Genomic DNA, 144,179 nt, shown 5'->3' on the forward strand with positions numbered 1-144,179 from the left:
ACGTGAGGCGGAGGCGCCTCGACCAATGAGGTCGCGACCGCCCCCTCTTCCGGGCACCTCCCTCTTTTCCGGGCCCCTGTGTGAACCTGGCCGGCGCGGGCGGCGTGCGGCGGCGAGGCGCTAGGCTGAGCTCTCTAGCGGCGCCCTCTCGTGGCACATGGTAGAGGCTTCCCGAAAGTCCGACCTCCCAGCCTAGGCGTCCCCTAAGTGACCTTTGCAAAAGGAAGAGAGACGTTCCCCTTTGGGCCCTGGACCAATGACTTGACAGTTTCTTCTTTGGAGACACCTGGCTTTGAGCAGTGAGGGGATGAGAGGTTTAGAGTAGCGGCTCGCATAGGGTGGTCTGGGGGCCCCTGTGGGTCCCAAGATCATTTCAGAACTAGCTTCATAGTAATAATAGGGTTTCATTTGCCTTTCTTAGTTTCGCTGGAATTTTCCAGAGAACTGATGTATGATGACGTCATTGCTCTCATGACTGAAGGAATGTGTGCTTGCATGTTCTTGTGTTTTCTAGAATTTCCCAAGGTAAGCTATTTGGCTTCCTCAATAATTCTTTCCCCCTCTGCTGGTAATTTTTAGAGTTAACAGAATATTTTCTTTCTTACTTTTTTCATTTTTATTTTTTTCTTAAAATCTCTGGCTTTCCTATGGAAACACTTTACTTGTGCCTGAGGTACACTCCTTCTGACTTGCATTTAGTGAGGGTCCGCTCTTACAACATTTTCTGTTTTGCTTGTCTAAATATGTCTTTCAGTTATCCTAAAGTTCTTGGAGGATTTATTTCACTGTGAACGAATTTAAGGTTGGAAGTTCTTTTCTCTCAGCATATTGATGACATCTATCTTCTGGCTTCCATTGCTGTTTAAAGTTGTTACATTCCCTCCTTGCTCATTCCCTGCACTTCTTCTCCCCTCCTTTAAAACTTTTTATTTTGAAGTAATTACAAATTTACAGGATGTGTGATGACATCCTTGCTTTGGTGACTAAAGGAAGGTGTGTTTGTATGTTCTCATGTTTTCTAGACTTTTCAAAGTTTAGCTTTTAGAATTTCTCAATAATTTTTAAATGTCCTGAGAGGAAAATGTTTGAGAACACCAGTTGGATTAGTTTATAGCTCTTCCTGGGTTATACCCACTGGAGCAAGTACTCCATCCTTTTGCAGATACAGGTTTTTATTTACAAACCACCTTCCCAGACAGGCCTTCTGAGGGCCCTGCTTTGGCTGCCTAGCCTGGGTTCCTGACTGAGTCAGAGCGAAAGCATGAAAGGAGCCTGCAATGTTTTCAGTCTGTAGGTTGGATTATCACCAAATGACCCCCTCCCCCAACATTCAACGTAACTCTCTGCCTCTGCTCGCAATATCCTGTAGGTAGAAAAGAAAGCAAAAGTAACTCCCCTTCCCAGCCTCTGCGGATATCATGCGTAGTGAGTCATTGTGAGAGTTTATGGAATGTGTTTCTCAAACATCTTTAAAAATAGCATTGATTCTCATCTGCCTAAGCCACGTTAGGTAGTGTTTCCTGACACCATTGCACTTGGGATGACCGTACATAAGCCCTTCCTTCCTCTGCTTTGTTTTGTGTTGTGGGAAGACCCAGGAGAGCTTGTTACAGAATTAGTACTAACAGTAAGTTAGAACTCTGTGACTAAGCATTAATAATAACTGCCTCCTTGAAGCAAAAACAAGGCCGTTTTCAATGTGGTCTGCTTACTCTTTTAGAATAATGGTTGTTTGTCATTAAAACACATAATATATGTTTTTCTATTTATTCTGCTTTTCTGGTTTCAGTTTCATGTTTTTATGCTTCACTTTGCTATTATGACAATAAGAGCCCATTCAGAAAACCAGGTGGCTAGAAAAAGCTCATTGATTGTGTTTTTTGCACAAGCTTAGAACCCTAAGAAATGTGGATTTTCTTTATGAATCAAGTTAGGTTTCTCCATTGTCAGGAATAGATAGATGCCATGAGTGACCAACATTACCTGCTCCTGATAGTGGAATTTAAATTTAAAACTGCATAGAAAGAGGTTAACTGCCTAGCATTTCGGAGAAGGCAATGGCACCCCACTCCAGTACTCTTGCCTGGAAAATCCCATGGACGGAGGAGCCTGGTAGGCTGCAGTCCATTGGGTCGCTAAGAGTCAGATACGACTGAGTGACTTCACTTTCACTTTTCACTTTCATGCACTGGAGAAGGAAATGGCAACCCACTCCAGTGTTCTTGCCTGGAGAATCCCAGGGATGGGAGAGCCTGGTGGGCTGCCATCTATGGGGTTGCACAGAGTCGGACACGACTGAAACGACTTAGCAGCAGTAGCAGCCTAGCATTTGGAAAACTTTTATTTGGTTAATGAGTCAACAAATCAACAAATATTTATTGACTCTTATGCTAGGTACTTGGGGGTTTATAATAAAGTAGGTCTAAGTTTTGAAGGAAGCCCTCAGGACATACAGTTTACTTTAGAGATATATTTGTAGTTTACTACAACCAGATTCCCTGGTGGCTCAGAGGTTAAAGCATCTGCCTCCAACGTGGGAGACCCGGGTTCGATCTCTGGGTTGGGAAGATCCCCTGGAGAAGGAAATGGTAACCCACTCCAGATTCTTGCCTGGAGAATCCCATGGATGGAAAAGCCTGGTAGGCTGTAGTCCACGGGGTCACAAAGAGTTGGATACAACTGAGCGACTTCACTTACTTACTTACAACCAGATTTAATCTTTATCAGAAAGATAATCCTATAACTGAAGAGGTCTGAGCAGGAGAAGAGTCGCAGGAAAGGAAATGGCCAGGAACATCATGGATGTTTTATAGTCATTGTCTCATTTGATATCAGCTCTCTTGTGAAATAGCTAATGTTAGCTCCATCTTTGCAACAGAGAAAACTGGAGGCTCAGAGGGCTACAAAACTGCCACAGCTAGGAAATGGTAGAACTAGGAAAGAAGGAATTCTGTTGATTTCCATGCCAAAGTGAAGCTGTCCAATTTGCTCTATTAAACTATTATGGAAGGTGTCCTAGTTTTTTTTTTCTGTTTATAAAAATAATGCATATTGATTAGGAAAATTGGAGAAATACAGAAATAGAAAAAGTTAATAATAATTCCAATTAGTAGGCTTACTACCTTCTAGTCTTTTCTATGTACATACACAGGTAGGGCTGATACTAAGTTGGTATGGACAGTGTAGTGAATTAAAACGGCCACAAATTCATTGAAGCTCCTCCCATCAAGAGGTGGAGTCTGTTTCCCCACTCCTTGAATTTGGACTGGCTTTGTGACTTGCCTTGACCAATAAAGTACAGTAAAAGTGGTAGTGTGCAACTTCTAAGCAAGACCTCAAGAGATCATAAAGCTTCTGCTCACGTTCTCTTGGATTGCTGCTGCTGCCATATGAGGAAGCTTGAGCTAGCCTCCTTGAGGATGAAAGATTTCATGCATATGTAAGGCCAGATACATAAGTGACACCATCTTGGACCATTTAGTCCCAGTCGAGCTGTCAAATGATTGTACCTACACAAGTGACCCTAGGTAAGACCAGTAGAAAAACCTCCTTGCTGTTCCCAGCCCATGTTATCAATCCACAGAATCATGAGTCAATAGAATGCTTGTTTTAAACCACTACACTTCAGGGTTTTTCGTTACACAGCAAAGGCTTACTGAACTCAGAAGGCCATTTGGGTTGTTTACTCCTGGCTTCCATTCTGATTGGTTGCAGCATCCATTCTGACTGGTCTGTGCTTGCTTGTATTCGCTTAAAAATATTTTAAAAATAACCTGTATGGGTTATGCCTATGTAATAAAAAGTTGGAATCATGTATCTATAATGCCTCTCCTGCTGAATAGTGTAGTAGCTTCTTATCTACTGGGCTTCCCTGGTGGCTCAGACAGTAAAAGTGTCTGCCTGCAATGCGGGAGACCCGGGTTCAATCCCTGGGTCGGGAAGATCCCTTGGAGAAGGAAATGGCAACCCACTCCAGTACTCTTGCCTGGAAAATTCCATGGATTGAGGAGCCTGGTTGGCTGCAATCCATGGGGTCACAGAGTCGAACGCGACTGAGCGACTTCACTTTCACTTTCTTATCTGCTACAGCTTTGTCCTTACACACTCCCCACCTATGTGATTACGTCACTACATAACCTTGTTAAGTCACGGTTTCTTCATCTGTAATGAGAAAATATTAATAGTATCCTTCATATGGTAATTGTTGTAAGGATTAAGCAAAGTAATACATATAAAGTACCCAGTGGGAATTCCCTGGTGGTCCAGTGGTTAGGACTCTGCATTCTCACTGCCAAGGGCCTGGTGTTCAGTCCTTGGTTGGGGGACTAAGATTCCACAAATAGTGTGGTGTGTGCACCCCCCCCCCCCACAAAAAAAGAAGTACCCAGCATCGCACCTGGTATAATTGTTAGCATTATTACTATTAATAGTATAAAGTATTTTTCCATGTCAGTGAGTGTATTTAAATTAAATATATATAATGACTCCTTAGAGTTGCATTGTGTGCAATTTATTATACCATTCTATTGTTGAAGACTCAGGTGTTTTTCCAGTGATAAATAATATTTTGATAAACATCTTTTTATCCAAGTTTTAGCCTAGCTTTCTGATTGTTTTCTTATGTAGGTTCCTAAAAGTGAAATTACTAGGTAAGCAGAGATGTAATTTTGTTGGTCTGGAGCCAGAGAAACACTCTAAAACTTCAGGTCCTCAGTACCTGAAAGTGTAATTTGAGATGACTCTTCAGATGTGCTCATTCTAGCTTGAATTATCTAAATTTTGGTAACATGTCTGTGTTCCACAGGTTGTAATAGATCTTTCTCAGAGAGTGTTTATCTTGCTACATAATACAGGTGGGTGATAACCTGTGAGAATGATCAATGAATAAATACAACCACCTCCAAGAAAGCATCTTGTTTGGGGCCAGAATTTTCTTTCTTTTCAAATTTATTTTTTATTGATATGTAGTTGAATTACTGGCCAAGATACCTTCCTTTCTTTTCTTTACCTTACCTTTCATTTTGAGAAATTACAACTTAGGACATGGAAAGCTCTTCCATATCTTTGGGAGTAAACCATGAAAAGTGTAAGACTTCTCTTTGTAAATGTAAAGTATTATATGACTTCAGGCCGCAGTTGAAAGAGCCTAGTCAGTAATAAGCGAGGTATTAACCAGGCCTCTTGTTTGCAAGTGAAGTTACCCCATTCTAACTGGCTTAGGCAGAAGGAGAATTCGCTGCCCATTGCAAGAAGCACAGGTATGACAGGAACCAGGACCTTGTGGTACCACCTGAAATGTATATTGAGTGAGAGAGAGAAGATCACAGCTTGTGATGGGTGGATATTTGTTTCCCAGAACAGCATTTTCTGCTTTTGAAAAATTATTTCCCCTTACTCCCAGGTGGCATTAGTGGTAAACAACCCTCCTGCCAGTGCAGGAGATGTAAGAGACACAGGTTCGATCCCTGGGTCTGGAAGATCCCCTGGAGAAGGAAATGGCAACCATTCTCCAGTATTCTTGCCTGGAGAATCCCATGGGCAGAGGAGCATGGTGGGCTACAGTCCATGGGGTCGCAAAGAGTTGGACACAACTGAAGCGACTTAGTGTACACACACTCTCACACACACACACACACACACACACACACACACAGAGCTAGATGCTTTTTCTTGGTCATGCGTGTGTGCTCTTTGTGACCCTATGGACTGTAGCCCCCAGGCTTCTCCATCCATGGGATTCTTCAGGCAAGAATACTGGAGTGAGGTAGCTATTTCCTTCTCCAGGGGATCTTCCCAGCCCAGGGATTGAACCCCTGTCTCTTCTGTCTCCTGCAGGCAGATTCTTTACCACTAGTGCCACCTGGGAAGCCCTTTTCTTGGTCAGGGAGCTGCTAATCAGAACATGCCACGCCCTTGGTCAATATTGTGATCCAAGCCATACCAATCAGTCTTTTCTCATTGGCACCAAGAAAGTGCTTTCCTTTCTGCTGGCACACCTGGGAAGATATGGAGGAATGAGACAGTGACTTTGACTTGCGGGAAAGACTGACCACCTTAGGGTTTCTGGCTTTCCGTAGCCACAGCTCAGATGGCCTATATCCTCTCAATCACTGCTGTTGCCTACCTCTGATGATGTCATCTCTCCACCACTACTACACACACATGGAAGGAGGAGAGAGCCAGATGGTCACAAAGTGTCCATTGCTTTCACCGCAGAAAGAAGTGGGGTTAAGATGTTCCTTGGCCAGAGACGGAGATTGGAGGTGGTAAATGCTGTGTGGGAATATGCAGAAATAGGGGTGATTATATTTTAATTCCAAGGAACATGCCCAGCTGTGCTCACTTCTGACCTTCACCACAAGGAATATCTATAGCAAGCCTGGGAATGAAAAGCTGTATCAGAAGATGGAGCAGAGACATTGTCCTGCTGCAAGAAGCCATCCCAAGCTGCCCCTCTCTGTTTATAAGATGGAATGTGTTTGCCATCCTAGCCTAAATCCATCCCAGGCTGTCACTCTTGCCCTCCATGGGGCTCTTGCTGAGGATCATAAAAAATTGTGTTGGAGAGAGACCATTGAGACCCTTTGGTTAAAGTTCAAGAGAGATGATCATGCCTCCTTTCTTCGTTTCTAATGCTCCTTGTCAGGAGGCTGGAACATTGGCAATTGTGGTAAATCCACAGGGATTGCCCCCTGGAAACCAGGCATAGAGGCTGAGTGACTTTTAGGCAAAGATATGGACATATTCCAAAGCTAAGACTGGTCTTGCTGTCCCAATGGCCTTTGCTGTCTATCCTGGACACTTTGTCTCATTGTTCCACAACAGAAAGGTAGTTATTTGAAAGCAAGTTGTGTTATATCATCGCTTTTGTGGTAGTTAGTTATTGCCACATAACACATTACCACAAACTTGATGGCTTAAATTACATGCATTTATTATCACGGTTTCTGTCATTTGGAAGTTGAGGCATGGCTTAGCTGGGTCCTTTGCTCAGGGTGTCAGCCAGACTGTATTTTCATGTGGCAGCATGGACGAGGAAGAATCCACTTGCAAGTTCAAGTCATTAGCATTGGCAGAATTCATTCATTTCCTTGACCGAGGGTCTTAGCTTCTTAATGCCCATCAGTTGATGCCACTCATGATTTCTAGAAGTTGCCTGCAGTTCCTTATAATGAGGGCTTACCCAGTGTGGCCATTTACTTCATCAGGCCAGCATGGAGAGTGTCTAGAGCAGTCTGCTAGCAAAATAGAGTCATTTTTTTATTGTGAAAAAAACCACAAAACAAAATTTACTGCCTTAGCCATTTTTGCGTGTATAATGCAGTAGTGTTAACTACTGATGCATAGTATTGTGTAATAGATCTCTAGGACTTCTTTGTCTTGCAAAACTGAAACTCTGTACCTATTGAACAACTCCCTTTCCCCTTCCTCTGTGCTTTGTGCTGTGCTTAGTCTCTCAGTTGTGTCCGATTCTTTGCAATCCCATGGACTGTAGCCCACCTGGCTCCTCTGTCCATGGGGATTCTCCAGGCAAGAATGCTGGAGTGGGTTGCCATGCCCTCCTCCAGGAGATCTTCCCAGCCCAGGTCTCATGCATTGTAGATAGATTCTTTACTGTCTGAGCCCCCAGGGAAGCCCCCCTTCCTCTGCTGCTGCTGCTAAGTCACTTCAGTCTTATCCAACTCTGTGCCACCCCATAGACGGCAGCCCACTAGGCTCCCCCATCCCTGGAATTCTCCAGGCAAGAATATTGGAGTGGGTTGCCATTTCCTTCTCCAATGCATGAAAGTGAAAAGTGAAAGTGAAAGTGAAGTCGTGTCTGACCTTCAGCGACCCCATGGACTGCAGCCTACAAGACTTCTCCATCCATGGGATTTTCCAGGCAAGAGTACTGGAGTGGGGTGCCATTGCCTTCTCCGCCCCTTCCTCTAGCCTGCTGGTAACCACCATTCTACTTACTGTCTCTGAGTTTGACTACTCTAGTTTCCTCTTACAAGTGGAGTCATACTGTATCATTTTGTGACTTGTCTCATTTAATATAATGTCCTCAAGGTTTATCCATGTTGTAGCCTATGACAATGGCACCCCATTCCAGTACTCTTGCCTGGCAAATCCCATGGACGGAGGAGCCTGGTAGGCTGCAGTCCATGGGGTCCCTAGGAGTCAGACACAACTGAGTGACTTCATTTTTCACTTTCATGCATTGGAGAAGGAAATGGCAACCCACTCCAGTGTTCTTGCCTGGAGAATCCCAGGGACGGGGGAGCCTGGTGGGCTGCAGTCTATGGGGTCGCACAGAGTCAGACACGACTGAAGTGACTTAGCAGCAGCAGCAGCAGCCTATGACAAAATGTCCTTCTTTTCAAAGACTGAACAATATTCCATTTTGTGTATATACCACATTTCTTTATCCATTCATCCATCGGTGGACATTTAGGTTGCTTCCACCTTTTTGCTATTATGAGTAATGGTGTAGTGAACACAGGTGTGCAAATATCGCTTCAAGATACTCTTTTAAATGATTTTGGATATGTGCCCTGAAGTAGGATTGCTGGGTTGTTTGGTAGTTCTGTGTTTAATTTTTTGATTCCCATCAACAGTGCACAAGGATTCCTTTTCCTCCACATCTGTACCAGCATTTGTTATTTTCTGTTTTTTTTTTTTTTTTAAATTTATAGTGGTCTTCCTAATAGGTGTGAGGTGATACTTCATTGTGATTTTGATTTTCGATTCTCCTATTATTAGTGATGTTGAGTGTCTTTTCATATGCTTATTGGCCATTTGTATATCTTCTTTGGAAAAATGTCTATTCAAGTCCTTTGCCTATTTAAAAATCAGGTTATTTGTTATTGTTATTGTTGAGCTGTGGGAATTCTTTCTATATTCTGGATGTTAACCTCTTAACAGATATGTGGTTTGCAAATGTTTTCTCCCTTTTAGTAGGTTGCTTTTTTACTCTGTTGTTTCGTTTGATATGCAGAAGTTTTTAAACATTTTTTTGGTTGTTTTTAAGTTTGATATAGTCCCATTTGTTAGTTTTTGCTTTTGTTGCCTAGCAGGAGAGAGGTTTTTGTTTGACTGATTGTTTGTTTAATTTTGGCTGCACCAGGTCTTAGTTGTGGCATGGGGGATCTTTAGTTGCAGCAAAGACCCTTGATGCTGGGAAAGATTGAGGGCAGGAGGAGAAGGGGACGACAGAGGATGAGATGGTTGGATGGCATCACCAACTCAATGGACATGGGTTTGGGTAAACTCCGGGAGTTGGTGATGGACAGGGAGGCCTGGCGTGCTGCTGTTCATGGGGTCACAAAGAGTCGGGGATCTAGTTCCCTGAGCAGGGATGGAACTCTGCCCCCTGCATTGGGAGCATGGACTCTTAGCCAAGAGAGTTTTACATAATGTAGCATAATCCTAGGAGTGACACCCTATCATCCTTACCATATTCTGTTGGTTGAAAGCAAGTAACAGATCCTGAATGCACTCAAGCAGAGGATCACAAGAGGTGTAAACACCAGGAGGCAGATTCCTGAGGGTCACCCTGGAGTCTGTCTGCATTTAAAGGGCAGTAATAGCCTGCATTTACCAAGCATTTATTAAGGTCTGTTTCCTGCCAAACATTTTGCTTGGGAAATGCTGAAACCAATATGGTGTGGTCCGTGCCCTCCAGGGACTTACAGTTCAACATCCCAGGCCCTTACAGTTCTAGTTATGGTTGGAAGGGATCCAGCCTTCTGGAGAAAAAGGACAGGAACAGTCAGAACCTGTGTGACCTACCTCCTCCAGGCAGGCCTCCCTCTCTCCCCTTGTGAAGTCAAATCCAAAGGGAAGACTACTGCCCAACATTCAGCTCAGGGATCAAGGCTCTAACTCTTCATATATGACTAGGCAATCTGAAAGTGTGATTAGTCATTCCTAGGCCTCCTAAAGTATCAGCTCAGCTCTTTGAATCTGGGCTTGGTGGTTACTTAGTAAGAAGATCATAGGAAATAATTGCCTGTTAGGGCACAAAGTATAAGACACCCCCTCTTTTCCCTATGCCCCCTGGGTGCACGCAATAGATTTTAAAGGTCAGAATCTAGTTTACCAATTTCTGTACCATTCATAAACTGGCAATTAAATGTTAACAGTGAATTTAGGAAAATAGAGGATACTTCAAAGAAGGAAATGGAAGGGAGTGAAATCCAGGCAAGCAGTATGTGTCCTGTGCAGCAAGGAACAGACCCATGTTCTGGCCCTGGTATCAGTGGATGTTGGGCATATTCTGCTAGAGACCACAGAAATTATTACATGAGAATCATTCAGGAGGTGGAGGATATGGAGATGAGTTGTTTCTTTTAGGGGGATGATGGAGGTAGGAGAAGGGTGCAAGAAGATCAAAAGAGGACCTAGACCATAGAATTGGGAAAACTGTGATACATTTTAAGTTCTCCTTAAAAGATTAATTATAAGAGGGTACTATAGGAGAGGAAGAACCAAGATAGATAATGCAACTAGCATTTCCTAGCACCTACTATGAGTGATATGCCTTGTTTGGCATTTTACAGATGTGATTTCATTTAGTCTTAATTACCTTGTATCATTACTATTTTTACATATTTTCCACTTTGTCATCTAAATTCTGATGAATTAAAAAGATATTTGGTTCCAGGACCTATTGTACAGCACATGGAACTCTGCTCAGTTTTATGTGACAACCTGGATGGGGGGGAGTTTTGAAGAATGCATACATGTACATGTATGGCTGAGTCCCTTTGCTGTTCATCTAAAATTATCACAACATTATTAACCAGCTATACCCCAATACAAAATAGTTTTAAAAAATAAAGTATTTTAATAAAATAATTAAAAATAAAACTAAAATAAAAATTTCAGAAACCACCCCCCACCCCAAAATGGGCAAAGGATTTGAATAGACATTTCTACAAAGGTGGGAAAAAAGATATTTGTTGCTTTTTTTATTTTAAGGTGATTTATACATTTCCATTCCAGAGCTTCAGGGAAAACAGGGAATGAAACCAAACAAATTTTTAAAAATAATTTAATTAATTTCTTTATTTTTGGCTGTGCTGGGTTTTTATTGCTGCATGTGGGCTTTGTCTAGTTGCAGTGAATGGGGGCTACTCTTAGTTGCTGGTTCGGGCTTCTCCTTGCAGTGGCTTCTCTTGCTGCAGGGCACAGGCTCTAGGGCATGTGGGCTTCAGTAGGTGTGGTGCACGGGCTTAGTTGCTCTGGACATGTGGGATCTTCCTGGACCAGGGATCAAACCTGTGTCCCATACATTGGAAGGCAGCCTCTTAACCATTGGACTACAGGGAAGTCCCGAAAATAATTTAAATAAAGCTGGCCTGGATGAATATAATCTGGGAGAATAGGTTTTTTTTTTTCCTCTGAAGCCCTCCAACCTGTGTTGTTGAGATTTCTGTTATCATAGAAGCATAGAATGCTAGTGATTCTCTAGTCCAAATTCCTTACCTAATAGCTAAGAAACTGAAGCCCAGAGAGGGTTAAGTGCTTGTCCAAGGTACTTTCCACACAGCTAGAAAGTGGCAAAGTCAGGAATACAACAGGAGTCTCTTAACCTTTAGTCAAGAGATCTTTTACTACACCACTGTGGAATTATAGTCCTCATAGATTTTCTGGGAAAAATGGAAAATTTAAAAACAAACATTGTCTTAAGGCTGGAGCTCAGGTGAAAAATTGTAAACATTCAACACATTTGGTCCACTTCTTACAAATTAAGTTTTACTAGCACATGCCTTGTTTTATTTATTTATTTTTTCCCAAACTTTAAACTTTTTATTTTGTATTGGTGTATAGCCAATTAGCAATGTTGTGGTAGTTTCAGGTGAACAGTGAGGGGACTTAGCCATACATATACATGTATCCATTCTCCCCCAAACTCCCCTCCCATCCAGGCTGGCACATATACAAAGGTCCATGTTGGGTATCCATTTTGAATATAGCAGTGTGTATATGATATGACCTTCCCAATCTCCCTTACTATCCCTCCTCCCTGGCAACCATAAGCTCATTTTCTGAGTTTGTGAGTCTCTTTCTGTTTTTTTAGGTAAGTTCATTTGTATCATTTTTTTTTTAGATTACACATATAAGTGATGTCATACGATATTTCTCCTCTGTCTGACTTACTTCACTCAGTATGACAAAGTCTAGGTCCATCCATGTTGCTGCAGATGGCACATGCCTTGTTTTAATTACAAAAAGGAATGCACACTCTTGACAGTTCCAGTCTCCCCAGTGTCTTCCTCTTTGTAAACCTTCTTTCTCTGCCTTATACCCATGTCCCCATCCCAAGAATGGGACTGACAAGTAAGACTCTGGAGTATGGATCAGAAGCCCCTACTGGGACAACTAGAAACAGTTAATTTGCTGGGGAGATCCCTGCCATCCTAAGAGGCTGTAGAAAGCTGCCTCCAGCCAGGCTCATTCACAGAAGAATTCCAGAGACCATAGGACTTTCTCTCATAGAAGACTCCTCTGTGAACATCTAGTCATTGAATCTGGGGCACCACAATAGCATTCTTCTTTCTGAGATGAGTGCTGTCCCAGTACTTTTGAAAATGGTCCACAGCTCTTCATTTATGTTCTTCTTTCATAGGTAGAATACATGTTCAATCACCTGACAGGAAGAGTGGTTTTTCTCATCCAAACAAGTGACTTTGAGAATGCCAACCTGTTGGTGTGAAGCCAAAAGATAGTTGACTCAGTAAATACATATTGGAAGGTGGAGCTGAGTGCACTTGTGTGGCAGAAAAAGCAGGGATCTTTGAGGCCCAGCAGACATGGATGCAAATCCCAGCACTACCGGTTACCAGCTGTATGATTTTGGACATGATTCTTATATCTCAGTGTACTTGTATGTCAAATGGAGTTAATAATAATTGTTTCCTCCTCCTAAGGTTGTGAATATTAAATGCTGCTGTAAAGCCCTTTGTGAAGTACTTAGAATACTGTGAAAAGAGCAGCTTCCCTGCATATGTGGTGTGCATAGGGTAGGGAGGGATCAGAAGAACTGACCTCTAAATGTATATTCCTTTCTGTCTATTTAGTAAAATAAAGACTGTAACAATTTTTGGATGAGGAAGAATGATTGTGAATGGTCCAATGGGGAGAGAGAAAGATTTGTCCCAAGCCAATTTTTATCCTGCCTTACACAGGGATTATTCTCTTATTCATTGACTTTTGTCATGAAGCTTCACCTTCCTCATGAATAATAAATGTGAAATGAATCTGTTAATGCTTGCCAACCAGTGAGGTCTCCTCCAATGGAATCATCACAGAAGCTGGGTAATCAGTATTGTAATACCTATCGTATTTTGCCTGGAGTTTTTTTTATCTGCCTAGCCAGACATCATGTGGACAAAGTCCAATCCGGAACATAGCATCCAAGATAAATTATTTACAATCCTGTCTCTAGAAGTGGACCTCTCTCTGACCTAATTAACATTCCAACTGTAAACCATATGCAGAGATTTTTTAAAAGAGACAAACTTAGTGGAAATAGGAGAAAAGGTTGAAAAGGCATTATGCAGAACATGTTAATTCACACAACTTTTTTTCCTTCTCCTTTTTACAGATATTTTAATGTTGTACCAAATAGAAGGAAATTATGCAGTTATAGTGCTAAGAATATGGGCAGGACAGCAGATGGAACATTGTCCCATTCTTTTTTTCAGTACCTAGTCTGTGAATCCATGGTTAAAAACAAAAAGCTGTTAAAGAGCTGTGAGTGGCGGTTAAGTATTCTTTGTTTATCTTCAGCAATCTATAATAATGAAAAACAATTTACACTGGATATAAAATTCTGGGTTGATGGTGTTTTTCTTCCAGTGGTTTAAGGATGTTGTTCCATTGTCTTGGTTTGCACGGTTTTTGATGAAAAACCAGAGATTAGTCTTAACTTTAAGATTTTCTCATCACTAGTTTTGAGAAATTTGATTATGTAGTGCCATGATGTGGTTTTCTTTGTGCTTATGCTGCTTGGTATTCACTGGAATTCTTGGATATGTTTGTTTGTAGTTTTCAACAAATTAGAAATAGTCTGGAAATTGAGTAAGTCAATAGAGGGGTTAAATAGATTCATACAAAATAATACAAGGGAAGATGGAAAAAGAGGAATAAAGAACAGATGGGACAAACAGAAGTGTAGAACTACTCCTGTTTCTGATATCTTATACCTATCAGATAACAAATCACCAAAGCAAATACCCAAAGCATCTTTTATTTACCTCCATATCCAGACTCCCACAAATGGAATTCAGAAGCTTTTCTTGAGGATAACATCAGCTACATTCTGATTCATTCAGTGTTGAAATCAGTTCTGTTTATCATGATGAAAGAGATTATTTTGGTTCAGAAGTGCCAGTGACCTGGCACAACTTGGAAGGATTTGAAGGAAAGAACATATCAGGCAGAAGAGTGCGGGAAAGGAGATGTGAGGTGCTTAGCGCTGTCACAGTTGGTGGTTGCATGATTTGTGTAGTGATATTAGAAATCAGTGAAATTAGCATAGCTTCTGAAAGTGAAATTAAAAATCAAGCAGAGATATTCAAACTGTATCCCAGGCCAGTTAATATTTGACTATAAACTGATTGAATGTATTAACATACCTAAAGTGAAAAAGTATATCTTTTAACAAACTTGATCACTGTATCAGTTAGGAATGCTTTTGACTACAGCTAACAGTTAATTAGAGTAACTTAAGTAAGTCATAAAAGCTTAAAAGACAATTCAGAAGACTTGAGGTAGCCAGTTCCAGGGCTAGTTCAGCAATTAACCATGTTATAGAGAACCTAGGCTTTTAAAACCCTTCCAGTCTGCCAATTATCCTCAATTTATCTCATGAACATAAAAGGGCTGCAATAGCTCCAAGCATCGTGTCCTCACACCAGCATCCTAAGCAGGGAGGATAGGTCAGGAGCAAAAATCTTTCTCCAACTGAGGCTCTGTTTTATCTAGAAAGCAGCATCTTTCCTAGAGTACTCTGGAAGTCTTCCTTTAATGTCTTATTGGACAGTTGTTTTGCCCAAAGTTTTTAATTGGTTAACAAAAGAAACCACTCATTACACAGAACAATTTCAGTTTTTTATAGAGGATTATTTGACTTAATCTCAATATTCAATCATTAAAAGAAAAGAAACAATAGAGAGAAATAACAGCATATATATCGCGAAATTGGGCCGACAACCTACATCTAAACTTGAACAGTGCTGAGAAATTCCTTGTTAACAGCAATCTGGAGTCCCAGTTGGGAAAGGGTCCTGGGTGGTACATCCACCCCATGGGTGAGACTTCAAATTGCAGTTTCGGAAGCTCTCACTTATAATCCCAGGCCACAAACTGATCATCAGTTTGTGTGCAGACATGCAGCTCTGGTTTTTCTTTAACTTATACAATGTTGTTTGTTTCACCTTGTGAGTTACAGGATTTCATTAGACCCTGGGGGGCTGGCCAGACTCTCAGGGGCTTAAGAGATTCCAAGACCCACTCCTATCTTACCTAACTTGCTGGTAACAATTGGTGTGCTTGCAGGCAGGCATATAGTCCATGCAAGGTCAGAAGTTGATCAGAGGCTGGCTCCCCTGCTTCTGAAGCCTGAACAAGACTACCTCCATTTAATTTCCCTAATAACAATACTGAGTAATGGCTAACCATGGCTACAAGGGAGACTGGGACAGTGAGTATTTGGCAAAGGAAACAGATGATATGTTGAGCAAGATGAATGGTGATCTGTTCTTTGAGGTTGGGCACATTGCTGCTGAGAACAGAATTGGAATGTTCCTAGCAAGAAATTAGAAGGAAATGGCTGTAGTGTAGGTAACTAAAGGTGTCTACTGGGATCAGTCCTAGAAGCACAGGTAAAGAATCCAGACGCCAGAATTGAAATCTCCTGCTCTGGCACTGTGCTGGAACAGGAATACCTTAATGTGAGAACTCCAGTAGCTGAATCTTGAGATTGGTTTTTGCATATTGTGGAGATAGATACTTAAGTTTCTCCTTATTCATTCATTTATTTAACACATTTTTATTGAATCAGGTGTTGTTATTGTCTCTCGAATTTTAGCATTGGAAAGATCAGACGAAAATGTTTGCCTTCATGGTGCTTACAGTCTAGTGACTGTTTTAGCTTAGTGCAACTGATTCCATACTCATCCGTAAATTTTCTGTTTATAACTGGGTTTCTCATGTGCCCCAAGCAGTCTTATATCTCATTATGAAATACAAAGTTGATATTGTTATTTCATGGTTATTTCTTGGTTAATATGAGTCCACATAAGGACATGGATTTACCTTTAGTGAAGTGACAAATCAGGTTTTTGACTTGCACATCTGAGGGCCAGTACCTAAACCATGGTAAATTCAAGAAGGCATTTCAACCTTCTTGTGAGCCATTGTGGGAGACAGCCAGTTAATACCCCAGCAGTGCATGTTTTCCCCATTTTAATGTTTAGACTTATTCATATGTATGAAAGGGATACAGGAAGGAAATATTAAATTATAAACATTGAAATCTATCAAAAAAAGAAGTCCTAACCTTGAAACTGTGATTCATGCCATAAATTATGAACTAATTGCATTCAAATTCATCCTCAGAGGATTCAAAGTTAAAAAAATTTCCTGCTGATGAACATTTAGATCGTGTCCTCCCCCCTTCCACTGCCCTTTCCAGCAATGCTCTTATGAGCATTCTTGTATATGTCCTTGAGTATAGGAGCACTGATTTATAGGGTATTTGCCTAGGACTGGAATGCTGAGTCAAAAGGTAAAATATTTGGGTTCAAGTTTATGAAATAGAGCCAAATTGTTCTCCAAAGTGATTTGGCCAATTTACAACTTGTCCTAGCAGTGAGTGAGAATTCTTAGCAGTCTCTGTCCTCACCAACAGTTGGTAATTTCACTTCATGGTTTTTGCTTGTATAATGGGTATGAAATGGTATCTTATTGTGGTTTGAGTTAGATTAATATGATACTGAGCTTTTCATGTGTTTATTGGCCATATTTTTTTCTTCTATTGAATTGCCGATCCATGACCTTTATCCATTTAAAAATTTTATTTATTTTTGGCTGTGCTGGGTCTTCACTGCTGTGCATGGGCTTTCTCTAGTTGCACTGTGTGGGGGCCACTCTTTGTTGCAGTGCATGGGCTTCTTACTGCAGTGGCTTCTCTTGTTGTGAAGCACAGGCTCTAGGTGAGTGTGCTTCAGTCATTGTGGCACGTGGGCTCAGTAGTTGTGGTGCACAGGCTTAGTTGCTCTGTGGGATGAGGGATCTTCCCGGACCGGGGATTGAACCTGTGTCCCCTGCATTAGCAGGTGGATTCTTACCACTGAGCCACCAGGGAAGCCCCCATTTTTGGTTGGCTTCTTTTTTTCTTATTCATTTGTAGTAACTCTTTTATGTAATTTATTATTCTCTCCACTCTTCTTTTTGGTTACTTTTTCTTGCAGACATGTGCTAGGGTTTTTGTTGTTGTTGTTAATAGTGTCTTTGGTCATATGGGAGTTTTTCAATTTAAAGCAGTCAAATTTAGCAATCCATTTTGAACTAAGACTATTATGAGGTGCAAGCAAGTTTGAAATTTTTATATTTTCATGGTGACTTTTTCCTGTTCACATGTTTGTGCCTCTTTATTTATTTATTTATTTATTTTACCTCTTTATTTTTATACTTTTTTTTTTATTTAAGTACATTTTAATGAAATAAATACAGCTAATACAGGAGGAGAAGGGAATGACAGAAGATGAGATGGTTGGATGGCATCACCGACTCAATGGGCATGAGTTTGAGTAAACTCTGGGAGATGATGAAGGACAGGGAAGCCTGGTGTGCTGCAGTCCATGGGGTCGCAAAGAGTTGGACATGACTGAGCGACTGAACAACAGCAATACAGCTTTGTTTTCATATGTATTTACCTGATATGTTCTTTCTCCCAATCTTGACTTTTTTAAGTGCCGGGAGCTGGCGAGAGACATTCCACTTGTGACAAAGGTCATGAGGAAGGAGGCTCGGCATACGCAAAGGCGGGATCGAGCCTCAGGAGTCCCCCTGGATATTCTCGAACATCTACCCCAAAAAAACCAGAGTCTGCCTACTTTATTGCTTTGTGCTCTCACCTCTGACTTTATTGGGGGCTGTCCCCCACCACCATCTCGCTGTCTCTGTCAAAGAGTTAACTTACAGCTCCAATTAATAAAGTTCCTGGGCAGTTAGGAGTGTTTAAATCCAAACCCCTCAGATGGCTCTCTAACTCACCTGACAAGTTTACCCGGACTCCTACAGCTATGCATACGATTGTTTACAGTCTCCCAGCCTCAAGAGGCACGGGAAGCTTAAGATATTCAAATAGCTTAGAGCCTCTCAGACAGTTAGAAACTGTCAGAATAAAACTAGTAAAAGATTTCATTGATGAACCAATGCTTGTTGCCAAGTTTCCACATCCCCTGAATTGTATCCTTGAATATGTATTAATTAATAGTTGGTATGTAGAAAAAATAAGTAGTGGCCTTGGTGTTAGTAACTTTAGACCCTTAAGGTAATAAATTCTTTCCTTTGTTGTAAACCCATTACACATCCGCCCTATAGGAATGCAATTTTATCTTTGGAAGATGGTGCCAAACCTTAAAATAATTACTCTTAGAGAAAATAAGTCTTTGTTGATAAGTCTTTGTCAAGAGTCATAAAATGTTAATAGGCCTTCTGGCCAGAAGATGATGTAAATCACCTAAACCATTTGTGTACAATAAATTTGCAGGAAAGAAACCCTGGTTTTTGATAAGGATCAAAGACTGCTGACTTTGCATCCCCTATTATCCTCTATGTGTAACTTAGGGTATAAAAGCCCCTGTTGAAAATAAAGCTATGGGCCTTGCTCACCAACGCTTGGTCTCCCCATGTCATTTTTCTCCTTAACCTCCAGCTAAGTCTCCATCTGGAGCGCGGATATCCTCTGCGACCATTTATTTGCCTGGGCTTCTAAGACCCACTCGAGAAGGTGTCTAAGGTGGGGCACCTTCTGCTATTCGAGAGGGTGCCTGCGGCCTCTGTGGTCAGAGCTAACCTGGTGTCACAGGTTATATTGATTTTCCGCGTAAACCAAGCTACTCAGCTTCTTTTCTCCACTGAATTTTCCTACTGAGCTATCCTCATTCTATTACTCTTTATATCTTTGGTAAATAAATAAATAAATAAATAGGTCTCCTACGCCGTCTCTCCTTCGAATACCCTGGATCAGCCGGGGCTGGACCCCGGCATTTAAGAAATTTATTTATCTATTTATCTTTGGCTGTGCTGGGTCTTCACTGCTGCTTGAGCCCTCTCCAACTGCAGAGAGCAGGAGCTACTCTCCAGCTGCAGTGTGTGGGCTCCTTGCTCTGGTGGCTTCTCTTGTTGCAGAGCATGGGCTCTAGGCATGTGGGCTTCAGTAGTTGTGGCTCCCAGGCTTCAGAGCACAGGCTAAATAGTTGTGACTCATGGACTTAGTTGCTCTGTGGCGTGTGGGATCTTCCCAGACCAGGGATTGAACTTGTATCTCCTGCATTGGCAGGCAGACTCTTTACCACTGAGCCACCAGGGAAGCCTCCAATCTTGACTTTTGACCTTATTGTATCATACCAATAACAGGCCAGTAGGAATGGTCCATGTCAGTTGTAGAAAATAAGGACCGTGCACCCTCAGAACTGGGCTTCCCTGGTGGCTCAGTGGTAAAGAATCTGCCTGTAATGCAGGAGATGCAGGTTTGATCCCTAGGTCGGGAAGATCCCATGGAGAAGGAAATGGCAGCCCACTCCAGTATTCTTGCTTGGAGAATCCCATGGACAGAGGAGCCTGGCAGGCTACAGTCCATGGGGTTGAAAAAGAGTTGGACATGACTTAGCTACTAAATAGCAACAACAAAGCCCCAGTACCAGCTTGCATCTGGTTTTGAATTTCATGCTTGTTTTTGTCTCCTTATCACTTGCTGCTTCCATGGTGGATAGGACCAAGTGATAGATAAGGGTGATATGTATGTAAGGATCTAGCCATAAATTAGACAGATTCAGATCCACCTGAAAGGATCAAATTAAATGGTAATAAGTTCTGAATCTATTTTTGCCAAAACATAGTGTAAAGAAGTAGAAATAGAGTTTCCTTATTTACTGGCCTGAGATAGAAAAAGAGTTCTAGGTTAGGAAAGTTAACATTCAGATATAGAATTCTGAAAGGACAAATTTCAAAACATTTTGTTTACAGTATGTTGGGGAGCCATTTGATGATAACACATCAAGTTAGAACCATGTGTCCTTACTTTATAATTTATGAAAGTAAAAATTAAATGTAGAATACGTTTGTCCACATGGGGAAACAAACCAGAAAGGGAGAGATAATTGGCTGAAGGCTTAGAAAGTGCTGAATATGAACATGAGAGGGGAAACTTGAGGAATATGATTTGAGGCCTTATGGTCATCTAGTTTTCTAGATGCCTTCTCATTTCCTGATTTGGTTCCTCTGTTCAGGATCCCCCAATTCTAGCAGCGATTGCTATTATATGTGACAGAGGTTATGAGTCTACTTACCCAGATCTACTCATACCATCAGTTTTTCAGGGCAAGTCTGGGGTATAAAACTGTGCCCTCTGGTGGAGAAGGACACTGTGCATCTAAACCTTGATTTTCCTTATCTGTAAAATGGGAATAATGGGAATACTGATCTCCTATGGTTGTTGTGAGGGCTTCTCTGGTAGCTCAGTGGTAAAGAATCTGCCTGCCAATGCAGGAGACAGAAGAGACATAGGTATGATCCCTGGGTTGGGAGGATCCCCTGGAGAAGGAAATGGCAACCCACTCCAGTATTCTTGCCTGTGAAATCCCATGGACAGAGGAGCCTGGTGGGCTACAGTCCATGGGGTCACAAAGAGTCGGACACGACTTAGCAACTAAACAGCAACAACATGGTTTTTGTGAGGATTAAATAAGATAATTGACCAATTAGTTCTCAATAAATAACACTATCCTTCCTGATATTCCCTCTTCATTCAACAAATATTTTTTATACATTTTCAACATGCTAGGCACTGAGATAAGTACTCAACACATGGTAGCTATCACTGCTGTTTTGTCATTTCATCAATCCATTTTATTATATAATTACAGGGTATCAGGCACTGTGCCATATTTAGGAGCCAGGAAATAAGACTTAACCTTCAAGACTCTAGATAAGCTTTTCTGGTTCTACTAATGGGAATCCACTTCTCTTTTGTGAGTTCTTTGGAATTCTTCAATGATATCTTCTCTTCAGTGAAAGAGATCACTGTCAGATGCCTTCCTACAATGTGCCAGGTTCTGGCTGACTATAGGACAAAAGAGGGGTATGAAGGTTGTGCAAACTTTTGCCCCACATAGGCTCATGACAGGACTTTTGCTCCTCCTTTCCTTTCCTTTTCATCTCCCTTTCCCTTTCCCAGAACCTAGTTCACTAGGGGAAATGTTCTGCTGAAGTACCAGGGGGAAAACACTACTGTAACAAGAGAAAAGAATATAGACATGAAGCAACCCAGACCCAATGTCCACTCCAGCCTTTCCACAAGAGAAGTAAACCCTTTGAGACTTTTTTTTTTTGAGGCCAACAGCCTTGTAGGATTTTAGTTCCCCAACCAGGGACTGAATTGGGCCCTCTTCAATGAGAACGAGGATCCTAATCATTGTACCACCAGGGAATTCCCCACTTAAAGACACTTTTAAGTTAAAAATAACTTTTTTATTATTGCCATAAAGGACTGTTTTTTTCCAGTTCTTTCTTTCTTTCCAGAAGAAAGTACTGGACTTGCCTTTTTTCCAGCCTGTGGGGAAAACCCAGCCCTTCATTCATCTTCCATTCCATAGCCTTCAGGAAGGTGTTGGTCATCTAGTTCCTGGATGAGACAGGCCAGGGGTCAGAAAAGGATTAAATTTCCTTGGGCTTGAATCCTACAAGTAGGTAGAAAAGGAAAGAAAAGAAAGAGTCCATTAACCATGGTTATGAAAAGTCAGACCTTTCCCACTGCCAACCTTCATGTCCTTTCAGGCATTGTAATGCTGCAAAGAGTTGCTGTCTCTTTCCCTACTAAATGCCTACTTCTGTTAATCAGGCTTTCCTAGGTGGTGCCAGACCCTAGGAATAGGGCTGGGAGAGGGAGGAAAAAACAGTCCTTTATGGCAATAATAAAAAAGTCATTTTTAATTTAAAAGTGTCTTTAAGTGGGGAATTCCCTGGTGGTCCAATGATTAGGATCCTCGCTCTCATTGAAGAGGGCCCAATTCAGTCCCTGGTTGGGGAACTAAAATCCTACAAGGCTGTTGGCCTCAAAAAACAGTCTCAAAGGGTTTAGGTTAATGCATGGATAATAAATTGGTTAAATTAAATTTAGGATGCTGGGGAGGCTAACTTTTGAGGTTGACATTTACATTGTTGGCTTCCCTGATAGCTCAGTTGGTAAAGAATCTGCTTGCAATGCAGGAGACCCTGGTTCGATTCCTGGGTTGGGAAGATCATCTGGAGAAGGGATAGGCTACCCACTCCAGCATTCTTGGACTTCCCTTGTGGCTCAGCTGGTAAAGAATACACCCGCAATGAGGGACACCTGGGTTTGATCCCTAGGTTGGGAAGATCCCCTGGAGAAGGGAAAGGCTACCCACTCCAGTATTCTGGCCTAGAGAATTCCATGGACTGTTTTAGTCCATGGGGTTGCAAAGAGTCGGATACGACTGAGTCACTTTCACTTTCCCGGGTGGGCCTAGTGGGAAAGAACCCACCTGCCAGTACAGGAGACAGAAGAGACACGGGTTTGATCCCTGGGTTGGGAAGATCCCCTAGAGTATAACATGGCAACCCATTCCAGTATCCTTGCCTGGAGAATCCCATATACAGAGGAGCCTGGTGGGCTACAGTCCATGGGGTCGCACAGAGTTGTACACGACTAAAGTGACTTAGCATGTGTGTGCATGGCTATAATAAATCATCTTTTTTCTACTGCAGTGGACCAAATCTTTAATTGGATAAATTGTGAATATGGTCTATAATGTGGACCCTTTCATTTTTATGTTATGCTCTTGTAGAAGGTTCTTTAAGCCCAGTGCAGCTTGTTTTTGAAGGCTGTATTAGGACCAAACCAGCCTTTAAAAGTCGGATACGACTGAGCAACTTCACTTTCACTTTTCACTTTCATGCATTGGAGAAGGAAATGGCAACCCACTCCAGTGTTCTTGCCTGGAGAATCCCAGGGACGGGGGAGCCTGGTGGGCTGCCGTCTATGGGGTCGCACAGAGTTGGACACGACTGAAGTGACTTAGCAGCAGCTTGAAAGAAAGTGAAAGTGAAGTCGCTCAGTCGCTAACTGCAGCAGCTCAGCAGCCTTTAAAAGCGGGGAGCATTGCTTACCATTCCTCTCCTCCTATTACTGCTTGAGAGCTGGTTTCCATCATCCAATCAGTTAAATCTTGACTAGATGTTGAGAGTTAACTGTGTGCCCAGGTTTGAAATTTAAAAGATGACTCCTGCCTTCTAGAAGCTTGCAGTATCATTGGAGTACCACCATGGACACTTTACATAATTAAAGAAATAATACAGAGAAAAGTAAAATAAGTTGCCAGATACAGACTTAGTGAAATAGAAATGTAGAGAAAGGAAATGATTACAGAGTCAGGAAATCCTCTTAGAAGAAGTAGAACTTCAGTTGGGCTCTGTGAATACAGGAAGGGAGTAAGGTACTCAGTAAAGGGAATACAGCATGAGCAGACCAGAGAAAGAAACCAGAAAGTTCAGTTTCAGTTTCCTCATCTGTGAGATGAGTCAGAAGCCAGATATGAGCCCCTCTGCAGCACGGACTGTTGTCTTCAGTCTTGTGGCTCTATCATCAAGCAGGATTTCTCTCATAGAGTAGGCACTTGACTTGAGCAAGTATGCATCTTGACTTGAGCAAACATGACATGTGGAGGAGATGGCTTGGAGATTTGTCCACCCAGGGACAAAGTTTATGTTAGCAAGCCATGAATCTCCCTCAGCAATCTGGGGCTCAGCTGAGAACCATCCTGACTGAGACAGGCACATTACTTCTCTCTGGGTGTGGGACTAAGTCCTCTGAGAATGCAGCAAAAGGGTTATCTTGCTTGTGTAACTCACTTCTACTGAGGACACAGAGCCCTGGTTGCCTCCAACATAAGTTTCAACTAGGTCGGTTGTGATAGTGACACTACTAGGTCACTCAGGGAGCTTGCTTGTTGGGAAATGAGCAGCTGGGCTGTGGGTACATTGATAACATTGATACCTGGCCACCCTCCATAGGTACCTTTAATTAAAGTGACATATTTTAATTAGCCAGGTATGTGCGATAATGTGAGACAGAAAAACAACAAACATTCCCATTTAACTCCTTGGAAAACATTCTTAACCTCTTTATAAAGTTTATGAAACTGGACAATTCAATCTGGATAGTTTAGTCTCTTTTTGCCTAAGGGAAGAACTCTCAAATGTCACCTCTTCCTGTGATTCTACGGGCCACTAGCCTATGTCCTCACCAAGACTCCTCCAACTCTCCCTCCCAGCAGAATGGATTATTTATATTGCTTCCTCTGAGATCTTATGGCACAGTATTCATTGGAGCAGTTGTCACAGTGCATTTGATAATGTTTCTACTTTTTCTCTTTGGGTGGTGGATTCCTGGAGGTCAGGAACTCTCTCTATTTGATTGTTGTAGCCTCAGCACCCAGCAAAGCACCTGGCATATAGTAGGTGCTTAATAAATGGATTAAATTAATATATTGGCTCTATTGATTACTTTTAAGGAACTTAAGATAGAATTTGCTTCCTTGGTGGTTCAGCAGTAAAGAACCCACCTGCAATGCAGGAAATGCGGGTTCAATTCCTGGATCAGGAAGATCCCCTGGAGGAGGGCATGGAGACCCATTCTAGTATTCCTGCCTGGAGAATCCCATGGATGGAGGAGCCTGGTGGGCTACAGTCCATGGGGTTGCAAAGAGTTGGACATGACTGAAGTGACTTAGCAGCAGCAGCAGCAAGATAGAATTCATCAGAAAAATTCCTCTTGTTCATTATCTTTATTTTCTCTGACTGAGACTTAAGAGCCTCTTGGCCAACTAAAAACCATCCACAGAATTGGATTGCAGGGGATTCTGAAATGCATTCTCTCCTAGAACCTCCAGGAAGGAAAACAACCCTGCCAAAACCTTGTCCACTGAGTCCTGTGTCAGACATCTGACATCCAGAACTGTAAGATAATCAATTTGTGTTATTTTAACTCACATAGTTTGTGGTAATTTGTTACAGCAGCAACAGGGAACAAATATAGTAGGTGAGGAAAATACTGTCTACATCACATTGCCCAGGAACAATTCACTCTTTCTGTACCAGGAGTATTTTGCATATTGCTCCATTAGAGTTAATGTCATATTATATTGATTTGTTTCCTGTTCTCTCTCTTTTAGGCTGTTTGCATTTCCTTGTGCAGGACTGTGCTTTTTTCATCTCTGTATTCTTAGTCCCTCAAATGTCATTGACTCTATGTGTGTCTCTGGTGACGAAGGAGGAAGAGGGGAGGCACGTGGGAAGGAGACGTGATCATGGTGGCGTCAGCACGAGGGAGGGGAAGCTCAGGAACTGGTGAAGACTGGATCTGGCTGACATTAGTTCTGTGTGGTGTGGGCTGGCAGTGCTGGAATGCAGAGCATCTGCAGGTTCACTGCAGGCAGGAGGAGGCAGCGCCAAAAGCAGCTTGGTTTCTGTGGGTTTCATGGTCCAGGAATGATTGATGAGCATGTCTCATCAACAGTGAACTCCTCTCTGAGTCCCTGTCACCCACTCCCTTACTCAGAGTGTTTCTCAACCCTTGTAGTCCCAGACTGGAAGCCACAGACTTCAGTTAGAATTGGAGCAGCTCCAGTCACTGAAGTATTCAATTTGGGCTTCCAGTGAGTGACACTGTTTCTCTAGTTTCCCAGCACTAGACTGCAGTACCTTCAGGGGCCCTGAATGTGCCCTTTATGAGCAAACACATATTCTGGCAGACTTGCTCCAAGACATTTATTTCAGTCCATTAACGCAGATTGCTCTTAGTGTGTGTGTGTGTGTGTGTGCGCATGTGGTTAAAATTATATACAAGATGGAGGCAGGATTTGAGAATTCCCTGAGCAGACAAAACCATTTAAGCCAGTAAGCTCAACTTAAATCTAGCTTATTTCATGAAAGTAAGTGAAACTTAACCTAGGTCATTTCTTGTAAACGCCTGTGACAATCATAAAAGAAACTTGAGTTATCGTCTTTAAAATGGTATGAGGTAATCACTTTTAACCAATCCCCTGCCACCTTGATCTCCCCCCCTTGTAATAACCAGTTATTTTAAGCATTAATAACTTTCTCATTTTCACTTCTATAAGCCCTGCTGTGATTTAATGCCCCCGAGCTTTGTATCCATCTTTGAATTTAGAAGCCCCCAGTCCCAGACTGTTTTTATTTTATTTAAAAAAACTATTTATTTTTGGCTGTGCTGGGTCTTTGTTGTTGTGCAGGCTTTTCTCTAGTTGCGGGAAGCGGGGGCTACTCTCTAGTTGTGGTGCGTGGGCTTCTCATCCTCTATTGTTGCAGAGCACGGGCTCTAGGGCACACAAGCTTCAGTATTTGGAGCACGTGGGCTCTAGAGCACAGGCTCAATAGTTGTCGAGCATGGGCTTAGTTGCTCCACAGCATGTGGAATCTGTCTGGATCAGGGGTTGAAACTGTGTCCCCTGTATTGGCAGGCAGATTTTTTTTTTTTAAACTGAGCCACCAGGGAAGCCCCCAAACTGTTTTTATGTGTACAACAAACTCTTATTAAATACTATTTGTTGATTTGGTGATTTTAATTATGTTACGTGTATACATGTGTGCTCAGTCATGTCTGACTCTTTGTGACCCCATGGACTGTAGCCCTCCAGGCTCCTCTGTCCATAGAATTTTCCAGGCAAGAATACTGGAGTGGGTAGCCATTTTCTCCTCCAGGGGATCATCCTGACCCAGGGATCAAACCCACATCTCCTGTATTGGCAGGCAGATTCTTTACCACTGAGCCACCAGGGAATCTTAATTGTGTTATTTCTGGATTTTTGACAGTTTTATGGCATCAGAAGTGGGATCCAAATAAGACCTTCAACAACTCTGAAGCCAGCGAGCAACCGCGTGCTGGTACCCACAGGACCCAAGGAGCTCAGTGCTTTCTCATCGACCTTGCAGTCATCCTGAGTGCTGCTCTCTTTGAGTGTTGAACTCTCCAACTTTATCATGCATACCTGTATTCTGTTTGTTTTAGCTTCTTGGCAAGTCACCCTTCTGTCTTTAAGGGGAGAAACCTGTGATTCCCTGGAATTTAGGCAGCAGTAGGATTACTGAGCTCCTCATGGATTGTTTCAGGGAATCTAAAGGCAGAGATAGATTCCACCTCGTCTAAATCTCATTCTCCTCCCCGCTTAAAGACTCCTGCTTCTTGTATGTATAACCACTATGGGCCAGAATCTTGTGCGTTTCTGGCAAAATGAGTGAACTTTACAAAGAATAATTTGGAATTATCATGGCCACTTTGGGGAAACTCTAACTTAGATAACATAGTCTACTTTAAGAGGTGCCCTTGAAAAGAGGATTATAAACTTCTCAGAGACAATGGAAAATACTCTTTGATCAGTATGCAGAAGTTTCTAAGAGACCAACTGACTCCAAAAATAGCTTTTCTTAAAGAATTTTTATAATGCACACACGCACACACACACACAGTCTATAGTTAAAAAAAAAAAAACTTTGGCTGTCTGAAAAGGTAACCTTAACTTAGTCAGTTGGCCAGAAACACAATTTGGATTCAGATTCTTTTGCATTTCGTATTATTATACTTGAGACAGAGCTAAAATTTAAAAATGAAAAATATAATATCTCTGTATCTGCCTACTTGTTTAGGTATATCCATATATGTACGTGTATTATGTATTTATGATTTTTTTTGGCTGTACCATGTGACTAATGGGATCTTAGTTCCCTGACCAAGGATTGAACCTGGGCCCTCAGCAGTGAAAGTGCCAAGTTCTAATCACTGAACCACCAGGGAATTCCCATGTATATATGATATTTTTAAAAGAATTCTATTTAGTTGGCTTAAAGAGAAATAAGTGCTTATATAAATTAAGTATTCCTAAAACTTTTCAGAAATAGAAACTCTAACCCAATTGTTCTCAAGTCCACATGCTCAGAAAAATCCTTGATGAAAAAAAGCTAGTTTAAGTTTGTTGGTTTGATAAAAACAAGCATATTTTTGAAACTGTCATTATTAAATGTAATGCAAGCACATAACTTTTTCTACCTTTGTTTACTTGTCAAATAAGCTCATGCTATCTTTATGTTACAAAATAACTTAAGATGATGGCTAGCTGTTTGATGTCTAAGCATAATTGTTAAAAACAAATAATTTAAATAAATGTAAATAAGATAAAAGTTTATACTAAGTTAAACTAAATAATTAATATTTATATCTAGTTAATTTCCAAATAAGATAGTATACTGAGACATTGATCACTGAACATAAATTTAAATTTATTTACTTTTCTTAATTTTTACAGAGACAAAGGATATTTGAGTCTATTAATAAATATGTCTTTTGTCACATTAAAACCACATTAAAATTGTACTATGAAAAGCATATTTTTAAAAATACAAATTTACATAATTATGTTTTTATAAATTTTCTATTTTACTATACGATGCTAAATATTTGATTAATAGCTCACTACTGCCTACTTCCTAATTTTCCCTGGGAAGTTAAAGATTCAGTTCAGTTCAGTCGCTCAGTCGTGTCTGATTCTTTGCGACCCCATGAATTGCAGCACTCCAGGCCTTCCTGTCCATCACCAACTCTCGGAGTTCACCCAAACTCAAGTCCATCGAGTCGGTGATGCCATCCAGCCATCTCATCCTCTGTCGTCCCCTTCTCCTCCTGCCCCCAATCCCTCCCAGCATCAGAGTCTTTTCCAATGAGTCAACTCTTCGTATGAGATGGCCAAAGTATTGGAGTTTCAGCTTTAGCATCATTCCTTCCAAAGAAATCCCAGGGCTGATCTCCTTCAGAATGGACTGGTTGGATCTCCTTGCAGTCCAAGGGACTCTCAAAAGTCTTCTCCAACACCACAGTTCAAAAGCATCAATTCTTTGGTGCTCAGCTTTCTTCACAGTCCAACTCTCACATCCATACATGACCACTGGAAAAACTATAACCTTGACTAGATGGACCTTTGTTGGCAAAGTAATGTCTCTGCTTTTGAATATGCTATCTAGGTTGTTCATAACTTTCCTTCCAAGGAGTAAGCATCTTTTAATTTCATGGCTGCAATCACCATCTGCAGTGATTTTAGTTAAAGATTACTCATAGTTAAAATTTATGAACAATGTGTAAAATTAGAGATACTACAAACAATGAAGAATGAAGAAAAACAACTTTGTATACAGAGTAAGGGAAGAAAATCAGATTTAAAAAATCAGTACAGGTTTATTCCATTTGCTCATAAAAAACAACTCCATAAAATATTTGAATAAAAAAAAAGAGCAAACAGTTTTCAGTAAGTGTTTGCATATTTTTTCTACATACTTTTCTTTCTACGCAGAATTGAGATATTCTTAATTTTGTCACAGTCACATAGCCTTTAATTCTGTCAACACAGTTTCTATCCATTGTCCATAAGGCCCCTGAATATCTGGCATAAGGAAATTAAACTCATTGTCTAAACTCGAGTATATAAATCCCTTCCAAGTGCCAAATTGCTCATTCATTATGAGACTGGCTCTTCCATTTCCTTGCTAAGGATGTAGAGGTGTGTTCTACATCCTGAAAATAATAGATTACGTTTGCATGGCATGGATACAAGCAATAGTTACTGCACAAGTGAATAGGACACAAAACTACCTGAGCTGGTGGATTAGTGTGTTGCAGGGAAGAGGAGCTGGTGGCTGGTTTTATCTTTCCCTCTAATTCTTTGACACCCAACAGCACAGGATCATTATTTGTTAAGCTATTCTGCCTGTGCATTTTTTCACTTTGATTCAAAGAAAGGAAAACTGACATTGCTGTCTCTCACATTGATTGGAAGAAATCAATGATAGTGAAGATTTTGTTGATTCTAGGAGTATGAAACATCAAAGTAATCTTTATTATGAGGCCTGAACTTGGAATTTTTAAAAACTGAAGTATAGTTGATCTACAGTGGGATGTATTTTTATTTGAGGAGTATGTGAGGAATATAGGATGTAGTTTTGTTAAGGAGAAAGAGTAATATCTAAAATAAACTTTTTTTTTTCAGAATAAAAAAGGAAAAAGAAGAAGACAAAACCTAAATGGATATAGAAAGATGCAAAAGGTTTATGGAAAAGAAATTTTATGTTGTGAGGTTACAGCCGGCTAAACTGAAGAGATTTATACAAGGGTTTTTAAAATAAAAACTAGAGTTTAATTTTCTCTCTGTTAAAATCACAAAATTTCTTAGATTATTGGTCTGTTTTTAATAAAATATTATAAAAGGTTTTTCTTTACCTTTAATGTAACCTGCCTAGGAAACAGGGATTCTCTGTCATGGGAAATATTTCCCTTATTCCAAATTGTCTTTGTCAGATCTTTGATTAATTAGGAAAACAGAGTCTTTTCAGTTTTAAAAGCTAAGGTTTTTTTTTTTTTGTTGTTGTTGTTGTTTATTTTGTTTTTGTTTTTTATAGCTACTTAACTTTGTATATTTGCCTTTGAAATCTTTCAGTTGTCACTTTGGTGAATGGATAACTAAGTATTATTTCATAGTGACTTATGCTCCTATTTGATGAGCTATTTCTAATCTTTTGACATTTTTAACAAACTTCCCCAAATCAAATTCTGAATGAAGTCTTTTTGACTGCAAACTAACTTTGGGATTTTCTGGAGGGCCCTTAGAAGATCACAAAAGATTTGCTCTTTCTCCTTATGAAAGAGAAATCTCAGTTTATTTAGGCTTACTTGATATTAACTTCTATAGGAAACATTGTCAAATAAAAAGTAATGTTCTTCTTAGATTATATTTACATAGTATATATTATTAATATGTGTTCTAGAAATTATATAAAATTCCAAAAAATCTGATATGTCCTGGTATAATGTGATCAGTCAAAATTCTAGTTATTATTTTATAATAATGTATGCATAAAATAATAGTTTGCTTCTCAATTGCATCACTTTTTGGTGGCCTCTCACCAGATTGTTAACCATGCTGGTGTTTAAGTCTTCTGTCACTCATAGCTATTGTTTTTCCTCTTGATTTCTCTCTGAAAGCATTTATAATCAGCTCCCAGCAACCCCACTTCCAAGGAGCGATGGCTGCGTGGGCGCAGGAGGGCTACTCCACATTCAAGGTCAGGAGGGGCAGCCCTGAGGAGATACCCCTCGTCCAAGGTAAGGAACATTGGCTGTGCTTTGCTGGAGCAGCCATGAAGAGATACCCCACGACCAAGGTAAGAGAAACCCAAGTAAGATGGTAGGTGTTGCGAGAGGGCATCAGAGGGCAGACACACTGAAACCATACTCACAGAAAACTAGCCAATCTAATTACATGGACCACAGCCTTGTCTAACTCAATGAAACTAAGCCATGCCATGTGGGGCCACCCAAGATGGATGGGTCATGGTGGAGAGGTCTGACGGAATGTGGTCCACTGGAGAAAGGAATGGCAAACCACTTCAGTATTCTTGCCTTGAGAACCCCATGAACAGTATGAACAGGATACTGAAAGAGGAACTCCCCAGGTCGGTAGGTGCCCAATATGCTACTGGAGATCAGTGGAGAAATAACCGCAGAAAGAATGAAGAGATGGGGCCAAAGCAAAAACAATACCCAGTTGTGGATGTGACTGGTGATAGAAGCAAGGTCCGATGCTGTAAAGAGCAATATTGCATAGGAACCTGGAATGTTAGGTCCATGAATTAAGGAAAATTGGAAGTGGTCAAACAGGAGATGGCAAGAGTGAACGTCGACATTCTAGGAATCAGCGAACTAAAATGGACTGGAAGGGGTGAATTTAACTCAGATGACCATTATATCTACTACTGTGGGCAGGAATCCCTTAGAAGAAATGGAGTAGCCATCATGGTCAACAAAAGAGTCTGAAATGCAGTACTTGGATGCAATCTCAAAAACGACAGAATGATCTCTGTTCATTTCCAAGGCAAACCATTCAATATCACGGTGATCCAAGCCTATGCCCCAACCAGTAACGCTGAAGAAGCTGAAGTTGAACAGTTCTATGAAGACCTACAAGACCTTTTAAAACACTCAAAAAAGATGTCCTTTTCATTATGGGGGACTGGAATGCAAAAGTAGGAAGTCAAGAAACACCTGGAGTAACAGGCAAATTTGGCCTTGGAATACGGAATGAAGCAGGGCAAAGGCTAATAGAGTTTTGCCAAGAGAATGCACTGGTCATGGCAAACACCCTCTTCCAACAACACAAGAGAAGACTCTACATATGGACATCACCAGATGGTCAACACCGAAATCAGATTGATTATATTCTTTGCAGCCAAAGATGGAGAAGCTCTATACAGTCAGCAAAAACAAGACCGGGAGCTGACTATGGCTCAGATCATGAACTCCTTATTGCCAAATTCAGACTTAAATTGAAGAAAGTAGGGAAAACCACTAGACCATTCAGGTATGACCTAAATCAAATCCCTTATGATTATACAGTGAAAGTAAGAAATAGATTTAAAGGACTAGATCTGATAGACAGAGTGCCCGATGAACTATGGATGGAGGTTCGTGACATTGTATAGGAGACAGGGATCAAGACCATCCCCAAGAAAAAGAAATGCAGAAAAGCAAAATGGCTGTCTGAGGAGGCCTTACAAATAGATGTGAAAAGAAGAGAAGTGAAAAGCAAAGGAGAAAAGGAAAGATATAAGCATCTGAATGCAGAGTTCCAAAGAATAGCAAGGAGAGATAAGAAAGCCTTCCTCAGCCATCAATGCAAAAAAATAGAGGAAAACAACAGAATGGGAAAGACTAGAGATCTCTTCAAGAAAATCAGAGATACCAAAGGAACAGTTCATGCAAAGATGGGCTCGATAAAGGACAGAAATGGTATAGACCTAACAGAAGCAGATAATATATCCCTTGGTGGCTCAGAGGGTAAAGCGTCTGCCTGCAATGCGGGAGACCCAGGTTTAATCCCTCAGTCAGGAAGATTCCTTGGAGAAGGAAATGGCAACCCACTCCAGTATTGTTTCCTGGGGAATCCCATGGATGGAGGAGCCTGGTAGGCTACAGTCCACGGGGTCACAAAGAGTTGGACACAACTGAGTGACTTCATTTTCTAACAGAAGCAGAAGATATTAAGAAGAGATGGCAAGAATACACAGAAGAACTGTACAAAAAAGATCTTCATGACCCAGATAATCACGATGGTGTGATCACTCACCTAGAGCCAGACATCCTGGAATGTGAAGTCAAGTGTGCCTTGGAAAGCATCACTATGAACAAAGCTAGTGGAGGTGATGAAATTCCAGTTGAACTATTTCAAATCCTAAAAGATGATGCTGTGAAAGTGCTGCACTCAATATGCCAGCAAATTTGGAAAACTCAGCAGTGGCCACAGGACTGGAAAAGGTCAGTTTTCATTCCAATGCCAAAGAAAGGCAATGCCAAAGAATGCTCAAACTACCACACAATTGCACTCATCTCACACGCTAGTAAAGTAATGCTCAAAATTCTCCAATCCAGGCTTCAGCAATATGTGAACTTCCAGATGTTCAATCTTGTTTTAGAAAAGGCAGAGGAACCAGAGATCAAATTGCCAACATCCGCTGGATCATCGAAAAAGCAAGAGAGTTCCAGAAAAACATCTATTTATGCTCTATTAACTATGCCAAAGCCTTTGACTGTGTGGATCACAATAAACTGTGGAAAATTCTGAAAGAGATGGGAATACCAGACCACCTGACCTGCCTCTTGAGAAATGTGTATGTCGGTCAGGAAGCAACAGTTAGAACTGGACATGGAACAACAGACTGGTTCCAAATAGGAAAAGGAGTTCATCAAGGCTGTATATTGTCACCCTGTTTATTTAACTTATATGCAGAGTACATCATGAGAAACGCTGGACTGGAAGAAACACAGCTGGAATCAAGATTGCTGGGAGAAATATCAATAACCTCAGATATGCAGATGACACCACCCTTATGGCAGAAAGTGAAGAGGAACTCAAAAGCCTCTTGATGAAAGTAAAAGTGGGGAGTGAAAAAGTTGGCTTAAACCTCAACATTCAGAAAACGAAGATCATGGCATCCGGTCCCACCACTTCATGGGAAATAGATGGGGAAACAGTGGAAACAGTGTCAGACTTTATGTTTTTGGGCTCCAAAATCACTGCAGATGGTGACTGCAGCCATGAAATTAAAAGACGCTTACTCCTTGGAAGGAAAGTCATGACCAACCTAGAGAGCATATTCAAAAGCAGAGACATTACTTTGCCAACAAAGGTCCGTCTAGTCAAGGCTATGGTTTTTCCTGTGGTCATGTATGGATGTGAGAGTTGGACTGTGAAGAAGGCTGAGCACTGAAGAATTGATGCTTTTGAACTGTGGTGTTGGAGAAGACTGTTGAGAGTCCTTTGGACTGCAAGGAGCTCCAACCAGTCTATTCTAAAGGAGGTCAGTCCTGGGAGTTCTTTGGAAGGAATGATGCTAAAGCTGAAACTCCAATACTTTGGCCACCTCATGGGAAGAGTTGACTCATTGGAAAAGACTCTGATGCTGGAAGGTATTGGGGGCAGGAGGAAGAGGGGACAACAGAGGATGAGATGGCTGGATGGCATCACCAACTCGATGGATGTGAATTTGAGTGAACTCCGAGAGTTGGTGATGGACAGGGAGGCCTGGCTTGCTGAGATTCATGGGGTCGCAAAGAGTCAGACACGACTGAGCAACTGAACTGAACTGTACCTACAGCACCACCTCCTGAGCTAAAATAGAAAATACCCTTATGTTCACCCTGTCCTAAGTAATAATGAGGATATATGATTGCTAATACATCATGTTGTGTCTATGTAAAAAAATTTTAGATAGATTGACTCAGAAAGCTAAAGGTTGAAGTTGGTTAAAATTCATTTGAATTTAGTTGGTTAAATCTTAGCTCTTTGGAATCTCTGCCCTGGAGAGTTTGAAAAATTCTTGGCTGTTATGGGTTTTAAATGCCTTTAGCAGCCTCTCATATACCAAATGATATCCATCAGGATTAGACAACTTGAAGACCTCCGTGATATGACTTCCCTGGTCTGTGATGATGCAGCTGTTGGTAACAGCAGCTACGTGACTCTCTGTCCTGATGACTCAACTATTGCAGTCAATGAATGTGTGATGCTTCAGCCTGGCTGCATCAACAGTGGTCACTAGGAGCAGTGCTAAACTAGTTGGTCACACTCTGCACTTGCTGAGATAAGGACCAAAAAGGGGGGAGCTGCTAAACATAAGTACGGAGTGGAGGCTAGACTTGCAGACTCCCCGAGCAGACAAAACCACAGAAGCCATGGAAGCCAAACTGAGTCTAGCTTTTTTCATGAACATAAGCACAACTTAACTTAGGTTATTTCTTATAAATGCTTCTGACCATTGTAACAAAACTAGTCATCTCCCTAAAAGTGGTATGAAATAAAAACTTCTAAGCAGTCACTACCGTCTATAACCCCAGTGTAATAACCAGTGACTGTAAATGTTAATACCCTTCTCTTTTTCACTTTCCCATGAGCTTCATATCAGTCTTTGAATTTGGAAGCTCCCAGTTTGACAACTGTTTTTATATACACAGCAAAGTCTTACTAAATACTGTTTTATCGATTTGGTGGTTTTAGTTATGCTATTTTTTTTTTAACATTTATTTATTTGGCTACACCAGGTCTTAGTTGCAGCATTCAGGATCTTCAGTCTTCCTTGTGGCATGTGAACTCTTAATTGCGGCTTGCAGGATCTAGTTCCCTGACTGGGGTTGGAACCTGGTCCCCCTGCATTGCGAGCATGGAGTCTTAGCAACAGGACCACTAGGGAAGTCTGTACATGTGCTGTATTTGACAGTATCTATATCTATGTCTTGATCTATACCTATACCTCCTCAGAAATATATATGTATCTCCTTAGGGAATTTTTAAGGGAACTGCTAGGGACAGGGTGAGGGAGATGGAGGAGCCTGAACAATACACAAGGAGTGAGTAAATGTGGGTTATGGTAGGAACTGGAGTCAAGGAAGAAATGGCCCCATTGAAGAGCCTTTTTAGGAGTAAAATAGGGATCTTTCCTCTCTCCAGGCATGGTTTTTGCATCGCCACAGATGAGGCCAAATGCAAGCCATATGTGGTGACCTGTGCAATGTGGTAATGAGTTACTTATATAAACAGACCAAAGCAAGCTAACAATCCCATAAAGATCACACATAAGATAAACTGCTAGAATACCGTCACTGTTTCTGAAGATAAAGTCAGCTAATACTAATGGCACCATCCTGTGTTTGTGTGGCCCCATCTCCAAATAGCACAAGATACACATTTATACTGGAAAAAATGTTGAGTAAATTCAAACAGCATTATTTTTAGTATCTCTAAAATATACAAATCCTCATTGTAAAGGCAGTTTTGAAAGCTTGCCGGCACTCTGAAGCATGAACTTTTGCAGTGATAGTGCAGTATGTTTACAGCTTTGTTCCCTCTATGTCATGCATCTGGTGCAGCTGTAATTGTATTGGAGGTACTTGTTGATTTTCCTTGGGCTGAGGAATGGCAGGGTTGGTGCCTCCACTGGCCCAGTTGAATGGACTGCCTTGGGGTCTGAAGGGAGGCTCTATTTCCCAGCTGGAATGGTAGCAGTTGAGGTGATGTGAAAAAATGATGCAAAGTTGGTGCGCAAGAGAATGGAGATAAATAGGATACAGAGGGAGAAATGAATGGAGGAGAACTGACTTTGTTGGAGAAAGTGGGTGAAGTGGCTGGGAGGGTGGGCATGACAAGGTGAAAATGATAGAAGATTAGGTATGGGTAGGAGAGATACTCATTGTAATTTTACCTTTTAAGTTCTATTTTATTGAAAGACATCTTTATTGAAGATGACACTCTGAAATGAAGATGTCCTAGCCTAAAGAGACCCTCTGATCCCATGTCACTAATAGTATGCCGTGTTTTACATGTTTGCCATTTTTAAGCAAGAGGATACTGTTAGAGGGAAAGAGCATTGTTGAAGACATAAACCTTTCAACACTTGGATTTGATGAACAGTAGTAAAAGTGGAGAAGGCAATGGCACCCCACTCCAGTACTCTTGCCTGGAGAATCCCATGGACGGAGGAGCCTGGTAGGCTGCAGTCCATGGGGTTGCGAAGGGTCGGACACGACTGAGTGACTTCACTTTCACTTTTCACTTTCCTGCATTGGAGAAGGAAATGGCAACCCACTCCAGTGTTCTTGCCTGGAGAATCCCAGGGATGGCGTAGTCTGGTGGGCTGCCGTCTCTGGGGTTGCACAGAGTCGGACACGACTGAAGTGACTTAGCAGCAGCAGCAGCAGCAGTAAAAGTGGAGGTCAGGAAATAGCCTGGGTTTTACTTCTGTTGGAGCTGCTGCTGCTGCTGCTGCTGTTCAGTTGCTCAGTTGTGATCCCATGGACTGTAGCCCATCAGACTCCTCTGTCCATGGGATTTCCCAGGCAAGAATACTGGAGTGGGTGGTCATTTCCTCCTTCAAGGGATCTTCCCAACCCAGGGATCAAACCCACATCTCCTGCTTTGCAGACAGGTTCTTTACTACTGTGCTACTTGGGAAGCCCAGGTGGAGAATAACAGGAAACAAAAATGTGGGGTAGAACATCTGTTACTTCAGTGATTCTCACCACTACACAACTGTTGCCCGTTTCCTGGCCTGGTTTTATGACCACTTTGCCTTCTATCGCTGCTACCCAAAATCTGGTATGGCATATACCAAATGTACACCTCCCCCCCCACACACACACTGCCACACACACACACACACACACACAGATATCAGGGTTGCTGAGCTGTTTTAAGAATTTTACACAGGCTGCCAATTGAGAGAATTGTAGACATGTGGTTGAATGCTGGACTGGCTGGGTTTTAACAGGGGTTCCCTGAGGTTAGAACTAAGGTAAGTGGGCTAAGCGATGATGAGATGATTTTTTTTGTTCTTTAAATAATATCTGCAGTGAGACATCTATGGGGTTGATTGCTCTGTACTCCTTTTCTAAGGAGAGCTCCATATCCCCATTTGAATGGCTACTTATGAAGATAGCCATATGAGTAGATTGTGACGTGTCCACAGGCCTGGGTGAGGAGGTTCCTGCTAAGTCAGATGGGCTAGTCATGTGACCTTGCCCTCCTGCCACAGCTGACCAGCTCAGGGGTGTGTACCTGATCCCACCTGGGTCCTCTTTCAGGACTTTTTGTATTTGCGCTACAGATTTTTGGGATCAGTCTCCAAGCATGTGGATGTGGCTGTGATTGTAAAATGTAAAATTCAGGAGCTGCTTTGACCATGTGGAGGACACCATTATATAGGGAAAAACGAATGAAGCCTGTGCACAAAGTAAAGCAAAGATAAGTGATGGAGAAAAAGCATCTTCATGGCATCAAGTCACTGGGTCTAGCTGTTCCAGCCCAAAATGACACTATTTATACACTGAATCACTGATGGCTTAGTGGTAAAAAATCCATTTGCTAATGAAGGAGACTTGGGTTTGATCCCTGGGTCAGGAAGATCCCCTGAAGAAGGAAATGGCAACCCACCCCAGTATTCTTGCCTGGGAAATCTCATGAACAGAGAAGTCTGGTGGGCTGCAGTCCATGGGGTTGCAGATTCAGACACGACTGAACGACTAAACAACAATACACTGATTACAGGCTGATGAGAATGTGTCTGGCTGGAAAGTGACTCAATTGCACAAAATTATAAGCTATGCCTACCTATCATTATACCATCTATGTAACCTAAAAAATTCTCTTGCACTTAATTTTTCTCCCTGAACCTACTGTTGCCTCAAGCAAAAGTTCAAGTAAAAACCAACAAGAAAGTGTAATTCGATAAAATATTTATTGCACCAAGTTAGGTATGGTAGAGTACAAAGAAGTATTGTTACCAAACCAAACCTGGGTCTGCTCACCTGACTCCTGGTAAAGCCAATCTATTGATATCGGGTTGTGGTGAAGGAAAGTATAGTGTTTATTGCAAGGTGCCCAAAGTGGTCTTTAAAGGCCATATTATAGGTGACATTGTAGGTGCCTGATCAGTGTGTGGACGTTCTTCTGATTGGTTGGCAGTGAGGTAACGGTGGTATTTTGGGAGTTAACCATCATCAGCCTTCTGGTTCCAACTGATCTGGGGTCTAAGTGCTTATAATCAACATTCAGGTGGGGGTTTTAGTATCTGCAAAAAAAAAAAAAATTCAAGGTTATGGCTCAGGATTTTATCTATCACTCTTGTGCTATGTGCTAAGTTGTTTCAGTTGTGTCTTACTCTCTGTGACCCCATGGACGGTAGCCCGGCAGGCTCTTCTGTCCATGGGATTCTCTAGGCAAGAATACTGGAGTGGGTTGCCATGCCCTCCTCCAGGGGATCTCCCCAACCAAGGGATCGAGCCCGCATCTCTTACATCTCCTGCATTGGCAGGCGGGTTCTTTATCACTAGTGCCACCTGGGAAACCCCAATAGCTCTTGAGGAGTAACTAAAAGTCCTTGACTTTGCTTTATGGATAAATTAATATTATTTTTTCTTGCTTGACTGTTTTCCTTTGCTTCTGTATTTTCTCACTTCTCCAGTTAAATTTGCTCCATGGAACTTGGGGCAGAGCTATGAGGCTAAAGCTTTTCTACAAATGAGAGGCAGGGGACATGGTGGGGGTGGGGGTAATCGGTCCCTGGGAAGGCCCTATAGGGTCCTGCTCTGTTTCAGTAGAACAAAGCAAAACAAAACCAACACTGGAAAGGTATGGACAATATGAACAAAAAGAAAGTCGAGATCCCTGCAGGCCAAAAGGAGAGTGGTATTTCAGGAGTTAACCATCATCTGGATGTGGGACTGATAGATGCAGGGAAAGTTAGGTGGAGAGGAAAGAGGAAGCCAAAGACCATGGGCCATCTGTAATTCATACATTGATTTTTAAAAAAGAGCCAGCTTAATTAAAACTGACAAATTTTTAGTAAGCATGGGGTATCAGAAAAAGCATACAATATCGACCCTGCCTTATAGGAAATTACTATCTTCAAGGACAAAGCAAGACGTGCGTATATTTTGGAAAGATCCCTCTCATTTCCTTCTTTTCTTTCTTCCTTTGACCTCTTCATCACGTTTGAAACGATGCAGTTTGCTAACTTGCTTGATGATTATAAGGTAAGCCTCCAAAGGGCAGGGAGTTTTGTCTATTTTGCTGCATCTTCAGAATCTACAGAGTCCTGCACACTGCAAACAGCTGTATAAGAATTCGTTGAATGAATTGGAGAATCACAGCCTAGGGTAACATCGTCTTAACTTTCTGGCCTTGAATCTCTCTGGGCGGGCCAAGATCTCCCACTGCCAAACGCTAGGGGGCAGACCGAGATTAGAAAAGGAACAATTTTTTCCCCCGGAGGGCAGAGTTCTCAACCTTTGCTAACGTTAGCATCACCTGGGTCGCCTTTAGACATACTGCACCAGGATGATGATGATGTTGTTCAGTCACCAAGTCGTGTCCAACTCTACCTCTGACTAAATCAGCATCTCCAGAGGGTGGGGCCCTGAGTGGGATAACGGAGACAAGCTCCAAGGACGCGGCTGAACCTAGCCTCTGCGTCACACTCCAGTGCCGCCGGGTGCATTTTATCCACAGTATTTGTGATAGGCCAGTGTCGTAGTTAGCAACACTCCCGCCGCTGCTGATTGAGCGGGAACCTGGGGGGGAGACGGATTACAGCTTCTCGCCAATGAGTGGGGCTGCAGGCGCAGCGTGGGCCCGCCCCCGGGCAACGAGGCCCCGCCCTTGGACCGCGAGACTCCGCTCCTGGACTGCGTAGCCCCGCCCCCAGCCCCCTTCCGTGGCCGTGGTACGAGGGTGCGGTCTGGGTGAGGTCCGGTCTGGCGCCCGAGCGCTCTCTTCGTCTTCGCGCTTTACATTGCTTCGACTTCTCTCCACCGACCGGTGCGTGAGGCCCGGCTCTGTGGTCACGCGTGCAGCGGCGGCCAAGCGCGATGAGGCGAGCAGCGCTGCGGTAGGTAGCCGGGCGCCTGGCGGGGCGCGGACCCAGTGGCGCCCACTCCCTCCCTCGGCGCTGCTAGCGGGCCCGGGCAGAAGGAGCGGGCCGCAGCAGGCGGAACTAATGCCGGGGGCTTATGGGCAGAAAATAGGGTCGGGTAGGGAAAGACACTAACGTACCGTGACCCCGCTGGCCTCAGGTAGGGCACCGCACCCCCCACCTGTGCGTCTTTTGGACGTAGTTTGATGATAAAAGTGAAGCGACACTTGAAGGGAGGAAGTTGGGTGTTCCCTGACATTCCTTTTTCTTTGCTCATCTGGGGTGTAGTGTGGAGTTAGCCTTTTGTCGGAAGGCTAGAGTTTAGGAGTGCATATTACTTTTATCGCCCTCTACGCTTCTTTGCAGAGCATGTTTATGGTTAAGTGCTTGACAGACTTGGACTCTGACTTGAGTGTGTTGTAATGTGGGTAGAGATTGCAGGGTACCTTCCGGCCTCTCAGAACCTCAGAACTGTGTGACTCGGTCCCTTGGTGCTGATTGAACTTTACTTTTACTGAACAGCAAGACCCCTAAGGCCAGGTGGGGGAGTGGCTTTGATTGGGCCACTTGGACAAGGAGGATGCCTTTTTGTGTAAGTCATCATCCCAGCGTGTCCAGTGACGATTGGGCATGTCTGGCTCTCCCCCAACCCGTTGCACCGGAGCACTCCAGCTGTTCCAAGATCTTTCTGCTTGGTTGCGTCCCAGGGGGCTGACCCTTGTTGCAGCTTCTGAATTCATCCTGCCACAGGTGTACCAGCTCCCCTGGTGTGGCCCACAGTGGTTCTGAGTGATGGTGATCCCCAGCCGTTCACTTGGGGGCCCTGAATCTCCCTCATTGTTCCTATGGACCCTGCTGACAGTTGAAAAAGGTTCTCTGCGTCTCTCTCTCTCTCATTTTCTCATTAACTTTGTTTTACTGCTTGAAGACAGGTTGAAAGTCATTAGGAGAAGAACCACAGTTGCCTTTAGCTTGTATTGACATGATGTGACAGGCCTTGTACAATCTCCAGGGTTTTGTCCATGTGCCTTCTCCCAGGAAGCCTTCCTTGGTCTCGCCTCTCCCGCATTCAGAAGACCTCTTTCTTTGCCGCGAGTTCCTTGTATACCTGCCATTCCTTTCTTCTGATTCTTGTAGAACCTCAAGTCGGTACTCTGTTAGTGTCTAGTGAGAGTACATAAATGAATACAGACTATCTGGCATGTTTAGGTTATTTAACTGGTGGGTAGTTTTTGTAGTTTCTTTTTTTCCCCTTACTAGTAGAAGAGTCACCTGTATTTGTTTAGTCTCTAAACTGAGGCCTTTTTCCTAAGTGGAGGGCCTGTGAGTGTCATTGCCTGGTTTTGTACTGAAAACTCTTCCCAGACACCCATCCTAAGCTTGGAACCCAGAACAGCTAAGACTTCTGTTCACACCTGCATGTGACTTTGGTGACTCCCTTCGGTAGCCATGGAGAGGTAAGGTTCCTTAGTTTCCTTTCATTGGGAAGGTTCAATAACGGAGTCCTAGGGCCTGGCTCTCCTAGAGGCCTCTTGACAGTTTCTTCTAAAGGCCTAGAGGTTTTGCTGTAGTTAAGACTCCAGCAGGCTTATTGGGGAATAAACCAGTAACTGAGGTACTGAGGTGTTAGGCAGTGGTTGAAGCATTCCACCCCCCTGCCCAATCTCAGTGTCTCGTAGATAAAGAGAAGTAGTCTGGGTTTATGAAAAGAGCAGCTTCCCTACATGTGTGGTGTATGTGGGGGGTGAGGAGGGATCAGAAGAACTTGGCTCTATACAGTGTGCTAGTTGACTGGCAGGGGAAAAGTCATCTAATTCCTTTGGGCCTTAGTTTTTCCAGGAGGTTGATCTGAATCACAATATTTTAAGTCTAGGGGCCCATGGGGGTGTCAAAAGGGAGTGGTCTGTGAACCATCTGAAATAATACATATCATTGTGTGTATCAATAAAATATATCCCCCCACCCCAGCTACTAGGCATGAGGGCCACAGGTTTCATCAGATTATCAGTAGGGACAACATGAAATTGTAGTGAAAAATTACAATACACTGAATATTCACTGGAGAATAGAAATTTGTTATACTGATACACGATTAGTATAGTCAATGATTTTTAAAAAGAGCATTCACATTAGGCCTTCGTTGTGCTACAGGGATGTATTTCCACATTTTTTATGGCAGTGTGCAAAGAGCAGGGTTGCAGGACCAGGACCACAGTTTTCCAAATAATTTGACCCAAGTGTTTCTCTGTATTTATCAACTCCTTTCTTTACTATCTCCATTTGATACTCTATTCAGAGATGGTCCATTATAGTGCCTGGCTTATTCCCAAACTTCTGGTCATTTTTGACTTTTAGGGGAGACTCTGAGGAAGCATGCCTTTCTGGAATAGCTCATGGTTTTTTGAGGACTTGTCAATGTACTAGGCATGCCCCTCACAGGTTAACGTGTGTTAACTTCTCTATTTTACATATGAGGAAACTAAAGCTCAGAAAGGTTAGGTAACTTGCTCAGGGTCACCCAGCTAACAAGCAGCATGGTCAGGCTCTTAACCTCTGTATACTACACTGCTCTTCACTCAGGCAGAATGAGATAGTTTTCCTCAGTCTGCAGAAAATGCTGCTTCTTAAGGAACAAGACAGAATGCTTGTATAAATGTGTATTTACCCAAATATGTGAGATGAGTTGTATAGCTCCTGTTATTTCGTGATTAGTATTTGAAGTATTTACCCACTCAGAGTCAGATCTCATTTCTTACATTGCGATCATCTACTCCATTATTATTCCCAGTTAACGTATTGAGGGCATGATTTTTGCTCTTCCAGCTAGTAGTGGCAATGGGAGATTTTTAGCTTTTTCCTGTGTGCTTTTTAAAACCCAATATATTCAGTTGCAGAATAGTAGTTTCTGAGACCACATGCTCTATTTCCTTCAGTGAGGGATTTGAACCTACAGAGTATACAGAAAGTGAAATAGTGAAAAAGTTCAGCTCATGTTCTGAGAAAACGCAAATTAGAAGGTCAAGAATAAGAAGACTGAAATATTAATCCACATATAAAAATACAGAAATGGAAAATTTATTGGGAAAAGATAAACCAAAACTGTGTAAGATAGAGTCTTGTTAGCTGTGTAATTGGAGAATAAACACAAAACCAAAACCGGAACCCTTTAGGAAACATTCTGGTCTTAGTGGATGAGCGGGGAGCATATCAGAGACAGTGTGATGTCTGGCTGGCTAAGGAGTTAATTTAGCCACTGAGCATGTGCTCCTTTCTGTATTCTTTGCAGTTAGAGTAGTTGACTTGGTGAAGGGACCAGGATTTGTTCTAGTAGCACATGACTGAAAACTACATGGAGATTTTACCAGATATTTTTAGTCGGAGACCCTTTGTGAATGCTGTAATTCAGAAGAGAAATCTATAGTAAATTTGGACTCTAAAGAAAATAAGTTAGTTATTACTGAACCTGGCGTTGCTGCTGCTAAGTCACTTCAGTCGTGTCTGACTCTGTGCAACCCCATAGACGGCAGCCCACCAGGCTCCTCCGTCCATGGGATTTTCCAGGCAAGAGTACTGGAGTGGGGTGCCATTTGGTAGTAAGAATTTACTAGTCACTTGAGCTGGAAATAATAGCAATATCTGGGGTTCTTGACGTTTTCAATGCCTTGCCTTAGTCCACTGGGCTCTCAACAGATTAGTCTGTCAGTCCCTGATACTATATGTGTGTTATCCCTGATAGCAGAGTGTGTGGTTAGGAGTCAAAACTTATGTACTAGCCAAAATCAAGTTAAACAGCTTGTTTTGGGGGAACAGGTTAAGCATATGTGGGTGAATACCTTGGATTTTATTCCATTGGGGAGTAGGAAATTTCTGCCTAAGTACATTAAATACTCTCTTTGAGTAACCCTGGAAAGGGTTAATTCTATTTTCAAAGCTGATTGACTTTTAATTGGGTTTAGTTTATTTATTGAGGAAGTATGGTATGACAATAACAAAATAAATATTCTTTGTTTACTCAGCTGTTTACCAGATAGATTCTGGGCTTCTGAAGGTAATAAGTTAGAACCATGAAACCTGGTTGATATCTTTTATTTATTTATTTTGTAGATTGTTAACCTAATTTACTCTCACTGGAGAGATGGTTTATGGTGTAGCCTCATAAGCAAATATGCATACACTTGAGAAACTAGTGCAGACACTGTAAAGACAGTATTTACTAAGAGTGTGCAATGGCAAAGTGCTCCAGAGGAGGCACAGGTCTTTGGGATTGCGAGGAAAGAAGCCACGGAACCTTCTCTAAGTGTGTTTCTTCTTGTTTTATAGGCTTTGTACCCTGAGCAAGGGGCTGCTTGCTCCCAGCAGAGGACTGACTCAAGAATCTCAGAACCCGGAGAATGTCTTCCACATCCGTGAAGGCAAGCATGAGTACTTACCTTTTAGGCCCATATAGGGAAAAAAAAAAACCCTGTTTTATTTGAGAGGCATGTAGATAGACAGTTAGGGCAAATGATGCATAGTAAAGGTTGCTTTTTCATAAGATTCTCATTTATAAAATGACCAGGATAGCTTTGGATAGAAATCACATTCAGAACTTGACCTTTGGTTCCTGCAAGCCTTAGGGACTGAGCTTTTAGTTAAATGATTTTTACATCCTCTGTGTAGGTACTGTGAAGGCATGGAAAAAAAATGTAATTCATGAGCAAGAGACAGGCCCTTCAGTTGTACCAACTAAAGACTCCTAGTCTGTAGTTTTGTTAGAGGTATCCTATTAATCTATGGTTAATCAAAGTTAGTTTCAGTTACTAATACGATATGCAAACTATGGATGTCTGTGTCAGTGTAGGAATATTCATTATAATGAAAATTATGGCTTCTTTAAAGGATCTAAATATATATTTGTGTGTATATATATATATATATATACACAAAATTTAAAATTTGCTTTGTTTTCTTGGCCCTCAACACCTGCCTCTCTTCTTAAACTCATTATAAACTAATAATAATCATTTTTTATCACTGAGCATCAGTAATCTGTGTACTATTTGGGATACTTTCTGTCCATTCTTTTATTTAAAGGACTTGGGAGGAAAAAAAAGTCAGAAATAAGACTAATTTACTAATGGATATTTTTGACACAGTACTCTATGGTTTAATTGTAATTAGAGTTTGGACCTAATTTATGGTATATAACAGTTGGGTTTTTTTGGCCACACTGTGTGGCTTGCGGGATCTTAGTCGCCTGACCAGAGATTGAACTCAGGCCCCAGCAATGAAAGTACGAAGTTCTAACCAAGAACTTGGACCACCAAGAAATTTGCTATAACAGTTGTTTGATAGAAAAATCAACCACTTTTTCATAAAAAGTAAAATGCATGTTCATCTAACCATATTTGGTTTTGATCACTTAGTTTTTGAAGGAACAAGGATTGCTGTAGGTAATTTTCTGTAACCGGAATGTATATTTTAAAAAGCTAGATAACAATGCATGAACTCAAAACATTATTTAAAATCCTATAGATTTGTTTTTTAATGTTGACTAACTACTGTTTAATCTTAATTTATTTCCCCTTTATCCATATAGCATATTCACCTATACATGTGAATCACGATGTGTGTGTGGTAATTGGTATCAACTCTTTTTTTAAATGCTTAAATTTTTTTTGCAATAATTTATTCTTGCAATTTGGGGCAATGGGCATTAACTAAACTTAAATTGCTTTCTTTGCCTTTCCTTTTTTGCTTCATTTTCCTTGTCTCAATTTTTCTAACATTTAGGGTAATATAAATGTATGAGAAATCAATTAGAGTGAGACTCAAATTTTGATATAAGTCCTACTGCCTATAAGAAGATAGGCTGGGATTCTATTCATAATGTCTTCATCATAAAGGGACTCCAACTGATGCTGATACACAGCCTCATCTGATGAATAATTGGAGTTTCCCTTTTCTGCTTATTTTAAGGAAAAAAGTTTGTTTTTTCCCATATCATTTTATGGAAAACCCAAACTTTTTGGCCAGCCCAAAAAAATCCCAGTGATTGACACAGGATATTCTTTTCTGCACTAAGGAAGGAGAAGGAAATGGCAACCCACTCCAGTATTCTTGCCTAGAGAATCCCGTGGACAGAGGAGCCTGATGGGCTGCTGTCCATAGGGTCGCACAGAGTCAGATACGACTGAAGTGACTTAGCAGCAGCAGCAGCACTAAGGAAACAGTAATTGTTTAAAGTTTTGGGGACGCAGAGGCCTGATCCCTTCCCTGAGCTGTTTGTTTATGGCATTAAATGGAAATTCGTAGCTCTTTGAAGATTTTGAATGCATGACTCACTTTTTGGAGTTCTGGAGCTCATTACCATAATCCAGTTCTCACATTCTTAGTTTCATGGAATGACTTCTTTATTTTTGTTTCAGTTCGAGATAAGTTGCGGGAGATAGTAGGAGCATCCACAAACTGGAGGTATGCACTCTGTTCATTCGTTCTTCTATCCCTGGAGTGGTATGCCAGGCTTATTTAGGCTCAGTTGATGCTTCCATTGTAGGAATGGGGGAAACCCATTGTTAAGAAATGGATTGAGAGGTTTTTTTCACCTGGGGGAGAAGATCAACATTCCAACATACTCATCAGTTGATGCTTTGTTGTCGTAAAATCATGTAATTTATATGTACTCTACATTTTTCAAAGTGCATTCAGGTATATTACCTGACTGTCAGTGAAACTTAGGACATGCCTATGACATATGTTTCTGTTCATTTTTTGCATTTGATGAGACTGAAACTCAGACATTGAACGATCAAGTACTGGGGTTTGGAACTTGAACCCAAGTTTCCTGGTTCATCTGTTTCATGAAGCATGACTCCTTTATTGCTTCTTATGAGTTCATAATTAACCAGGTCTTCCATACAACCTTTATCTCTCAGTATTTCCTTATTGTAAAATAGGGTAGTATCCCTCTTGGTGAACAGAATTTTGAGGCTAAAATGAGATAAACAGAAAGCACAGTAATAATAATCTATTGTTGGTATAAAAATTACCTAATGACTTCTTTTTATCTCATTGTATGAAAAATTTCAATTTACTGAAAAGTGGAAAAAATGAATACCTTTTGTTCCCACCATCTGAATTGGGTACTTAGGAACATTTTTCCAAATTTGCCAGTTTACATATACAAGTCCCTGGTGGCTCAGACGGTAAAGCGTCTGCAATGCGGGAGACCCGGGTTCGATCCCTGGGTCAGGAGGATCCCCTGGAGAAGGAAATGGCAATCCACTCCATTGTTCTTGCCTGGAAAATCCCATGGACGGAGGAGCCTGATAGGCTACAGTCCATGGGGTCGCAAAGAGTTGGACACGTCTGAGCGACTTCACTTTCACTTTCACTTACATATACTGGCTATATAGGTTCATGACACTTCAGTTCCAGTTATGTTCCAGTACATCTCTAATAAATAAATATATTTTCCTATGTAACAAGCAGTTGTAAATCTCCAATAAGTAAGATGTTCTCTCCTGTGGTGAAATTGACAGTCATTCCCTAATAGTATGTTATTCATCCATATTCAGCATTCCTCCATTGTTCCCCACATATTTTTTTATAACTTTTAATAAAAATCAAGATCCAGTAAACAATTGCATGCTTATGACTCTCTTGTCTCCCCTAATGTAGAATAATTACCCCTGCCTCCTTTTTTATCCCTATGAGTTTAACTTTAAAGAGGCCAAGCCATTTGTCTTGTTGAATGTTCCATATTCTGGATTTACCTGGTTCCATTTGTAGGCTTCACCTTTCTGGCAGTTATACTTCATAAGTAAGCTTAGAAAGACAGCTTAATGAATGATACTGTGAACATTTTAGTTCCCTATCCCCTTGTGGCTGTCTTCTCTTCCACCTTAATCGTCTCTTCTTTTTCTTCCCTTTCTGTCTCCTTTTCATATTATCTTCCTCTTTACCTTTTGGTGTGCCTTCCAAACTTCTTTTGGATATACTCCATTTTTCCTCCTCTGTCTCTCTTTCCTGAAATTGAAGGCAGAGAGAGAGACAGAGGGAGCTGGGGCACAGAAAAAACGAGACTTGTCCAGGTGAGAAATGGGAATGTGGAGTTCAGTGGCCATGTTGTTCTTTAGTGCATTTACATATATATTAATATATATATATTTTTATTATGTCCATTTCTGTATTTTTAGTTTGATTTCCAAGATTCTATTCTTTCAATACACTTTTTGATGAGGGTGAATGTATCGTTCATTTGGATATATCTGTATCACTTATAAGTGTATTTTTCTTATCTACTAGGCTGAGAAATTTTAAAAGACATTTTTAATTTCACCAAGTGGCAGGTGGGAAGGGAGGGAAGGAAAAGGAGATGAGGTAGGTCCAGACCTGCTCTTTCCTCCTTTCATGATGTCTGACTGGCCTGTATAGCACTGAGGTTGTGGGAGAGCAGGTTCCTGTGTTTCATGAAGCTTGTATCCTTTCTTCTCAGAGACCATGTGAAAGCAATGGAGGAAAGAAAACTACTTCATAGTTTCCTGGCTAAGTCACAAAAAGGACTGCCTCCTAGGACCATGAAAGACAGTTACATTGAAGTTTTCTTGCCTTTGGGCAGTCAGCCTGAATTACGAGAGAAATATTTGACTGTTCAAAACACTGTAAGGTAACACAGCACTATTTTTGCTTGTGCCATTTGTTTTTATTTCCTTTCTTTGTTATAACTTTGAGATCCGTTCACTTATCTAAAATGTGTGATTCTCTGATTTTTAATATATTCAGAGAATTGTACAACCATCACCATAATAAATTTTAGTAGATATTTATCACCCCATGATGTGTTATTTTTTTTAAAGGGTGATCATCATGATTTTCATTTCATCACAGTTTTCTTTATTTTACAGGTTTGGCAGGATTCTTGAGGATCTTGATAGCCTAGGAGGTACTGATATTTTAATATTTTTGAATAGGGACTTATATCAATACATTGATGCCTATGGCTGGAAAAGGTCTTTTTATTCTTTAACTTGCACAGATGAAGATATTCTAAAAGAGCAGAAAAAGAATGGCATCTACTAATTCTGAATTGTCATAATTATTTAATTTAATTTACCAAAAAGTGGCAGAGTACAAGGAGTTGTTCTTCCCTGAATCATGTCAGAGTATGTTGATGACACGATGCACATCAGCCCCAAATATTTTCACATGTGTTTCCTACAAACAAGGACATTCTCCTTCATTAACTACAAGATAACCCTCAAAATCAAGAAATTAACACTTGACATTTAGACAGTCTAATCCTCAGGCCCCATTCAGCTTTGGCCAGAGGTCCTTTATAGCAGGAGGATCCACTTCTGAATCATGTGTTGTGTTTAGTTGTTGTGTCACAGACAGTTTGTCAGTCTTTCCCTGACTTTCATGACCTTGATCCTCTTGAAGGTTATGCGCCAGTTCTTTTGTGGAATTTCTTTTAATTTGGTTTTGTTTGATGCTTCCCCAAGATTAGATATGGGACATGCATGTTCGACTGGAGTGATGTAGAAGGGATGCTGTGTTTCTGTTGCATCTTAGCAGGTAGAGCATAATTCTAATTTGTCCTATTCCTGTGATGTTATCTTTGATTCCTTGGTGAAGGTGGTGTCTGCCAGGTTTCTTTGCTGTAAAGTTACTCTTTTCCCCTTTTAAATTAATAAGTACCTTGTTGGGACTTGTGAAAATCCCCTTCCTCTTCAGACTTTTATCAATTATTTTAAACTCAGTAGGGACTCAGGGATTCCTTTGTTACTGAATGAATTAGAATGTATTTCTATCATCTGTTTCGATGTTCAAATTGTCCCAGGACTGTTTCAGTCCCTTCATGCTGACTTCTATGGTTTTTTCTGTTTTTTTTTTTTTTATTTTTTTTTATCTTTCTTGGGTGTGTCCCCATCATTCTCTGAGAACTTCCTCACTTTTTGGCACAAGATCTTCTAGGCTCATTTCTACTTTTTGTGCTCCAGTCCTGGAATCAGCCAAATCTCTGAGGAGCCCTGGATCTTTTTAATGGAGAAACCAAGATCTGGGTGCTGGAGTGGTCATCGTTGCTGGGGTATCACTATTCCAATGCCCTTTTAGTATGTGAGCTGAGGAATATATGCACATACATGTTCATTTCCATTTATACCTGCCTGCCAATCTATCTCTTTCCTTCTTTCCATCTGTTTATATCTCTGTCTCTTGGAACCCTGGGTTCATACTGATAGTCCCAATTCTAATCTAGCCACAGGTTCATTCTTTATTCCTCCCTTTTCACATTTGTAATTCCCTTCTCCAGCTGGCTCCATTATCCAGAATATAATTACTTATTTGATCAGTTCCCCTGTGTGTAGCCAGTTTCATGTGACTGCCACCTTAAAATCCTCCTGGATGCTACCCTCACCTTGCTGGGGTGCTGCTCTGTACCAGGTGACCCTCTGCAGGTCACCCTCCTCATTGTGCTTGGGCTGCAGCTTGCTGGGCCATGGCTCTCATTGCCTCACTGTGTGTCCTCCTGACCCCACGTGGGCTTCAGCACTTGATTTGGGATTTGGGGCTGTGCTGCTTGCTCCTACTGAATGGCCTTTGGACTGAACTGTTGGGAAAGCATTTAAAGAAAGGCTCTGTTAATCTTTAAAATAGAGACGTAAATCCATTGTTGGTCTTACACCTAGCTACGTTTTTCTTGAAATTAATAAACTTGCTTAAAAATTCATAAGTTAGTTAATGTTAGTCACTCAGTTGTGTGACTCTATGTGACACTGTGGACAGTAGCCTGCCAGGCTCCTCTGTCCATGGAATTCTCCAGGCAAGAATACTAGAGTGGGTTGCTATTTCCTTTTCCAGGGGATCTTCTTGACCCAGGGATCAAACCCATGTCTCCTCTGTCTCCTGCATTGCAGGCGAGTTCTTTACCACTAGTGCCACCTGGGAAGCCCTAAAAATTCTTACTGGCTCTTAAAAAAAGATCTCTCTCTCTCTCTCTCTCTCTCTCTCTCTCTCTCACACACACACACACACACACACACACACACTGACTTGACTTTGGTTTACTTAGGTGTCCCTAAATAAATGGGCTTCCCTGGTGGCTCAGATGATGAAGAATCTGCCTGCAGTGTCTGCCAGTGAAGGAGACACTGGTTTGATATCTGGGTTGGAGAATTCCATGGACAGAGGAATCTGGCGGGCTACAGTCCAGGGGGTCACAAAGAGTTGGACATGACTGAGTGACTAACACTTAGCTTAAATACACAAACTCCCCTGCCACTATGCTGTTTTTCTTCATCACCTCATGTAGATGGCTAGTCCCTTTCCCTTGTTCATTTGATACTGTTCCATCCCTTTCTTCAAGAAACTCGCCTTTTATCACATACACTTTCTCCCTCGTATCTCAGGCCTTTGCTCAACTTCACTTTTCCCTCAGTTTCTAAACATACTCAAGGCTCTTGAGTCTTACAATGAAAAATAGGTAAAATCCCCTTCCCTTATAGCACTCTGCAGTTTTCTTTCCCTCTCACTTGAGAGCTAACTCTGTGTTCTGGCTTCTGCTCCTCTGTGTCATTGAGCTGATTATGCCAAGCAGTCTGTTGCTGCCTTACTGTGTGATCTCACAGGTGCTTCTTAGCATACATGACCCCTTTGCAGCTCCTGACAATGTCGAACTCAGCTGTGGGCATTGGCGATATCTCCTCCCACCTCTCAGGCTGCTACTTCCCAGTCTCCTTTGTAGCTTCCTCTTTCTCTGTTGATCCTTTAAATGTTGCTGATCTCCAGGGTGTTGTCTTCTGCCCCTTTTTGTTGTTGATAGATGCACTTTCTCTATAAATCTCGAATCCCAGTGCTTCAGTTGTTCTCAGTATTGTTGAGTTGTTCAGTCGTGTTTGACCCCATGGATACCAGGCTTCCCTGTCCTTCACCATCTTGCGGAGCTTGCTCAAACTCATGTCCATTGAGTCGGTGATGCCATCCAACCATCTCATCCTCTGTTGTCCCCTTCTCCTCCTATATTAGCTGTATTTATTTCACTAAAATGTACTTAAATAAAAACCAGTATAAAGAGGCACAAACATGAGAACAGGAAAAATTCACCATGAAAATATAAAAATTGCAAACCTGCTTGCATGTAGTAATAGTTCAAAATGGATTGCTAAATTTGACTGCTTTAAATTGAAAAACTCGCATATGACCAAAGATACTATTAACAATAACAACAAAAACCCTAGCACATGTCTGCAAGAAATAATAACCAAAAAGAAGAATGAAGAAAATAATAAACTATATAAAAGGGTTACTACAAATGAATAAGAAAAAGATAAAGAAGCCAACCAAAAATGGGGGCTTCCCTGGTGGCTCAGTGATAAGGAATCCACCTGCCAATGCAGGGGACACAGGTTTAATCCCTGGTCTAAGATGATCCCACATCCCACAGATCAACTAAGCCCGTGCACCATAACTGCTGAGCCCACGTGTCACAGTGACTGAAGCCCACTTGCCTGGAGTCTGTGCTCCACAAGAGAAGCTCTGTTGTCCTCTTCTCCTTCGGCCTTCAATCTTTCCCAGCCTCAGGTCTCTTTGCATCAGGTGGCCAAAGTACTGGAGCTTCAGTATCAGTCCTCCCAATGAATATTCAGGGTTGATTTCCTTTAGGATTAACTGGTTTGATCTTCTTGCTGTCCAAGGGACTCTCAAGAGTCTTCTCCAACACCATGGTTCAAAGCATCAGTTCTAGTATGGGACCTATATAAGGTACATTTCCTGGCCTGCTCTTGTGAGTTGCAGACCAGTTTGTCCTCCTGCCTTTTGGCCATCTTCATTTGGATCTGCCATGGACTTCCTGAATTCAGTGTGTTGAAAATAGTCCACTCTGCTCTCCCTGTGTATATCCTTTTTCTCAGTGAATGGTACATTGTCTTCACTCATGCAAGTTAGATACCTGAGTTAATTTAAGTCTTGTCAAACCTGCCTTCTTCTTAGCTCTTGGATCTTTTCTCTTGTCTTCATTTCCACTAATGTGCCGTAGGTCAGACACTTACAGTTTCCTTTCTGGGTACCATAAAGGTTTGTAAATGGAGTTTCTTGCCTTTCGCTCCTCATCCCCCTCCCAGTACATCCTTTAGCAGGTGCATGGGTGGAAGAGTTTATTGTTACTCAACAGATACTGAGCACAGACCCAGTCCTGAGGGTTGCTGATACAAATTTGAATGAATCATAGGGTAGGCAGGGATGCTATTGAAGAAGTACAGTACAATTTTAAATGAGTTGATATTTGTAAGGTACATAGAGTCATGTTTGGCACCTGTACATACTTGTTAAAATATGGGAAGCACACAGATCACCACAGGGTAGTGTAGGAGCCGAGGGTATTATGGGAAAGGAGGGAGAGCTCTAAGCCAAATAATAGCTTCATGATTCAGGAAGAGTCAAGAGGAAAACAGGTAGGTGAGTCCTTGTCTTTTATTTCTCTTTTTGAAGACGTTTGATGTTTTCAGACTCATGTGTTGGGGGCTTTTTCTGATTTAGGCACCATACCTTGGTTGAAGATAATAAGCCACCTGGTAGACCTGGGCTTTGGCCTTCAGTTTCCTCATCAGAGCTAAAATTCAACGGACAGTCAGATTAGAGGATTTCTAGATCTCATTAATGTATCAAAATCTTTGGTTCTAGGATATGACCACTAGTGGGATATGGGAAATTGGGTCTTCAAAACCAGATAAGACTGTTTATGAGTTTCAAGGCGTGGAATGTGAGTTTCAAGGAGTGGAATGTGAACATTAAAAAATAATTTTGCTTTTTCCTTTATTTGGTTCTCTTCTGTTTTCCTACAGTTCTTATTTGCTACATGCACAACAAAATTCATTCAGCTAAGATGTCTCCTTTATCGATAGTTACAGCCCTGGTGGACAAGATTGGTAAGTGATATTATTTTCTTGGCACACTTAGAATTTTTAGTAATTATAAAATATTGATATTAGAGGAAATATTTTCCTTTTATGGAGGAATTTTTATGTATATATATGTATATGCATATGAAAATGTCAGCTATGTGCCAACATGTTTTTTATAATTATCTTTGAGTGGAAGGGTTTTGCATGATTCTGGTTTCACTTTTTATATTCTTTGCATTGCCTTATTTTTCAGAAAGACATACACATGTCTTCAGTATGTCAAAAAGGAATCATATTTTTAGTTTTCAAGACAAAAAAGAAATATAATGAAATTTATGAAAATTTCCAATGAAATATGTCGATTTACAGCACAGAAAAGTTGGAGTATGGTTTGTGCTCAGGTTGATTTTCTGTTTTGTAGATATGTGTAAGAAGAATTTGAGCCCAGAACAGGACATCAAGTTCAGTGGCCATGTTAGTTGGGTTGGGAAGACATCCATGGAAGTGAAGATGCATATGTTCCAGGTGTGTCTGTGCCCAAAATCTGCCCCCTTTTTCTAATACAGCCAGCTAGCCTCAGTGAAAGAAAAGCTTACTTACCTATCTATCCATAGACAGGTGTATAGTTTTATAAGTTTTCCACTTATAGAAGAGCAATTCAAGTTCATGTCATACAGATGGTGTATTAGTATCCTCCTGGACAAAGACTGACAGATTATTTGGTGTTTATGCTTAGTGTTTATTATTTTCAAATCATACATAGCTCCATGTTAAGGTACTTGTTTCTGGTTTTACCCTAGAGAATTTCACAACAGTCTGAGTTCTGTTAAACATAAATAGAGTTGGTCACTGTTAGTTTCTTAGGGCTGCTGTAGCAAAGTACCACAAACCAGATGGCTTAAAACAACAGAAATTAATTGTTTTACAATTGCGAGGCTAGAAATCCAAAATTAAGGTCTCAGCAGGACCATGCTCCCTCTAAAACCTGTATAGGAGAAGCCTTCTTTGCTTCTTCCTAGCTTCTAATGGTTCGCTGGCTTTTTGGCATTCCTTGGCTTGTAGTTGTAACACTCATTATCTTCCTTCTTCATTACATAGCACTTTCTTCTTGTGTTTCTATGTCTCTTCTCTTCTTACAAGGGCATCAATAATACTGGATTAAGGGCCCACCTACTCCAGTGTGACCTCATCTTACCTGATTATATCTGCAACAACCCTATGTCTAAATACAGTCACCTTCACCTGTACTGAGGGTTGGGACATCAACATATCTTGTTGGGGGGCACAGTTCAACCCATAACAGTCATTTAGATGACTATAGCATCTAGGAACAGCCTCTCTGATGAGCACAAGTCAGAACATCTATTATAAGGTAATGAAGAAGGACTTCCCTGGTGGCCTAGTGGCTAAGACTCTGTGCTCCTCATGCAGGGGGCCTGGGTTTAGTCCCTTGTCAGGGACCTAGATCCTACATGCTGCAACTAAGAGTTTGAATGCTGCTAAGACTTGGCACAGCCAAATAAATTAAAACATATTTTTTTTAAAGAGAGATGAAGAAATTTATCAAGAAAAAGTACCTTGAAGATAATAGTACAGAAATCAAATAATTCAGAATATGTTCAAGATTTCATTGTGAAACTTATCTAAGAACAACTTAGTTATATCAGGGTATTAGATGGATCTGTCATTCAGATACATTTTTCTTTTCTGTTATGAAATCATGAAGCATTTCACCTTTTGGAAAAAGTCTGGAGGTTGCTCTGCAGTAATTAAAATTATTTTGTCAAAATCAGTTCAGTTCAGTCGCTCAGTTGTGTCCAACTCCTTGCAACCTCATGGATTGCAGCACTGCAGGCTTCTCTGTCCATCACCAACTCCCAGAGTTCACTCAAACTCGTGTCCATCGAGTCAGTGATGCCATCCAGACATCTCATCCTCTGTCGTCCCCTTCTCCTCCCGCCTTCAGTCTTTCCCAGCATCAGGGTTTTTCCCAATCTCAGTTCTTTGAATCAGGTGGCCCAAGTATTGGAGTTTTAGCTTCAGCATCAGTCCTTCCAATGAATATTCAGGACTGATTTCCTTTAGAATGGACTGGTTGGATCTCCTTGCAGTCCAAGAGACTCTCAAGAGTCTTCTCCAACACCACAGTTCAAAAGCATCAATTCTTTGGTGCTCAGCTTTCTTTATAGTCCAACTCTCACATGCATACATGACTACTGGAAAAACATAGCTTTGACTAGACGGACCTTTGTTGGTAAAGTAATGTCTCTGCTTTTTAATATGCTGTCTAGGTTGGTCATAGCTTTTCTTCCAAGGAGTAAGTGTCTTTTAATTTCGTGGCTGCAGTCACCATCTGCAGTGATTTTGGAGCCCAAGAAAATAAAGTCTGTCAGTGTTTTCATTGTTTCCCCATCTATTTGCCATGAAGTGATGGGACCGGATGCCATGATCTTAGTTTTCTGAATGTTGAGTTTTAAGCCAACTTTTTCACTCTCCTCTTTCACTTTCATCAAGAGGCTCTTTAGTTCTTCTTCACTTTCTACCATAAGGGTGGTGTCATCTGCATATCTGAGGTGATTGATATTTCTCCCGGCAATCTTGATTCCAGCTTGTGCTTAATCCCGCCCAGCATTTCACATGATGTACTCTGCATTTAAGTTAAATAAACAAAATAGGTACTTTTAAAATGTGATACTGTATGTAAATATTGAATTTTTTAAACTCCCTTGTTGCTGCTTTTAAATAATAATAATTCTGCTTTTAAAACCAAACATGAAGTTGTTGGGGATGGTGCTATGATTTGTTCACTTCCTTTCTTAGCCCTAATGGTTGATTCACAGTGGCTTCCTGGCATAAGACCTGCTTTCTAAGGAATCTTGGGCAAATAGATTGAAAAAGAGTTAAAGGAATTATTTGGAAGCGAGCCAGTGAAAAATCAGTGCCAGAAATACACTTTTGTTTTAAATTTGCATTTCTCATTGGCCATTTTGATGAATAACTCATGGCTTAAGTGATCTTTTATTCCAGAGAGGGAGTTTGGCAATAGATACCCTGCCTCTGGTTTGGCTAAAATGTAGGGTTCAGATCCCAGCTCTTGGACTTCCCTTGCAGTTCAGTGGCTAAGACTTCACACTTCCACTGCAAGGGGCAGGGGTTTGATCCCTGGTTGGGGGACTAGGATCCCACATGCCACATGGTGTGAGCAAAAAAAAAAAAATCCTAATTCTGCTGTTTGTTAGCCATGTGACTGTGGGCAGATTTCTTGCCCTCTCTGAGATGCTGTTTTGTTAGCCACAGTAGCCACTAATCAAATGTTGCCAATTATGTTAATTTATCATCATTGCTGTGGAGATGGTTCCAGATCTCTTCTAGGCTTGACCTTCAGACCTGCCTTTTGGGGTTCCCATAGATCTCTCTCCCATGTGTACTCTTGCTGTCTCCCAAGTCCAGTGTGTTCCAGACTGTGTCAGCTTCCTTTCCAATCCTGACTCTCCTTCACTTTCCCCTTTCCCACCTTCCTGTTTCTCCCAGCTCCAAACCTTTGTGAAAGCTTTAATTTTTCCCTGTCCCGTGCAGCCTTTTGCCAAGTCTTGCAGATTCATCACCCACTGTTGCTCACCAGAGTCCTCGCTTCCCCTTCCCCCTGGCCTCTGAGTTTCATTCAAGCCCTCTCTGCCTCTTGTGTGAGCATCTTAGTTGTCTTTTAATTATTCTGCCTGTCTTTAGTCTCTTCTATCTTAATTTTACACATATCTATGAGATAGATCTTCCACAACCGATCTTGAGTCATATCACTTCCCTTCTCAGAACCCTTCAATGGCCATTATCTGTGGTTCAAAGTCTAAATTCCTTTGACTAGTTAGGATCTAAAGTGTTAGTTGCTCAGTTGTGTCCGACTCTTTGCGACCCCCACAGACTGCAGCCCACCAGGCTCCTCTGTCCATGGAATTCTGCAGGCAAGAATACTGGAGTGGGCTGCCATTTCCTTTTCCAGGGGATCTTCCTGACCCAGGGATCGAACCCGGGTCTCCTGCAGACTGATTCTTTACCATCTGAGACACCAGTTATGATCTAGGATGCTCCATAAACAGCACCAACCTACCTGGTGGCTGGTTCACACACCTTCTTAGAGCACACCACTGGAGACCTTGAGCATCCTAAGAGTAGAGTTGTTTGTTTTGCACCCACAATGCTTAGCACTAGTGCATGTTAATTACAATAAACTGGAACATTACACAGTAGGTGAGTAGATGAGTATCCTGTTGTACATTTTCCTTTTGCTGGGATTTCTTGGGCAGTGGCTCCCCATATTCCCATTCCACCTGTGCTTCCGGGTCACTTCATGCTCCAGTCTGTCCCTGATCCTTTCAGCTCATAGTACCTGTTCCTTCCCCATATCCATCTCTTCTGGCTCCTGCTATCCTCTGCTCTGCAGAGCTCTGTATGCATGTGTTTTTTCTGTTTGACTATGTGCGCATCCCCAAGGAGATCTGGGAGTGAGTCATCTGGCCCACTTCCTGATGGCCAACATTTAACACTGGCTTTGCAGTGATTTATGGGGTGTGCCATGTGTGCTCGGTATACAGCAGTGAGCAAAACAGAGAAAGTTCCATTCTCTTGGAGTTCACACTCTAGTAGTGCTCAACAGTCAGTTCATTCATTGACAATCATTGATCGGGTATCTGCTGTCTGCCAGTCTTTGTGCCAGTTGCTGGAATACCAATGTGAATAAAAATGGTCTTTGTCCTCAAGGAGTTCTCGGTGCAGTAGGAAGACAGACACGTAAGTAAATCATTATGGTATAGTCAATTAAGTGGGCTTCCCTGATGGCTTAGTGGTAAGGAATCCACCTGCAATGCAGGAGACACGGGAGACGTGGGTTCGATCCCTGGGTCAGGAAGATCCCCCAGACAAATGCACTCCAGTGTTCTTGCCTGAAAAATCCCACGGATAGAGGAGCCTGGTGAGCTATAGTCCAAAGGGTCACAAAGATCGGACTGAGCGACTAAGCACAAATTAAGTACTGTGCACTATTTCTCAACAGGGACACTATTAGCATTGTACGTGGGAGAATTCTTTGTTCTGCAGGACCTTCCCCTGTGTTGTGAAGTGTTACCTGCGCTGCACTAGTAATGTCCCTCAGCTCATGCGACCATCACCAGCCCTGCACGTTTCTAGATGCCCCTAGGGGGTGATATCTTCCTAGCTTATGTTGAGAACCACTGTCAGAAGAGGCCTTTGTTTCCCCTTAGGTGGCAAAAAAAAAGGGAGGGAATGATCAACTCTGCCTGGGGAGTAGGGCTGGGACCAGGGATGGGGAGGAGTATCTTGAGGAATGCCGCCCTGAGGAAGGCATCAGGCAAAGATGTGGAGGGGAGGTGCTCAGGTGACAAAATGGGACATTCCAGGACCTCCAAGTTGTTAGCTGTGGCTAAAGAAAAAGGTGCAGGCATGAGGGGAATGTTCAGTGAACAACCAGAAAAAAATCTGGGCTCCGTGGCAGAAGCTTTCCAGCAGGCTTAGAACAGATGCTGGGAGAAAGGAGGAACTCTTGGAAGGTTTGAACAGGACAGGGACATAGTAAGATGGGGGAGACTCTTCCCAGAGTTGAAGGGGAGGGCTCATAAGGGGTTGAACGGATATTGGTCATGAGGACTAGTGATGAGGTTTGTTGAGGATGGAAACAACTATAACCCCAGGTTACAATAGGACTTGAGGATAGAACTTTCCTGGAAGTACAGACTCCTAGGGGGCAAAAAAATACCTTAAAATCTTGATGGACTCTTCATTGTACATATTTAGCTTAATCCATAGAATTGTCACCCATCTTATCCATTCTTGGAAGCCCCTGTGCTGGGCTAAGGAAACAGGCACATCCTAGTAGTTGGCACACTCAAGTTGCCAGAAAATTTGAATGTCTGGGTGAGCGATGGGAGGTCTGCCTGGCTGTGTGTGCCTTTGGGAGGACAGCTAGGCCTGAAGAAAGCCAGCCTTCTGCAAGATGGTTACACTTAAGTGATGGTGATGCATAAGGTCCCTCTGTGACCCTTGCCCTGGGTCCCAGTCATGCAGCTCCAAGGGATAGTTTGTGCCCATCCCAGCCCTTCTCTCACTCTGTGTACTGTTTGGGTTTTGGAGGTGTCTCCATTCTCTGCTAGACCACAGATTCCTTGATCTTGCTGCCACTCCCCGCCACCTGCCAGAGCCTAGTCATGTTTCTGGGATCTCAGCAGATGGCAATTAATGAATGCACTCATCCTCTTTTGCTCATTTCAGCCTTTCCTGAAGGCTCTGGTATCTGTTAAGATTGTACTAGGTCTTCCCACTAAACGCATTTCTTACAGCTGCATTTTCTTTTCTTTGTTCTCTAGTTACATGACAATGACTTTTCTCCTGTTTTGGATGCGACATTTGTAATGGTGGCTCGTGATTCTGAAAATAAAGGGTAATTGCTGTTTTTTTCCCTATTTCTTTCTTCTTTTTTCCTGTTCTTTGAAAAATATAAAATATATATTTTTCAAATATCTGGAGATATCTGAAAACTGGAGAGAAAACTTTAATAAATTTCTAGATTTATTAGATATAATTAATTAAATTTCTAGATTTATTCTAGATCTAATAAATTTCACTCAGTTTTGTCTGACTCTTTGCAACCCCATGGACTGTAGCCTGCTAGGCTACTCTGTCCATGGGATTCTCCAGGCAAGAATACTGGAGTGGATTGCCATTCCCTTCTCCAGAAGATCTGGACCCAGGGATTGAACATGGGGCTCCTGCATTGCAGTAAGAGTCTTTACCATCTGAGCTACAGGGAAGTCCTTAAATATATTTTTAAAATATCTGGAGATATGTGAAAACTGGAGAGAAGACTTTAATAAATTTCTAGATACCATCACCCAGACTTAAGAGTTTTGATATTTTGCCATATTTGCTTCTTTTTTAAAGGTATATTATTTTCTGTATCATATTTTAAAGCAATTCCAGATGTAATGACATTTCACCTCTAAAGACCTTAGCGTAGGCATTGCTTTAAAAATGAGGATATTTTCTTAAATAACTACATTACCACTAGCACACCTAACAAATAATAGTAAGTACTTAATGTATTCTAATAGTTCATATTCACTTTTCCCCAATTAGCTTTTTAATGATTTATTTAAATCAGGATCCAAACAAGGTCCACTTACTGCATTTGATTTTTATGTCTCTTAAGTCTGCTTTTTTTGTTTGCAACTTTATTGAGATATAATTCACATATCATGCAATTCATTGATTGAAAGTGTACAGTTTAATGGCTTTTAGTATATTCATAAAACTGCAATCTCTTCAGCCTGTGTTAATCTGGAATGGTTGTGTGCACCCACCTGTCCTTTACCCCTTCTCATGAAGTGGGCAAAAGCCCAGATTCATTGTTCTATACAGTGTCTCACTTTCTGGATTTGTCTCACTGCTTCTTCATGGTATTTTTTTTTTTAACTTGTTTCACTATCCTATTTTCTGTAAATTGAAGTTAGATCTAAAAGCTTAGTTAGATTTGAATTCAGTGTATTTGGTGAGAGCACTTCCTAGGTGATGCTGTCTCTATATTGTATTATGTCAGATTTTCCCACTCATAGTAAAGGTAGGATTAGTGTGTGGGTTCAAGTAGCAACAGACTGATCTTTCCATTATGCACTTCAGTTTATCCTCTTATGATCAACAATAATCCTCAGGTGTAGTACAGTACAAGATGTATCCCATGTACATCTTACAAATAGCTAGTTTCCCATCAGTCTTCCTTCAGTGCTTTTAATCTCCTTTGCTGATTAGCAGTTTAATCATTTTCATTAGAGGATATAAAATGATTCTCAAATTCTGACATTCTTTCTGTATTTGTTAGCCAGAGATCTGTAAAGAAGAGTTTTTCTTTACCAGCTAGGGCAGTTTGGTTTGTCAAGGAAGATGAGGATCAATGTTTCATTCTTTGCTTTATTTACACATTTACTAGCTAGTGATGACAGTTTTTCTGCCTTTTTTGCTTTTTAAGAAAGTATCACTGTGAGTTCATGGATTTTAATATAGTAAATGTGTTTCAGTAAATTGCAGCCATTGTTCTTCCTGTTCCTTGGAATGAACATCTTTGGTCAGTGGGAACTCCTTTAAGCTGCCTCCTGTGATGAGCTATTTTTACATTTCCTAGTTTTTGATAACTTTCTGCTCTCTGGTACAATGAGATACCTTGAATTTATCCTATACATTTCCTACCCCAGGCCTGGTATCAGCTATTTCTCCAAGGAGTCCTCAGATTCCTTTTAATGGGAAACTGGTAGTTAGACACCAAAATCTGGGCACCAGAACTATATGTTTTTATTAGTTTGTCATTGTTTCTAGGCTTTTTCAGTGGACAGAGCTTGAATGTGTGTTAAAAAGAAAACAAAAAACCTCATAAATTTATACTGTCATTTCCAAGTCAAGTTTAGCTATACATACTTTAAAGCTTTATGCCTTATCTTTTCTTTCTTACATTGAATTCTTGGTTCCTAATGCCAGTTATACCCAAGACATTCAAACTGGGACTGCTAAGTCGCTTCAGTCGTGTCCGACTCTGTGCGACCCCATAGACGGCAGCCCACCAGGCTCCCCCGTCCCTGGGATTCTCCAGGCAAGAACACTGGAGTGGGTTGCCATTTCCTTCTCCAATGCATGAAAGTGAAAAGTGAAAGTGAAGTCGCTAAGTCGTGTCCGACTCTTCGCGACCCCCATGGACTGCAGCCTACCAGGCTCCTCCATCCATGGGATTTTATAGGCAAGAGTACTGGAGTGGGGTGCCATTGCCTTCTCCGATTCTTCTTCTCAAACTGGGAAAAACTATTTAATTATGTGTGTGGGAGTGGGGTAGGAGGGAACGTTACAGGGTTGCTATTGTACAGGATGGAGTCTGGAGGCCTATGAGAAGTCTGATTTCAAAAATTTGAGTTAGGAGTCTTCAATGAGAAATCTCTTTTGCTGCATGGAAAACTGACTTGGAGACCCAAGTTAAGAGCAAAAAAATCCCTTGGTGACTCTTATCTGAGTGAAATATCCACCTGTCTTCTCTATCTCCTCCAGCCACTTCCAGCTGACCTGCTGCTCCTAGTGGCTGACCTGGGGCTCCTTTTCCAGCACTGAAGGCATTACTTAAAGTTTCTCACCCAGCTGATGCATTCTAATTTTCCAAGCTGCTATTTCAGTACTTTTGTTTCCATTTTTGTTTCATCCAACCTTTGGATTCTACCATAGTGAAGGATTATCCCTTTTCTCCGTGTTTTAGTTTGAAAAATTTGACACCTACAGGAATGTAGAAAGAATAATGCAATGAGCACCCATATACCCTTCACCTAAGCTCTCAAATTAAGATTTTACCACTTTTACCTTACTCTTGCCCTTTCTCAGTAAATACAAATATGTACACTTTTCCTCATGTAATTGTTTCAAAGTAAGGTTGAGACTACTTTACCCATAAATAATTCAACATGTATCTCCTAAGAATAAGGCGATTCGCCTATATAACGTCAGCAACTTTATTATATCCAAGAAATTTAACAGTTATACAATTATTGTTTCTAATATTTGATCCATATTCAAACCATGCCAGTTGTCCCTAAAATATTCTTTATAACCTTTTCTCTTGAGTCAGGGTCTGATTAAGGACCATGTGTTGTATGCTGTTGGGGCTTCCCTGATGGTTCAGATGGTAAAGAATCTGTCTGCAATGTGGGAGACCTGGGTTTGATCCCTGGGTTGTAAAGATCCCCTGGAGGAGGGTATGGCAACCCAAGCCAGTATTCGTGCCTGGAGAATCCCCATGGACAGAGAGGCCTGATGGGCTACAGTCCATGGGGTCACAAAGAGTCAGACACAACTGAGCGACTAAGCACACATGATATGTTGTTATCATGTTTCTTTAAATAATTCCCCTTAAAATAATCCCACTCACACTTTCTGTCTTTTAAGACATTGACTTTTTAAACTTTTTACTGAAGTATAGTTGATGTACAATACTGTGTTAGTTTCAGGTATACAGCAAAATGATTCAGTTATGTATCTCTCTCTATATATAGATACACTTTTTCAGATTCTTTCCCCATATAATTATTATGAAATATTGACTATAATTCCTTGTATTATACAGTAGGTCCTTGCTGTTTATCTATTTTACATATAGTGATGTGTATATGTAAATCCCAAACTCCAATTTATCTCCCCCTTTCCCCTTTGGTAACCATAAGTTTGTGTTCTGTTTGTGAGTCTATTGGTCTTGTAAATAAGTTTATTTGTATCATTTTTTTTAGATTCCACATATAAGGGATATCATATGATACTTGTCTTTGGCTTATTTCACTTAGTATGATAATCTCTGGGTCTCTCCATGTTGCTTCAGATGGCATTATTTCATTCTTTTTTATGGCTAAATAATATTTCATTCTATTGTTTTCCTCTATTTCTTTGCACATTGTCTTTATCCACTCCTCTGTTGATGGATACTTAGGTTGCTTCCATGTCTTGATTATTGTAAATAGTGCTGCAGTGAACATTGCGGTGAATGTATCTTTTTGGATTATGATTTTCTTTAGGTATATGCCCAGGAGTGGGATCATTGGATCATATGGTAGCTCTGTTTTTAGTTTTTTAAGGAACATCCATACTGTTTTCCATAGTGGTTGCACCAGTTTACCTTCCTACCAACAGTGTAGGAGGGTTCCCTTTTCTTCACACCCTTTCCAGCATTTACTATTTGTAGACTTTTTGATGATGTCCGTTCTGACCTGTGTGAGGTGATGACTTCATTGTAGTTTTGATTTGCTTTTCTCTAATAATTAGCAATGTTGAACATCTTTTCATGTGCCTTTTGGCCATCTGTGTGTCTTCTTTGGAGAAATGTTTATTTATATCTTCTGTCCATGTTTTGTTGGATTGTTTGTTTTGATATTGAGCTGTATGAGCTGTTTGTATATTTTGGAGATTAATCCTTTGTCATTTGTATCATTTGCAAATATCTTCTCCCAGTATGTAGGTTGTCTTTTCATTTTGTTTATGGTTTCCTTTGTTGTGTGAAAGCTTTTAAATTTGATTCAGTTCAGTTCAGTTCAGTTGCTTAGTAGTGTCTGACTCCTTGTGACACCATGAACTGTAGCACGCCAGGCCTCCCTGTCCATCACCAACTCCCGGAGTTTACCCAAACTCATGTCCATCGAGTTGGTGATGCCATCTAACCATCTCATCCTCTGTCGTCCCCTTCTCCTCCTGCCTTCAATTTTTCCCAACATCAGGGTCTTTTCAAATGAGTCAGCTCTTCACATCAGGTGGCCAAAATATTGGCGTTTCAGAAAGCTTCAACATTAGTCCTTCCAGTGAACACCCAGGACTGATTTCCTTTAGGTTGGACTGGTTGGATCTCCTTGCAGTCCAAGGGACTCTCAAGAATCTTCTTCAACACCACACTTGAAAAGCATCAATTCTTCGGCACTCAGCTTTCTTTATAGTCCAACTCTCACATCCATACATGACTACTGGAAAAACCATAGTCTCGACTAGATGGACCTTTGTTGACAAAATAATGTCTCTGCTTTTTAATATGCTGTCTAGGTTGGTCATAACTTTCCTTCCAAGGAGTAAGTGTTTTTTAATTTCATGGCTGCAATCACCATCTGCAATGATTTTGGAGCCCGAAAAAATAAAGTCAGCCACTGTTTCCACTGTTTCCCCATCTATTTGCCATGAAGTGATGGGACCAGATGCCATGATCTTAGTTTTCTGAATGTTGAGTTTTAAGCCAACTTTTTCACTCTCCTCTTTCACTTTCATCAAGAGGCTCTTTAGTTCTTCTTCTCTTTCTGCCATAAGGGTGGTTAGGTCCCATTTGTTTCTTTTTTTGTTTGTTTTTATTTCCATTACTCTAGGAGACAGATCCAAAAAGATATTGCTGCTATTTATGTCAAAGAGTATCTTGCCTATATTTTCCTCTAGGAATTCTGTAGTACTTCGCCTTACATTTAGGTCTTTAATCCATTTTGAGTTTATTTTTATGTATGGTATTAGAGAATGTTCTAATTTCATTTTTTACATGTAGCTGTCCAGTTTTCCCAGCACCACTTATTGAAGAGACTGTGTTTTCTCCATGGAGGATATATTCTTGCCTCCTTTGTGGTAGATTAATTAACCATAAGTGTGTGGGTTTATTTCTGGGCTTTGTATACTGATCCACTGATCTATATGTCTGTTTTTGTGCCTCTACCATATGGTTTTGATTACTGTAGCTTTGTAGTATGGTCTGAAGTTAAGGAGCCTGATTCCTCCAGCTCCGTTTTTCTTTCTCAGAATTGCTGTGGTTAGTCAGAGTCTTTTGTGTTTGCATACAAGTTTAAAATATTTTTGTTCTGATTCTGTGAAAAATGCCATGGTAATTTGATAGGGATTGAATTGAATATGTTGATTGCCTTGAAAAGACATTAACATTTTTGAAGAGTCCAGGCCAGTTGTCTTACAGAATTTTTACAACCTGTTTTTGGCTATTTCCTCATAATTAGAGTCAGGTGAAACATTTTGACAAGTGGCCATATCCTTTTTTACAATATGAACTTTCTAGTGTGCAGATAAGTCTGTCCAGAAGGCTCCCCTGATTGTTCCAGAGCTCTTATGTGAAGCTGTCAGTAGCATTACCTAAAATGAAAATCTTCACTTTTTTTTTTTAGGTAATGGCATGTCTTAAATTTTTTTTCTTTTTTCTCTTTAGGCCGGCCTTTGTAAATCCACTCATTCTTGAAAGCCCAGAGGAAGAAGAGCTCTTTCAACAGGGAGAATGTATATTAATTTGTTCATAATAAGATATAATTTAAAAAACATATTAACTCTGTTGCAGAGGAAATTAAGAGTATGTATGGACTCCTCATACCAGTCAAGTGTCCAAAGAGTCCATTCTTTGAACAATTTTATTGATCATACAATATTAAGTAATTTGTTTTCTCACTTTTGATGAAATGTGAGTTGTCTCTTCATGAAATAACTGCTGGTTGGGGCTGTAGGTCAAGGTGATTATAAGTGATCTCACACTGAGTTGATATGATTTCTATCTGAAAGCAAAAAAATCACTGGAAGTTTTATGTAGCCTCAGCAGCCTTCTCTGGGATAAATGTACAGTTTCCAGTGGGCTTTTCAAAATTTGGAAATACTGTGTTTATAGGGTCCTAGGCAGCCCTGGACAGGAACCTTGTGCTGTAGTGTGGCCCTTCTGATCATAACTTTTATTGTCCCCTGTTGCAGTGAACAAGGGGAGAAGGGTCACCTTCAGCTCCACGTCATTACTGAAAATGGCCCCCACTGCCGAGGAGAGGACAACCATACATGAGATGTTTCTTAACACACTGGATCCAAAGTAAGTTAGGATGGTGAGATTCTGGGTTGGGAACGTAGGCCTTTTCCAGAGCTACACTTGCTCGAACATATTGGGTGGTGTTTGGAAATATTTTTCTTTTCCGCAGCAGAACCATGGCATTGACAGGGTTTCCTCAATCTCCATTTGCACAGGACTATAAGTTTTCGAAGTCGAGTTTTGCCTGCTAATGCAGTGTGGATGGAGAATTCAAAACTCAAGAGCTTGGATATTTGCCACCCTCAGGTATTGGAACTTAGTGAAGAATCTTCTGAACAGGATAACTAGGACTCATGACACTCATCTAAGATTTGACCCACTTTTCAAGACTATCCTCTGTTCTATGGCATTGTTAATTCCTTATTCTGTAGATTTGGATAGTCACAAGCTTGTATTTATTAATATTTATCTTATGTCCTATAGGAGCGGAACATTTTCAATCGAATCTTTGGTGGTTTCCTTATGAGGAAAGCATATGAACTTGGATGGGCTACTGCTTGTAACTTTGGGTGAGTTAAATTTAAGGTAGTCTTAATTCCTGAGAAGCCATTTATACTACCACACTCAGGGAAACATTTTGGACCAGTCTAAATGGGTTTGGTAATATACGGTGTTTTTAAATAAATGCTACACTGGTTCCAGATGGGTTTGTTTTTTATTTAAAAATTTTTATTGGAATGTAATTGCTTTACAATGTTGCATTGATTTCTGCTGTACAATGACATGAATTAGCTATAAGTGTACATATATCCCCTCCCTCTTAAGCCTCTCACTCCACTCCCCTTCTCCCCATCTGGGTCATCACAGAGCACCAAGCTGAGCTCCTTGTGTTATAAGCAGTTTCTTACTAGCTATTGTTTTACATGTGATAATATATATATGGGTGTATATATATATATCGGAGAAGGCAATGGCACCCCACTCCAGTACTCTTGCATGGAAAATCCCATGGATGGAGAAGCCTGGTGGGCTGCAGTCCATGGGGTTGCGAAGAGTTAGACATGACTGAGCGTCTTCACTTTCACTTTTCACTTTCCTGCATTGGAGAAGGAAATGGCAACCCACTCTAGTGTTCTTGCCTGGAGAATCCCAGGGACGGGGGAGCCTGGTGGGCTGCCGTCTATGGGGTCGCACAGAGTCGGACACGACTGAAGTGACTTAGCAGCAGCAGCAGCAGCAGTATATGTATGTCAGTGCTGCTCTTCCAATTCGTCCCACCCTCTCCTTCCCCCGATGTTCATTTTAGAAAGCTCTTGCTCTGATGCTGTCAGTCAGTACATTAAAGACCTGCTGAGAAAAAGGGGTGATGACACGCAGCAGGGAAAAGGTGATTTTGGCACTGATCTGATCACAGTGACATCTCTTACCATTCCTTACTGGTGTGATTCTTTCCTCCTCCTCTAGGTTTATTCTTTGATCTTTTCAAGTTTGCTTTAGAGGATTATTAGGGGAAAACTAGATCATCTGAATTTTGCAGTTGACCCCAAGTATTATCTTTCCCCAATAGTGGTTCCCGACCGTTTATAGTTGCTGTGGATGATATCATGTTTCAGAAACCTGTTGAGGTGGGATCATTGCTGTTTCTTTCTGCACAGGTAGGTGTGTGATGAGACAGGGAAATATACTCTTTTATTATTTGGGCTTAAAAGAGAGGCTTTTGTGTTCTAAAGCCACCATTTGTCTTATGACTGCTTTCTTCCCTCTTCCTGATGTAACTGACTAACTGTCATGTCCCTAATCACTTAGGTCTGCTTTACTCAGGGGAATTACATTCAAGTCAGAGTTCACAGTGAGGTGGCCTCTCTTCAGGATAAAGAGCATATGACCACCAATGTCTTTCATTTCACGTTCATGTCGGAAAAGGAAGTGCCCTTGGTTTTCCCCAGAACATATGGAGGTAAGTGACAATGACTGCTTGTCCCTAACAAGGGGAACTTTCAAAGATAGTTTTCTCCTTTTAGGTTGTTGTAAGAAGTACTCTGATGCCCATCTGCCCGAGTGCATGTCTTTAAGGGATTGTGCTTTTGAGATTCTGCAGCCCCGAAGGTCAGGGTGCCTCATGGCCCTCAGGTGGCCATTGCTGTTCTGCCTGCCTGGGCATTGTCTGAAGGGCCGGTGCCAGTGCAAGCAGCCACTGGTGGTTAGGACTGGTCCTGCCAAAGGGCTAGAGTTGAGGCCTACTCCCTGGGGTATGCGGCCCGTTCTCTGGCCCAGCATTGCATGCCTGGTGTCAAGTTTGCATTCCCATTGCTGTCCCAGTGTTCCCAGGTGGTCTTGTGTTTGTACAATAATTTTCTTAGGTTTCTCCAGGGCTCTTTCTCTCTTGTGTTCCAGAGTCCATGTTGTATTTAGATGGGCAGCGGCATTTCAAATCTATGGGTGCACCAGTGACCTTGAAAAGGAACTACGTGGTCGAGCCCTAGGAAAACTGCTCTTGTTGAAGCCCAGCACCCCGCAGTGACACAGATTCGGATGAAGGCCTGAGCAAGTGTATCGGTTTTAGTGTTTATTCTCATCTTCCATGGAGATGAAGGATATATTCAGCTTTTAGGATGGTCAGAAAAGAGGAATGAGAAATGGCTGGGTGGGGCAGAGGGAGAAAGAATTATTGAATAATAAATACTTTTAAGAATTTAAATTGTGAAGCTACCATGTTGCCTCCTGTCTGTTCAGGAAATGAGGGCAGAATGCCTTTTTATGTGGCTGGACGCACACTTTTTTTACACATATTGCAGCTGTCAGTTGACATGGTTTCCTGCCCAGGCATTTGGAGGGCATTTGTTAAACCTGACCTGTACAGCAGTTCCCCTATGTTGTTTAAATCCTATCTACCCTATGTGATTTCTTTGTAATTTTACCTCTTTATATTTCCCAGCTTTTGTTGTTAGCAGAGGACAGATGAAAAGTTGAAGTGAAGGGATTCAACAAAAGACACAGCATTTGTAAGAATCTGTGGGACACTTTAGATCGGAAACCATACCAAGAGGAGGAGTTCACAGATGGTCTAGGTCAGGAGATGCAGGACCAAATGTTCCTTCTTCCACTCACCCGACAGCTCTTCAGTACACTCTGCTAGGGGCTAGGAATCTTATATCTGATGAAAAAATATGAACAGTAATGGTAATAGCAGCTGCTTATGCTTCTGGAGCTTGTCTGTGCTACGTAGGCATTCTGTGAAGTGCGTGATGCATATCAGCCCATTTGCTGCTTTCACCGACACTATGAGGTAGGCTGTGTAACCCGCTCATTGGGTTCGGGCACTCAGGAATCTGAAGCACAGAGAGGTTAATAACCTGCTCAGGCTCCTTCAGCTGGTCGATGGTGCTGCTGGGATTCATAACCAGGTAGTGTGGGGCAGGGTACTGCTTTCTGGGAATGTAGCAAGGGAGGTTATGCCTGGTATCACAGAGCCACCTGGAAACCCAAAGGGACGTATTCCCATGAGTCTGCGGCCAAGACCCAGTTTCTTCTTGTCAAGTACAGAAGAGAGAAAAACCAGGCTGCACAGAGGGGGAAAAGTCACCTCTGAAAAGATGTTCCCAGGAAAGAAACAGTGTGGGTTCTAGAATGGCTGTCACAAAGTTGGCTCTCTGCCTCTGAATCGGCTGTAGTACTTTTTTTTTTTTTTTTTAAATTCTGTTAATGTAATGTTTACTGAAACCACAGTTACATGAATGAATACTTCTGACATAAATAGTCATGGGAACAAACAAATGCTCTGGAGGTGGGCAGTTGGACTCATGGCACCCAGTGTGTGCCACATTGTAAGCTTGCATCTATCTTCCTTCCCCTGCCCCCGGCCCCCTGAGCTGTATTATCAATACTACCATCCTGAGTTTCACCTGGCCCTTCAGTACTGCATTTTGCAGATCTGCCTATAACCTGGTGGGAAGAAGGGACAGCCTTGCAGAGTTGTCTGAATGTGTTAATAAGCAGAGTTCAGTTGAGAGACCCACTGCATGCTGATATATAGATTGTACATTATGCATTTAACCGCTTATTGCTGTACACGGAAGAGTTTGTAAGAAGTTTTCTTCCTGTTGTGAGAAATGTTGCAGTTAATATCCTAAAGCTAAAACATTTAATTCTTAAGTTGTTTTCTTTGGAAAATTGTTGATAAGTGATCTGTATGTCAAAATAGTATGCACAAGACTTTGAATATGTATTTCAAGTAATTCTCGAGCAGTTGTACACATTCATTTAACTTATTAGCAATTTTCCTGAATTTGACTGAATTTTAACTTTTATTTTTTTTTAAAGATTTTTATTTGATGGGGACCATTTTTAAAGTCTTTATTCAATTTTTTACAATATTGCTTCTATTGTTTTTTATGTTTTGGTTTTTTGGCTATTCAACATGTGGGAATCTTAGCTCCCCAACTAGGGTTCAAACCTGCACCGCTGCTTTGGGAGGTGAAGTTTCAGCCACTAGACCACCAGGGAAGTCCCTATTCTTTAGTTTTAAAAACATCTTTGCCGTTTCAATAGGTGAAAAATGACATTTGTTAATTGCTTTCTTTGAATTCTACTCAGATTGAACTTTTAAGTATCGTTTTTTTTTTCCAGTTAAATAACTTGAGTAATTTTGGATATCAGATTTTAAGTCAAATTATGTTGTCTACCAGTAACAGTTTTAATATTATAAGAGCTAGAGATTTTAATACAGGACTTTAAGAAGATGAGATGAAGCAAACTCTGAAGGATACACAGTAGGTTCTTGGTGTTCAGTGTTTTGTCCCTCTTCTGTAAGGAAAAGCGGACTTTCAGCCAGTACCAGCCCTGCTGCGGGTCTAGCGCAGAACTTGCTAAAATGGGTGGGACGTAGTTTTATATTGACTAGTCCATGTGCCCCATTTTACATCAGGCATTATTACCATGTTCTTACTTTTTGCTCAGGTAGTTCTTCACTGGGAAGTCTTCAAGGATGATGTCTTTATTGTTAGTTTTCTTAAAAGAGTTCACTTCACATTACTGTGCTCTGCATTGTGTTGTGTGTGTCCACAGGAGGCTGTGGCTCCATTTCTCGTGGTAACCAGAGTGTTCTACGTGGCTATGTGTTCCCTTTGCTACCTGCATTCTCTGTATCTTCTGCTCTTTCTCCTCTCTGGGAATAGAGTCAGTAACTTGATTCCTGAAGAACTGAAGGTTGCCCTCCAGCCCCACCCAGGAAATTCACCATTTTATTTTTCATTTCTATGAGTTTGGGCAGAGAAAAAGACTTGTCATCTTTCAGAAGACACATTTGATTCTGTGGCATGGCTGGGCTCATCTGAGAGGTTCTATTGCTCTTTGCGGTGTTGGCTGGCATCACTCAGGCAGCTGTGTTCAATCAGGAGCTCTTCTGGGGCTAGAACAGCTGGCCCATCAGCTGGGGCTGCTGGAATGGGTGGGGGCCAGCCAGGCCTCTCTGAACAGGCTAGTTGAATTTCTTATATGCTGTTTTATGGGCTCCATGAGCAACCAGCCAGATTCCTAGCTCCTAACTGTGTCATCATCTGCCTCTCAAAGTCATTTCTGTGAAGAGTGATCATGGTGTTATGGAAGTTCCCAAAGGTGAGCACTGGAAAGAAGCTACCAGTTGAATGATTGAGAGGTCGCTGGTAAGAAAAAAAAATGGTTTCAAAAAGCAGTGGTGTCTAGGGCTGGGTGGAATGAGGCTGAGTAATTCCAAGCATGCAGCTCTCTTTTCTGGGTGAAGTCTTTGAACTCTGGTGAGATGCTCTTTGATAAACATTTTATGTGTTTATATTATAAACAGTTTAGTACAATTTGAGATTTTATAAAATTTCCTATAAATATTTTATTTACGAGAAGCATTGGGAGGCACTTGCATCAGATACCCCTCCTCTGGTAGTTTATGATGCATATTAACTTAAATAAGACTTTGAAAAGTAGGGCCATTAGAACAGCTCTTTAACTTTTTAAACCAGCTTTTGTGAAACTTATTTGATTAAGGACTTTGTTGTCGTTGTTAATACCTATGAATAAATGGAACATATTAGACTCTTGAGAGTCCCTTGGACTGCAAGGAGATCCAACCAGTCCATTCTAAAGGAGATCAGTCCTGGGTGTTCTTTGGAAGGAATGATGCTAAAGCTGAAACTCCAGTATTTTGGCCACCTCATGTGAAGAGTTGACTCATTGGAAAAGACTCTGATGCTGGGAGGGATTGGGGGCAGGAGGAGAAGGGGACGACAGAGGATGAGATGGCTGGATGGCATCACCGACTCGATGGACTTGAGTTCGAGTGAACTCCGGGAGTTGGTGATGGACAGGGAGGCCTGGTGTGCTGCGATTCATGGGGTCACAAAGAGTTGGACACGACTGAACTGAACTGAACAGAAGATAAGGTGTTTTAATAGCTTTTACAAAGCCATGATTATACTCTGTATTTTGTAACCTGAAAAGGCGTATGTATACTGTCCAAGGGGGAAAATATGCCCTTTTTTGCTATGGAGAATCAAGTATTATGTTTCTTAACAAATTTATTTATTTTTATAATTTTTTTTTTTAACACCAAAAACATTTCGTATTGGGATATAGCTAATTAACAGTGTTTTGGTACTTTCAGGTGAACAGCAGAGGGACTCAGCCATACATATACATGTATCTTAAAAACAAATTTAGAGCAGCATTTTAGATCTGACTGACTTTTTATCACTTTCCAGTGTTGGCAGTCTTGCTTTTTTTTTTATGTTTACTTATTTAGTCTATTTTGATTTTTGGCCTCGCCACATGACTAGCAGGATCTTAGTTCCCTAACCAGGGATCGAATCCATGCCTTCGGCAATGAAAACGGGGAGTCCTAACCACTGGACCCACAGGGAATTCCCAGTCTTGGTTATAAGTTTTTTATCTTGAAAGTGAAAGTCAGTCATGTCTGACTCTTTGTGACCCCATGGACTATACAGTCCATGGAATTCTCTAGGCCAGAATACTGGAGTGGGTAGCCTTTCCTTCTCCAGGGGATCTTCCCAGTTCAGGGATTGAACCCAGGTCTCCCTTACTGCAGGTGGATTCTTCACTAGCTGAGCAGGAGTGTAATTTCTTGCTGTCACTGCTGATATTTTATAAAACATTAACACATAACAGTGCATTTAACTTAAAATTCTGAGTAGCTCAGCTGGTAAACAACCATGGTTTGATTCCTGGGTTGGGAAGATCTTTTGGAGAAGGGATAGGCTACCCACTCCAGTATTCTTGGACTTCCCTGGTGGCTCAGACAGTGAAGAATCCATCTGCAGTGTGAGAAACCTGGGTTCTGTCCCTGGGTTGGGAAGATCCTGTTTAGGAGGGCATGACCACCGACTCCAGTATTCTTGCCTGAAGAATCCCCATGGACAGAGGAGCCTGGCAGGCTACTGTCCATGGGGTCACAAAGAGTCAGACACTACTGAGCGACTAAGCATGCATGCACACAATCTTCTAGCATTATGCCCCATTTACAGATGTGAAGAGGAAGGCAGAAGGAAATACAATAGGAAGCTGGTGAAGGTTAGTTTATAAGGTATTTGCGTCCATTCTGATACAGAGAATACAAGTTTGTGTTATTCAATTTCTGTACAAGAGCTTCAGGCTCAAATTCAATGATGTATGCTTTAATGTGAAAACATTTGGAAATAATTGCCAGTTTTTTAGGGGCCTCTGCAGTGGCTGAGCAGAGAGGGCAATGGCACCCCACTCCAGTACTCTTGCCTGGAATATCCCATGGATGGAGGAGCCTGGTAGGCTGCAGTCCATGGGGTCGCGAAGAGTCAGACGCGACGAAGCAACTTCACTTTCACTTTTCACTTTCATGCATTGGAGAAGGAAATGGCAGCCCACTTGTGTTCTTGCCTGGAGAATCCCAGGGACAGGGGAGCCTGGTGGGCTGCCGTCTATGGGGTCGCACAGAGTCGGACACAACTGAAGTGACTTAGCAGCAGCAGCAGAAGTGGCTGAGTGGTGAAGAAGCTGCCTGCTAAGCTGGAGACATGGGTTTGATCCCTGGGGCAGGAACATCCCTTGGAGGAGGAACTAACAACCCACTCCAGTATTCTTGCCTGGGAAATCCCATGGACAGAGGAGCCTGGTGGGCTACAGTCCATGGGGTCACAAAGAGTCGGACACGACTAAGCATACATGCACGGATTATTTATTTGGTTACATAGAATCCCATGGCAACTTGTATTAACATATTAATACTTGTAATAATATATAATACTAATGTGCAGTGTGGCAAAATATCAGTCACAAGATGTGATCATCATAAAATAAAATTTTTATATATGGCTAATACATATTGGATTCTTAGCACTGTGCTAATGGCATCAAAGTGTATTTTCTCACTTAATCCTTACAATCAGCTTTTGAGGTCAACACCATTATTACCCACTTTTTCAGATGAGGAAAGCGAGACATAGAGAGGAAACTAACTTGCCACAGCTTATCTTGTAACAGTATAGAGGTAGGAATAGGTGCTGTAGACCCACACTATGTCTAGAAGCTTTACCACATAGCATATTCTCAGCTAGTGTGATAAGAGTTAACTTGTGATTTATATATATGTAAATATGCATTGGAATATAATTGGGCCTCAACCATAAGAGATGAGGATGGTTGACTTATCTGGGACATTTACAAGAAGTATTTATTTTTGGCTGTGCTGGGTCTTCATTGCCGAGCAGGCTTTTCTCTAGTTGCAGCGAGCCGAGGCTACTCTCTAGTTGGAGTACACGGGCTTCTCATTGCGGTAACTTCTCTTGTTGAGGAGAATGGGCTCTAGGATGCGTGGGCTTCAGTAGTGGTGGTTCCTGATCTCTAGAGTACAGGCTGAGTCATTGTGGTGCATGGAATTAGTTGCTTTGTGGCATGTGAGATCTTCTTGGATCAGTGATAGGACCCATGTCTTCTGCATTGGCAGGTGGATTCTTTATAACTGAGCCCCCGGGCATTTAACTTGCTCTTAGAGACAAACTTTTGGTACAGTTGTGATTGACTCTCTAAAGTGACTTGTGAATGTTTTCTCTCCCTCCCTTGGCAACAAATAATGAACTATTTTAAAATAGATAATAGTAAAGAGAGATTAGGGATTTGGCAAGTTAAAAAACGGATTTAAGGACCCTTGAAGAGTTACTGCCTCTAGATAAAACTGTTGTATCATGGGATTATTTTGGTCTAAGGGGATCAATCTGAGGTGGATTTGGTGTCCTTTGGTCCAGTGGGGGGTTTCAGGCAGGCAGTGTGATGTGGGAGGAGGGTTGCTGGCCCAGATGTCCACACCTATGCATTCTTGCCTGTGTCTGCAACCAGCCTGTTCAGAGGATAGGGTGGGGGGTGGTTCATCTTTTTGGGTTCTGTTTCCTTCTCCATAAAAGGAGAGGCAGTTTCCTCATCCACAGTTTCCTGATTTAGGCCTATTTTTCTCCACTTGATTTGGCTGTTTGGTTAGTGAAAATTTTTAATGCCTGTATTGCACATAATGTAAAAAATCAAGTTCCATTTAAGAAGTGTAAGCTAAAAAAAATGGAGCTTCAGAATAAACCAAGACCTTCTCAAAACCATTCAGTAAGCCACAGGCATTGATGAAGTAATACCTCAGAGAAGGATTATAGTAAATGAAAGAAAGGGTAGGAAATTTTTTTCCTGTGTCACGAAAATTATGTACCTTTAATAGAGGGAATAGTATGACTAAAACAAATGAACAAAACCATAATGGAAGGAAAATTACATATGACAAAGTATTGATATGCCAGGCATTTATTGTATCCTGATTTTATTTGTATATACACACATATTTCAGTTCAGTTCAGTCACTCAGTTGTGTCCAACTCTTTGTGACCCCATGGACTGCAACACACCAGGCTTCCCTGTCCATCACCAACTCCTGGAACTTGCTCAAACTCATGTCCATCGAGTCAGTGATGCCATCCAACCATCTTATCCTGTCGTCCCCTTCTCCTCCTGCCTTCAGTCTTTCCCAGCATGAGGGTCTTTTCCAATGAGTCAGTTCTTCACATCAGGTGGCCAAAGTATTGGAATTTCAGCTTCAGCATCAGTCCTTCCAATGAAAATCCAGGACTGATTTCCTTTAGGGTTGACTGGTTTGATCTATATTATATATATATGCATTTGTTAGAAAAAAGTGACCCATTAATAGGTCATGTAATTTAGTGGGTTGTAGCCAACATTACAAAAATAAAAGACTGCGTCACACATAGTAACAGTTCATATGAAACTTGCTATATATGTGCATGGTGCACACATACGCACAGTTGTGCTAGGTCATGGTGTAAAATGTACTTCTAACTGGGTCATGGTCATTGATGGGAGGGATACTCAGTACAGATTAAGATGCTTCCTTGAGTTGTACTTAAGTTTTGAATTGGTCTGAATTTTAAGGTTTTTTTTTTTCCTTTTTTTTTTTCTTGTGTGCGCTAGTCACTTAGTCATGTCCGACTGTTTGCGACCCCATGGACTGCAGCCTACCAGGCTCCTCCATCCATGGGATTTTCCAGGCAAGAGTACTGGAGTGGGGTGCTATTCCATTCTCCAGGGGATCTTCCTGACCCAGGGATCAAACCTTGGTCGGTCTCGTGCATTGGAGGCGGATTCTTTACTGTCTGAGCCACAGGGATCCTCTTGTTTTCCTTAGACTGGTTAAAAAACAAAAATCGAGGACTTCCCTGGTGGTCCAGTGGTTCAGACTTGACACTTCCAGTGTAGGGGGTGCTTTGATCCCTGTTAGGAAACGATCCCACATGCTGTGCTGCCCGGCCAAGTAAAAGAAAAAAGCCTTCCGAAAATCGTTTGGGTCAGTTGTTGCTCTGAATAGTTTATCCTGAAAGGGGGTGGGGTGGGGGGGCTTGGGCGGAAACCTCAGGACTGGGGGCTTTTGGTGTGCTGGGCGCCATCTCGTGGCCTTTGGGTTGCAGTGCAACGTAACTCCCTTTGATAGAGAACTTGCGAATTGTTTTTCTGATGTCCCGGCTGCGCTGTACAAATGGCCAGAGCTTGAAGTTAAACCCAAGTCTGAAGATTCAGTTCTTACCTTCGTTTATCCTTGGCCACACACTCGACCTGTAACTCTAGCCAGTCATGAGACAGGATGATCATGAGACCAGTCAGCGCTTAGTCTCCCGAGGTTGGGTCACATGTACTGCCTTTTTAAGTAAGGACAGTATACTTGCAGTGGATTCTGCTTTCAGTGGAGGAAGAGGAAATGGGCTTACACTTCCCCTGCTCTGTGATGCCTTCCCTCATCCCTATCTTCCCTTGTTGTTCATGCTGGCCTTGGAGCCAACACAAGTGTCAGCATTTTTAGCATTTATTCTTCTTTTTCACTGATACATTCACTGATTTTTTACATGCTTATTTGGGAAACGGCTTCTTGAGGGAAGGAATTGTGCCATATCTTTTTATTCATATTATGTAGCAAAGTACCTCGCACGTATGCAGGTCATAAATAATTCCCATGTGAATGGATGCATGATTTAGGTGAATTTGGATATTTGACTTGGCTTTTTAACTTGTTAATTAAAAAAATTATAAGCTTAAGCCTCAGTATGGTGAATCTTTAAAAAAGTTTTTTAAGGAATTTACCTAAGTGTACAATATTATGCACAAATTGTGTTATTATCTTAACAGTGGAACTCTTAAAAGTTGCTTTGCAGCATTTTAAGGACAATATTCAAAAGCAAGGTTAGAAAATGTCTGATCTTTCTATAAAAGTCGGGTACAGTATGTAACTGCAGGAAACCCACTGCCCCTTTGTAAGTTGTGGAACCCAAAATGTATGGAAATATTTGATGTTTTCAGCAAAAGAAAATATGGTCCAAATTAAATTTTCCAGACATATGTTAAAAAAAAAGTTTTTTTGCTATCTTGGACTAAATACATAGTAGTACACTATACTATGATAAAAATTTTATTTCCTTTTAAAGGCTAAGTAAAAAATTTAATGATTTTATAGAAGTGTATATATATAAGTATGCATATTTGTATGCATATGTATATATAACACAAACATATTAGTATTTATACACCCCCACCACGACTGGCATGGAAACCTTTACGGAGCTATTTGCATGCAGTATGTGTTTCTTCACATTCACATTAATACCTCTATTCAGAGATATTTTAGTGACATAATTCATAGGTAACAAAATACAAGAATGCATTCCATAACATCACATGGGGAGGGTAAGGTACAAAAATATTAATAAAAGTGGTTAATATATTTAAGAACAAAATATAGAACCTGGAAGTCTACTGACAGATGCAAAGTTTTACTATGTTGGATTAGATGTATCCTTGGATATGGAAGAAATGATGGGAATGAGGAATGATTGCTTGCATGAGCTTCTGGGGACTAAAATTCCTGAAAGGGCAGGCCACCATGAGCACTTCAGAGGTCAGAACACTGGCTAGGCTCAACTGGGGAATAGCCAACAGATCAGAGATTTGAGGGAGAAGCAGGGAATTACAGATGTTATTCATAAATATATATATGTTGTTCATATATGTGATGTATGAAAAAAGTGCAAGTGTTAATTGCTCAGTTGTGTCTGACTCTTTTGAGACCTCCACGGACTATAGCCTGCCAGGTTCCTTGGTCCGTGGAATCCTCCAGGCAAGAATACTGGAGTGGGTAGCCATTCCCTTCTGCAGGGGATCTTCCCAACCCAGGGAGCAAACCTGGGTCTCTTGCATTGCAGGTGGATTCTTGACCACTGTGCCACCTGGGAAGCTTTTTGACGTATGTGCTTGCATGTGTGCTAAGTTGCTTCAGTCGTGTCTGACTCTGTGACTCCATGGACTGTGACCCACCAGGTTCCTTGGTCTGTGGGATTCTACAGGCAAGAATACTGGGGTGGGTTGCTATGCCCTTTTCCAGGGGATCTTTCTGACTCAGGGATTGAACCTGCATCTCCTGCATTGGCAGGTGGGTTCTTTACCACTAGTGCAACCTGGGAAGCCCATATGGTGTATGTATGTGTGTGTGTGTATACACACACATACACAGAAAAGACTTGGCCTAGTGTTTCATAGAAACTTTGGGCTACCTCTTGACCTATTATTTTGGATAATCTACTGTCGTGGCATAGTCTATCCTCCTGCTGCATAGGTAGCTAAACTATTACTGGTCTCCTTTCCTTAATCTGTTGGCAACTGTCCTTAGAGAATGGTTTCTCAACCTTGCTACTACTGACATCTTGGACCAGATAGTGTCCTGTGCGTTGTATGATGTGTAGCAGCATCCTTGAATCTACCCACTAGATGCCAGTAGCACTCTCATAGTTGACAACCAAATACATCTCCAGACATCAATCTGTGCTCTGGGAAGATGGTGCCTAGTTGAGAACCATTGGCTGTAGATTATGAAGTTGCATGTTTGGGAATAGGTCTCCTGTGCTTCCCTTATTATAACAGTAAATTGTCCACCCAAGAGAAATGATGGATTGCCCTGCCTTTTCCATCTCTACACAAACCGCAGGCCCATCTGGGCTTTGTGAATGGTGTTTAACATGTATTAGGGGTTATGTTTTCTAAAAAGTTGTGACACTTGTAAATCAACCATAATTCAAATCACATACTTAACATATAGATCAATTCCTTATGATAGGCTAAATATAGAAAATAATTTCTGGTTTCTATTAAAAAAAACAAATACAAACAGAGAGTCAGTGTACACATATATCCTTTAGGTATAGAAACAGCTTCATTCATGTTTAATTTGAAGACCCAGATACAATATTCTTTAAATGACAACGGCCCCTAAAACTTACTCAAACTTACTATAAAAAAGTAAACAAGTGAAGAAATATAATTTTAAACCCTGTCCCTTTGCTTGAGAGCCTGGAGAAACCCCCCCATAAAAAAGCTACAAAAAAAGCCATTGCTATATTCAGATGATGAGGTAGCTCTGGAGTTCAGCTTTATATGTGGTCATTTGTGAATAGCTGGTTACATTATATTTAGAGATTCAACTTTTGTTAAACTATATGTCTTTTTTTTTGTTTGTTTTTGGCCATGCTGTGCAGCTTGCAGGATGTCAGTTTCCCAACCAGGGATAGAAATCGGGCTATGGCAGGGAAAGGCTGGAATTCTAACCACCAGGCCACCAGGGAACTCCCATTGTAAACTAAATACAAATATTTCTTTCTTATAATTTTGGTACAAGCTGAAAATGTAAATTTAGATAAAAGAGAGAACCAAAGGGCTTTATGCTGGGTACAGAGCAGAGTCTGGGGTCCACTGTCTCTACCAGACACAGTGGAAGGTGACTGTGCTCACAACCTATTCTTTCCTGCTGCCCTCAGAGGTGAGCCACAGAGGAATGTAAAGAGCCCCGAAACTAGAATTAGCCTATCTGGGTTCAAAGACTGATTCTACCTTTGCAAGCTGTTTCCTCATCTGTGAAATAAAGAACTCAAAGAGTTACTGTGAGAGTTAAGTGAAAAAAAAAATGCACCTATCTCCTAACAATGCCTGGCCCATGGCATGTACTCCGTAAATGTCAGTTAGTACTCTTGTTACTAGTTTGAGTCAATCTGACATTTCATGTTTTGGAAAGATAGAGAATTTGGCATCAGTGTCTAATGACACTAAGGATCTTTGGCTCCTGACATGGATTTTTCTATTATTCAAGAAACTACTACTATAACACAATGCGGTAACACACACTGAGTTTTATTGAGAAGTTTCAAGCATTGTGACCTGAGGAAGTATTTTCAGTTCAGTTTATCGAAATACTTCAGTTTTCCGGCTGGATCTGGGATAATCTGTTGAAGAAGACAAGGTACATCATCAGTAGTCTGATAATAGTTGTCCATCTCTTGACTAAAGAAGGTAAAGATTATTTTCTTGTATCAAATTATATATATTTAGGAAAAACTGGATTTGTCCTACCTGCTAATTTTAATCTCAGCTATTTTAGAAGGCAGGTGATCTGCTACTGAATTAACATCTGTACTCAAGCACTCCCAAACTTACTTATAACTCTTCTCTTGGCCACCAGGCTTTCATGGCATCTTCAGGTTTGATCTAATTAAATCAAACACATTAAGGGAGCATGGCTACAGATGTTAATGCATTTGTAAAATAATCTGCTGATGAAGTGATGGTATGCTACAACCTGAAAAGGGGGCAGAGAGCTCAAATGGATTTTTTGGCAGTCTAGGGTGTAACCTTTTAATCTCAAACTGCAAAATAAAAGAAACACCCTATATAAGCTCCCTAAATGAAAGAATGTGTTTCAGTCTTGTCTTCCTTCATATGACAAGGAGAGAATCATCAGATTCATTGTCAGTTAAGCCAGATTTTCTCTAAAGCTTTTAATACATACACTGAAAAATTTTTGTTGTGACCATTCTCTTTGCCCTGAATTTAACAAGTCTCCACCGCTTCCTTCCTTCTGCTTTTTAAATGATAGAATTCTCTGAATACTTGGCTTTACAATCCAGAGCATCAAGTCCCATATTCTGCTTTCCCAGTTTTAGATACTCTCCTTACAGTCCAAAGAATGCCTGTAATTCTTTTAGGAGTTCTGCCTAGCAATGTTTACTTCATTTACAAAATCAAGGCAGGTCTGTTACAAACAGAGATTATCCCAGGGTTGGCGACTTCTTTTTGGCCCCAGCCATCCCCTTAACAGAAAAATGAACTTGACTTACTGTTTCACTACCAGGTTTCCAACCAGCAGGGCAGACTGAAAGGAAAAATTGGCAAAAGACAGTTTAAAAACTGTTCAATTCTCTCTAGCAACTCTCAGCTTTTCTTTTTCCAAATGATACCAAAAATAGAACCTATATTAATTAGAACATTTCTAGGCCACCGAACACTTGACTTCTGTTAGCTTACTGGCTTGCAACAAGAAATTTTAGTCCTGGAGCTTATCAGCAGACAGCTGTTTTTCAGTTTTCCCAGTCATGTTTAGTTACATTTATAACAGAAGAAATCAAATTGAGTGTTCCTCTAGTAAAGTTGGAAAGTTTGGGAATCTGGTGAATTGAAAGGTCTGGGTACAGCAAAATTCCTCAAATGTACATCCCCTTAAGCTTGCTTTGTATGCTCTGCAGTATTTGGTCCTGACGCCATGGTTCACTGTTTCAGCACCCTGACCCAGGCACTGAGTTATACTTTTGAAAGGAATATATAACATACGTTCTATTTTAAGAAGAATCTGATGTTTACCATTTGGCTACTGCAAAAACTTGGAGTGAAAGGATGAACTAATAGATTACTAATGTGTTACTGAATAACCTCAAAGATTTCTGAATTACCTTGAAGAAAAAAGCTAAATTAAATAATGTAAAACATGCAAATAAAACCTACATTACTAGATATGGCCAGATTGGCTGGCACATTTTAAGTTAATAGAAACATAATAGGAAAAATTACAGTAGCAGAAACTTTTCTCTGAGATTATCCAAAAAGACTATGAAAATAATATTTTTTCTATCCTACTCAGTAGGTAGAATATATTAGTGATATTTTGTTAAAAGCACTTTCATATTAATAATTAAAATTTGATTTGCTTAAAAGATCTAATTGAAAGCAACTGGAAGACTCTGGAACCATCAAAATTACTTTTAAGGTAAGAAACCATATTATGCTGCTGTCTCTCAAACTAAAAAATCCAAAGGCTATGACAGAAGGAAAGGGCACCTTCTCCGTGTTTGTCAGTGTACTGGAATGCCTGAACCAAACGTAGTGTCTCATCCACGGATCTACCCACGGGAAGGTCATTCAGAGTAATCTGTCTTAGGATTCCCTTGTCATCAATAATGAAGAGACCTCTGTAAAACAGAAGAATGGGAAAGATGAGGACATTTGTTCTCAGTTAAGACAAATATTAGTTACTGTCAATCCCTGTACTGCTCAAACAGAAGGATGTTATACAGAACCAAAAACATACTACCTACCTACTTGATTGGTATGTACATGCACACACCCCTATACCCACACCTATCTACTGTGTATTTTGGGATTATCACTGTTAAATGGTAGCATTAAATTTTTGTTTTTGTCTTTGAGATGTACTGTAGTATTAACAGTTGAATCTTCACGCGTACTAGATTTGGGACTGTACTGTAAATGATGAAACTGCATAGCAAAGCCTTATTCTACAATACTTAAAATTTTTTTTTGAATGAGTAACTCAACTTCTGAACCTACTAGGGCTCAGTCTCCTTAGACCAGATCAACTTGGTCAAACTTAGGTAAAATTGTTAATTACTATTCATATTTGTGTTCTTTCACATACTGCTTTCACAATTGAAAATCCTCATAAAAGGTGATCAAGTCTGTTTTGAAGTAAGTGAGCCTGATTGGAAATTTTGATCTTGCCTCCATAACACTCATAGCCACACACTCCACATAAAAACAAAATCTGCCTGTTCTTTGGTAGCAAACTGTAGCTTCTGTTTTCTCTTTTGATTTTGTGAGCTGCTTCTTTGGTAGACTATAAGACTAAGACATTTGCTGTGCTTGCTAATATTAGATAATTTACTTGGTTAATGTTCAAACAATTCTCAATTTGAAAAGTGCCTCAGTCTTTAGTGGCATATTTATTCTTTGGGAGTTAATAATAATCGCTAGGCAGAAACCATTATAGACTTGACAAATACAAAACAAAAAGAAACTTGGCAGGGATAAATTGATTCAATATGGATGAACCTTGAAAATATTATGGTAAGTGAAAGACGCTAGTCATAAAAGAGCAGATACTGTAGGATTCCATCTATATGAAGTGTCCAGAATAGGCAACTATTAAGACATAAAGTAGATTAGTGGTTGTGTAAGGGCTAGGGGAGGAGGACTGGGTAAAATGGGGAGTAACTGCTAATGGGTATGGGATTTCTTTTTGGAGCAATGAAAATGTAACATTGATTGTGGTGATGGTTGTACAACTGTGAAATACTAAAAATTACTAAATTGTATGCTTTAAATGGGTGAGTTGTATGGTATGTGAATTATATCTCAATAAAGCAGTTCCAAAAAAACACAAGATTATAAAATACTGACACCTTTACATAAAACATTAAAAGAACTATTAGCACTGCAAAGCAATTCAGTATGATTATAAGAAAATTACAAGTATTTCAAGCTGAAGCTGCCCTTTTTTTCTAAGAATTACATCAGCAGTTATTAGCTCAAGTAACTCAATGAGAGCTGTTAAGTAAAATATATCCTTAATTTTTCCTACTCCAGAGGCATAGGTTGGCTAAATACTATACTTGTATTTAGAAAAACTATTACTCGAGTCAGTTTGGACAAGAGAAAGAAATGGACAGAGAGTTTGGGGACCTGGGTTCATGTCTGGGTTCTGCAATTAACTATAGTCACTTTGGCTAAGTTCTTGGAATGCTGAATCTGTTTTTATGTAAAATGACAGGGCTGAAGACCTCTAAAATTTTCCAGTTCTAACAGTCTTTGACACTCACATAGTTTAAGTCAGGCACTCACCAATTATTTTTAATGGTATCTACAACATTTTTACAAGTAGAAAAAATATTTCTTGATCAAACCTTGTATCTTCTAATTCCATTTCAAGTAGGATTACAAATATATCTGTATTTGTCATCATGTACAACTAATGAAAGGTACCTAAGAGTGTGGCCTGAGTCTTCCAGATATACGCCATAGTCCTTTGAGATCTGATGGTTCAAATCCGCAAGAAGTGGAATATTTATTGACCCAAGTCCTCCTTGTCTTCGAGGAGTATTAATCCTGTTAACAGAAAATGTACTTTTCAGGGTTAAGTAAACAGCATATATTAAAATAGTCCACACTCCTTGCATATGTACACAAACATGTGCATGGCATGTCTTGTCATTTTACTTTTAAATTTTTTGCAATTAGGTGGAACATCTTTTCATGTTTAATGAATTAAAAATTATTTAATCATTGCTTCTTAGAAAGTAAATATAAAAAAAAATTTCTCCAGATTAAGGTTATCCAATTTATCATAATAATCATAGAATTCAGTGGTTTTTGCTGTGGATATTACATCTTCTAAAAATAATTATTTGGTACTGAGCATTTTAAAAATCTTTATTGAATTTGTTACAATATCATCTCTGTTGTTTATGTTTTGGGTTTTTTTTTTTGTTTTTTTGTTTTTTTCTGTTTTTATTTATTTTTTGATTTTTTGATTTTTTTTTATTTTTAAACTTTACATAATTGTATTAGTTTTGCGATGAAACTGGAGCCTATTATACAGAGTGAAGTAAGCCAGAAAGAAAAACACCAATACAGTATGTTTTGGGTTTTTGGCTGTGAGGCATGTGGAGTCTTAGCTCCCTAAGCAGCGAATGAACTGGCACCCTCTGCACTGGAAGTTGAATTCCTCAGCACTGGACTGCCAAGGAAGTCCCTATATCTTTTGAATTGAACTGTTTCCAAAATTGAAATGTTCTATAAAATCTTTAAACATTTTTACCGTACTTTCATTGAACTAGCAGCTCTCAGATTAATTTATTCCTGAACTGTCTGATAAATAACTATATTCCTGTCGTGTTAAGAGTTGTCTGCCCATAATTTAAGAGTATGTCTATTCTTTCCCTATAAATGTTAAGTTTAAGATACTGACCAGGCCAAATGGGTGAACTGTGAATCAACAGAGCATGCTACCACTTCAGTGTTGATTGATCTGAATTCGTCAATTCTATCACCAAAGGCGATGATTTCAGTTGGACACACAAAAGTGCTGAAATAAAAAAAAATCATTATTCTCAAAATACACATATACTTAGTTTCAAATGATTTTGTTTTTATAAACACTTTAGTATATAAAAATGCACATTAAGAACAATTTTATATATGAACCTTCTCAAGATGGAGTAGTCTAAAAAATGGTCATTGGATCAAATTATTTAATTAAAAAATATAGAGTTCTCAATTATGTCTTGATAAACTTTATATTGGTGCATACAGACTGAATGTTACCTTGTATGTATGTGTAAGTGTATAGGGCAGCAATGAAAGATGGACTTCATGCTGTGTGTCATGGTCAAGAGAGTTTGAAAAACATAGACTTAGGGGACAGGTTCCGACCACAGTTCAATATAGGCTTTTCAAATGTTTCAGTTGTTGGAGTGGAGGACTGCCATATGCAAGAAGACAGTTCTAATCCAGATTATGTCTTTGGAAATCTGGCCTATAAAATGAACTTTTAATATTTTCCAAAAGGTAAGAATGATTGGCCCTTGTCCTCCTTTCTGTTATCCCAAGAAATGTTACCTAGAGATATACTGTGTGTGTGTTAGTTGCTCAGCAGTCATGTCCGACTCTTTGCGACCCCATGGATTGTAGCCCACCAGGCTCTTCTGTGCGTGGGATTCTCTAGGCAAGAATACTGGAGAGGGTTGCCATTTCCTTCTCTTACTGGCTCAACATAAAAATTTTGGCAGAAACCCGAAGGGTTACAATTCTGGTTTTCTTCCTTGCAGACTGTGGGAAATGTCCAAGGATTCTTCTTTCTCTAACCAGGTCCAGTTTGGCTGGCATTACATGCATACAGCAGAAGCTCTCTTAGCTCCTTGCTCCAGAAGACCATTGCTAACATCATGCTCTAATTAGATATATCTTGTTCATTAGGGAGTTTTAAGTAATACCGGAGAAATAGCTTATTTGTCTGCTCAGTTCAGTTCAGTCGCTCAGTCCTGTCCGACTCTTTGTGACCCCATGAATCGCAGGACGCCAGGCCTCCCTGTCCATCACCAACTCCCGGTCTGCTATGTTAGGCTAATTCCAAAATTCAGGTTTAGCATCATATATACTTAATATGTGTGCTGCTTTTTGGTTTTACAGCAACATGAATTTAGAAGGCCTATCATTTTATATACATTAAAATGTCTACTTCGGGTTTCTATTAGAAGTTATAGTACACATTTTAGTTAATCAAGCCATAGTACAATTGATTAGAAAGAAGGAAGTTCTTACTAATTTAAAAGATTACATATTATGCAGAGTCATGGTTTGTTTCAGTCTCAATGTACACGTTTTTATGAGAATTCTGCTTGCATTAGAGTAGGAGTCAGCAAACTTCAGCCCACAGGCCAAAATCTAGCGTATCTTGTTTTTGTATAAACTTTCAATGGAGTACAAGACCCCTTTATTATTGTCTGTGGCTAAAGCGAAGGAGAAAAGGAAAGATATAAACATCTGAATGCAGAGTTCCAAAGAATAGCAAGAAGAGATAAGAAAGCCTTCTTCAGCGATCAATGCAAAGAAATAGAGGAAAACAACAGAATGGGAAAGACTAGGGATGTCTTCAAGAAAATCAGAGATACCAAAGGAACATTTCATGCAAAGATGAGCTCGATAAAGGACAGAAATGGTATGGACCTAACAGAAGCAGAAGATATTAAGAAGAGATGGCAAGAATACCCAGAAGAACTGTACAAAAAAGATCATCACGACCCAGATAATCACGATGGTGTGATCACTGACCTAGAGCCAGACATCCTGGAAAGTGAAGTCAAGTGGGCCTTAGAAAGCATCACTATGAACAAAGCTAGTGAAGGTGATGGAATTCCAGTTGAGCTATTCCAAATCCTGAAAGATGATGCTGTGAAAGTGCTGCACTCAATATGCCAGCAAATTTGGAAAACTCAGCAGTGGCCACAGGACTGGAAGAGGTCAGTTTTCATTCCAATCCCAAAGAAAGGCAATGCCAAAGAATGCTCAAACTACCGCACAATTGCACTCATCTCACACGCTAGTAAATTTATGCTCAAAATTCTCCAAGCCAGGCTTCAGCAATATGTGAACCATGAACTTCCTGATGTTCAAGCTTGTTTTAGAAAAGGCAGAGGAACCAGAGATCAAATTGCCAACATCCCTTGGATCATGGAAAAAGCAAGAGAGTTCCAGAAAAACATCTATTTCTGCTTTATTGACTATGCCAAAGCCTTTGTGTGGATCACAATAAACTGTGGAAAATTCTGAAAGAGATGGGAATACCAGAACACCTGATCTGCCTCTTGAGAAATTTGCATGCAGGTCAGGAAGCAACAGTTAGAACTGGACATGGAACAACAGACTGGTTCCAAATAGGAAAAGGAGTTTGTCAAGGCTGTATATTGTCACCCTGTTTATTTAACTTATATGCAGAGTACATCATGAGAAACGCTGGACTGGAAGAAACACAAGCTGGAATCAAGATTGCCGGGAGAAATATAAATCACCTCAGATATGCAGATGACACCACCCTTATGGCAGAAAGTGATGAAAGTGAAAGTGGAGAGTGAAAAAGTTGGCTTCAAAAAAGTTGGCTTAAAGCTCAACATTCAGAAAACGAAGATCATGGCATCTGGTCCCACCACTTCATGGGAAATAGATGGGGAAACAGTGGAAACAGTGTCAGACTTTATTTTTCTGGGCTCCAAAATCACTGCAGATGGTGACTGCAGCCATGAAATTAAAAGACGCTTACTCCTTGGAAGGAAAGTTATGACCAACCTAGATAGCATATTCAAAAGCAGAGAGGTTACTTTGCCAACAAAAGTTCGTCTAATCAAGGCTATGGTTTTTCCTGTGGTCATGTATGGATGTGAGAGTTGGACTGTGAAGAAGGCTGAGCGCCGAAGAATTGATGCTTTTGAAGTGTGGTGTTGGAGAAGACTCTTGAGAGTCCCTTGGACTGCAAGGAGATCCAACCAGTCCATCCTGAACGAGATCAGCCCTGGGATTTCTTTGGAAGGAATGATACTAAAGCTGAAACTCCAGTACTTTGGCCACCTCATGCGAAGAGTTGACTCATTGGAAAAGACTCTGATGCTGGGAGGGATTGGGGGCAGGAGGAGAAGGGGGCGACAGAGGATGAGATGGCTGGATGGCATCACTGACTTGATGGACGTGAGTCTGAGTGAACTCTGGGAGTTGGTGATGGACAGGGAGGCCTGGCGTGCTGCGATTCATGGGGTTGCAAAGAATCGGACGCGACTGATCTGATCTGATCTGATCTGATTTGTGCTATAATGGCAAAGTTGAGTAGTTGCAATGAAGATCACTTCAAGACTAAAATTTTTACTATCTGGCCCTGTACAGAAGAAGTTTGCTGCCCCTGGTCTATAGACATAAAGATATGAGCTTAAGTATACCCTCCCTACAAATTTAAAATATATTTACATAGTTCTAGATTACTCCTAATGGAGAAAGGAACTTAGTATACAGTGGCACAGACAGAATAATCTATTTACTTTTTGTAACCAAAAAACATATTCAAACAGAAAAGATCAAAGTTTTGCTAACTCTCTTTGGTATTCTTTTCATTTTCATGGAATTTGAAAAATTCAAAATTAAGTCCTCAGTGGGACTAAAACGCCAAGAATCTTTACTTTGAGTCAACTTTCTACCTATAAAAGTGCTGTCAGAGTTAAAGAGAACCCCCTCCATAATCATACTTTATGTTAATAGGTGTTATTCCTTAAACATATCCAATATTTTCAGGAAAATGTTCAAATCACAGGAAAGGAACATGCAGCAAAGAACAAAAATAATAAAACCAAAGTTAAATGGTATCACCAGATAAAAAGCCTTATTAATATTCACATTAACAGAGAAACAGATTTGTGGCCTAAGTCTTGCTATTTAAATGGTTTCTAAAATATTCTCAGTCCATTTTCTTGCCTTAGTAAGTAGAGTTTAATGAATATAACTGTGGCTTTTGTCTAATGATTACATTACATTAACACAATCACACATTTATGATTCTGAAATATATTCAAGATGTTACCTTCTTGAAAAAAACTCACCTCAGGTTGCCCTTTACGAACAAGTGCTAAGAAATTTCTAACTATATGATGCTCCTGAGCAAAGATTAATAATGACTGAGGTATTACTAGCTGCTATGATATGGATTACTTACAAATCAAGTGGGTAGAAGAAAAAAACCAGGTACTTCCCACGATAATCAGTTAACTTGAGCTCCTTAAATTCTCCATTTATCACAGCTGTTCCTTCCCAATAAGGTGCTGGCTTGGAAACTAAGAAAGAAAAATATATGATGTTCTTAAACGACGGGAAGGTTGGTGGGATGACAGAAGGACATCTTTAGGACATCACTAAACCCAAGGCTTTGGAGGGAATCTTTGGACCTCTTTTAGCAGTCTGGTGATGCAGATGGACTTCTGCAGGGTTACTGAATGCGTAAAATATTTAGCATATTTAGAATTTCAAAGGAAATAAATTACATTGAAATGCAATCATCAAAACTATAAAAAAAAAACTGGTGATGTATTAATATTCGTGTCCTTTTTCTTAACACTTTAAAACTCCAAGACCTGGAGGTGATCTAGTACCTACTCAAGATTGTGATGAGTGTAAATGATGTTTCAGGATACCTGCAGCATCCGTAATAATGGTATGAAATCTATGCGATTCTTCTTGGCGAGAACTACAAATGAGTACTGCTGAGGCTAAGGTGGTTTGTTGCTGATGTTCATAATGGAAAGAACTCCTATATTTCAGCTGGGGATTAGTGAAAATAAAGATTCTTTTTCCTATTCATGCTCACAGACCCCCTACATTCTATCCCTGCACTAAACCCTACGGGATACTTCACTATAGTTCCTCCAAGTTAATCAGCTTGCCACATTTCAAATAATTAGATTTTCCGATCTCTAATGGCAGTCTTCCAGATGTATTAATTTAAGTGTTTGTCCAGTTTCTTGAATATACATGGAGGACCTGCTGCTACATTCAAGGAATAGGAAATCTGCAAATATGTCAGGACAGAAGTGTAAAATCCTAGACCATAGGATTATTTTCCAGGCTTTGAAAGAGGAGACCCTCTTGAACAAGTGACCTAATGGAAATTGAATAGTTCATGCTGCTGTCTTGTCAGGGTATGCTTGGAAGTCTAGCCAACATGCTCTGATAATAATGTACCTTGATATTCTGTTAACACATTTAGATAGCACTTAAACTTTCAGAACCATTACATACATTAACGTCAATACTTGCTTCCAAGTTTGACTAAGGTTCCTAGAAAGTAAGGCTTATAATAGCATTTATTATATTTTGTATAGCAGCCAGCATTTTTGATAACTCTGAAAATAGAGACACACTTACGATTAATTTCTCTGTGGAGTTAATGTATAACAGTTGATTACTTATCTTGAGCCAGCAGCCTACTTCACAAAAACATCCTGATCTGACTAGGTAAAGGCCAGGAGGGAGATTTAGATAGCAGAAGGATATGGAACTACATATGTTTTATATATATTACTTAAAAATGCTACTCAAGTGTGAGGTTATAGTTGTAATAATGTGTTACAATGATAGTCCATAGTGATTTTAGCATATTGGGAAAACCAATAAAACTGAAAAATTTTGCTCTGAAAATCTTGATTTTTGGGTTCTTTCTTTTTTATCGACACTGATGGAATGCTTTATTATCATTATTAGGCTTAACAAATTGGTAAAGGTTTGTTAAATGGTAACAATCTTGGCAAGGTGGTGGAAAGGCATGCCTTCATATCCTTGACTCTACCTAGATATGGCTTTCTTTTTCTTTTTTGGGGAGAGAAATTTTGGGTTCTTGATTTACGAACTGCAGTGTTAGTTAAAAAAAAAACTGTCATCAGTTTATAGAGCAAAGAGAATGCAGTTTGCTAAGATCTATAAATGGAATTCCCAAAGCAACCACTCGCATGTCAGGATGGGGAACACATGTACACCCATGGCTGATTCATGTGAATGTATGGCAAAACTACCACAATATTGTAATTGGCCGCCAATTAAAAGAAAAAGAAAAAAAATAATGTTCTTACAAAAAACCCCCAAAAAACAAAAACCAAAAATTGTACCAAATACAAATCATATAATTAACAAAGCAAAAGGAGAGGAGTATAAAGTATATTTAAATTCCCTTTCCCCATAACCCATCTGTTTAACTACTGTTAACATTTTGATGTCCTTCCTCCTAGTTTTTAAACACAAATTTGGATCTTGTTGCATCCCACTTGTGAAAAAAGGAAGCATTAGATCATGAATAATTTTTCATGTTACTAAAAATTATATGAAAGTATGAACTTAATAGCTCCATAATATTCTGTTTTGAGTGAAGGTCCTTGCTCCTGTAATTCTAGATGAGCCTACACATGAGAGAAATGTAGCCAATACTTAAAATTTGAAAAGGTCTGCTGGTAGAGGGAAATCTTATTACTACCATTAGCTTCCATGAGCAGACTTGGATGGCATGTTATAGGAAATGTATGTAATGCCAGTAAACACTTAACTGGCTGCCATATTTCAAAATATCTTCCGAGGCAAGTAAAAGCAATGAGACTTGGAAATAATGATTTTGAAAGTGCAACACTAGCTTTTTAAAAAACACAAACCTAAAGATAACTTGCAGTAGGAAAGAACTGCAGATGTTTGAGGAGGCAAAACAGTTTTTCTCATTTATCACTCCCACTCCATCCTAAGGCATATCAACATTCCATTTAACACTGGGGATTCATAACTGTGAAGCACTACTTTTTTTCACTGAACATGGGCAAGGAACATGCTGTAACTGGACCACAAAAGCCAAACACACATCTTCAGAATGCCAGATGGTCAGCAGGAAAAGCAGGTTATTTAAAAGCAAGCAAGGGACACTCTTTATCCTTTAGCCCCTACCCACTTCTTTTTGGCTGATCTTAACATCCAGATGCAGCAGGCCACAATTTTCTCAGTATTCACTTAGTCTGACGTGTCTTTTCTGAAAGTGGCCATTAGTTGTGTACACTGGACAGAAATGCAAATAATCAAAAGCCAAACTGGCAGGACACAAATTTGCCACGAGGTTTATCATCAACCCAAATGCATTACTTCTAACCTCCTTTTCCGCATTTCCCTACAAAGAGCCTCCAAAATACACCCTGTAACAAGCTCTTCATTTCTGAGAAACAAAGGATGCCCATTAACTCTAAAGGTCTCTGGGAAGGTGGCTTTTAATAGTTTTCTTTGTAAGATGTAACAACAACAAAATGAAACGTTTGCTCTCCTGAGCTAAACGTTGTTTAGCCACTTTTCTGTTTATCCAAACTTTCTGTGAATCGTTATTCAACTTATCAGCGCATTATTCTCCGAAATCGTACTTGAACACAGACGCGATGCGCTGCAGGCACTGGGCGATGTTTGAGGAAGTGTTCTAGTTTGTACAACATCCTCGTCGCCTGCAAGCCCAGGACCAGGGCCACCCTCTCCCTCATCTGCGGCTTTTGGGGTAACCACTACTTCCTCCAAAATCTGATCAGTGGAACCCACCCCTTTCTTCACACCTCTGGAACCCCCTCCATCCCCTCACCCCCCAGGAGAACCAAGCTCCCCCTTCAGGACCGGAGGTAGCCCAGGAGGTGCCGCCCAAGCCAGGCCCCCGGGTAGCCACCGTAACCAGGGTACACGTGTCCCCTGGCCCTCCCCACCTCCGGGTGCCACTGGTCACCCCGCCGTGGCGGGACACCACCTACTTTTGGCTTTGCTGAGGTGCAGGGAGTGTTCGGCGACCGAAACCCGGGACACCTCTCCCGGGTACACTTGGCCACCCGCGTAGAAGTGGCACTCCTCTTCGCGGGTTCGGGGCCTCTCCTCCGCCTCCAAGCCCCGCACAGCTTCGGCCCGCAGCAAGAACAGCAGCAGAGGTAGTAGCAGGAGCTTTCGGCTCCGGCCAGGGGCCAGAGTCGTCGCGGGTAGCGGCGGCGGCGGCGGCGGCGGCGCCTCCATGACCACGCGAGTGTAGTCGCACGTCTCTTGGCTCGAACGCTCCTTCTCCCGCCGCCAGCGCTCAACGCTCGTTAGAGCCCAAGCTCGGCCTCGCGAGACCAGCCCCGCCTCCTCACTCCCCCGCCCCTCCGCTCCCCCTGTCGCCCGCTTCCCGGGCGGGAGCCGGCCCAGCCACGTGGTTGCCAGCCCCGCCCACTCATCCCCCTTGTGCGCGTCTGCGCATGCGCCCTGGTGCGGGCCCAGGCAGGGCGCTTTGCCTAACTCTGAGAAGTGACAGCGGCCGTGACTGGCCTCACGCGCTCCCTCTCTCACACGTCTTTAGACATCCTTTTACGCTCGTCTCTTCCACAAAGCCTCACCACTGCACACCATTCTCCCCCGCAAAAAAGTGAAACGAACTTATCTCTGAATGGCTTGCACTTTATACTTCTAACAGGTACTGTATTTTTCCTTGAAGTGATCTGCCAACAACGCCACGACTCCCCTCACCTCCACCCCTAGTTGAAGCCCTTGTAAGTTTGTAAATCCTGGGAAAACTTGGAGAAGAAAGGCCTAGCCATTTATTTCTTCTCCAGCAGGCAAGGCAAACAGGCAGTTTGGTGACGTAAGCCTTCCTCAAAGGTGTCTTATTCTTTAACTTGAAAAGTTCCCAGAAAACCAAACTTTCTTACGGCGCAGTATAGTTCCATCGTCTGACAATTAGCCCATCATCTTACAGGAGTCTTCTGCACTCTTTATGCTCCCCCCCCCCCCGCCCCCCGCCCCCGGGGTCCCTTCTAGTCTCCTGCGAGCTCTTGTCATCTTTCTGAATCCCACAGAAGCCATCCGACAGTTTCTCTTTCCTCTGTTAGACTGTCAGCTCCTTGGGGTCAAAATCGATGTGGAATTCAGCTTTGTTTCCCAAGGCACCTGGCACAAGGTGGGCATTTGCCATTGTAAGCTTTTGATTTTGTGAATTACACCTAATGTTCCCAACTGCCAGTCAGTTTTAAGTTGCTTTCACATTTTATATCCTTACTCCCTGTGACAACCCTTTCCAAACTAGTTCTGCCCATTATAGGACCCTGAAAGAGCAATGGGCTAGGTGCTGAAGGCCCTTGGCCCCTACAGTCTGTCAGCCCCTTCTCGCGACTCTCCACCCTCCCCTGGAGGCATTTGCGCCTGCGCCCTGCGGGCAAGCCCAGGGTGCTCAGCGAAGCCGCACAGCGAAGCCCAACTTGGTTTTGTGATTTTGTGACGGCCACGGCGGGTCTCCTGCCCTCCTAGACTACCCTCCCCTCTCCCAGCCATTCCTGTTCGCCCTCAGCAGTGTTTTAGGTGCTCCTCATCTTTCCAGGCCTATCTCTTCCACAAAGCTTTGAGGGAGACTGCGCTCCTGCCATTGCAGGCGGACTGGTCAGCACTGTTTTAGATCCTCTTAATTCTTCCGCGCACATCTCTTCTACGGGAGCCTCACTACCATCCGTCACCACCCCCCCCCAAAGTAACCTTTCTGCCTTTGAAATTTTATGCCTCTGTGTGTGTGTGTGTGTGTTGTGTGTGCGTGCATGCATGCGCTCAGTTGCACAGTCGTGTCAGACTCTTTGTGACCCTATGGACTGTCGCCTGCTAGGCTCCTCTGTCCATGGACAGAATTCTTGTCCCAGGCAAGAATGTTGGAATGGGCTGCTATTTCCTCCTCCAGGGAATATGCCCTACCTAGGGATAGGACCCACGTCTCCTGCACTGGCAGGCGAATTCTTTATCACTGAGCCAACTGGGAAGCTGATTTTATACCTCTAACAGATAGTTAGGGCTTCCCTGGTGGCTCAGCTGGTATAGAATCCGCATGCAAGGTGGCAGACCTGAGTTCGATCCCTGGGTTGGGAAGATCCCCTGGAGAAGGGAAAGGCTACCCACTCCAGTATTCTCGCCTGGAGAATTCCATGGACTGTATAGTCCATGGGGTCGCAAAGAGTCAGACACTACTGAGCAACTTTCACTTCACAACAGATACTTATTGTCCTTTTCCTGCAATGAGCTGGGTGAACTGGCACCATGACTCCAGTTGTAAGCCCTTTTAAGTCCTGGCAGAATTTGGAGAAGAAAGGTCTAACCGAAAAGCAGTATCTTAAGTTCAATTATTGTCTTTCAGTGGGAAAGAAGAACTCAAGTAGAAAAGTCACAGTTTGGTGATTTGAGACTGTCTCAAGGTGTGTATTACTCTTTTAAAATCAAGACTTGCTAAGTTCCCACAAAACCCTTTCTCCCAGGCATGGTATTGTTCCATCTTCTGACAAGTAACCCCATCACTCACCTATTAGCTAAGATGGCAGATGAGAACTGAGGGGAGACACACAGCACGCACACTAGAAAGAGGTAAGCCATGGGTAGCTTTTATGTCCCCCTTCTATTTTCCTGTGAGCTCTTGTCATCTTTCTGAATCCCACAAAAGCCATCCAGCAGTTTCTGTTTCCCCAGACTGTCTGCTCCCTGGGGTCAAAATCTACGTGGATTCCCAAGGCACCTGGCGCAGCTGAGCATTTGCTATTGTATACACTTGATTTTGTAAATAGCATCTAATGTTCCTGATAGCCTGTCATAGTTTAAGGTTGCTGAATATTGTACCCCTCCAGACAACCTTTTGAGGCAAATAGGAAACAAACTCATCCCTCTCCCCAGTCCCACCCATTATATGCTCTGCTTTTTGTTTCCTGACCTATTTCCTGTGGGCAAAGGAGGAAGTCACCTCTCTTTTTCTGAGGGTGGTAGAGGGGGTTATAGGGGAGCATGTCCTTACCCATAACGTTGTCTGTCATTTCTTCACTTTGCAGTGGCCTGTTGATAGGAGTAGGCGTTCTGGGACGAGGTAGCTCTCGAACCTCCCATTCATCTTCTCCTCTGGCCTCCTGTTCCACATGGAAGGGGACTGGGGCCCGAGGAATTCGGGGCTGAGTTCCAGGGACTCGGCTCAGACCAATGCCCCGAGGTCGGCTTCGGTGATCCATGCTGACCGTTGGGCAAACAGCCACACAGCCTTAGTGAATTCTAGGCCTTGAGCTGGCTCTCTTAATTTAGGAACTGGGAGAGAAAGCTCAGGGATAGTGTTATTTCCTGAGACCTCTGTTATGGCCTGAGCTGAGGTGCCCAAGTTGGCAACAAGGGCTGCCCACCAAAGGGGGCCCCAGTGAACCTCCTGCCCACTGGCAAGAGTGGCCAGGTAGGCCAGCTCTCAGCCACAAACTGTGCTCCCCTCACCGGAACCCCCTGGTAGCTGACATTCTGGGTGGCAGTTGCTCTGAATCCTTCTGTCCAATGATGACCTGCCACCCGTGGGTAGACATTGTGCTGTCAGAGTGGCAGTCACAAGGAGGCTTGGGGTGGGGCCCTGCCCCAAGGCACTCACCATCCAGCTGACATCAGCTGCCCGTGTTAATAATACAAAACCATCAGACAGTGAGGTGGGTCTGTGTATAGAGAAACACCTGGTGAGCTTAAAGACATTTGAGTGTACAGACCAAGCCCCAGAAATGATGATTTAAATCAGGGGTCCCCAACCTTGGGAATCTAATGCCTGATAATCTGAGGTGGAGCTGATGTAATAGTAATAGAAATAAAGTGAGCAATGAATGTAATGTGCTTGAATCATTTTGAAACCATCCCCCAACACCTGGTCTGTGGAAAAATTATCTTCCACAAAACTGGTCCCTGGTGCCAAAAAGGTTGAGGACTGCTGCTTTAAGTGATGTTGAGGGGGCTGGTTCTCAACCGTGTATGGTTTCACAAATGATGTGTCTGGTTAAGAACCACCACTGATGGAGGTTAAGAGCACAAGTTGTGGACTTAGCTGTATTTAGGTTCCAATCTGAGCTTTGCCACCTATTGGCCTTGTGGCCTGGGGAAATGAACTTAACTTTGGGGAGCCTGAGTTTCATCTGTAGATGGAAGTTGTTAATACCTTCCCCATGTTGTGAAACTGAAATGATAGGAGTTTCATGATATAAGTGTAAAACCTGACTTGGAACATCAGTCAGACTTAGGGGCTCGTTTCTTTCTTTTTTCTTTTTAATCTCAGAAGCATTTTTTAATTGGAGGATAATTGCTTTACAATGCTGTGTTGGTTTCTGCTGTACAACAGTGTGAATCAGCTGTGAGTATACCTATGTCCCCTCCCTCTTGAGCATCCTACCCCATTCCCCCCGTCCCACCCTTCTAGGTCATCATAGGGCACTGAGCTGAGTGCCCCATGTCACACAGCAGCTTCCCACTATCTACCTATCTATTTTACACGTGGTAGTGTATATATGTCAATGTTACACTCGCAATTCATCCCACCCTCTCCTTTCTCACCCCTGCACCCCGCCTATGTCCACAAGTTCGTTCTCCCTGTGTCTATTTCTGCACTGCGGATAGGTTCGGATAGATTCATCAGTACCATTTTTCTAGATTCCATATACATGCATTACTATATGATATTTGTTTAGCGACTCACTTTTTTTTTTTTTTTAGGGACTCACTTCTAATGCATACAACAGGAGGAATGCTTATGACTTCTGAGTCAAGGTCATAAAAAGGATAGTTGCTATCTTGGATTTACATTCCTCAGCCTGGGGGAAGACTTACTGTCCAAAAATTGTTTTGAGATAAAATTCACTAAACGTATAATTTATCCTTTAAAAATGCATAATAAATTCAGTGGTTGTTAGTATTGTTGTACTTTGTGCTCACCACTATCTAATTCGAAAACATTTCCATTACCCCAAAAAAGAAACCTCATTCCTGTTAGTGGTTAATTTCTCCCTTCCCCCTAGGTCCTGGCTATGACTAATCTATTTTCTCTCTGTATGGATTTGCCTGTTCTGGACATTTCATATAAATGGAATCTTGCATGTGTCCTTTTGTGTCTGGCTTCTTTCATTTAAGTATGTTTTTAGGGTTCATCTCTGTTGTAGCATGTATTGGTACTTCATTCCTTTTTTCTTGTGATGAAGCATACATAGCATAATACTGTTTTAACCTTTTTAAGTGTATATGTAGTTCAGTTGTTGTAGCCACGCATTCTGGGAAACAAACTCACTCAGAAGGACAATGCAGATAGTGGAGTGCAGTTTATTATTACACTGGTGGGTCCAAGGCAGAGTCTTGTCTTAGCCAAGGACCCCGACCAGTTTTTGTGAAAACCTTATATTCTCTAAGTGTATAAGATTCCCTGAAACTAGTCTGAACAGAGGAAAAAGAAAGATACACTCAAAGTTAACCCGTGGTTCATATGCCTTAAGCCTAGGTAGTTAACAGTGGACAATTATCAATAGGCCTGTGGTCATCCCCCAGTAAGCATAATAGAATGTATGATTCTATTCGGGTACACAGATAATTAGGGTATTCTTTAGGAGAGTCTAGGCACGAGCCCTGGGGTTCTTCCTTCTGGGGGCCTGGTTTTCCAGTTGGTTTGTCGTTTCTATAGAGACTGGGCATATAGCTCAAAGTCCACAGTCTGGCCCAAGATGGAGTCCTGCTTTCAAGACAGGGCCTGTTCTGTTTCCTCCTTCACAGTGACATTAAGTACATTTACATTGTTGTGTACTCATCACCACCATCTTCTCCAGGATTTTTCATCTTCCTGAACTGAAACTGTACCCATTAAGCAGTAACTCCTCATTCTACCCTCCCCTCAGCTCCTGGAAACTACCCTTCTGTTTTCTGTCTCTGAATGGGACTACTCTGGATACCTCATATAAGTAGAATGATACAATATTTGTCCTTTTGTATCTGGCTTCTTTCACTTCAGCTTAATAGTTTCTAGGTTCATCCATGTTTTAGCATGTATTATACTCTGTTCCTTTTTATGGCTGAATAATATTGCATTGTATGGTTATACCTATTTTGTTTCCCCACTCACAAATTGATATTCAGATTGTTGATACTTTTCGACTAAAATGAGTGATGATGCTACAAACATTCATGTACAAGTTTTTATGTGAACTTATGTTTTCAGGTCTCCTGGGTATCCATCTAAGACTGGAGTTGCTGGGCTGTATAACTTTATGTTTAACATTTTGAGGACCTGCCAAAGTGTTTTCCACAGCAGCCATCCTATTTTACATTTATACCAGAAGTGTATGAGGGGTCCAGTTTTCCCACATCTTCTTCAATACTCTGGTTCTTTTTTTGGTCATAGCCATCTTAGTCAATGTGAAGTGATATTGTACCATGGTTTTGATTAATGATGTTGAACATCTTTTCATGTATATCACCTTTGGAGAAATGTCTATTTAAATCTCTTGTTCATTTTATAATTGGGTTATATTTTCTTTCTCTTGTTGAGTAGTAAGGATTCTTTATATAGCCTGGATACTGAACCCTTATCAGATGTATGATTTACAAAAATTTTCTCCCATTATCTGGATTTTCTTCTCACTTACTTAATAGTGTCTTTTGATGCAAAAGGTTTTTAATTTTGATGAAATCTACTTTATATTTTTTCCTTGCTTTTGTTTTGGCATCATATTTAAGAAGCTGTTGCCTAATTCAAGGTCGTAAAGATATAAAACCATGTTTTTTTTCCTGTTTTATTATAGTTACAGCTTTTACATTTATTTATTTGATCCTCTTTGAGTTAATTTTTGTATATGGTGTGAAGTAGGGGTCAGGAATTATTTTTGAGTGCCCACTTTGTGCCAGACACTGTTGTTAGGAGAAAGCAGTAACAAAGGAGACATGTCCTGCTATTCAGTTCAGTTCAGTTGCTCAGTAGTGTCTGACTCTTTGCAACCTCATGGACTGCAGCATGCCAGGCTTCCCTGTCCATCACCAACTCCCAGAGCTTGTTCAAACTCATGTCCATTGAATTGGTGATGCTATCCAACCATCTCATCCTCTGTTGTCCCCTTCTCCTCCCACCTTCAATCTTTCTCAGCCTCAGGGTCTTTTCAAATGAGTCAGTTCTTTGCATCAGGTGGCCAAAGTATTGGAGTTTCAGCTTCAACATCAGTCCTTCCAATGAACACTCAGGACTGATTTCCTTTAGGATGAACTGGTTTCATCTCCTTGCTGTCCAAGGGACTCTCAAGAGTCTTCTCCAACACCACAGTTCAAAAGCATCAATTCTTCGGCACTTAGCTTTCTTTATAGTCCAACTCTCACATCCATACATGACTCCTGGAAAAACCACAGCTTTGACTAGATGGAACTTTGTTGGCAAAGTAATGTCTCTGCTTTATAAAATGCTGTCTAGGTTGGTCATAGCTTTTCTTCCAAGGAACAAGCATCTTTTAATTTCATGGCTGCAGTCACCATCTCCAGTGATTTTGGAGTCCAAGAAAATAAAGTCCTGCTATTATCGAGCTGAAAGTCCAAGGGCACTCAGATACTAGTCCTTGGTAACATAAATGTCTACATGTAAATTTGACCACACACCGTTTTGGATCTATAATGGGGCTTAGTGTCAGGATTGTGGGGGAAGGGTGCACCCTCTCATGGTTGACAAATTTGCAGTCTGACCTGGGGCTCTGATATGGAGAAAATCCCTGTGTGACTGTTCCAGGGACATTGGCAGGTTCCTTAAGGGACCTCAGAGTGCAGTCTCTGCCACATCCAGTGTTTTCCTTCTGAATAGCCGCTTAGACTCTCGGGTCAGTCCCTTGGCTTTTGTGACCCACCCCTGCGTTGGGATCCTTTTTTTCCCCTGGGTGCCCCCTCCCCTGCTGCTTTTCCTTTTATGATAGTTTCAGGCCACTGTCTTTTGTGAGATCCACATATGTTCCCTGGAAACACAAATTTCTCTGCATTTGTGGTCAGTGTAGTTTCATCTCAGGCTGCTATTTTATTGTTCCTTCTGCCAGGGAAAGTTTAGTCCCAGCCTCTAGAATTTACTTGTGTGAGGCAGACACTAGTTCCTGTGATCCTCAGCCTATAGGAGACACAACTTTTCTGCAACTTTTTGTCATTTGCCTGAGGTAGCAACATTGTCCCTCTCTCATTCTAGGAAAGTCATTCACAGTCATGAGGACATTCCAGTGACCTCTGAAGAGGCTCATGTGGGAAGAAACTGAGGCCTCCCAGGACCTCCCAGCACCATCTTGCCAGCCTGTGACAGCACCAGCTTGGAAGCAGATCTTCCAGCTCCAGTCACTTCTGATGACTGCAGCTCTGGTGGCATCTCAGCTGCAGCCTCATGGGATGTCCTGGGCTAGAAGAACCTGGCTTAGCAGTTCCTGGATTCATGACCCACACAAACAGTGAGTCTGATAAGTTTTCTTTATCATTATTTTTGCAGATTTTGTTGGAAATAAAATTCACATATGTAAGCATCAGCATTTTAAAGTATACTGTTTAGTGGATTTTAGTACATTTATTGTTACGCAACCATTGCCACTATCTCATTCCAGAATATTTCCATCACCTCCAAATGATACCCCACACTTCTTGGCAGTCACTCTTTGTTCCCCCTACTCCTCATCACCTGACAACCACTAATCAACTGTTTGACTCTAAGGATTTGCTTGTTGTAGACATTTGCTATAAAAGGAATCATATGATATTTGGTCTTTTGTGAATGACTTCTTTCATGTATCATAATGTTTTCAAGGTTTATCCATATTGGAGCACAAGTTAGTTATTTATTCCTTATTTTTAAAAAACTTAATTTTTTTTAGAGCATTTAGGTTTACAAAAAAATTGGGACTAAAGTACAGAGATTTCCCATATACTCCCTTTCCCCCATGTACATAGCATCCCCTATTATTAACATCACTCACCAGAGTGGTACTTTAATTTTTTTTTTTTTAACCAAAGATGAACCTACACTGACACATCATAGTCTCTCAAGGCCCATAATTTATCTTAGGGTTCACTCTTGGTGTCATAAATTCTATGGCTTTTGAGAAACATGTAATGACATATATTATTGTTAAGATACCATTCAGAGTATTTTTACTACTCTAAAAATTCTCTGTGTTCTGCCTTCACTCTTTTTTATGGGTGAATAATATTTCATTGCAAATATATACTGTTTTTTGTTTATCTTTTCATCAGCTGATCCATATTAGGGATATTTATACTTTTTGGCTATTATGAATAATGCTACTTTGACATTTGAGGATAAATTTTTGTGTAAACATATGTTTTCAATTCTCTTGGATATGTACCTGTACTAGACTTGCTGGTTATACATGGGAACTGTATGTTTGACTGAGGACTGGTCAGAATGTGTTTCCACAGTGGCTGAACCACTGTATGCCAGTACCTCCAAGGGCCTCTCGTCTCCATGTTGATTTTAACCCGAGCTCTCATGTGGACTAAGTGATTAGGACCCCAATGCTTTTGACATTTTACCTTTTGAAATTTTGACTCCCTTTTCTGGAGCATGATAATGTCACAGTGTTGTATTGGGAAAATATAGATGAGATCCTGTAGGTCAAGGTGGGACAAGTTGATTCTAAGGAGGGAGAAAATTCTGGATGTACTTGATGTTCACTGGTGGACAGATCTAACTTAGAAAACCATTCATATAGAATAAGCATGTGGAAATGGATTCTGTTGTAATTCTACTTGCCCAACTACCCCTAGGAAGGTCTTCTTGAATTATTGGGGGCTTGTCTTCAGTTAGAGAATTGCTGCATTCTTTGTAGTTATTACTCGGCATAATGAATGGGGATATGGGAGACTTGGGAAGAAGTAGAGAGAGCAGACAAAGGGGAAAGAAGTGCGAAAAGAGGGATAACTTGGGAGTAATTAAGGAGTATAACATGGGGTGTAATGTGCATGTAATCCGGTATCCTTTCATCCTTCTCTGGATGGTCAGGGTGCATACAGACCCTGCCACTGATGTGATGGCTTTCAACTGTGTCTTCTTTAGTAACCTTCTTGTTATTCTTGCAGAATCATCTCCTCTGTGAATTTCTTTACCACCCTTTAAGCAGGGTTCTTTGGATTAGTAGGTTTTCTCAGGGGGCCTCTTTTTCTCTCATATTTTCAAATCACTTCTGCCTTTTTATCTTCTATCTATTCCCCAGTTGACCAACTGCTCACTGTTACCATCCCTGGCCACCACCAGTGCAGTCCCCAGATAGAGCTTAGGGAGAAGAACAAGTCACAGATCTTTCTTCTGTGAATGGTAGAAATGCTGCTCACTCCCAGGGGCATGCTTATTGTCTTTTCTCCCAGAGACATCCAGACCTGCCCACTTGGTTTTACTCCTGTGAGCCAGATGCGAGTTCCTGTGTTTCTCAACCCCCATGGGCATCAGTTAGCTTTCCTGTAGCTTTTGTCACCAGCTTGCAGCTAAGGGAAAATAGTATTTGTCCTCCCCTCAGAAGTGTGGCAGTGTGCTGCCGTCCATGGGGTCACAGAGAGTCGGATGCAGCTTAGTGACTGAACAACAACAGAAGTGTCGACATAAACATTTGCTCTATTGATAATTCTGTAACATTTCTCCCTCTTCTACCTCAACTCTTTTATATCTCTGTGTTGGGTAGTGGGCTAGTGGTGACAGAACCCATTTGAGTCCATTATTTGGCAAGCTGGCCAGTACCTCACTTTAGAACATGGAAGTGTTTGTTGTTTGTTGTCTTGGTCTTTGGAGTCTGTGGGCTTCCGCTGTGGCTCAGCTGGTAAAGAATCCGCCTGCAATGAGGGAGACCTGGGTTCTATCCCTGGGTTGGGAAGATCCCCCAGAGAAGGGAAAGGCTACCTACTCCAGTGTTCTGGCCTGGAGAATTCCGTGGACTGTACAGTCCATGGGGTCGCAAAGAGTCAGACATGACTGAGTGACTTTCATTTTCATTTTGGAGTCTGTAATTGTTTGTAGGGGGCCACCATAATAAAGTGCTACAACTGAGTGGCTTAAACAACATCAATGTACTGTATCATTTGAAGGCTGGAAGTCAAGTCCAAGGTTTTGGCAAAGTTCATTCCTTCTGAGAGATGTGAGGGGAAGGGGTTTTCCAGGACTGAGCCCTTAGCTTGCAGATGGCTGTCTTCCCATTCATGTGGTGTTCTCCCTGGACTTGTGCCTGTGTCTACATTTCTTCTTCTTAGGACACACTGGATTAGAGCCAGTCTACTAGCCTCATTTTCACTGGGTTATCTCACTAATGACCCTATCTCCAAATCAGGCCTTACGTTGAGGTACTGGGGGGCTTAGACCTTTTAACACATGAGTTTTGAGGACACAGTTTAATGCATAAGTGAGCCTCTGTCAAATGTCTTATCTGAGGGGGCATGTATTCAACACCCCGTTCAGTACAGGCCTTCAGGAATGTACCTGTCCTCTGACTGGGCAGTAGACTCGTGCCTGACCCATGAGTTTTGTGACTCACCACTTGTTGTGCTCCCTTTATTCCCCCCAAAGGCTCCTCTTTGGTGCTTTCATTTTAATGCATGCTCAAACCACTCACTGCTCTAGAACCTACTTGTGGACAGGGAAAAACATGGGCCTTTCTTGTGCATGTGGTGGAAGTGCAGGCCATGCCCAGGCCAGCTCTACATGCATAGCTGATCACCACACACACACACGTACGTTATTGTAACCAGTACTGCTTGGATGGAGGAGAGTTGTGTTAAGTATGTGTAATTCTTTTCTTCATTGTAGAGGTGTTCCCACTGGGAAAGTGCCATAGTAGAGCAGCAGTAATGGGACAGGTGGACAACTTGGGGCCCCCACAGGCTGCCCCAGCCCGGCCATGAGGTTTCCATAAAGCAGGTTAGGCTTCTGATTTGAGAGGTGTGTCAAAGGAGGTCTCTATTATTGGCCAAGGAGCTAATGTAGATGTGCTTAAAGAGGCTGTACTACCTACAGTATCCCTAAGTAGCCAGAGAAAACAGTGAAGGGTACTTGATGCCTCATTGTTTCAATAGGTGACTACAAGTTCTGTGGCAGCAGTATCCTTGTCTCTGTAGTTCTGATAGCGTTACATTCTAGGACTCCATGGTGCATACCAAAGGCTGTGTGCAGTGATGGAGATGCTAATGATTTTTTTTCAAATACCACTGAACCTAGGTGATAGGAGTCTGCTTCATGGGTCAGACTACATTATACATGAATGTGGTAATGTGGTGAGACCTGAAGGTTTTCATTATTAGATAGGTCTAAAAGCACCAAAGGCTGAAACCTCATTACAGGTGTCCTGGTACCATTACATGGATGACATTATTTAGATTAGAAGGGACAAGAGCAGCAGATGGTCTGCCTTAGAGAGCTGGTCCAACTTCTTAGTAATTGGCACTAGATTAGCCAGTTGCATATTAAGAAGCAGCCACTCAGGTAAGGAAATGATGCATTTGTCTTCCCTTCCTAGTACATCACTGTTTACATTCATCCATCTGTGAAGTAATAGCTTATGGTCTATTAATGCCACCAGTGGCACTCAGAAGTATTCCTGAAATTTTCATAAATATAAAATCTAATATTGGCAGCTCAGTCTCTTTGAGGAGGTCAAGGTGATGTTTCCACTTGGGCTTTTGTTTTTGTGGCTAGTCTGACACTGCAACTGGACATGCTGCATTTGAAAGACCAACTGGCTTATTAGTGAGTAATGATGGACATCAAGAGAGCAACAAAGCAATAGCAGGGGTTTTTAAATGCCCATATCCCTGTTAAGGGATTGGTAAGATGAGAATCTCACAGAACCCAGTGAGCCTTCACATTTATGTGGAAGTGTCACATCAAGGAAAGAAGTTAACTGTGGGCTTTGGTGGCATCTCATAGCTGCAGGACAATGTATCCAGTTACCGTCCAGGTATGGCCCTCTTAGATGGATGGATTTAGGTCACCACTCAGGCTACTTGGTAGCTTTGGGATACCAAGTTTCTTATGGATGCTTGGGTCTAGTTGATGGGCTTATCCACTAAGTTAAAGTCTAGTGGGTATTGTGAGCTCTTGTAGCTGCACAGTACCAAAGAAAACCATTTACAGCTATAACTGCAATGAGAATTCTGTTCAATTAGTAGAGTTTGGAGGTGCAGTGCTTTTCCTGGACAATAAACTCCCCAATACATCTTGCTACATTTTTCCTGAATGTGGTAGAAATTAATGTCCTGGTAATGTCCAGCCCACCACCTGGGCTGGTGGCTGGCAGCTGAAAGACTGGATAATCAATTTTTAGCTTTTGTTGGAGTGAACATTATAAGCAGAATGCTAAAGATGCCTACCATCTGTTCATGTGTTATATGCATACCCGTGGATAAGGAACCTTTGAGGGAAAGTCAGTGGAATCAACAAGCTCATCAGACATATCCTGTGCAGGTTGGGACCAGTGCCCACTGCACGGTAATCCATGTACAATTTGGGACCTGGCCCCAAACAAGATTTCATCATATGAATCCATGGAATCCTAGAAATGTGCAGGGTGCCAACTGCACAGTTGAGTAAAAGGGATCTCTGGATCCCATAGCCAGAAATGCTAGAGCTGGTGTTCCTATTCTCTTTTCAAGTGTATCATTGGTCACGGGTCGTAGTAGGTACCTTTTCTGAGTATGGCATTGTCAAACCCATTTTCAGAGCAGACTGGGGAATTTCTGTAATAGGCTTTGCTTCATTTTGGAATTCATTGGCTGCATACAGTCAGACAAGGATGCCTGATTTAAAGGAAGAAATTCTCAGCATTTTGAGTTATCTTGGGATGTTTGCTGGATTGTTGATACTCTGTTGAATAGCCAGGTAGTAGGTTCCACTGAAGGATGGCTTGGATTCTCATAGAAGAAACTGAAGAAGCGAAAGAGATGACTGCTGGTCAGTTTTCAGTGGAATACATGCTTAAGAAACTCAGTTTGAGTTCTAAATGTTGCAGTTCCCCAGGAGGGAACACTCCATTTACATAGAATGTTGAATTATGTCTTTTAGAAGCAGAGTAAGGAGGCCCAGAGTCATGATGGTGCAAAATATGCCTACCACATTGACAACTCATTGAAAATTTTATAATTCTTCCAACTAAACTATTTTATATCTTTTCATTTGGTCATGGCATAATGCCAGCAGAACCAGTTTTGATCATTTTGGGGCACGATGCCTAGCACTTCACTTTAAAGGTTATATTAGACATTAAATGTTTTATCCTTTGGAGTCTCTTCTATATCTCTTATAATAGAGGACGTGTTGCTTTCTTTTTTCTTTTCACTGTGCTGGCTCATCATTTTGGTGTGCAGGCTGTCCTCTCTAGTTGTGGCAGGCAGGTTTCTCTTGTTGCCTAACACAGGCTCTAGAGCATGGGCTCGGTAGTTGTGGTGCATGGGCTCAGTTTCTCCGAGGCATGTGAGATCTTCCCAGATCAGGGATCGAACCTGTGTCCCCTGTATTGGAGGGTGGGTTCTTTACCGCTCAGCAACCAGGGAAGCCCTGAGGACATGTTGCTTTCTACATCTTGTTCAGTACACACTTAGGAACATGGCTGCCTCACACCTCCTTCCCTTGCTACACCATTAATTGTAGGCACAATGAGTGCATTTCCTTTTGCACTTTACTTCTTTTAGGTAAAGTGGTAGTGCCTGTGTATTGCTGTATTCTCAGAGTAACTGGGAAAGGAGAGTTTTATCTGCTTAGGACATGGGATGGCAACTCCATCTGATGTGAGACCTTCTCTTGCTTTTGGGGTCAGATGTTTTAGGTTCTGCTTGTTTTCCTGGTGGCCTTGGGAGAGACATTAAATCTCTCTGTGCCTCAGTTGCTTTACTTTTATATGGGAGGTATTTTATTGGTAGAATTTTTTTTTTATTAATAACTTCTCTGCATGAAAGTGAAAGTGAACTCAGTCGTGTCTAACTCTTTGCGACCCCATGGACTGTAGCGTGCCAGACTCCTCCGTCCATGGGATTTTCCAGACAAGAGTACTGGAGTGGGTTGCCATTTCCTTCTCCAGGGGATCTTCCTAACCCAGGGATCGAACCTGGGTCTCTCGCATTGCAGGCAGACGGTTTACCGTCTGAGCCACCAGGGAAGCCCCTAACTTCTCTGTATATTGAAGGTGAAATAAATGGTAAATATAAAATCTTAATGCAGTTCTGAAACTCTGTTAATTATAGAAATCAAGTGTTAGATTCAGTAAAAATGTAGGAGTTCAAAAGAATGTGGGGTAAGGTGCATGAAGCTGGGATTCACAAGTGTTTGTCTTAAACTTGTGTGTTGTGGGGCCATTTGAACTCTGAAAGTAGCCTCTAGTTGAATATGGACAACTTCTGATGGTCTGTTGTTTGTATCTGTGGTCAAGATTGGGAGGGGTGGAACAAAGGGCGAAGGGCAGATTCCAAACAAAATTTTCATTTACATTTAGGGGAAAGAGCAAGAGTGAAAGCTCCCACTTGTGAGAATCTACTATCTAGTGTTCCTTATTGGTCAGGCACATGTGTTTTTCTATGACATTCTTAAAAAATCAAAGTTGGAATATGACTTGTGGAGCAGACCTTAATCCCTATGAAGACAGATACTTAGGGAATATGATTCTGTGAACTCCATATGTCTCCAAACCTTTCTCTATTACCTGGTCCACAGTGGGCTGTTTTGTCACTTACTCATTTATTCTTTTTTTTTTGGCCATGGTCGCTCACCTTGCAGGATCTTAGTTCCCTGACCAAGAATTGAGCCTAGGCCCCAGCAGTGAGTGCACTGAGTCATAACCACTGGACCACCAGGAATTCCTGAACCATTTGTTCTTTATATTGTGTCTTTATATTTTATTGTTCTGTCCTGGTCACAGTCATACACATTAATCTACCAAGACTCAATCTTATATTCAGTATGTCATTACTAGAATACTTTTTGGTACTTATTTTGTACCAGGCACTATTATTAGGAGACAGCACTAACAAAAGAGATATGTTTCTTTTAAAGAGCAAATTTTGGGAGTATTGTTAATAATTTATGGGAATATTAGATAATTATAAAACTAAAATGCTTTTTATGAAAGAAAACTGTGGACTACTGTGAGGGTCCATAGCAAGAATATAGGATTTATTCTCCAGTGGATTCAGAGTGGGTGAGTAAGTCATCAGGGAACACTTGCCTAAGAGGCTAATTTTGAAGCCTTGAAGACTGTGTTGGTGTCATGCCTTCCAATATAGGAGACACGAGTTTGATCCCTGGTCCAGGAAGACCCCATATGCCATGGGGCAACTGAGCCCTCTTGGTAGACGGCAGAGTCAAAGGTCAGGAATGAGCATCCCAGAGGTCCAGAAGACAATGATGTGGAATGTCTCAATGCTGGAATGGCTGATGTGAACCCCAGGACCTGAGAGAGACCCAGAAAGGGTGTAGTTTAACTTACCCACCTAGTTTAGAGATCAGGGGATTCAGCTTAGGGAAGAACACTGTTCTAGAAAGTGTTGAAGCCAGCTCCCCAGTGTGGGCCTTCTGGGTTCAGAGCCTTTGTTCTTGTCAGCTTGCCCAGTGCCTCTTAACCTATATGAATATTAGTCAGTTTCTCGGAAGCACTCTGTCAATGGCCTTGCGGCAAGCAGTAAATGTTGCTTGTTCTTCCCGCATGAGTGTGGAGGAAACTTCCAGCATGCTGACAACTCTTTCTAAAATTTCTTTCCTCTTCCCAACCAGACCATTTCATATACCTGACTTGAGTGATAGGTAATTCATGTGGCAGAAAGCAAAGAAGAACAAAAGAGCCTCTTGATGAAAGTGAAAGAGGAGAGTGAAAAAGTTGGCTTAAAACTCAACATTCAGAAAACTAAGATCATGGCATCTGCTGTCATTACTTCATGGCAAATAGATGGGGAAACAGTGACAGACTTTATTTTCTTGGGCTCCAAAATCACTGCAGATGGTGACTGCAGCCATGAAATTAAAATATGCTTGCTTCTTGGAAGAAAAGTTATGATCAACCTAGACAGCATATTAAAAAGCAGAGATATTACTTTGCCAACAAACGTCCATCTAGTTAAAGCTGTGGTTTTTCAAGTAGTCATGTATGGATGTGAGAGTTGGACTATAAAGAGAGCTGAGTGCTGAAGAATTGATGCTTTTGAACTGTGGTGTTGGAGAAGACTCTTGAGAGTCCCTTGGACTTCAAGGAGATCCAACCAGTCCATCCTAAAGGAAATCAGTCCTGAATATTCATTGGAAGGACTGATGTTGAAGCTGAAACTCCAATACTTTGGCCACCTGATGCAAAGAACTGACTCATTTGAAAAGACCCTGATTCTGGGAAAGATTGAAGGTGGGAGGAGAAGGGGATGACAGAGGATGAGATGGTTGGATGGTATCACCGACTCAATGGGCATGAGTTTGAGTAAACTCTGGGAGTTGGTGATGGACAGGGAGGCCTGGTGTGCTGCAGTCCATGGGGTCGCAAAGAGTTGGACATGACTGAGCGACTGAACTGAACTGAATTCATGTGGACTTATTTCCTTACAAGGTGGCCTAACACTCACTTTAGTTTCTGGGATTGTGTCTTTTTTTTGTCTTGGCCTTAGGAGCCTTTTCTGAGGTCTTCCCTGAGAGGGTGTACGTTCAGTGTCTTACTCAATACAGGCTTTCAGGAATGTGGCTGACCCCAGCACCTTCACTCATCACGGCCCCAATTTTTGTGCAGTGGGTGCATATCCAGATGTTGTTTATGTATTTGAATCATTCGCCCTGGTCTCGTCAGATATCTGATGATCTCCCCTGCTGATGGAACCTGTATACTGCTAGAAATCACAGATACCCTCACAGAAGAGGTTGGCCTGCCTAAGGGCTTGTGGGAGCACATGCGAGACCTTCTGCAGGGAGCCCCAGGAACCACATTCCTCCCCAAGGGTCTTCCTCTGTCTCATGTCCCACAGTCCAGAATTGTGGCACTATGGCATTTATTTTTTATATGTTTCTAGATTTTCATGCTGTGTCTTATTCATGATCATAGAAATTAAGACATTGAAAATGCATATTATGTTAACTACTTAATTTTGGGAACACTTCTGAATGCCCGTTATATCTCAGGTACTATTATTTGGAAGGCCACATTGATCAAAGAGACATATTTCTGCCTTTGAGTAGCTTAAAATTCTAGTTGCATCATTCAAGACTTCAGGAATGCTCATTGAAGTAGGTAACTGTGTAGTGTCTGTATTTTCTGAAGGACACATGCAGACTGCTGTAAGGGTTTCTAGTATAGGACACAGGACTTAGCTCAGTGCAGTGTCAGTCAAGGAAGGTTTTCCTGAGGATGTGATGTGTGAGCTCCTGAAGATGAGGTGGGTGTCATTTGCTTCAGATGGAGCAAAAGCTCACCACACTCCTCTATCCCTCAGAGCCCACATGTCCTCCATGGAGCACACACAGGAGGTAGAATTGCAGTTCACTGGCTAGTCAGCTCACCTCTAAACCTTCTCACAGGGGCACCTCCAGCCCTAACTTCTCTTCCTCCATGAGTCAGATCCTAGTCCCTATATTCCTCTCACTGTAGTGAAATGAACAAATGAAGGCTTATTATGAAGCATTCATAAACAAGTGAAGCTTATTGAATGAAGCTCTTGCTCTTTTTGTCAGTCGTCCAACCGCTCATGTCCACTGTGGGTGTCTAGTTATGTAAGTCAGAGTTCTATACAGAAACACATTTTGGGTGATGGCTGGAACCAGCTTCCTTGCAGAATGGGGTGATCTTAGGACTTAGGGGTGTCCCAGGAGAATGAGCCCTGCAGCATTATCCATGTGTAGGGCATCAGCTCTGAATTTGCCCTTGTGACCTTGCACATATCCATATGGGCCATACAAGGGCAAACTTAAAGTACAGCTCATCTGAGTACAACAAAATCCCTGGAGATAATCCTGGAATGCAAAAGGTTGGGAAGCCTGTGAGAAATTCCTCTGAGGCGGTGTCCCACTTGCCTTCCTATCTCCCTTGAAAGGTTGTTAATGGGGGCATTTTCTCTTCTGCTGTACAATCTCTTTAGATCTGGCCCTTTCTGCTGCCTGTCCCCTGCCATGTCCCTGATCATAGCTACAGAATAGAAAACACTGTAGTGTCCACAATACAGGTTTGCTATTGCAGACCATATTGTTCAGTCCTTTGGTGATAAGGAGGCATGTGATCCTTAACTTTTGTCTCTGGGATCTCTGCTGACTTGCGTAGATGCTTTAAAGGGAGGGAAGCCTATGAGTCTAAGAAAAGCATTTCATAGTTGTTGCCCACATATCTGTGTCACCAGTAAATTGAGCCTGCTTCCATCTGACGGGTGGCCATGACCACAGATAAAATACTCCCTCCTGATCAGAGATGGCCAATTATGCAGAGATGAAGGGAGGTCTGCTCCTCCAGGACCAGGAAGGAAGGATATTAAAGGATAGATTTGGGCACTGGCCAAATAAGACTGGAGCAGGCAGCGGCTGCTCCAGACCCAGGTTCTTGACTTTACTTGTGTAGTTCAGATACTATCCCTGAGTTTCAAAAACCCCACAGGATGTAAGAAAAGCTTTCTGGTGATCTGCATTATATGCCATCCCTCCCTTATGAGGGTAGAGAAAAATCCCATTACATTTCCTGTCTCAGGGTCCACATGTCCGTCATGGAGAACAAAAACCTCTCTTCTGTAGGAGGTGGAGATAAACGAGTGCCAAAGTCAGCCTTCTTATTGAACTTCCTGGCAAGGGCAGCCCCAGCTCTAGCTTATTTCCTATGTGAGTCACATGCTTGTCCCTCGAACCCCAGGATCATGAGTGAAGCCTCCTGAAACTGCTCCACTAAGATCATCCATCTATTCGTCTTAGTTGGCTTGGGCTGCTATAATGAAATATCATAGAATGGGTGGCTTCAACAACAAAATTTATTTCTCATGCTTATAGAGGCTGGGAAGTTCAAAATCAAGGTTCTGGCAGGTTTGGTTCCTGGTGAGGCTCCTCTGCCTTCTCACTGTGTCCTCATATGGTGCAGAGTGAGCTGTGGCATCTCTTCCTCTTTTTCAGAGGGCACACATCCCATGAGGCAGCTCCCTCCTGATCTCATCTAAACCTAATTTCTTTCTAAAACCTCCATTTCCAAATACCATCACATCAGAGGTTAGAGTTTCAACTTACAGATTTGGGGAGAGGGTAGAGGTACACATACATTCATTCCATTGCATCATCCCTCACCTTATAACCCATTGTGGGTCTCCAGTCATACAAGCCTGAGTATTACAGAGTAACATGTGGTGGGTGAAGAACAGTGCAGGCTTCCTCCAAGAACTTAGTGAACTTATGACTCACAGGTGTCCTAGGTGGAGAAGCTCCTTGGTGTTATCTGTGCATAGGGCATTGGCTCTCCATTTTTGCCCTGGTGACTTTGTACACACTCCTGAGATCACACAGGGAAAAACCTGAAGCATAGCTCACCTGAATGTACAGGTCACCTTGCTGTGTCCCATTCTCCTTCCTGTCTCCCTTTCAAGGTTGTTGTGAGGCAAATTCTAATCCATTCCACAGTCTTTTGAGATGTGGGACTTTTTGGCCCACCCTCTACGCTTTCAAAATAGGTCAGCAGAATAACTAACATCACAGTGTCCACAGCATTGGTGTGCAGTCAAAGATCGTTTTGCTAAATCCTTTAGTGACTGAGGGTTGTGTGATTCTTCACTTGTGTCCTGACACCTCTGCTGTATCATGTAAGTGATTTGAGTTAGATGTAAAACGTGGAGAACCCCATAAATCTAAGAAAAACGTTCCTTAGTTATTGTCCACTCACTTGTGTTCCTGGGAAGTTGAAACTGCTTCTGTATGGCTGTGACTACAGATAAAATCCTCCCCATTGTTCAAGGTTGATCAGTTATATGGTACTGAGCTCTCTCCTACACAGAGCAGGAAGGCAGGGGCATGAAGGATTGGTTTGGGAAAATTCCCAGTGAGATGGTAGAGACTTCCTCCTCAGGTAGTAGATGAGGGAGCCCCACCAGCTGTGCTGGAGGAAAAGGAGTGGAAATCACCTGTTCACCTAACAACCAACTTCGCGTGCCAGGCCTGTCCAGTCATGGGCCTCTGGGTATTGACAGGAAGAGCAGTTGAAAACCTCGCCTAGATTTGTCTTGTTCACATGGTTGTTTAACAATATCAGCACCAACTTTCTACCTAGACTCTTCTTCTTTCAAGAGCAAACAGGTCTAGAGTAAGGACTGAAACCCCAGACTGTCTCTAACTGGAACCAGAGGCTTTATCCACAAGTCAGAGTGTGTTGGAGACTTGACTGTACTCATGTTTTTCCGTTTGCTTTCAGTCATTATGCACACAGGGGCACAAATCACTGTGGTGCCTTGAAGCTCCCATGGACACTGTCAAAATTTACTTTGAGGAAATAACTCTCAGATTAGACATGGACTGATGTGAGTTTAAGGGTGGGCCCTTACAGACCATTGCACAGACAAGATATTATAGCTGTTACTGCTGAGTGTATTGTGGGAAGATGTATGTTAAATATACATAGTTGTTCTCTTGATTGTAAGGGATGTTCCCAATAGGGAAAATGCCATGATTAGGACAATGGTAGTGGGATGAATGTACATTGTGGAGCCCACCAGGTTTCCCCAGTTCAGCCAAGAGATATCAGTAAAGCCTTGGGGGGAAAGTGGTGAAAAGAGGTCTCTACACACTGATCAAGAAACTAATGGAGAAAGAGGTGCTGAAAGAGAACATGCCACATGATAATAACCCTGTGTGACCCATGAGAAAAGCCAGTGGTATCTCATGCCACAATGTGGATCACTACCAGCACAATTCCGCAGCAGTTCTTCTTGCTCCTGTAGTTCCAGTTATTATGATGGTCACAGAGTTCACTATGCCAATTGTATATAGCACTGGCCATTTTCATGCTTTTTCCAAATTACATTGCAATTGGATGATCAGGGGCAACTTGCCTTTACGGAGCTCAGAATGTAATATATGTTTTCCAGTCTGTCACAAGGTACCCTGAGGCACTTCATGATTTCTTACTGTTGATTGGTTGAGACCTACAAAAAACTGAATTCTTACCAGAGCAGTCTTGGTATGGTTAAATGATGATATTTATTCTGATAGAAGGGCTAAAGCCAATGTATTATCTTGATTATATGGACAATCTAGTATCTGGATAACCAGTGTGAGAAGTTTAACTCTGAGAAGAATCAGTGGCTAGTCACCTAGGTATAGTTCTGGGGAACCATGTAGACTAGTACCCAGATAACATTCTCTCTGAGCTTACTCAGGAAAAACCGATGGCCTGAAAACCTCTAGAATACCAAGTTTGGTAGAGCATATGATAAACTGATCAGTATTAGATGAACTTCATGCCCCATATGGGTTTCTCTGATGGCTCAAACGGTAAAGAATCTGCCTGCAATGCAGGAGATGTATGTTCTATCCCTGGGTTGGGAAGATCCCTTGGAGAAGGAAATGGCAACCCACCCCAGTATTCTTGCCTGGTAAATTCCATGTACAGAGGAGCCTGGCAGGCTATAGTCCATGGGGTTGCAAAGATACACGCATATCCCATATAGGAATCCTGTTCCTTCCATTATGAAAAGTTACTTGAAAGGAAGTCATTTTGAACCAGTTTGTTGTAGAAACTCTTAAATGGTATACAGACCAACCTTTGTATCTGGGCAAATCACTTGTGCAGTGTGTTTTGAGAGAAGGTGTCAGAGACTGACATTTATGTGGACTGGAACCTGTGGCAAAAGATGTGGCTACTAGAGAATAGCCCCCTCTGGGATTTGTTTGTGGTACTTCCCTGACACCATCACTAGATATACCCCATTTGAAAGACTTGTTAGTATATTCTGATGGACACTGAGAGAGTGACACTGCATGAGCAGGAGTTGATATGCCATAGCTCACCTCTCATGAAGAAATGAGTCCCAAATGAGAACTCCAACAGAGTGGGTATTGCTCAAGAAATACCTGTTTTTATGGGAAAGTGGTCTATCTGTAGAAGTAAACCCACACATTCATGGTACCTTGGAGGGTCAGGAAAAAGTGTCCAGAAATCTCTTCAAATGTGAGTGACTGAGATGCAGAGCTGGTGCCAGCACCCTACTTTTCTGATGGCTTCTGTACACCCAGGCTCCTGAGGATGCCTGGTCTGATACATGGACATATCCACTAAACTAAAGGCAGGTGGACCACGGTGGGCTGTGGAAACTGTACAACCCCAGAGAAAACCACTTGCTCCTGAGCCTGGAAAAGGGCAGTCTGCTCAACTGGTAGAGCTTGCCTGCATGGCCTGCAGGCTGTGGGGCTCGCCCAGGAAAACAGCTCCCCAAACGTACCTTGTTACATGTGACTGACTTCTGGGCAGGAGCCCATGGGCCGACAGTGTGGACATGCACCTGACAGCATGTGACTGGATGATCAGATCTTAGTTTCTGTGGCAGCAGATATCATCAGCCAGTCGCACAGGATGTTTCTTTCCTATTTGTGCCCTATGTGATGTGCATGAATCACTTTGAGAATGAAATTGGTTGGAGTAAACAAGCTGATCAGATGCTTCCCACCCAGGTTGGCACCCTGGTCACCTGGATAGAGTATGTACTAGAAATGGTAATCCATCTACAAATTGAGACCTGGCCCCAAAACATGACCCTGCAATTCCAGCACATGAGGCCAAGTAAATCTGAAAGTATGCCGAAGTAGCAGCTGTATGGTCAAGTGGAAAGAGCATCTCCAGGTCCCATACACAGAGGTACTGGACCTGAATTTTTATACTCTCCTTTCAAGATTACCACTGGGCACAGACTGCAGTCAGCCCCTTTTCTGACAATATTTCTGCCAACTTTTTGTACCTGCACAGCAGATGGGGGAACTTTATGCAGGGATTTATGGTTGAATTGTGGTTTTATTTGGATTCATTGACCATATGCAGTCAGACATTGGGGTCCCTTTTATAGTAAAACATACTCAACAGTGGACTATATCATGTGACATTTGATGGAGTATTTATTTTCTGTGTCATTACCAGGCAGCAGATGCCATTGAAAGATGGCTTGAATTCTTAAGGGGGAAAAAAAAAAGAATGGACGACAGATGCTCAGCTCCCAGTGGATCACACACTTAACAAAGTCAGTTTGAGGTCTAAATGTGGCATTCCTCCAGGAGGTATTCCCATGTAAACTGAATGTTTAATGGGATTGGGGATGTGGGGAGGAGGCCCAGATTCTGGTTGGGGAATAAAAAGCCTACTACATGGATAACTCCCTCAAAGTTTTTTCCCCCTTCCTGTACCTCAGCTTTTCATAATTCTTTTTTTTTCTTTTTTTTTTAAATTTTATTTTATTTTTAAACTTTACATAACTGTATTAGTTTTTCCAAATATCATAATTCTTTTTTAAAAATGTTTTTTGGCTACACCATGAAGCATGTGGGATCTTAGTTCCCAGACCAGGGATTGAAACTGTGTCCTTTGCATTGGAAGCACAGAGTCTTAACCAGTGGACTGCCAAAGATATCTCCTTTTCATAATTCTGGTAGGAAATGGACTAATGCCAGCTGGTATCAGGTGAGGAATCCCCATCCCAAGTTTGCAGGTGAGGGGATGGTGGCACCTTAGACCACCAGACACAGTTCCTGTCTCAGTGCTGGCTCTGGGTCCAACCTCCCCTTGGACGGGACAGTGTGGTCCCAGCTTCTTAGACAATTGTTCCCATGATACTGTTGCCTCCTCCTTTTGAAGTCAGCTAAGTTAGAATGTCCTTTTGAAAAATACTTGTGAGACCTTGCCTTTCTTATAGGACAAGTTGATGCTGGAAGGGGATGGCTGAGCTTCTAGAAGTGTTCCATGATCATTGCTCTCAGAACTAATTTAGGAAGAAAGCATATGTGTAGGGGATGAGTATATGGAAATGGATTCCATTAGTATTCTCCCTGTCCAGCTTCCCTAAAAATGTCCTTAAATGGTTGAGATCTTATCTTGGTTGCTAGAGCCCTTGCATCCTTTATAGATATCAGTTAACCTAATGAGTGAGAACAGGGAGATTCTGGGAATATTTGACAAAAACAGAAAAGGAGAAAGATGGGAGAAAGGGGGTGAATTGAGAGAGAGCCAGGAAGATAGGGCACATTATTGTGGGTATAATCAAGTATACCTTCATCTCAGCGTCCTCTGAAGATAGGTTTTCCAGATTTGATAATGTAGGCAACCTGTTGAAAATCTTTGTAGCTTTAGGCAGCAAATGTTATAATTAAAATCTCCTGACAGCTTGGACTTTTGTTAAGCTGAAGCTTTCAAAACTACCTTTCTAGACATACCTTCTTCCATCCAAGAGCAAAGGAGCAAAGGTTGAAATTAAGGCCCCCCCCTCTCTAAAAAGACCTGGAAAGTTCATGTACTGGTTAAAGCATAATAAAAGACTTGCCACAGCCCAGATCGCCAAACCAGTGTGGGCTAGCACTTTATTGTGGTGAATACCAGTTCTTCACAACATGCTCCTTCTGTCTTCTGTGTAGTGACCTCTCAGTGCCCCACACGTGCAGCCTCACCACCAAGCTGGGAAACCCCAGGTCACGCCTGTGCGGTTGTCAGTGGCTGCTCCGTGAGTGACCTGTCTTCATGTTGGCCCTTGGCTGGAGCTCTTGAACTCTCACAAGCACAGGCTACTCACAGCTCCACCTACTTAGGATATATTGACTCCATGAGATTTTGACCCATTTCTCTTAGAGGCTGCTAAGGCCACAGTGTTCTCTTGACGATACTGAAGAGACACTGTAGGTCGACATAGAATGCTGTCAATTGAGCACCATAGCTGTGACATGGGACACTCTCATCTCCAGTTCGTTCCCATGCCAGCCTGCTTTGTCCCTACTGGTGGAGCAGCCCCAGTTTTTCTCTCTCCATGATTAGATTCCAAACCTGTGTCACCAGAGAACACCAGTGAAGCCTTCTGAAGCTCTTGCACTTGGACCAGTGATTCTAGCTCTTACCCTCATGTGGCAGTTTTCTCATCTTCCCTTGACATTCCCACAGGAATGTCTGCCCTGCCCTCATCTGAGTACAGAGCGGTAGAGAGGAAAACCACCTAGCTGCAGTCTATAAGGAAGCCCTCCACAAGTGGGTGTGCTACAGCTTGTACTAAGGTCCTTCTGTTCATTTTCTTACCATGTATTTTTTTCGTTGTTGTTGTATGGCTTAAGGATTACAGGGAGTTGGAATTTTGCCTCATTCTCTTTTGTTGTGTTTGTGAATATTAAAGTGTCAGAATATAAAAGGGCCTTTAAAAATGTTTTTAGTGGAGTAAGTGTGACTCTTCTGTGGCTTTGCATGTCTCTGTGAGTGAGATCCTGAATGTGGCACTGATTGTGTGTCTGATAAAGTTATGATACTCTTGTATTAGACAGGAGGCCATGCTGGTCAGGTCAATGGCTAAGATAGATTCCCCAGAATCTGGGATCACATCCTCTCACTTAAGTGGCTGTGAGAGGGATAAGAGGGTCCCTACACTAGTAGAAGGTTTGCTCCATGTTAGAATGGACAAGGTATCGGGCATCGGTGGTCCCTGTGATGATCCTGGCTGAGGCTGTGGATGACATGAGGCTCCACTGAGCTAACAGCACAGCAAAAGCAGATTAAGAGAGCTCAGGGCTCCTCTGGATCTGATAGAACAGTACAGGCCAAGTTATGGGGAGTGTGGCTCCCAGGAGCTGGTAGCACATTCATATCTACATGGTGTGTAAGGTGTGATCGTAATGGTCCTCCCCTTGTCCAACCATGGTCAGGATGTGTGGGCCAGGATAGGGTTAAAATAGATTTCTCTGGGACCCAATAGTAGATGATGTCTGTTGGAGAAAATTTTGGAGATTTAGGCAACAGGCTGTAAGTTGGAATCACCTATTCAGTTGGTGCTTAGCTATTAAAAGTCCATCTGTCGTGGCCAAAGAGTGGCTGATAGTATGTGCAAGCCGGTGATTACCAGTGCCAGTTGTGCCCCCTACTTTCCCTACCCTACCTCCTGGACCTCTGTCCAAGGAGAGTAGATGCTCTTCTATAAGCTGGTATGTTATATGTATGTAAAATGTATACATGATTTGTTTTTCTGTGAAAAGTGTCTGAATGGAGATATAGTGAAGAGCTTTTCACTACTAGTGAAAAGATAGAAAGTTAAAAATGATTTTGTTCTTGAGAAGCCTGCCAGCCGATTCATTGTATGCAGCATGTACTAATGTGTAATTGAATTGTGTTGCATGTTGAATTATGAGTGTTCATGTGGTATCAGAGGATGGTTCCTCGGATGTCCAAAGTTTTCAGTGTATAATGATGTCTTGCTGATTGGCAGGTTACCAGTGTCATTCTCAATGTCCTTGAATGCCCACCAGAGGGAAGACTTACAGGTCACAACAGATTTGAAGACATACTAGTCAGGTATAATACTGGAAATTATTTAAATAGATTCACACACAGAATCCCATGTGTAATCAAAAACAAAACAAAACAAACAATTGCTGTCCTTCACACACTCCAAGATCTTATATTCCTGAGAGAACAGTTGTTGCTTCTTCAAAACTGCTGCAAAAATTGCCTGTTTGTCTCTCTAGGGACAAATGCTGCACTAGAGGTTCATACCACCTTGGCAGATTGACTCCATGGATTTTAAACTTCTTCCTCTGGTGGATGCTTATCTTTTTGGAAAAGCATAGGTGAGACCCAGCATGTTCGTTGTTCAGTTGCTAAGTTGTGTCTGACTCTTTGCGACCCCATGGACTGCAGCGTGCCAGGCTTCCCTGTCTTTCACTGTCTCCCAGAGTTTGCTCAAACTCATGTCCATCAAGTTGGTGATGCCATCCAACCATCTCACCCTCTGTTGTCCCCTTCTCCTCCTGCCTTCAATCTTTCCCAGCATCAGGGTCTTTTCCAATGAGTTGGCTGTTCGCATCAGGTGACCAAAATCCTGGAGCTTCAGCTTCAGTATCCGTCCTTCCAGTGAATATTCAAGGTTGATTTCCATTAAGATTGACTGGTTTGATCTCCTTGCTGTCCAAGGGCCTCTCAGGAGTCTTTTCTAGCACCACATTTCGAAGTTATCAATTCTTTGGTGTTCTGCCTTCTTTACAGTCCAGCTCTTACAACTGTACGTGACCACTGGGAAGATCATAGCCTTGACTATCTGGACCTTTGTAGGCAGAGTAATGTCTCTCTTATCATACACTGTCTAGGTTTGTCATAGCTTGCCTGCCAAGAAGCAACTGTCTTCTGATTTCATGGCTGCAGTCACCGTCTGCAGTGATTTTACAGCCCAAGAAGAGGAAATCTGTTACTACTTCCACCTTTTCCACTTCTATTTGCCATGAAGTAATGGGACCGGATGCCATGATCTTAGTTTTTTTATTATTTAGTTTTAAGCCAGCCCTTTCACTCTCATTCTTCATCCTCATCAAGAGGCTCTTTAGTTCCTCTTCAATTTCTGCATTAGAGTGGTATCATCTGCATATCTGAGGCTGTTGATGTTTCTCCCACCTATCTTGATTCCAGCTTGTAACTCATCCAGCCTGGTATTTCTTATGATGTGCTCAGGGTATAGATTAAACAAACAGGGCAACAGCAGACAGCCCTGTTGTACTCCTTTTTCAATCTTGAACCAATCAATTGTTCCATACAGGGTTCTAACTGTTGCTTTTTGACCTGCATATAATAGGTTTCTCAGGAGACAGGTAACGTGGTCTGGTATTCCCATCTCTTTAAGAGCTTTCTATAGTTTATTATGATTCACACAGTCAAAGGCTTTCATGTGGTCAAAGAAACAGAGGTAGATGTTTTTCTGGAATTTCCTAGCTTTCTCTATGATACAGCAAATGTAGCAGTATGATCTCTGTTTCCTCTTCCTTTTCTAAACCCAGCTTGGACATCTGGAAGTTCTTGGTTCACATTATGCTGAAGCCTAGCATACAAGATTTTAAGCATGACCTTACTAGCATGGGAGATGAGTGCAGTTGTCAGATAATTAGCACATTCTTTAGTACTACCCTTCTTGGGAATTGGGATGAGGATTGGCCTTTTCCAGTCCTGTGGCCACTGCTGGGTCTTCCAGATTTGCTACCATATTGAATGTAACACCTTGATGACATCTTCCTTTAGGGTTTTGAATAGTTCTACTGGAATTCCATCGCATCCACTAGTCTTATTAACAGCAGTGCTTCCTAAGGCCCACTTGACTTCACTCTCCAGAATGTCTGGCTCTGGGTGGCTGACCACACCATCGTAGTAATTCAGTTAATTTATATTTTTTTGTACAGTTCCTCGTGTAATTCTTTCTGTCTCTTCCAGGCTGAAGGTACATCTAATCCTTCAGCATGGCACATATCAGGTCCCTGGATTTATTCTCTGTCTGCCATGGATCGCATGTTGGTTCACTAGGCACCCTGCCTGGAAGCATGTGGCTTCCATGTGGGTGTGACCCTGTAGGACTTCATCTCAGCATCGTGTGAAGATAGATATTACAGATCTGGTAGCTTCTGCTACTTGTTGAAAAATGTTTACAGAATTAGGCAGCGGGTGTTTTGATTAAAATCTCCTGAAATCTCATCTGTTTAGACTTTTGTTGATCTAAATCTTTCAGCACCACCTTTCTAGCTAGACCTTTGTTCTTTTGAAAACAAAGTGGCCTCTGATAAAGTCAGGGCCCCTCTCTCACTGGAATCAGAGGTTTCAGGCACTGGTTAAAATGTATAAAATGAGGGCACCCAGGTTACCAAACCTTTACAGCCCTGTTGGACAGTTGGTCACAAGTCACTGTGCTTTGTCCCAAAGTGAAGTCAAAATTTTATTTTGACTGGATTTAGAAATACTCCTCACACTGGATAATGGACTGATACGTGTTTTTATTTGCACTCTTTCAGGTCAGTACACACATAAGATGTTATAACTGATAATGCTGAGTGTACTGCAGGAAGAGCTGTGTAAGGGACGTTCCCAGTGGGAACATGCCACAATAGAACCGTGGCAGTGGGACAAGTAGACAACTTGGAGTCCCTCAGGATTTCTTGGCACAACTGAGGAAGTATAAGTAAGCAAAGTAGGGATGCCAGGTTATGGGGTATCCTGGTGAAAGGAAGTTCCTACACTGATCAAAGAACTAATGTAGGCAGAGGTGCTTGAAAGATGATCCCACCCTTCAGTAGCCTTGAATGACCAGTGAAACAAGCCAATGGTACTTGATATCTCGCTGTGTCATACCTCAAGAGCAGGGAGGCAGCCATCCTCCTTGTACCCGCCCTGCTCTTCCAGACATCATAACAGTCATGGAGTCCACTGTCCAGACTGAAGGACCTGGTGTGCAGTGGAAGATGTATTAATGCTTTCTTCAGATCCTACCATGGTCAGAGATTTAAAGCATATTTGCCATCATGAGACTTACATACATCCACTGTGCCTCTCAGGGGGCAGTAATCCTCCTTGAACCTGAATTTCCAGAAATCATAACAATCACAGAGTTCATTCTGTAGACTGGAGGCCATGTTCATGGTGGTGTACATGCCACTGCTTTCCCAAGAGCCCTCTTCCTCCTTGGGATCAGAGCCAGTTTACCTCACTGGACTCAGATTAAAACCCATGTCCATCATTTGCCCTAAGATGACATAAACATTGCCATTTATTTCCCACATATGTCTGGGTTTATGCCCAGAGAATAGTCCTTGGTTTCTTTCAAATGAGGCAGATGTCCTTAATATATCTAGAAATGAAGTCTGATAGTGCACATGATAACCTTGTTTCCTCCTGCATGCAATTCATATTCCATATGGGGATGTTTCTTGGCACATGACATAAGATTATTATAAAGGCAGGCATGTTGGCCAACAACATGCCTGAGAAACTCTCCAGCCAACTGTATGGACCACCTTCCCACACAGCAGAGACACCTACCTGTGCAGGGCATTTTTTGAGAACATGTACATTTTTAGTCACTTTTTTCTAGTCTGACTTTCACACAGACTAGAACCTGTGTGAAACAATCAGGCAATGGCACCCTGTGGAATTGGTTCCTGGTGGTACCTTCAAACTACCCACTTGATACATCCTATTTGACAGACTAGTGCTGCCTTTTTAGTGCAAGTGGGGAGACATTGAGAGAGGCACAAAGCAAGAGCAAGCTGTTACAATTTAAATTCGTGACAATGTGATATGATGCGAATGAGAATGCAAACAATATAAGGATTGCCCAAGAAACATCCATTTTAAAGTGAAAGTAGTACATCCGCAAAGAAATAAAGCAGGCATTGATGGTGTCTAAGAGGTACTGAGAAAAAGTGCCCATCCACCCTCCAGATGGGGCTGGGTTAGATGCCGTGTGTGTGTCACCTTGTCTGCCTCCATCGGCTTCCTGGTCACATCCACTGAGTTACTGGCAAGTGGGGTGTGGTTGGAAGTGGAAGTCACATGACTCCAGAGAATACTGCTTGCGCGTGTTCATGAACAAGAGTGAATGCTGCTCAGGGGGTGGGCCTGGGCTGTGGTGCTTGTCTGAGCGCATCCTCCTCCCCCAAATGTACATCATCCATTTGTGACTGGTTCTTGGGTATGTGCCCATGTGTGGACAGTGGCACTGGTGCCTGGCAGAGGGATGCCCAGTTCCAGTCTCAGCCTCTGTCATAGTGAACACCATCAGCAGACTGCACAGGATGCGTGCCTTCTTCTCATGCCCCATGCACATAGATAAGGACAGCTTGAAGATGAAAATCAGTGGAATCAACAAGCTCATCAAATCTGCACTGCCCAGGTTAAGACCATGCCCGCTCAGATAAACTTTGCACAAAAATGGTAATTCATATACAAATTAGGCCCTGTCCCCAAAACAATTCCTTGTGATTCCAGCACATGAGGCCAAGGAAGCCTGGCAAATGTGCCCAGAGCGCCAGCTGCACAGTTGAGTAGAGGGTGATCTCCACTTCCCATGGAGAGTGTGCAGGCCAGGCCCCTGCACTCCTGCAGGATTTCCATGGGCATGGACTGTGGTGGATCCCTTCAGTGGCTGTTGCCCGACAACCCATGCACACCAGATGGGGCATCTATACAAGGAGTGCTAAGTGGACTGTACGTGCTTTTCCTTTTTCTTGCATTTGCCAGTGAGATCTCATCAAACAAATGGTGCCACTTTTATGACAAAAACTACCCAGTAATGGGGACCTCCATGGGACAGTTTTTTGACTATTCATACCCCATGTCATTTCCAGACAGCAGGTACCATTGAAGGATGGTTTGGATTGTTAAAGAAAAAACACGAAGTGGAAAAGTCATGCTCAGCTCCCAGTGGAGCACACACTCAAGAAAGTCAGACTGGGCTCTAAATGTCGCAGTTCCCTTGCAGATAGCTCTCATTAAAATAGAAAGTATAATTATAAGGTTGAATAAAAAGGAAGAAAACATGGATTATAGGCAGGTAGGAAATGCTTATCATTCTGTCAGATCTGTCCAAAATATCTTTCTTCCTTCTTCCACTTCACTTTTCATTTCCTGAGGATGTCAGCGGGTCTGTGCCAGCCAAACCAGTTTGCTAAGAACTTGGTAAGATGTTGAAGTACTCACCTGAGAATATGGGGTCCTTGGTATTTATCATATTGGCCTTTGGAGCTTCTCCAAACACTTCTACTGACATCTTTTTGCTTTCAAAATCTTTTACAAGGCAGGCCGGCAGGGCCTCGTTTGATCTGGAGCACCTTCCCTCACTGCACCCTTAACTGGAGGAACAGTGACTATGTTTCTTACCCACTCTAAACATTTCAGGATGAGGAAAAGCCAGTGTCCCTTTATCCCATTGTTCTGTGACTTGTCAGAGTTCATGCAGTATGTTGACCCTCTTGTGCTCTATCCTGGGTTGTTCTCAGAAGGGATTTTTATATCACATTATTAGCTTCAGTGCAAATCTGTCCCTTAGCATCCATATCTGGGTGTATAGAGGTTTGTGGCTTTCCTGGTGTATTTATAGGCCCCTTAAAAAGACTTGTCATTCATTGCCTTTTGAATACACAGTGGCTCAGGAGGCTGGTTAGGCCCAGCTTGCCTGCGTGGGTGGTCCTCTATTTTGGCAAACAAAAGTTTCCCATTTCTCACTCAGTTTTTTTGTTCTGATGTGACATGACGGGCTTACAGCTGCCCCATTCTCGGCCACAGGCCTGGTAGGTGTCCCGGTTTGCGTGTTGGGCACCGTGAGGCCATGTCTGTCTGCTCTCCCAGACCCACTCCTCTGTGTGCTCTCGGGGCTGTTCCAGCCCCAGGTGTGGCATTCACTTGCCCGAGTCAGACACTTCTTCCTAGTTTCCCAGCACCAGGGGCAATAAGACCAGCTTTCTGAAGCTGCTCGTCATTTGCTTGGATCAGGACTCACGTAGCCTTCCTGTGTCTCTCACAAGAGTGGAGGGGTGCCTGCACACACTTTTCTGCAGGTCTCCTTGTCGACTGTGGAGAACACAGCCTTTTGCTTATGGGGTGCAGTTTGCCATCAGCTGAACAGTGCTGAACCTGAGGGGCCGCACTCATGGGCACATTCTGAACTTCCTCCAGGCACCTCGGGCTGCGGGATGCTGCCCTGTGCCTTTCTTCTGAACTGCCTTCGTGTTCCCTTGAGCCCCTCAATTGTTTAGGCTCACAGTTTGGTGGTGGTTCCACCCCTCCTGTGCCTCTCCTCTGTGCTTTTTCTTCTAAGAAAATCTCAGTACTCTCACTTTCATTGGGTTCTCATGTTGGTTATGGAAACCACAGAACTTCTCTGCACGTGGCAGAAGCACAGTTCACTTGCAAGCCATGCATTCACGTATCTGCCGCTGCAGTCTAGAGGTACCTCCTCCCCGAGTTGGTGTCCTGAGACCTGCATTGAGGTCATTCGTCCACTTTGGTTACCCTGTTGGTCGTTTTTTTTTTTTTTGTGAGTAGGGCGTGGATCATGGAGAGCTGGAATTTTTGCTTCCTTCTTATTTTTGCTATCCTTTTAAGTATCAAAGTGTGAAAATATAAAAAAAAGCTTTTTGTATTTTTGTGTATTAAATAAGTTGGGCCTTTTCTGTGGTCTTGGTCTTGGTGCTTTCAGTGACAACTTTGTTACTGAATGTGTGGTTAATAAAATTACAAAGCGCCCCCCCTCCCCGCCCCACCTTTAGACAAGAGACCACACTGACCTGGTTAGTGCCTAATTAGATTCCCCAGCATCTATTAGCACATAGTGTCACCTGCGTGGTGGATGAAAGGGGTGACAGAGTCCCCCCACTAGGGGACTGTATGTATATTCCATGTTAGGATGGATAAGGCCTCTGTGTATCTGTGGCAGCTGGGAATACCCTGGCCGAGTCAATGGTTGAGATGAAACTCTCCTGACCTGGTGTCAGAGCAGCAGTGGCTTAGGAGTAATAATGACCTCCCTGGCTCATAGAGCAGTGCAGGCCAGGTTCCGAGAGGCCCAGCTCTCCTGGAGCTGGCAGCACACCCTTGTCTACAGGGTGGCTGAGGGCAGAGCATCAGGGTCCTCCCACCATCCAACCTTTTCCAAGGTGTGTGGGCTAGGTTGGCAGTAAGATAGATTCTCTTGTATCTATGTATGCTGCTTCTTGAATAAAGCTGGGAGGGTTTGGTTGGGCAAGAGTTAGGATTGAAATAACCTGGCTAAGTGGTGCCTGGTTCTTGAGAAAAGTGTTTTTGTACTATGGAGTGAACTAAAGTATGAGCAACCTGGCCTTCTGGGCTTAAGTTGTTCCCCCTCTGTTTCTTCCTCTCTTTCCCTTGGGCTTCTAACTGAGGAAAGTAGACGTCCTATTGGGAGCTTGTGTTGTAGTGTCTGTGTGACAATATCTATGATCTCTGTTTCTGAAAAATGTGTCTGAATGCAGCTGAAAGAAGTAACAGTGAAAAGGTAAAAAATTAAAAGTTGCTATCTCACTAAGATGTCTGCAAGCTACTTACCATTTCTACTCTGTAATAATATGTCACTGGCATTGAAATTTATATTTTTGAATTTTGAATGTTTATAGTGTATCAGAAAAAATTCCTCTGATGTCCAGAGTTTTCACTGTTCATGATGTCTAGTTGATTGGCAAGTAGAAGGTGTCATTCTCTATGGCCTTGACTGCCTACCAGAAGGGAGACTTACAATTTCTAACCAAATTGAGGGCCATGTGATTTCACACACAGAATTTCCAAGGTATTCAGAGACCAGCTTCTGTTTTCTATGCACTTGCATGTTCCGTGCCCCTGAGACAAGAGTTGTGTCTACTATGTAAAAAGTTGTGTCTACTATGTAAAATTCTCTCTCTACAAGAGGCAACACTACATGGGTTTTTGATTTTGCCAAATTGACTTTATCAATTTTAAACTCCCTCCTCCTGGAGGCTGATAAGGACACAAAATCCTTTTGCAAAAATACAGGTGAGACTCAGAAGGTTACCTGTCCAAGGATGGAACAGGATCTGAGGGACAGTAGCCAGCCTCATTGATAATGTATTTGGTGACGGTGGGTAGTTGGTTGTGTCAAAATGTGCTAAGGTCTGTTCCTAAAGTGAGTTGGAAAGAAGTGATGTTAATGATGGATTTGGGTAAAAGCCCAGTGAGATTATAGAGATTTCCTTCTTGACTAGCAGATGAGGGACCTTGCTAATTATCTGGAGGACAGTGGATGATCATCTCATTCTCTATGACTGACCCCATGTTGCACGCCAGTTTGGCTCTGATCACGTTGCTCTTAAAAGGAGAAGGATCAGGAGGACTTAGGCCTTATTCTGGTATCTCTGCTATTCTGCCTGATGTTCATCTAACACATTCAGTACCACCTTTCTACTCAGACTGCTCTGTTTTCAAGGACAAACAGGTCTAACGCAAGGTTGTGGGTTCTCCTTCTCTAATTGAAACTGAAAGCATAAAGCACTGGTCAAGGTGTTTGGGATCTTGATGGCACTTGAAGTTGTCACATTTTTCAGCCCTAATGGACACTGGGGCACAAGTCACTGTGGTGCCTAGGTGCCTACAATCCTCCACAGCTGAATCCAGCTGAAGTCGCTCGTTCGTCTCTGACTCTTTGCAACACCATGGACAGTAGCCTACCAGGCTCCGCCATCCATGGGATTTTCCAGGCAAGAATACTGGAGTGGGCTGCCATTTCCTTCTCCAGGGGATCTTCCCAACCCAGGGATCCAACCTGGGTCTCCTGCATTGCAGACAGATGCTTTACTGTCTGAGCCACCAGGGAAGCCCAATAGGCTCAGTCAAAAGTTTACTTTGGATGTGTAATTAAGTCTAAGATTGCACTGTGGACTGATGTGAGTTTATGGGAAGGCTGTTTTGGGCCATTGTACACAAGATGCTATAACTGATACTGCTGAATGGACTCTAGAAAGAACTGTGTTAAGAATGTATAACTCTTCTCTTGAATTTTAAGGAATGCTCCCAATGGATAATTGTCACAATTAGAACAGTGGGATTGGGGGCTGATTAAACGAGGTTCTTAATAGGTTTAAGGAACTATTAGAGATGAAGGTGCTTAAATAATCTAGACTGTTCAATAATCATCCTGTGTCTAGCCAGTGGTTCTTGACTCCTCACTGTGGATTACTCTAAGCACACTGTAGTGGTGGTCTTCCTTATCCTTGCAGATATCATGATGTCAGAGAGTCTAGTTCATAGGCCGAAGGCTCCAATATGCAGTGGTGGACATGCCAATGCTTTCTTCAGATGCCACTGCAAGCTGAAGACTGAAGCTTTTTTGCCTGATGAGAGGAAAAACGCTTGTTTACTCTGCAGCTCCATGACAACCTTAGTCTATTAATGATTTCTTATCAGAGGATAGACTGAGATCTTGGGAAGACTGAAACCTCATCAGGGGTCTTAGTGCCCTTAACTGATGACATTATTCTGATTTAAAGGACTAAGGGTAGCATACCATCTGCCTCAGAGAGATGGAGCAACATCCCAGTAACCAGGACTGGATTGTTAATCTGGCAAGTATTATTGGCAAGCCAATAACTTCATGGAAAGCATGTGATTGGTGTCTAGAAGGACTCCCCAAGTCTATTCTTGAAAAACAAATGGCCTTAAAATCTTCAGGAAACCAAAAGGGGGCAGGCCATATGATAACCTCATTCAATACTGGGTGCACATCATGTTTTACATGAGGCTCCAGCTCAGCCCATTACATACAATTACCTAACAAGCACTGGAGTTGATCAACATCCTGCATTAGAAACTACCCATCAGGCTGTACAGACCACCTTTCCACTCGGGCTTGTCATCCATGGAGCATATCTTTACAGAAATTGTCAGTGCCTGACATTTATGCAGAATGGAACTTGTGGCAAACATCTGGGTCCATTAGGCAGTGGCAGTTTTTGGGGTTTGTTTATGGTCCAGGTCTGAATAATGGCACCCCACTTCTGTACTCTTGCCTGGAAAATCCCATGGATGGAGGAGCCTGGTAGGCTGCAGTCCATGGGGTCGCTAAGAGTCAGACACGGCTGAGGTACTTCACTTTCACTTTTCACTTTCATGCATTGGAGAAGGAAATGGCAACCCACTCCAGTGTTCTTGCCTGGAGAATCCCAGGGACGGGGGAGTCTGGTAGGCTGCTGTCTATGGGGTTGCACAGAGTCGGACACAACTGAAGCGACTTAGCAGCAGCAGCAGCAGCAAACCCTATTTGCAAGGTGGTGGCTGGCTTGTTAGTGGGTGCTAGTGGACATCTAGAAAGTAACAAAATGAGAACAAAGATTGTTACACCGTGTCTCCCATATCGTGGCATTGGTGTCAAATGAGACCAATGCAATGGGTATTGTACTGGAATGTCCATGTTATGTGAAAGTGGTCTGTTTAGGAAAGAAGCCAACTGGGCTCTAATAGTGTCTCAGACATGCAGAAAAAGCTACCCAGTCACTCTCCAGAGGGAGCTGCCTCAGATGCAGATACTGTGGCAGCACCTTAGCCTTTGGTGGCTTTGTTGCATTGAGGTCCCTGGGGATGCTTGGTCTGATTCACTGACTTATCAGCTAAGTTTAAGGCAGATGGGCTGTAGTGAGGAAGCTGTCTAACCCCAAAGAAAAGTGGAGATGCAGGCCGTTGTGCTTTCCCTGGAAAAGTATACCCCCAAATGCACCTTTTTATATTTTGAATCACTCACGGGCAGTCTGCTATGAGTTTTCAGTTTGGTATCAGCCCCTCTGGAGATGAAAGTAATTTGCACATGACCCCAGATGCATGTCTTAGAAAACACCCTGATGCTGGGAAATATTGAGGGCAGGAGGAGATGGGGACCACAGAGGACGAGATGGTTGGATGGCATCATCAACTCAGTGAACATGAGTTTGAGCAAGCTCCGTGAGATGGTGAAAGACAGGGAAGCCTGGCATGCTGCAGTCCATGGGGTTGCGAAGGGTCAGACATGACTGAACAACAAGATTCACACCTGTTTTTGTGCTCCATGTGGAAGTACATGGATAAGGACCTTTCCAAGATGAAAATCAGTAAGATCCTCAAGCTCAACAGACCTGACCTGCCAAAGCACCATGGTCACCTGGATAGACCACCACACAGGGCATGGTCATTCATCTTCAATTCAGAATCTGGCCCCAAAATAAGATGTAGTAATTCCAGAATGTAAGATCAGGGTAGCTGGCTAAATGTTCCCAGAGTGACAGCTACACACAAATACAAAAGAGATTTCCATATCTCATAGCCAGGAAAACTAGACCTGACACCCTAACCTCTTCTCAAGGGTCCCTCTGTCCATAGATACTTTTACAAAGAGTGGTACTGACATCCCCGCCTGCATTGCAAATGGAGCAATATGCAAGGGTGTCTACTAGGACTGTAGTTTATACGTGCAAGCAGACAATGATGTCACCTTCAAAGGAAAACAAAATCAGTAGTTGGCAGCTTCATGAGACTTTTCCTGGATTATTCACACCCCATATCATTCCATATTGCACAGATTCTCAGAGATGATTGAGTAAGGTCGATAGACAATCAGTATTTCAGACCCACTGGAGCACACAATTTAGAAAATAAATTTCGGCTCTAAACGTGGCATTTCCCCAGCTAGTTCGTTGTTTAGTTGCTAAGTCGTGTCCGACTATTTGCAAGCCCATGGACTGTAGGACACCAGGCTTCCCTGTCCTTGACTATCTCCTGGAGTTTGCTCAAACTCACGTCTATTGAGTCGGTGATGTCATCCAACCATCTCATCCTCTGTTGCCCACTTCTCTTCAGCTAGTACCTCCAATTTATTAAATAAATAGAGTGTTTAATTGCAAGGTTAGGCAAAGGGAGAAAGCCTAGAGTCAGGATTTGGAAGAAAATGTCTACTACACTGACAACTCCCTCCAAACACTTCTCCTTCTTCCAGCTCAAGTTTTTATATCCAAGAAGTATGTTCAGTGGGCTAATGGCAGCTGAACCATTTGTGGTGAAATTTTGGGTAAGGTACCTTAGAACCTTGCTGTAGAGTATCAGATACTTGGTGTTTCTTCTTTTGACTTTATGTTTGTGGACGTGTCACTTAGATCATCCTAGGAAGAGAGGCTTTCAGAGACATATCAGACCTGGGGTACCTTCACCCACTAGAACTTTCATTGCAGACACTCAAGTGTACTTCCTCATCCAGTTTACTTACCTCAAAAGTGGGGGGAAGCCAGTTATCCCTTCATTTCCCCTCATTCTTTTATGGTCAGGGTGTATGAAGACTCTGCTGCATATGTGAATATTTTGGCTCTCTCTGGAATCAGTGCTTCCTTATTACTCTCAAAGAGAATTTCATATGGATAATCTCCTGTCCAAACTTATCCCACACCTGTCACATGGGGAGTACATAGATTCTCTTGGTGTTCTCTGGGAGCCTCTTTTGTATTTTCAAAGACCCCCCAAAAGGCTTAATTATTTGTTGGCTTTTGATTTTTAAAAAACTGTTTGTTTATTTGGCTGCATTGGGTCTCCTCAGTTGCAGCACATGGGCTTAGTTGCCTGGTGGCATGTGGGTTCTCAGTTGCCTGACCAGGAATCAAACTCACATCCCCTGCCCTGGAAGGCAGATTCTTAACCACTGGACCACCAGGAAGTCCTCTTGGCTATTGATATTAATAGCCAAGAGTATGGAGAAGGCAATGGCACCCCACTCTAGTACTCTTGCCTGGAAAATCCCATGGACGGAGGAGCCTGGTGGGCTGCAGTCCATGGGGTCGCTAAGAGTCAGATACAACTGAGCATCTTCACTTTCACTTTTCACTTTCATGCATTGGAGAGGGAAATGGCAACCCACTCCAGTGTTCTTGCCTGGAGAATCCCAGGGACGGGGGAGCCTCGTGGGCTGCTGTCTGTGGGGTCGAACAGAGTCGGACACGACTGAAGCGACTTAGCAGCAGGAGCAGCAGCAGCAGCAGCAGCCAAGAGTATTAATTCAATCCTGGCGACCAATGAGTGGAGCTTTTCAGTTTAGGAAATCTGAGTTCCCTACCTTTGTACTGCTTCTGCCATTTCGATTGTGATATTAGGTCTCCAGACACCAAAGCAGGAAGCGTGATCCCAACTCTAGTGTGTACTGGTGGTGGTACCTCAGGGAGCCCCATCCCCTTGTTTTACCCATATGGTGTGAGCTATTAGCAACTTAGTTTCCTTTGACAAACTTATTCCATGTGACTTTTGATCTCCTTTACTTGGAAACTGATAAGATTACACTGCCCTTTGTAGGTGAGAACCTGAAGGTCAAATTAGGCCAAGTAGCCAGTGAAGGGAGGGAGGAGATGCTGGATGTGCTCCAAGGTCATTCTTGGGAGATGTTATCATCATGGACTTATCCCAAGTGTTGGACAGTGAACAATATCATTCTAAAACTAAGATCATGGCATCTTGGTCCCATCACTTCATGACAAATAGATGGGGAAACAATGAAAACAGTGAGAAACTTTATCTTCTTGGGCTACAGAATCGCTGCAGATGGTGACTGCAGTGAAATTGAAAGACCCTTGCTCCTTGAAAGAAAAGCTATGACAAAACTAGACAGCATATTAAAAAGCAGAGGCATTACTTTGCCAACAAAGTCCATCTAGTCAAAGCTATGGTTTTTCCAGTGGTCATGTATGGATGTGAGAGTTGAACCATAAAGAAAGCTGAGCACCGAAGAATGGATGCTTTTGAACTGTGATGTTGGAGAAGACTCTTGAGAGTCCCTTGGACTGCAAGGTTATCAAACCAGTCCATCCTAAAGGAAATCAGTCCTTAATATTCATTGGAAGGAGTGGTGCTCAAGCTGAAGCTCCAATACTTTGGCCAACTGAGGCGAAGAACTAACTCAATGGAAAAGAACCTGATGCTGGGGAAGATTGAAGGCAGGAGGAAAAGGGGATGACAGAGGATGAGATGGTTGGATGGCATCACTGACTTGATGGACATGAGTCTGAGCAAGCGAGTTGGTGAAGGACAGGGAAGCCTGGCGTGCCGCAGTCCATGGTGTCACAAAGAGCTGGACACAACTGAGCGACTGAACTGAACTGATTGTTATTCTTGGCTCTCATTTGAACATCAGAACTCTGAATTCAGCATTATCATCTCCTATATCACAGATAAGGTGACCTCCTAAGCTATCTGTCCTTGTTTACACAGCCTGTTCCAAGAAAGCCATCTTTTTGTAATTTTTTTTGATATTGTCACTCTGCAACATTTAGAGGTAAATGGAAGCCAGGCACTTTCTATAATATCCAAAAAAGAAGACTTCTTTTTGGAATAGGTCATAACCCACACTTTGTGCAGCTTCCTTTGATAAAAGTAAAGAGAAAGTTACTTTTTTCTTCTCCTTATACTGAGAACTGTCTTGGAGGTCTGTGCTTACTGTCTCTGGTGGGAAACCTCTAGAGAGTGACTGTAACTGGGTGGTTATTCTTCAGTCACCAAACATCTTGTGGTTGCTTCCAAAGTCTTAGAGGTGAAGTGTAGTATAATAATTAAAATGCTACATTCCTGAATACTGGGAAGTTCTGCCTCCTTCAAGCTGATGTCTGCTTGAGTTTTTTAAATCTAGTAGACGGTGTATACATTCAAGATTGACACAGTTTATCTCTTTTGCCTTTCCTATCTTCATGTACACATCCTCCTGGTAAATGCCCTCAATGGAGTCTCTAGAGAGAGAGGGGAAAGTGGAGAACAGTGTATGCTCACATGATATGTCATGTTGTAATGAAGCTTTAGAGCTCTGTGATATGGAAGAAATCCTTAACTAATGTGCTTACAGGACCTTAGAGTTTTTTTTTTTTTTTAATGACCTCAGATTGCCTGTTAGAGTCATCTGCCTCTCTCGGTGCTCTTACTCACTGCTTTCTTTTTAAGGGAATCTGAGTACACTCACTTTCATGGGGTTCTCATGTCAACCATGAAAGATACAGACCTTTTTTTTCTGTATGTGGTGAAAGTGCAGTTCAGTTTCAAGTCACCTCTCTCTTTGTATATTCTGGCCTGTCATTTTCACCTTAGATTCTTGACTTCATTTGCATGAGTCAGACATTACTTCCTGTATCTCAATAACTGCAGAAAATACAAGTCAAGCTTGTGTCAGTCTTGGAAAACACAGTTGATGCTTCTGCAGGACAACTCTATCCCCAGCTTCTCTTCCCACTTGAGTGGATTTTTTTCTGTGAAGAAAATCCGAAATAATTGGCAAAAAAGCTCCTGGAACTAATAAGCGTTTATAGCAAGATTATAGCAATGTCAAAAACCTGATACAACCTGACTTCAACACTTGCTATAAAGCTATAATAATCAAAATAGTGTGGTATTGGTCAAAGAATAGGCAGATAGCAATGCAATGTAGCAGAGAACTCAGATAAGCCACATAAATATTTGTGAACTGTTCTTTGACAGAGGAGCAAAGAATGGAGAAGAGATGGTCTTTTCCATAAATGGTGCTGGTAAAACTGGACATTCACATGAAAAAAGTGAATCTAGACACAGACTTTATATACCATAGAAAAATTAACTTAAAATGGATCACAGGCCTAAATGTAAAACTCCTAGAATACATAATACAATATAGAAGAAAACCTAAATGACCTTGGATATGATGGTGTCTTTTTAGATACAACACCAAAGGCATGATTCATGAAAGAAATAATTGATAAGCTGGACGTCATTAAAATTAGAAACTTCTGCTCTGTGAAAGACAATGTCAAGAGAATAAGATAAGTCACAGAGTGGGAGAAAATATTTGTGGAAGATACATTGGATTAAAGACTATTATCATCAACAGATAAATGGATGAAGAAGATGTGGTACATATACACAATGGAATATTAATCAGTCATAAAAATGAACAAAATTGGGTCATTTGTAGTGATGTGGATGTACCTGGAGTCTGTCATACAGACTGAAGTAAGTAAGAAAGAAAAACAAATATCATATATTAACACATATATATGGAATCTAGACAAATGTTACTTATGAACCTATTTGTAGAGCAGGAATAGAAATGCAAACATAGGGAATGTACTTGTGGACACAGTGCGGGAAGGGGGAGGGTGAGACAAATTGAGAGAGTAGCATTGACATATTATACACTACCATATGTAAATAGCTAGCTAGTGGGAAGCTGCTGTATAGCACAGAGAGGCTCAGTGCTCTGTGATGACCTGGAGGGATGGGATGGGAATGGGTGGGAGGGAGGCTCAACAGTGGGGGGAGATATATGTATGTATACATATAGTTGATCCATGTTGTACAGCAGAAACTAATACAACATTGTAAAGCAGTTATACTCCAATCAAAAATAAATTTTAAAAATTTAAGAAATACATACAAAAATTCTTAAACCTCATTGATAGGAAAATAAACAACCCTATTAACAAGTTGGTAAAAGATCTGAAAAGATACTTCACCAAGAAAGATTTACAAACAGCAAGTAAACATTTGAAAAGATGTTCAACATCACATATCGTAATCAGATCAGATCAGTCACTCAGTCATGTCCGACTCTTTGCGACCCCATGAATCGCAGCACACCAGGCCTCCCTGTCCGTCACCAACTCCCGGAGTTCACTCAGACTCACGTCCATCGAGTCAGTGATGCCATCCAGCCATCTCATCCTCTGTCGCCCCCTTCTCCTCCTGCCCCCAATCCCTCCCAGCATCAGAGTCTTTTCCAATGAGTCAACTCTTTGTATGAGATGGCCAAAGTACTGGAGTTTCAGCTTTAGCATCATTCCTTCCAAAGAAATCCCAGGGCTGATCTCCTTCAGAATGGACTGGTTGGATCTCGTAGTCCAAGGGACTCTCAAGAGTCTTCTCCAACACCACAGTTCAAAAGCATCAATTCTTCGAAGCTCAGCCTTCTTCACAGTCCAACTCTCACATCCATACATGACCACAGGAAAAACCATAGCCTTGACTAGACGAACCTTTGTTGGCAAAGTGATGTCTCTGCTTTTGAATGTGCTATCTAGGTTGGTCATAACTTTCCTTCCAAGGAGTAATCATCTTTTAATTTCATGGCTGCAGTCACCATCTGCAGTGATTTTGGAGCCCCCCAAAATAAAGTCTGACACTGTTTCCGCTGTTTCCCCATCTATTTCCCATGAAATGGTGGGACCGGATGCCATGATCTTTGTTTTCTGAATGTTGAGCTTTAAGCCAACTTTTTCACTCTCCTCTTTCACTTTCATCAAGAGGCTTTTGAGTTCCTCTTTACTTTCTGCCATAAGGGTGGTGTCATCTGCATATCTGAGGTTATTGATGTTTCTCCTGGCAATCTTGATTCCAGCTTGTGTTTCTTCCAGTCCAGCATTTCTCATGATGTACTCTGCATATAAGTTAAATAAACAGGGTGACAATATACAGCCTTGACGAACTCCTTTTCCTATTTGGAACCAGTCTGTTGTTCCATGTCCAGTTCTAACTGTTGCTTCCTGACCTGCATGCAAATTTCTCAAGAGGCAGATCAGGTAGTCTGGTATATTACATATCGTAATACTGCACATCTATTAGAATGGCCAAAATCTGGAACACTAACAGCACCAAATGCTGATGAGGATATGGAGCAGTAGGAACTCTGATTCACTAATGGTGGGAGTGTAAAATGGTATAGCCACTTTGAAAGACAGGTTGGTAGTTTCTTACAAAACTAAATATATTCTTATCTTACAGGCACTCTGTCTGTTAGATCTAATCCCTTGAATCTTTATTGGTCACTTCCACTGTATAATCATAAGGCATTTGATTTAGGTCATCAGGAAGATCCCCTGAAGGAGGAAATGGCAACCTACTCCAGTATTCTTGCCTGAACCTGGTGGGCTATAGCCTGTAGGGTTGCAAAGAGGCGGATGTGACTGAAGCGACTTAACATAACACAGCATGTAACTGAATGACCTAATACTTTTCCCTACTTTCTTCAATTTAAGCCTGAATTTTGCAGTAAGGAGCTCATGATCTGATCAGACATACTTGTCGTGCTCTACATGACATAGACACAACTCGAGGAAAAGTCTGGCAATAAAATTACATTTTATGTAGAATAGGAGCAAGCTGGGACTGAAGATACAATACTGATTTGCATGAAAACCAAGTCTTTTGAGTGTAAATTTAGGTGGAGTATGATCCTTGACCCATCCCTCTGATCACTTTATGAATGATTATCAAAAGAGTGCAGTGACATGTTTTCAGAAGACATTTCATCTCTTTCTATATTGTCCCTTACACTTGTTCCTTGTATGTTAACAATTTTTGGATCAAATATCAAGAAGTTATTCATTACAAATTCATGCAACCAATAATCAGAGGAAAGTACCGAAAGAAGTAGAACAGAATGACCATTAAAGTGAAAAATGTTTTCATGCAAAACTTAGCATTTCCACTAGATGGTAGCAAATGGTTACAGTTTATACCTCCACACTGCTTGTGTTATTTATAAAATGCTCAATTTTCTAAAATTAGACAATTCTCAAAAAGGAAAATTCTGTCTGAAATACTACTTCCTTTGGAAACGGTAGGACACAGTTGAGTTCAAATCTATAAAAGAAAGTTCCAATAAAATTTGTGTTTCCTAATAAAGCAGTCTTTGTTCAAGTGGCAAGAAAACACCAGTTCTGGGCCTGGTTCTTGGTGATTTTCGACTCACAGTTGATAAAATTTTGCAGAAAAGTATGAATCCTTTATTGACTGTTTTCCTAATGTTATGCAAAGTGTATGCTTTAAATGACTTCCCTAGATTTCCATGGTGGACTATGAAGATGTTTGTGTTGAATAAAATTTGAAATTACAGAGAATGCTTAGAGAAGGTAAATTTGACAATGGAATAAAAATATAAATAAATATTTGAAAACAAGATTTTATCTGCTTTTGACCTATTTCCTACAAACTCTTTTTTTATTTAAAAAATTTTTTTAAATTCGAGGATAATTGCTTTACAATACTGTGTTGGTGTCTGCCATCCATTGACATGAATCAGCCATAGGTGTACATATATCCCTTCCCTCCTGAATCCCTCTCTCATCTCCCACTCCCACACCCTCTAGGTTGTTACAGAGCGCTAGGTTGAACTCCCTGTGTCACAGGGCAAATTCCCACTTGCTGTCTGTTTTACATATGATAATGTTTATGTTTCCATACTATTCTCTCAATTTGTCCCACTTCTTTTCCCACTGTGTCCACAAGTCTGTTCTCTATGTCTGCGTCTCCACTGTTGCCCTGCAATTAGGTTTATCAGTATCATATTTCTAGATTCCATACATGTGTGTTAATGTGCAATATTTGTCTTTATGACTTACTTCACTCAGACTATGTCAAAGCCTTTGACTGTGTGGATCACAACAAACTGTGGAAAATTCTTAAAGAGATGGGAATACCAGACCACTTGACCTGCCTACTGAGAAATGTGTATGCAGGTTAAGAAGTAACAGTTAGAACTGGACATGGAACAACAGACTCGTTCCAGATCAGGAAAGGAATATGTCAAGGCTGTATATTGTCACCCTGCTTATTTAACTTATATGCAGAGTACATCATGAGAAATTCCAGGCTGGATAAGCACAAGCTGGAATCAAGATTGATGGGAGAAGTATCAATAACCTCAGCTATGCAGATGACACCACCCTTATGGCAGAAAGTGAAGAGTAACTAAAGAGCCTCTTGATGAAAGTGAAAGAGGAGAGTGAAAAAGTTGGCTTAAAATTCAACATTCAGAAAACTAAGGTCATGGCATATGGTCCTATCACTTCATGGGAAATAGATGGGGAAACAGTGGAAACAGTGTCAGACTTTATTTTTTTGGGCTCCAAAATCACTGCAGATGGTGACTGCAGCCATGAACTTAAAAGACACTTGCTCCTTGGAAGAAAAGCTATGACCAACCTAGACAGCATATTAAAAAGCAGAGACATTACTTTGCCAACAAAGGTCCATCTAGTCAAAGCTATGGTTTTTCCGGTAGTCATGTATGGATATGAGAGTTGGGCTATAAAGAAAGCTGAATGCTGAAGAATTGATGCTTTTGAACTGTGGTATTGGAGAAGACTCTTGAGAGTCCCTTGGACTGCAAGGAGATCCAACCAGTCCATCCTATAGGAAATCAGTCCTGAATATTCATTGGAAGGACTGATGCTGAAGCAGAAGCTCCAATACTTTGGTCACCTGATACAAAGAATTGACTCATTGGAAAAGACCCTGATGCTGGGAAAGATTGAAGGCAGGAGGAGAAGGGGACAACAGAGGATGAGATGGTTGGATAGCATCACCAATTCAATGGACATGAGTTTCAGCAAGCTCCAGGAGTTGGTGATGGACAGGGAAGCCTGGTGTACTGCAGTCCATGGTGTCACAAAGAGTAGGAAACGACTGAGTGACTGACCTGAACTCACTCAGTATAATAGGCTCTAGGTTCATCCATCTCATTAGGACTAATTTGAATGTGTTCTTTTTTTATAGCTGAGTAATACTCCGTTGTATATATGTATCACAATTTCTGTATCCATTCATCTGATGATGGACATCTAGGTTGCTTCCATGTCCTAGGTATTGTAAAAAGTGCTGCAACAAACATTGGGATACATGTGTCTCTTTCAGTTATGTTTTTTCTCAGGGTAT

The 144,179-nt window shown here is 41.8% G+C and overlaps 2 protein-coding genes, 1 long non-coding RNA gene and 1 other non-coding gene across 5 annotated transcripts; 2 read left to right on the forward strand and 2 right to left on the reverse strand.

Annotated features, from left to right (window-relative positions):
• Nucleotides 1-28,038: 28,038 nt before the first annotated feature.
• Nucleotides 28,039-28,111, reverse strand: TRNAE-UUC (transfer RNA glutamic acid (anticodon UUC)). The gene has a single exon. It is a non-coding gene; the product is annotated as a tRNA-Glu (tRNA).
• A 12,975-nt stretch (nucleotides 28,112-41,086) lies between these two features.
• On the forward strand, nucleotides 41,087-71,228 carry ACOT9 (acyl-CoA thioesterase 9). Its single transcript, XM_055563688.1, has 15 exons — nucleotides 41,087-41,292; nucleotides 45,637-45,728; nucleotides 47,724-47,769; nucleotides 49,793-49,963; nucleotides 50,202-50,239; nucleotides 55,137-55,220; nucleotides 55,618-55,721; nucleotides 61,568-61,641; nucleotides 67,948-68,015; nucleotides 68,475-68,586; nucleotides 68,739-68,829; nucleotides 69,007-69,092; nucleotides 70,091-70,178; nucleotides 70,330-70,480; nucleotides 70,918-71,228. Exons 1-15 carry the CDS (start codon nucleotides 41,273-41,275, stop codon nucleotides 71,004-71,006), a joined length of 1,314 nt encoding a protein of 437 aa, XP_055419663.1. The 5' UTR covers nucleotides 41,087-41,272; the 3' UTR covers nucleotides 71,007-71,228.
• Nucleotides 71,229-83,232: 12,004 nt separating this feature from the next.
• Nucleotides 83,233-96,421, reverse strand: PRDX4 (peroxiredoxin 4). Of its 2 annotated transcripts, XM_055564395.1 has the most exons (8): nucleotides 96,030-96,421; nucleotides 92,438-92,555; nucleotides 88,157-88,273; nucleotides 87,172-87,294; nucleotides 85,231-85,361; nucleotides 84,237-84,271; nucleotides 83,557-83,607; nucleotides 83,233-83,345 (listed from the first exon to the last, which is right to left on the reverse strand). In XM_055564395.1, exons 1-7 carry the CDS (start codon nucleotides 96,280-96,282, stop codon nucleotides 83,557-83,559), a joined length of 828 nt encoding a protein of 275 aa, XP_055420370.1. In that variant the 5' UTR covers nucleotides 96,283-96,421; the 3' UTR covers nucleotides 83,233-83,345. The 2 variants fall into 2 exon arrangements, with proteins under 2 accessions (XP_055420370.1, XP_055420369.1); XM_055564394.1 differs by lacking the exon at nucleotides 83,557-83,607 and having other exon boundaries at nucleotides 96,030-96,387.
• A 98-nt stretch (nucleotides 96,422-96,519) lies between these two features.
• Nucleotides 96,520-104,569, forward strand: LOC129638467 (uncharacterized). Its single transcript, XR_008707845.1, has 3 exons — nucleotides 96,520-96,794; nucleotides 98,417-98,640; nucleotides 104,246-104,569. It is a non-coding gene; the product is annotated as an uncharacterized LOC129638467 (long non-coding RNA).
• The last annotated feature ends 39,610 nt before the right edge of the window (nucleotides 104,570-144,179 follow it).

The sequence above is a fragment of the Bubalus kerabau genome, chromosome X (assembly GCF_029407905.1).
Source record: "Bubalus kerabau isolate K-KA32 ecotype Philippines breed swamp buffalo chromosome X, PCC_UOA_SB_1v2, whole genome shotgun sequence".
NCBI lineage: Eukaryota > Metazoa > Chordata > Mammalia > Artiodactyla > Bovidae > Bubalus > Bubalus kerabau.

Excerpts from the sequence above, each read along its gene's own strand:
- ACOT9 (XM_055563688.1), top strand. The coding sequence starts at position 41,273 with ATGAGGCGAGCAGCGCTGCG. Across the intron at positions 61,642-67,947 it reads CGTGATTCTGAAAATAAAGG|GCCGGCCTTTGTAAATCCAC; the intron begins GTAATTGCTGTT and ends TTTTCTCTTTAG. Across the intron at positions 68,016-68,474 it reads GCTCTTTCAACAGGGAGAAT|TGAACAAGGGGAGAAGGGTC; the intron begins GTATATTAATTT and ends CCCCTGTTGCAG.
- PRDX4 (XM_055564395.1), bottom strand. The coding sequence starts at position 96,282 with ATGGAGGCGCCGCCGCCGCCGCCGCCGCCGCTACCCGCGACGACTCTG. Across the intron at positions 88,274-92,437 it reads TTCTTCTACCCACTTGATTT|CACTTTTGTGTGTCCAACTG; the intron begins GTAAGTAATCCA and ends TTTTTATTTCAG. Across the intron at positions 83,608-84,236 it reads GGAAACCTGGTAGTGAAACA|ATCAAACCTGAAGATGCCAT; the intron begins GTAAGTCAAGTT and ends TGATTTAATTAG.